General features: G+C 45.3%; 1 protein-coding gene across 1 annotated transcript; it reads right to left on the bottom strand.

Moving 5' to 3' along the window:
* Window positions 1-40945: 40945 nt before the first annotated feature.
* LMCD1 (LIM and cysteine rich domains 1) lies at window positions 40946-99307 on the bottom strand. The gene is made up of 6 exons (XM_058726147.1): window positions 99144-99307; window positions 69113-69201; window positions 63074-63329; window positions 55972-56301; window positions 42309-42524; window positions 40946-41603 (listed from the first exon to the last, which is right to left on the bottom strand). The coding sequence occupies exons 1-6, from the start codon at window positions 99183-99185 to the stop codon at window positions 41445-41447; spliced, it is 1092 nt and encodes a 363-aa protein (XP_058582130.1). The 5' UTR covers window positions 99186-99307; the 3' UTR covers window positions 40946-41444.
* Between the last annotated feature and the right edge of the window lie 44872 nt (window positions 99308-144179).

Genomic DNA, 144179 nt, shown 5'->3' on the forward strand with positions numbered 1-144179 from the left:
CTAAGACCCAAGTCAGTAGTAGTGATTACAGGTGACAGTGACTCAAATTGACTCATTGATTATCTCTTATCCCTTAATAAAGTTTACCAGCTTCAGGTATAGCTGGATCCAGGGATTTGAAGGATTTCATTCCAACGTGGTCTCTCCTGCCCTCCTTCCCTCTTTTTCCTATCTGCTTTTCTCTTTTTTGCTTTTGTTCACAGGCAAGCTTTCCATACCTTGGCAGTAAGACAGCTACCAGCAGCTCTGGAATTTCATCATATGAGTTCAATGACCTCAGGAAAGAGGGGGCTGCAAGCTAATTTTCCAGAGACTCTCACACAGAGGTCTCAGGGAAGGTTCTCAGTGGCTTGTTTTGGGTCACATGCCCATTCTTGAACCAATCACTGACCAGTGAATGTAGTGACTGAATTGGCCAGCCTAGGTCACATGGAACCCTCTCCCCCTAAACTAGGGGCAGCCTGGGACTATCAGAGAGACCCCTGGAAGTTGGGCACCTGTCCACTAGAGGCACACACAGAAAGTGCTGAGTTTATCCAGGGATGATGTTCCGGAGTTTTTTTGTGTACTCCGCCCCAAATGACATCTTAAGCCAGAGAGGTGAAATTGGGATTGGGTCCTTTCCCTGTCTAAACCCTGAACTTCCCTTCCCTGTATTTGCTGGGGTTGTAGGGCTGCTATCCTCTGCAGTTTGGCTGTTAAAATAAGAATTTGGACTGACCTTGGTCTCAGGGGAGGGATATGGTCCTGGAATGAGAGAGGATACATGTGTGCTTGTGTGTGTGTGTACATGTGTGCATATGTGTGTACATGTGCATGGGTACATTCATGATATGTGTGTACATATGCATGGTGTATGCACATGTGTGTATATTTGCGTGTTTGTGTGCATGGAGTGTGTATGTATAGGGTTGTATGCATGGGATGTCCATGTATAGGGTGTGTGTATCCTGTGTGCATGTGTGTGTGCATGAGGTATAGGTGTATAAGTGTGTGTGTGCATGTTTGTGTGTGTGCATGGGGTGTGCATGTATAGGGTGTGTGTGTGTGTGTGCGTGTGTGTATGGAGTGTGCATGTACATTGTGTATGTATGAGTGTGTGCATGTGTATGTGTGCATGTATATGGTATGTGTGTGCCTGTTTACGTGTGCACGCATGGAGTTTGCATGTACATTGTGTGTGCATGTGTATGTGTATATGTCTGTGTGTGTGCATGTATATGGTGTGTGTGTGTATGGGCTGTGCATGTATAGGGAGTGCATGCGTGCATGTGTGTGTGTGTGTGTGTTTGCCAGATGGGGAGCATACTGCTTAAAAGCCTGGAGGAACTTCCTCCCCTGACCTAGTTTTCCTCCCTTAGCTCCAGGGCCCTGTTATTCCGTGTAGCTCCCAATACCCAACCTTCATTGTATGGTTAGCTTGTTGAGCCCACGGCCAACTTCAGTTTCTAGTTCACATGCAGCCCTTGCTATGGAGAACGAAGAGACAACTGTTTTATTCACAGTCAGGACAAACAACCCAGGTGGAGTTATGTTTCTCAGCAGGAGGAGAGACCCTTCCGGCTCAAGCAGCCTGGACTCCGCCGGCTTACCCTCAGAATTCCAGGCTGCATATGCTTGTGTCTAGTGGTCGGGGACTGTGGAGAGGACGTGGCTTTGGGGGTCATATACCCTCTGGTTGAAGCTCTGGCTCTGCCTGTTGTCAGCCGAGTGACACAGCAATTCACTCATCTTGCTGAGCGTGTTTCGCCACCGGTGAGATGGGGATGATAGCACTAGATTTGCAGGGCGTGTTGGAAAGGGACGGGATGTGCAGAGCTCAGTCAGTAGGTGCTCCATACTGGGAAAGGCTGTGTCTTCCCCTGAAGGAGAAGAAAGAAGTGACCTGGATATAGGGAGCTAATATTTTCAAGAGCTAATATTTTAGGGCAAAATTAGTCACTGTCATTTTAGTAACAATTAGTTTCTGTCCCATGGTTGGAAAGCCAGGCATGACTTTAAGGGGGTTGGGGCAGAGGGTGGGGCATTCTGTAGGGGAGATAGCACAGTGTGCACAAAGCCACATGATGTGGCCTTGTGGACACAGCCTGGGCTTCCCATTCTGGCTCAGCCACAATTCACCATGTGGACTCATGCACCTTGTGGGAGATGCAATGAATAGTGTGTGTGGTTTGTGTGGCATTTGAGTCCTCAATGGTGTGAGAGGTTAGTAGTATGTATAGGTTAATAGTATACAGGAAGAGGCAACTATTGGGAGAGAAAGATCTACCCCCTTAACATTGGGAGTAGAGCAGAAGGAGGGTGCTGTAGACTATGTGTGTCCCCGAAAAATTCATATGTTGATACCCTAACCCCTGAATGTGGTGGTATTTGGAGATGGGACCTTTGGGAGGTAATTAGGTCATGAAGGTAGAGCCCGCATCAATGAGATTAGTGCCCTTATAGAATAGACAGGGATCTCCTTTGCCGTGTGAGGATATAGTGAGAAGACAACGTCTATGAACTAAGAATCAGACCCTCACCACACACTGGTGGTCTTCTGGTCCCTTGATCTTGAACTTCCAGCATCTAGAACCGTGAGGCACAACTTTCTTTGGCTTCTAAGCCACCTAGTCTATGGTACTCTGTTAGAGCAGCACAGAATAAGGCAGATGGTGTCTAAGTACAGAATCTAATGCTATGTGATACAAGGCAGTGGTTTCCAAAAGCCAGTCGGAGTGTTGGGACCTGACTGCAGCAGCCTTCCCTAGAAAGTTCGTCAAAGATCAAGATTCCCAGTCTCACCCCTAGATATTCAGGATATTGGTGTCTAAGATTCTGTAGCCTTAATAAATGCCCCGAGATGATTCTTGTGCATAGAACAGGAAATTGGCATTTGGAGTCAAAATGATTGGGCTTTGGAATCAAAATTGTCTGCCTTAAATTTCAGTTCTTAGCTCACTGTGGGCTTACTTTCTCAAAACCTCAGCTTCTTCTATGAAATGGGGACAGTCCATGCCCTACCTACATCCCAGGGTTGTTTGAAGGCTCACATAAGACTTGGAATGTTAAAGTGCTTGTAAATTAGCACATCGCATATATATATATCTTTTCTTATTACCAGTGGGAAAGATAACCTTGATGGTTTTTTTTTTTCAACGTTTTTTATTTATTTTTGGGACAGAGAGAGACAGACAGAGCATGAATGGGGGAGGGGCAGAGAGAGAGGGAGACACAGAATCGGAAACAGGCTCCAGGCTATCAGCCCAGAGCCTGACGCGGGGCTCGAACTCACGGACTGCGAGATCGTGACCTGGCTGAAATCGAACGCTTAACCGACTGCGCCACCCAGGCGCCCCAAACCTTGATGGTTTCTAAGGTTTCCTGTTACTTTTGACCCTGCCCACCAGGGGGCAGCAGGTGCACGCACACGAAACCTTGGAGCAGTTTCTCCCACAAGTGAGTTCCTTGTCTCATGAAATCAGAACTTTAGGAAGGTGGTGCTCAGCAGTTCATGGGCCACGGAGACCCTTGCAAGGTCAGGGCCTCAGGGAGATTGAGGTGTCTCCAGAAAGGTCTTCAGGAATGCATGCAGTATATTTATACTGAATATTATTCAGAGGCTCCAGTTAAAATGTTTTATCCTTCCAGAAGGACATCATGGGAAACAATACTGACTGACATTTAGGAAGCCAGGCTGCAGATGCCAAACCAGAAGTTAGTGGTTGAGGTCAACACATTGGCTCTCGAAACCAATTCATTCGTTCACTCACTGACTCATTCGTTCATTCGTTCAGTAGATACGACTGACTCCTTCTCTAAGCCTCTGAATCTTGATTTCAGCTCAGGTCGTGATCTCATGGGTTTGTGAGTTTGAGCCCCATATGGGGCTCTATGCTGGCAGTGAGGACCCTGCTTGGGGTTCTATCTCTGTCTCTGCCCCTCCTTCCCTTCCCCCCTCAAAATAAATAAATAAAACTTAAAAAAGAAACCCCAAAACCGAGACCTTCTCTGTGCTGGGCACTGACTAGGGCAGTCACAGGGAGAACCAAGTTGAATCAGGTCAGCCACTGAGCTCCTAGCCTTGAGGACTGTTCTTTAAGATAATGGTGAACATTTTTAGAGCATTACTCACGTATCAGTTGCTGTCCTAGGCTCTTCATATGTGCTAACTGATGTGAGCCCTACCAGGTAGGTATTATTATTACCTCCACTCGACAGAGGAGGGCATTAAGGTCCAGAGAAGTTAAATCAAGGTTCCACTTTGAGGGGAGAAGCAAGGATTTAGACATGGGCAGTGTGACTCCAGAGCCCATGATCTACCTGGTTTAGTGGGGTAGGCAGGCATGATAATGACTTGGCAATAAGAGCTGTAAGACACTCGTGCCTTAGTCACTCCTTGTTCCCAGGCACGCTGATGACGCCTTACTGAGCCGGGCAGGGGGGCAGTGCTGGGGAGATGATGTGGAGGTGGGGATTAGAGAATCAATAACCCCAGCTCCTAGGGCAGGACGACGCTGAGGTGTGCTCTCTATCGCCCTCTGGTGCTCCCCAGTGGGACTGAGCTCTAGGTGGTCACAGCGGTATCAGCTCCAGTATGCATGCTCCCTGCCTTCCTACTTGTTAGGTAGCATTTCCTCTCACTCCTACTATTGTTTCCTGGAATCACCTTCTAACTAAAGGATTACAAGGACTCCCATTGCAATCCTTGGTTCAGGACCTGCTTTGGGGGGAGCCCTACCTGTGACACCTATCTCCCTGAAGTTTGTATCCCTTAAGGAGTAAAGAGCTGGATCCAGTTTATAGCTAGAGCCTCAGCCCCGAGCATTCAGGGGCTGAATGGAGTGGAGTTGGAGGCTAAAAAGACTTGGAGGGAGGGGGCATTGATTTGACCCAGTGGGGAGCAGTGAAGGCCCCTTGGAAGAGATGACATTTGAACTGCTGAATCTGGATGCTCCCCTTACCTCTCTGTGAAGGGGTGTTCTCTGTCACTGATTTCCTCCTTGCCTTTGAAACCCACTTGCTTCTCAGAGGTCTCAGAGAGTCATGATTCAGCGCCCCGGGATTCCAGTGCCTGCTGAGCCCTGCGTTGTCAACCTCAAAGCACTTTCTTCCCACGGATTTATCAGCACTGTGAACCAAATGATCGCTTCCGCTTGGCTTTCTTTAGCCATGTGAGGCCACAGATCACCTTTTGGGGCCTGAGTTTCCATCTGTAAAATGGGGGCAGTAATGCTCCCCCACCAGGCACCTGTGAGTCTCAGTGTGACAAGGCGAGAATGGGCTGTCAGCTCAGGGCCTTCTGGGGGGGCTCCCAGCACAGCGCTGTGACCTTATCACTAGCTGTTTACCTCTGCCCCCCTCACCCAGGCAGTCTTTCAGTCTGGTCTTTGCCCTCCGTGATGGTGTCCTGGATTCCTGGAAGAAGTCAAAAGGAAAGATGCTGTATTTCTTGCCTGTTTCTTTTGGATGCCCCCAACACCCAGTAGAAATCCAAGCATCTCGCGTTAGAGGCACTTGGCCAAATAGGCGGTCCTGACTCCATCCAGGAGACCCAACCCGACATCTGGACTTCATTATGCTAACAGAACCTCACCTCCTCCCACCTTAGTGTGCTGCACAGCTCTGTGGGATTCATCTAACCTGCCTTGGGAAGGCACTGCGATTCCTTCCAATTCCCTGTTCCCCTTTTCACTGATTGAAACAGGTAATAATCATGGTGAACATTTATTAAGCCTTTACCAAGTGCAAGGCACTATTCTAACCATTTTACAAGCGTTTAGCCCTAAATCTTCTTAACAACCTTGTGAAGGAAGGTCGGTTTTTATCCCCATTTTACAGATAAACACATTGAGGCCCAGAGAGTTTAAATTTTTTTTTTTAACGTTTATTCATTTTTGAGAGATAGAGACAGAGCATGAGCAGGAGAGGGAGACACAGAATCCGAAGCAGTCTCCAGGCTCTGAGTTGTCAGCACAGAGCCCGATGCGGGGCTCGAACTCATGAACTGTGAGATCGTGACCTGAGCCGAGGTCGGATGTTCAACCGACTGAGCCACCCAGGTGCCCCAAGAGTTTAAATCACTTGTGCAAAGTCACAGAGCAGGAAAGTGCAGAGCCATGCTGTCTGGCTTTCAGTCCTGGGTGCAAATGCAGTGGTCCAGTATAGACGGTGTGCTTATGTGCCTAAGAGGGGGTGACCCCCAGGACTCCAGGGGAAAAGCTTGTGGAGCAGCTGACAGCAGCAGCAGGGCCTGCCCGAGGCTGGTGGGCGGACAGTGTGCCTGCCTGTGGGCGGCTGGAACAGCTGCGGCTTTTGGGAGGCCCCAGCCTGGCAGCTGCTGGAAGGAAGTGCATTGTTCTTCTTGGGCAGAAACTTGGGGCCCAACTTTCTCTGTGGCCGCAGCTGACTTGGCCTCTTCTCAAGGTGGCTGGGTCCCAGGTCACCTCTTTAGCTACACCCGAGAGCAGGAACTTTATTTTGGAGTGCAAGTAACAGTCCTGTCCATGGCTTCCTAGTCGTGATACCGTCCTGGGGAAGGGGGCTAACAGAGCCCTGTGTGATCCTTCTCCCCACCAGAAATTCACACGGCTAGAGTTACTCATATGTTCTACTGTATATGATACATGATATATCCCACAACGTGTGTGGGATAAATTGTAAAATCACCCCTACATTTGGATAAATCCCAGCTATGCTCTTTTTAGCCTGAAGACCTTGGCTCATCAATCTCTGAGCACTCGGTCTGCCCATCTGCAAAATGGGATGTTCATAGTAGTTCCTCCTTCAGGGGTGGTTTGAGCACTAAGGGTGTATAATGCCTGGAAAGCCCCTACAGTGGGCCTAGCACATACTAAGCACTCCGTAGTGGTCACTGTCATTAAGCCAGTGCCAGCGACTATTATTATCACTCTTGTTGCGTCTGTCTCGGAGATCACTGTAGGACTTAATGACTTAGTGCACGGCACACCGTAAGTGCTCATTAAAGAGCCGTTTATTATTTTGGTGTTTTATTTTACTAAGTTCTTTTATGCTCATTTGGTTCTCACTCTGGATCTGAGGGAAAGCTGGAAATGCGTTTCTCATTTGAAAGACGTTCCGGCAGAAACGTAAAAAAGCAAAATGTCTTGTTCCAGGTTTCCTAAAAGAGTAAGGGTCAAAGTCGTGACTGAAATTCAAAGTATTCAGGCTCCAAATCCCACGTCCTTCTTAGGCATTGAAGTCTCTTTGAAATTGACCTCCTGTTATGTAGGAAACAGCCTTTCGTCTTTTATTTTTATTTTTTAAAGTTTATTTATTTTGAGGGAGGGGAAGGGCAGACAAAGAAGCAGAGAGAGAGAACCCCAAGCAGGCTCCACACTGTCAGTGCAGAGCCTGACATAGGGCTCGAACTCATGAACTGTGAGATCATGACCTGAGCCAAAATCAAGAGTCAGACACTTAATCGACTGAGCCACCTAGGTGCCCTGGAAACAGCCTTTTAAACCACACCAGCTTCTAACTGCTTATTTATAAAACACCTTTCCACCTACTGTCCCAATCTGATGTACTCATTAATCCTTTGAGACCTATTTACTTTAAGACCCATTTCAAAGATGAGAAAAATGAAGTGCAAAGAGCTTGGGCATCCTGTCCAAAGTCACGTGGGTTGGACCAGAGCCAGGACCTTCTGGTTTCTTGACCTCCAGTATGGAATTGAAGAGAGTTCCTTTAAGACCAGAAGAGGTTCAGGAGTCCCAGGAGGCACATACTAACACAGAGCATGGTTCTTCCTTCCCTGTCCTCTCTTCCCTGGTCAGCCTCCCACTGTCTGTGAGGCCCCTGTTCTGACTCTAGTTTTGTCCCCTCTTGTAACTGATGACTCCTGTTGAGCTGTTTCCTGGAGCCCAAACCCACCCCACTTCTCACAGTGCAGACCATTTTGGACATCCGGAGGCTTCTCTCCCGGCATCCGATCCTGGACGTCCCTAGGTCCAGCTTCCATGCTCTTATCCCAGACCTGCCAGCTTGCCATGTTGACATGCAGAACTGGAAAGCTTCAGGTGGTTTCTGGCCTGGGGCCTGGGTGCACCCAAAGGTTGAAACAGTGCCATGGGAACCTGTTTCTCTCCACCTCTTGTCCAGTTGGGTGACATGCTGTCCATCCACCTTAATTCCAGGCTTATGCTGACTCTCTCAGCAACTCTTACAGCTAAGAGCACATGGCTTTCCTGATTGCTCCAGAAAAGGTTCCAGTACTGAGACTCATTGAGCCGAATGGCCTGGTTTGGGCCAGCTTAGTGCCAATGCCTGTGGCCTGGGTGATGAAATGAGCTGATCAGCCAAGCCTTGATCCAAGGATGGAACCAGCTCCATGGAAACCTCCTGGATCCAAAAGGGGAGAAGCTTGGTTCCCTTAGGATAATCTGGGTGCCATTCCCAGAATGAGAGGAGAATCCATGGGACCAAATAAACAATGCCCAGGGCAGCATTTGTGCACACTTTAGATTGGTCCCTTCCCCAACCAACCTCTTTTCATCCTGAGACAGTGAGCTTGGACCTGTTCAGTGTCATACATGATAGAAACCTGGGATCACAGTTTCCTTTGAGGATGCAGGGGCTGGGCTGAGACTCTCTGAAGCTAGGCAGCAAAGTCAGGCTCTCCACTCTCCTTGCTCCCTGTGGCACACTGTCCACTGAGGATTGCTCTGCCTCAAAGTGGGGAGCTGGTTCAGGAAGACAAAAAGCCAATTGCTTCTAAGGGACACGTGCTGTCTTCAGGTAGTGTAGAATGCAGCCTCTTAGAATGACAGAGTGAATGAGGACAAGCTGGGCTGCAGGAGCCAGTGCGGTCTGGCCCTGGGCAGCGACAGGCAGACTGGGCAGGTGGCTTTGGGTCTGTGGTGGTTGGTAGGCATGAGGGAATCTCGACTCTTGCAAGGGAACAGACCAGATTTCATTATGCAAACATGAAAATCCTCCTGGCCTCTGCTGATTTCTCTCATCCCTCCAGCTTGGCTCTGAGAGAGCTTTCTCAAAGAAAGATCCACTCAGTGACTGCCCCTGTACAGATGCAGAAAAGCCTTCTTAGCTTTGCCCTGGAGCGTAGAGCTGGAGATGCGGCAAATGATCCGTGAAGGGATGGGATTTGTATTGACAGACATGTGTTTATCCAGATCAATTAGGGAGAATTATTTATTTATTTTTGCAACACTCCCCAAACAAGGCTTTGCGGCTGATAATGACTTGGGTCTGTGCAACACAAATGACAAAAACGTGAAGCGAGATGAGAAAATGATTTGCCAAACTGCCTCTGGGGGAGGGGGCTGTATGGCCCGGAAGAGATGTTGTGATGACCCCTTGGAGCAGAGAGCAGGATGCCTTATAAGTGGCTCTGCATAATTAAGGAGGGGGCAGTTGGACATTGGGGAGGTTTTAAAAGCTGACCCCTGGGGGCTCCTGGGTGGCTTAGTCGGTTGACTCTTGATTTCCACTTGGGTCATGATCCTGGGATGGTGGGATCAAGCCCTGCATCAGGCTCTGTGCTGAGTGTGGAGCCTGATTAAGATTCTCCTTCTCCTTCTCATTCTCTCTCTCTCTCTCTCTCTCTCTCTCTCTCGCTCCCTCCCTCCCTCCTTCCGCCCCTCTCCCTCACATTCTCTCTCTCTCCAAAACAAAACAAAAACAACAAAACAAAAATGAAAAAACCCGACCACTGTGTGGAGGAAGGACGACAGACAGGAGGAATAGCAGAGAAGGGCCTGAGGAATGTTGAAGGGTCAGGTGGGGGACATTTCAAGAGAAATTCAGGGTGCTGGGTGGTGTGGGCCTTCCCTGGGAACATACACAGTGTGAGTAGAAATTGTTGAGAGATCCCCAAGGTTTGGTGGCCTGAATCTCTTCTCTTTGCTTCTATAGCCCGGGAGGCCATCTGACAGAGGTTCTCTTGCCCTCTGGCTTCCTTTTGGTTTGGCCGATGTGGAGCCAATTTATGTCTGGTCAGGGCATCAGAGGGAATGAGGAGAGTGATGTGTGTGTGGCGGGGATGGGGGCGCTGCTTGTTCCTCTGCTTCCACATTGCCTTGAGTTGGCTGTTGCCAGCCCCAGGGAACCAACCACACCCTGCCCACACCTTTGTAAAATTTTCTTCTATTAAACACTCCCTAAATTGTCCTAATTTGAGTGTGCTGGCTGTTTCCCGCCAAGACACTGACCAACTCTCTTGGGATGAGCACATTTCTCCTGGAAGCCTGAGAGGCATGGGTTCTGCACCCTGGGCGGGAGGCCCGAGCAGCAGTTCACTCAGGCGAGGGAATCGCTGACTTCCGGTTGTAGCCAACAGGTGCTCTCGTGGGATCTCCTGGCAGCCTGGCTGCCCCTAGCAGCTATGGTCGCTGGGAAGTAAAAACTGTGAGTCCCAAAATAATCAGGGTGACCCTAGGAACTTACCCAGGCTGGGGCCCCTTGCGCCATCATGGTGTGGTCTTCTTTCGACTGAGGCTGGGGACAATGAGGATCTGGAGACTCAGAGAGTGGGGAGTTGGAGAATGGCTGGGGGTGATCACTTCACTGATGTGAAAACTGTAAGGGGCTCCAGGTTACATGTCAGGTAGATGGCAGCGTTGAAAGAGCCAAAGGATCGCGAACACAGGGCTTGGTTTAAGATTAGTTACACTGTCAACCAGAGGAGATGTCAGACAAGTAAGTACAGAGGGCAGCTGGCCAGATTGGAGGGTGCAGAGCTCAGGCACTTACAGAACAGTCCGGGCAAGTCAGCTAGGAGATTGAAAAGATGCTCCTCCATTTTTCTGGTTATAAAAGCAATTCAGGTTCATTATAGGGCATTTGAAAACCACGGCATAAAATAGAAATACGCAGGCTCTTACCACTTAGAACTCAGTTGCTATTTTAGTATATTTTCTTCCAGGCTTTTTTTTTTTTTTTTTCCAGTATAGTGGTCATTCTGTTCCTACAACTTTGTATTCTACTCCCTTCTCTTAGCATTATGAGTAAACATTATGGATACACATTATTTTTAAAACTGTTTTTTATATCATGCAGATTGCCATAGCTTGTTTTTGTAACTATTCCTGTGATAGTGGGCATTTAATTTCTGTTTTCTAATTTTTTTGCTATTATAGTTAAACACACACGTAACAATATATACACATATCTAATGTATATTGTTCAATATATCATATATATATATGTTTCTGTCCTTTCAGGCCATGAACCCACTTTTAAAATTCTGCATGAAGGAAATAATCAGACATGAACATAAAAATGTGAGTACAAAGTTTGTGCGTGACATTATACATATACTTTAACAGCTCCTGTTATGTGCGGATAAATTGCGTTCCAGAGAAGCTGTGCTCGTCCTATTTCTTGTTCAGGTCAGGTGTCCATGTGGCTCTGCCTGTCTGGAGTTGGGAAGGGCCTCATTTCAAGGCCCCACCCCACCCCCAGGTCCCACCTTCACCACCATTAGTCTTAAAGGTGAGCCCACTCGTAGTGAGCATATGCAGTAGGTAGGTGAGAGTTTCTCTGGCTCCAAGGGTAATACGTATCTATTTTCTACTTTCTAGATGTTTCTTCCCTCTGGGACCAATTCCATAGCTCCCTGGAAGGTGATACAATGACCTTGGGCTTGAACCCAAAGAGTACAGGAAATTTTTGGCAGGTTGCTGATGGGGTGGTGCCAACCCACTTAGAGTAAATACACTGTGTGTTGGGCTCACATGGAGAGAAGCGTCTGCAACTTCCTCTCACGGGCTCAGAGCCACCGCAGTCTCCTCCAGGAAACTGCCTGAGCACCGGGACCCCCTGGCAGGAAGCAGGCAGGATGGGTTTGAGAAAGGATTTATGTATGGGGAATGGGAGGAGTAGGCATGCGCTAGGTGTGGAATCAGGAGACATGGGCCTTGAGAGGCCATTGGTACAAAATCAATGGTAGAACAAGAAGCAGGTGTTTAGCCTCTCTGGGTCTCCGTTGCTTCACCACGTGGGTTAGTGTTGGAAAGATTTCTAGGGCCTTCCCAATGAGCTCACACACACACACATACATGCCCCAAATATACATTTTACTGCATAGTCCACTTGGTGGATGGTGAAATGACAAATCATCCATCTTTAATGTTCGGTTTCCTCCAGCTAACCCTAATGCTGGAAATTCACTTCGTAGATTGCCAGTAATAGCTATTAAAACCTAGAGCTGCCGTGCCCCTGACAAGGCCATCTTCCTGTCACTACGCTTGTGGCCCTATCATGTGCTGTGGCTGGGTAGAGTTCATTTTACGGTTAACTCAGAAAAATCTGATTAAGAAAGTTGATCCCCAGAGCTTGTGTTTGGTCTTATCCATTGTGTGTGCTATCATCCCGGATCACTTTCTCCCTGGGTTGCTGGATGTGACCATCTTATAGATGTAGAAGCTGAGGCTGAGAGAGGGAACATGTCTAGCAAGAATGCCCACGCAGTGAGAGGTAGAGCCAGGATTAGAATGTAAATCTCCAGATTCCAGGCTGGTGCTTTACTTATTCAACCTGTGGTTTTGCAAAAGTAGAACCTCTTACAGATGAGTCTTACTTGAGTCCTCTCAACTTATAAACAGAAGTAGTGGGGAGGGAGTTCTGTGTGGCCCAGAGCCTCATCCCCGCCCTGGGATTTTGAAGCAATTCCATGGATCTTCACAGTTGCACTTAGAAACCAAGCAACCTGCCCCATCCATTTACTTACTCTCTCATTCATTTATTTGTTCAACAAACTCACGGTGAGTACTTGTTATACCTTAGGCTCTGTGGTTAAGTGAGCTACCTCCTGTCCTTCCAATGAATTCTCTGCCCTTGCCTTTTTTTCTTTATTAAATTGTTCAGAGTTGTTTCTGTTTCTTTTCATCAATGAGCCCTAATAGGTACAAGGAGTTTATACCATCCAGGTGGTGGAGCTCCTTTGGAAGATCTTAGGCAGGGGAGTCTCTGGGACATGTTTGAATATTATATAGCCCATGCTGGTGAGTGGACAATGGATGGCTTGGTTCTTGTGGGGGTAGAAGGTAGATAGGAGGCAAGAAGACTGGTTAAGTAGTAATGAAGACCAGAGAAGAAATACTGAAGGCGTAAGCTAGGTCATTGCTTGCACCAAAGGCAGGAAAGTGTAATGATTAAGAGCTTGGTCTCTAAGGATCAATCTGGGTTTGAATCCTAACTATGCCACTTACTTGTAAGTGTAAACATGGGCTAGTCACTTAACCTCTCTGAGTCTGTTTTACGGTCCAGATAGGCTAGATAAGAGTATTTCTGCTTGTGGAGAGAGGGAGGATTCACTGAAATAACTCAAAGGAAGCCTGCACACTGCCTGGCTCATAGAAAGCATTCAGTAAATGCTGTCAACCCTTCATGATGATGATGGTAGTGATGAGGAGGATGGTGATGATGCTGATGATGATGAATGAAGATGGCGGTGGTGGCGATGATGATGACAGTGAAGATAATGATGGTGACGACAGTTATGGTGACATCTACCATAACGGATGGAGATGACAAGTGGAATTTGAAGAAAAAGTCAGGATTTCTAAGCCAGGTGACTGAGAGACCACCTTTTAAGAAAAGAAAAATACCACTCAGAATATATTCATATGGTTATATGCTTTCGTAGAATTTGAAAAGTTGGATATTGGATATCTTAACACCAGTTGGCTCTGACTGCCTTCTCTGTCCTCTGACTTCCTCCTCTCTTGTGCTGGGGGCAGCCTCAGGAAGCCTGTGCAAGCTTCGTCAAATCTCTGTGTCGTCACGATATGCAGAACACCCAAATTGTATTTACGTAACATTTCTTTACATTGTCTTATGGTTGTACATCAAAGTGGCCTCCGTTCCATAAATAGAAAGTGGCTACAAGAATTCAGTATGATGAAAATCTAAGTTAGTTAATCTTGGCTAGAGACTGTTGCCGGCAAGGGCTCCAAACCTGGGGCTTGCTTTCTGTTTGTTAAAAAGGGGGATCAGCTAACCTTAGAAAGGTGTTAAAGACACTGGCACCAAAAATGAGCCTTTCTCATTGTAGTCACCAGCAAGATTTGAAGAGAGTTGATGGCAGAACATGACAAAGCTCTCAGTGTGTGAGTCAGTATTATTAAGCGCCGGGCTGTGGACCATCTACCCTACATCCTGGACAGTTCTGCCCCAAAGATGGGCTATCATATCTCCATGTCATGTGGTTACACTATCCACGACCCGTAGAAATTGACATTGACAGGTGGTCACAGGTACAAATTTGCTCAGGATTAATCGGCTTGGCCTTTGAGGCTGGCTTCCTCAAGCAGCAAAAGACAGGCATCTTCACGCAACGCTTCTATTTAGAGAAGGCATCTGAGCAACTGGGTCTGGGATGGGCCAGGCTCTGCAGAAAGGGAAAGGGATGCTGGTGACATCGCTGGAGCCAGGGCACAACAGTGCAGCTTGGAGATCACCACAAATGAACTGAAAGGACAAGAGGTACCCCCTTCCCATGAAGGGGGCTGAAGTCAGCAAATTGGTCTCCCAGAAAAGAGAAGCAAGGATGAGCCACTTTTCTACCATGTTTTTTAAAAAAATGTTCATTTGTTTATTTATTTGAGTATGAGCCAGGAAGGAGCAGAGAGAGAGGGAGAGAGAGGATCCCAAGCAGTCTCCATGCTGTCAGCCAAGAGCCCAATATGGGGCTCAATCTCATGAACCGTGAGATCATGACCTCAGCTGAAATCGGTAGTCAGACACCCAACAGACTGAGCCACGTGGGCACCCCACTGTCATGTTTTTAATGAGTGTGCTTTTCTCAGTCCCTGCCCTGCTCCATCACATTTCACTCAGATGACTTCCAGAAAGCCTAATAAGCACTGACATAATCACTAACACCAAAATTGACCTTTGCCAACTATTTGCATCCTTTTAAAATTCTCTTTTGAGGCTGTAACATTAGCAGTGATGCTCAAAATATTGGCACCATCCCCTTTTAAAATCTTTAATTATAGAACATTTCAAACATATACAAGAGTAGAGAGAGTAGTATATATAATGAGCCTCGTGCCCAGCACCTAGTTGCAGCGATATTAACTCACAGCCAATCTTGTTTCATCTATTCCCACCTCCCTGTCTTCCATTACCCCACTAGGGTATTTGGAAGGAAGTCCTAGAATTATATTATTTCATCCACAAGTACTTAAGGACGTGTTAGGTTGGGGGTGCCTGGGTGGCTCAGTTGAACATCTGATTCTTGATTTCGGCTGAGGTCATGATCCCAGGGTCGTGGGATTGAGCCTTGTGTCAGGCTCCATGCTGAGTGTGGAGCCTGCTTAAGATTCTGTCTCTCCCTCTCTCTAAAAAAAATTAAAAAAAAAATAAAAAGAATATGTTAGGTTGAACCCTACGCAGTTGGTAATAGACAAACATTTATCTGAAGTTGGTTTTTAGAGCGAAGATTCAAACGTGGTCCAACATGTTTTGGCAGCTTCTTCGTGTTGTTGCTTCTCTTCCGTCCACAAGCCTCCGTCCTTGTTCTGCCCCCCCAGGTGTATAGCCATCCCTAGGGCAGAATTTAGAAGGCAGGCAAATTTGTCTTCGGAGCCCCCAAGCTCTTCTGGAGGTTGTCAGCTCTGTAGGGCTCCCACCCGCCTCCTTTAGGTACTCAGAGATTGTATATTTTCTACCACTTTATGAGTTTTGATTCTCAACAAATTCTGATTCTCCCCAAAAAGAGGTTTTAGAGATGAGAAGAGCCAATGAGTTCGATGGTAGAAGGGCCTCCTTGGCTCTTCTGGGCCCCGTGGGGCGAGCATATCTGTGTAAGGATTGACAGAGTCCGTGCACTGCCCTGTGACCCGGGCCAAGTCCCTGAACCTCTCTGGGCTTCAGTTTCCTCATATGCCACAAGAGAGAACGTTTGTTCGGTTATTGTTCCTTTCTTTCCCCGCCATCAGAATCGAGCCTGCCTTGTTCGTCGCTGTAGCAAAATACCTAGTGTGTCGTGAGCCCTCACTCATCTCCTGGGCCAGCGGGTGACGTGCTCTCAGGAGCCCTTCCACTCTGAAGCCCTGCTTTTCCATGACACCCAGACTGGCCAGTCCTGCCCACGTCAAGATGTCTCCTGTCCACCTCCTGCCACTGACTTTGCTTGGCTGACTGAGAAGAAAGTAACTGCAGACAGTACTGGAGGAGAAGGGGTCAGGGACACTGGATGCCGCTTTCCCAGTGTCCTTGACTGAATGTCCCCCTCCTGGGTGACAGCCTGGGTCCCAGCGCTCTGCTCTATTTCAGTCACCATTTGGCATGTGTCACCTTACAGAGGCCTGGGCCCTTAGGGACAAAAGGCCACAATCTGCTACAAGAATGGTAATTTGAGGAAAGTTGGCCCCATGCCCCTGGGGCTTCGGTGTTCTTTGGGACCAGTTGAGTGATGACATCACGGACTTAATTACTTTCTGGGCTATGAAGGGCCCTCGTTTCTAGGCTTCAGCCGGTGAGAGGCCCCAGGGAGCCTAATTTAGGAAAAGGAATCAGTGGGATGGCAGCTGTTGAAAGTGCTTGGCTCATGCCTTCAGCCAGAGAATTTAAGGAGAAGGCCCTTTGAGATGCCTACCTCTAGGCAGGTCTTCCCTCCTGAGGCCTCTCAGTTCTTAGAGATGGAAGGGCCCACAGAGGTCATCTGGACCTGCCAACACCCTTCCTGACACCCCTAAGAGGTGGTCGTTCTGGCTGGGCTTGATTACTTCCAATGATGGGGAGCTCAGGCTCTCTGGGGACAACCTGTTTCATTAGTGGACAACTCTATCAGCTGGACAGTGCCAACCTGACTTCTACATGGCCCAAAATGCCTTGATGCCATTTCCATGGCCCTGGTATCACCTTGTGGAGCTGGATAAAACAGGTTTAAATTCCTCTTTCTTGCGGCAACCCTTCAGATATTTGAAAGCAGCTCTCATGTCCTCCCCGAGTTTCTTCTCCAGGCTAAACATAGCTCTTTCAGCCATTGCTCATATGACATGGCTTCAGTCCACACCACTGTCCTCATCATTTTCCGCTGGATGGGTCCCAGCTTTTCACTGTCCTTTAGCAGAGAAGAGTCGGACGCTCACTTCATTCCCACCCTCACACATCCACCATCATGGCCTGGCTTGGCAGACGCCTACACTCTTTACACGCAACAGAACCCCCTCTGTCTTCCTCACGCGTGCCACTGGGGAGCCACACCACACTCTGGGATTGGGGCAGCTGTGTTTCAGGCACAGGGCTTCCAACCATCTGTCCCCATTAAAGTTTTGCCTTGTCGAACTCCTGCTGCTGTTCCAGGCTGGCTGGGTATTTTTGGGTCCCAATCCTCCCATTTACCCTCCCAGCTCTGTGCTGCCTCCGCTCGCCGGGTCACCGGAGACACGACCTGTGGGAATGGGCTGGTGTGTCCCTTTTCAGGCTCCCGTGAAGCCATTATTTGGCGCTCCTTCAGAGTGGTCGTTCGACATGTTACAGGTCATGGAGCTCCCGTTTCTTCCCGCACCCAGGGACGGTTGGGGAGGCCGGGCTGCAATCCAGATACCCTGTGTCCAAGCACAGACCCTACTGACTTGTACTGGTGAAGGCACTGAGGTGAGTCAGCGGTGTCTCGTGCACAGTTAACCCGGGCTACTCCTAGTGACCTCTGCTATCTGGAGGACCCTGGAGGAACCCTCCGTGTTGCCCCGGAAGCAAGAGGGAGGTGAGCTTGGAGGGGTGCTGGGGTGCAGGCTCCAGGCTTCTGCTGAGGTCCACAGGGAGGTCCACAGAGAGGGCTGGGTCCTGGGTGACAGATGCAGGGAAAGGGGAGCCTCCCACCTCATACAGCCCTGCTCACCTGTAGAACCTTTCCAAGGGGCTTGACTCAGTGGGTTCATAAGTAGAGGGACTGTAGGTCTCAACATTTCTCTAGTTTATTTTTCTTACTCCTTCCCTCCCTTTCCTCCTTTCTCACTTTCCCTGCCTTCTTTCCCTTTTCCTCCTTCCTTTCAGCACTGCCTCCCCACCCTCAGCACAGTCTGTGTTCACCAAGGCTGTCAGGTCACAGGCCATTGGGCAAGACACATGTCAATCACCAGCATCCACCAGGGTGGCAGGCATGCCCAAGATGCTCACAGGGTACTACCGGAATGAGGGTTTCTGTGCAATCCCAGGGCTTGAGGTTCTACTCGTTGGTCTTCACGAGCCCTTGAACTCCCCCTGGAATCATCACTCTCTGGTGTCCAGATGACAATGTCCAGATTAACTTCCCCACTTGAAGGAGAGTAAAATTTCTCTGTTAGACCCTGGGTTTATTTTTGGTTTGAAAAATGTACCCCTGTAATAGGTAAAGCTCTTAAAGTCAGCTCAAGTCATTTTCGGATTCGGGATGCTTCTGAATTTGGGTACAAAGCCTGAGAGGAAGCAACTAACCATAGGTCAATATGTATTGGAACCGGGGGCAACTGTGGGCTGGGAGCCTGGGAGAACCAGGAGCTCTTAGCACCTTCTGGAAAGAGTGTAGATGCTCACATCAGTCTTGGGTTTGTAGGGTGGCTCTTCCTCTCACCGTGTGTGTGATGTTGAGCCTCTTAACCTCTCTGAGACTCAGTTTTCCACATCTGTAAAATGGGGATAGTCCTTTGCAGTGTCAATTGTGAGGATTCATTGAATTAGTGCAACACCTGGTATATGACAGACACCGCATTTATTATACCTTTGCTGTGATGCCTCTAAGAGCACCGTGGGCTCTCGAAAAAAATCTGTGACTCTTCTGAAAAGGAAAAAAAAGGAAAAACATTTTCTGAAAGGAAAATGGTGGAGAATATGAATAATAGGGATTTCCACAGAGGGCTTGAATTATGGTTTCAAGCTGACTTCTAATGTGTGTCTCTCAGGCATGTAATTTTGTGTAAGTTTGCCTTTCTTCACTGTTAAGTTTCATTAGAAAGTCTTTTGAGAGGAAAGAGTGCAGCTGCGTCTCAAAAGAAGGTTGCAGGCCTTGCCTTTGTTTGGGACAACTGGGCCCCACAGGGAAAGGGTCTGTCCTGACAAACCATGACAGGTGGACCCGGGCCTGCCCCGATCTGTGCGGTGAGGTGGGGTGTACATCAGGGAGCCCCCGGGGGTGCTGAGCTAGCAGTGCTTTTGTGTGGCCAGGACAACAGGCCAGAGCAGTGGCATGGAGTGTCACACAGAAGGGACGTGAGGTGGTGCCACTCACTTCCCCTGGGCTCCTGGCTAGGGCATGGGGTTCAGGAGCATCACAGTGGGGAAAATACTCCTGCTCTGCTGACCTTCACCTCTCCCCCTCCATTTTCAAGGGCAAGGTCTGAATTCCATGTTCTGCATCCTGCCGGCTGTCCTCAGTAACCTACTCACAGGGCTCAGCCCCATCCGGCCTGTAGCTCGCTGCAGGTCAACCTGAACCTTGTCTGACCACCATTTCTCTCCTGGATTTGTCTCCCTTTCCCCTTCCTCCTGAGCCCTAACACTGCACAGTGTCACTAGGATTTCCCAACTCCAAATTCCCTGACACGGCCAGCCCATGCCATTCCTCACTCAGTTAAGTCAGCAGATTTCATACTATTTATAGGATGATGCAGCAGTTCAGACCTGGCACCTCATAGGCTGGCCTGGCGGCCATAATACACTCTGTTTTCTTTTCTCTTTTTTCTTTATTCTCTACGTTTTAAAGATGATGATTCCTACAAATAATATGCAAATATATTCTCATTGGGAAAGACTCAAAATAGAGAAATATAGGAAGAACACTTAGAAAGAGTAAAATATTTTAGGTTCCATTTCATTCAATTCTGACTGTTAACAGCTTGGTATGTTTCCTTCCAGTCTTTCTTCTATGCATTTATATACATATCTGTGTAAATACAAATGCAAATATATATGTGTCTCTGCAGTAAAGAGTTTAGCTTTGCACAAAAGGAAGTCTGGCCTTGGCCCTCAGCTCCTGGGAGGTGATCTTCATTTGCCAAGGGGCCTTGGGCCAGCCAGATAGTAACAGTGTGATTTAGGGTGGGGGCTTTGGGTCATGATCAGTTGTTGACTTGCCGATTAGACCAACCAAAGAATCAATCATGTCCATGTCATAAGACCCGGTTAACACTCTGAACAGTAAGACTTGGGTGAGCTTCCATTGTTGGTGATACTCTGTGCATATCATCACACATTGATGCCAGGAGAGTAACACGTCCATAACTCAGTAGGGAAAGGACAATGGGAGTTCCACGTTTGTCCCCTCTCCTGGACTCTGCCCTATGTGCCTCTTCTCTTGACTGATTTTAATCTGTGTCTTTCCCCTGTAACAGACCAGAACTGTGATTATAAGAGTTTTCATGAGTTCTGTGAGTTTTCCTAGCAAATTATTGATCCTGAGGGTTTTGGGCAGCTCCCTGAATTCACAATCAGTGTTGGAAGTGAAGGTCGTCTTGGGGGCGGTGCCTTCTAACTTTAAGTTGGCCTAAACTCATCACTGGGTGATGTGTGTGTGTGTGTATGTGTGTGTGTGTGTGTGTGTGTGTGTGTAAAATTACATGATCGAGAATTTTATTCATGGTTCTGGCGCTTGAATTGTTTCACCTTTATGTACTTAGAGACCATTTTTTAAGGGTTCTATGTCTTAGTTTTCTTTATTGTAAAATGGGATAGTACCACAACCTGTATCTATAGCGTTGTTATGAGGAGTAGATGAACGAACATTTTAACAGAGCTCTTAGACAATGCCTGGCGTGGAGTCAGGGTTACCTAGGTGATGATGCTGATGCTGATGACGGTGATGATGGTGATGATGGTGATTTCCACACCAGACCACTGAAGTCTAGCTTATTGCTTTTAATAGCTGATTCATGGTTATCACTTCTGTGAGTTCCCTTTGGGTATTCCACAGAGAGAGTAATAGGTGTGCTTTATGGGAAATGACTCTTTTGCTGCACTACAAGGTCAGATAAATTAGCCAGATGATCTAGAACAAGTATTTATTGAGTGCCGATAATTTTTCGAGCAAACATTAATTTGGCACACACTATGTGCATAAGCCCTATTCTGAAAACTGTGGAATTATAAAAGCAAATTTCGTGGGGGAAAGGAAAAGGAGAAGAGAATGATGAACCATCGCAACACCCACTGTCACACACTGCAAATCTGTTATTTCATTTTATCCTTACCACACCCCTATGGGGAAAATATTAGGACCCCCGTGTTCCAGAAGAGAAAACAGAGTCTCAGGGTAAGAAACTTGCCCGTGTTGACCCGGCCATAAAGTGTTGGGGGAAGAATTGAAGGGATGCTGTTTTTTTCAAAGCCCCTCATTGTGAGCTGCATTTTGCTGTTGTGCAAGACGTGGACCTCGCCCTGGAAGAGCTCACCTTTTCTTTGGAGAAGGTGTGGTAGTGGTGGGAAGGATGAGCTACAACACAATAAAAGAAAGCTCCCACTCTTAGAAGCACACCCCCATTTGCAAAGTTGCTTTTTCAATCAACATAGCATTGGAATTTTCAGAACAACTCTGACGTAGGCAAGCGTCATTATCCCTGTTTATAGATGAAAAACCTGAGGCTCAAAGGGGCTAGGCGCTTGTCCCTCTTAAACGTCTAATAAGGAGCAGAACTGGGGGTTGCGTGTCAGTGGGCATAATAGTAGGACAGCGAGTGAGCATCTCAGTGACCAGGAGAGCCGGGCTGTTGCAGGCAGGAAGCTTGCGCTCCATCCTCGGAACCTTGCTACTGTTCCCTGGAGGGTGTCTGTGGCTCCTCTGATTCCCAGCTCCTTTCTCTCCTGCGTTGGCTGCTCGAGTCCTCAGGATACTAGAAGCACATTCCTTTGGGCTCTCGGTAATGGAGCATTTCAAAACTGAACCTAAATTAAAAATAAAAACCTTAATTGGTTTCCTTTGCAGTTTTATCTGCAAACAAATAAATGGCTGCCTCTGGAGGGTTTTCTTCATTTTTCCAGGCATGATTCATCACCAGATATATGCTTCCTCCAAGATACAGTAGAAAACTAATGAGAATCTAATCTCTGCTGAGCAGAGTTGGAGGAACGCAAGTTGAATGCAGGGACAGCCACAGGGCAGTCGGTGAGTGACTTAGAATGCTCTACCCAACCTAGTGTGGCCTTCAAAAGGGAGGCTGAGCTCTGAACCACCAAAATAAGGACATAAATGAAACTGACATTTATTTTCTATGTGAAATTCAGTGTATGAGACACTCCCGGGACTTTACCCTCCCTGTGGAGTGGGCCCAGCCACCGCAGCCTTTGCAAAAATACTAACTATTCCTCCCTCTGGCACAGCCAGCCTGGCATTAAGGCATCCCAATCCCTCCTGAAACCTGGGATCTGTTTTTTTTTTTTTTCTCTTTGGAATCACAGATAAAACTAGGACAAATATTGGGACTATTGTCTCAGGTTCTGAGGACCACAAGATTGCTAGCGTTTGGGGAATTACTCAGGAAACTTCTGCTCTGAGAAACGGTTTCTCAAAGCAGTTGGTTTCTCAAAACCAATTAATTTGCCCATTCATCCAGTTACTTTTGTTTTTTAATTTTTTTTAACGTTTATTTATTTTTGAGACAGAGAGAGACAGAGCATGAACAGGGGAGGGTCAGAGAGAGAGGGAGACACAGAATCTGAAACAGGCTCCAGGCTCCGAGCTGTCAGCACAGAGCCCGACGCGGGGCTCGAACTCTCGGACTGTGAGATCGTGACCTGAGCCGAAGTCGGCCGCTTAACCGACTGAGCCACCCAGGCGCCCCCATCCAGTTACTTTTGATTGAACCCCTTACCATGACCCACCCAAAGCGCAAGGAACTGGGGGCACAGCCAGGAAGACAACAAATGTGGACCCCCCGGGAAGCTTGAGTACTCTCTGATCATGACAGAGTCAGCTGGTACCCACAACAAGTATGCAGAGGAGGCAGTTATTCTCATTTTCCAGATGAGCAAACTGAAACTGGAGAAGGGAAAGTAACTTGGTGACAATCACAAACCAGTGTTGGAACCAGGTCTTCAAAGCCACAGCTTTTTCCACCCCCTGCACTTCCAAACCAATGTGATTTGCAAACTTTGGGCAACTTACTTAATGTTTCAGAGCCTCAGTTTCCCCTCCTATATGGTGGGGATAACTCTACTCAGCAGAGTTGTTGAGGTGGTTGAGTTAGATGGTGTAGATGGATGTTAATAGACAGATGTCTGTCTGTAGAAATAGACCAAATAGATAATAATATGCTTAAAGCATTTGGTATTCTACTGAGAGCATGAGACTAATCACCATTATGGTAGTAATACGAGCTCATCTTTATTCAGTGCTGACTATGTTTCAGACAAGTTCTATTATTATCTCCATCTTGCACTTGAGAAAACCTGAGCGTGCAGAAGTGAGGTGATTTGCTTGAAGTCACACAGTGTACTGATAATGATGGGAAGGCAAGTGCTCAAAGGTAAAATATAGGCATATATTCCATATAACTGCATCAGCTACATGCCCTTTCTTTCACCAGTGGAAAGAAAAGGCAGTTATTTTGGACCCTGCAGAGGAGAGACTGAAAAGCTTTTCTCACATAGACTTTCCAGATATTAAGCTATATGTAGACTCCTGGAAGAAGACTGGGGCCTCAGTGTTCTCACCTGTCTGATGGGGATGGTAATAATTCTCTCAAGCTTCTTGTAAATATATTTTTAAATTTTTTTTGGTAATGTTTATTTTTGAGAGAGGGAAAGAGAAGGCATGAGCAGGGTAGGGGGAAAAGAAGACAGAGGATCATAAATGGGCTCTGTTGAACCCACGAACTGTGAGATCATGACCTGAGCCCAAGTCGGACACTTAACCCACTGAGTCACCCAGTCGCCCCAAGTCTCTTGTAAATATTAAATGAAGAGTCTGAAATGCTTTGCCTCTGAAGGGCTGCCCGCAACAAGAATGGCTTGTCCTCTTATGTGAAACTCATAGGTTCACGACATTTTGTGCCGTGTGTAATGATGTCATTTGACACAGAGATAAAGCATCTTTCTAAGTCTCCAGCTCAGAAGATGGCATTTTACTGGGACAAAAGGACACCCAGCTGACCACCTTGGAAACTGCAAGTAAACTATTTAAATTAAGTGCCTGGGTTATTGATGACCCACTATTCCAACTGAAGACCTGACTTTAATCTCATTTTTAACAGACTTGTCCAGAAGCTGTTTCCTTGTTCTCATTTTGCCTTTAATAACCTGCCTCTTGTCTTAAAATAATGGTTGGTGTCACTGTATTGAGGTGCATTATTCAAAGGGGGAAAAGACAACAGAAAATTGAAATTTCTTTTATCAGTAAGCAAAAAACTAGGAATACCCTCTACTATTCCACCTGTTTTCAGATGTGGTGAAGAAACGTAAGGTAACAATTTCTTTTCGTAGATTTTTTTTTTTTATAAAAGTAGACTTTCTTATTGTGGTTAAAATATATAAAATGTGGTTAATATGTAACCATATGTAACCAAGGTTAATATGGTAACCATTTATATATGTAAAATATATAAAATGTGGCTAATATGTGGTTATATATATGCAATATATATAAAATATATAAAATGTGGTTTAAAATACACACACACACATATAACTCAGTGTACTCTTTTGATCATTTTTAAGGGAATAACTCAGTGACACTAAGTATATTCCCAATGTTGCGACCATCACCACCATCAATTTCCAGTATTTTTTCCTCATCCCAAATAGAAATCCTATAATCAGTCACCACTATCTCCCCATTTCCTTCTCCTCCCAGCCTGTAAACCTCTATTCTACTTTCTGTCTCTATGAATTTGACTACTTTGAGCACCTCATCTCATTTGTCTTTTTGCATCTGGCTTATTTGCTTAGCTTACTGTTTTCCAGGTTCATCCATGTTATAGCATATTATGAGCTGAATTGTGTCCCCTGCCCAGCTAGAAATCATAGGTCGAAATCCGACCCCCAGCACCTGAGAATATAACCGTATTTGGAGATAGCATCTTTACAGAGGTGGTTAAGTTTAGGTGAGGCTGTTGAAGTGCGCCCTAATCCAATATGACTCATGTCCTTACACGAAGAGAACATTTGGACACAGACACCTACAGAGGGAAGATCCCATAAAGACACAGGGAGAATGTGACCATATGGAAGCCAAGGAGCGAGGCCTGCAACAGATCCTTCCCTCACCGTCCTCAGAGAGAACAAACCCTACCAATACCTTGATCTTGGACTTTTAGCCTCCAGAACTGAAGAAAATAAATTTCTGTTGTTTAAGCCTCCCAGTCTGTGGTACTTTGTTATGATAGCCCTAGAAAACAGTATGTACCAGAAATTCCTTCCTTTTTATGGCTGAAAAACATTCCACTGAATGTATAGACGACATTTTTTTCTAATGCATGCACCTGTCAGTGGACACGGGTTATTTCCATCTATTGACTATTGGGAATAACGCTGCTTTGAATAGTGGTGTACAAGTATTTGCTTGAGTATTTACTTTCAGTTCTCTTGGGCATATGCCCAGAAGGAGACTTGCTGAATCCTATGGTAATACTGCTTAACGTTTTGAGGAATTGCCAAACTGTTTCCCAAAATGGCTATACCATTTTTATTCCTACCAGTAAAGCACAGGGGTTCTAATTTCTCCACAGCATTGCCAGCACTTGTTATTTTACTTTTTTGGGGGATATGTTTGTTTTTTAATATTGGTTTAGCCAGAGCCATTAAGATCAACAACAAGGAGTTACACTTCCAGGATGGCAGAGTAGGCTCCTGATAGCCTGTCCTCCCTCAGAGAACAATTGTAAACTCTGGATAAAATACGAAAACCAGTATGTGAAGCCTCTGAAAAGTGCACTAACATGAACAGATTTTGAAGAGGGTCAAAACTTGAAAGAAGGGACTAGCATTGAGTAGTTTTCAGTTTTTGTGGCTTTAGCTTGAAGGTGAGGTACATTCATGGTGAAATCAACAGTAGCTAAAACTCCAATGAGGATCCTACCTGGAACCAGGGGTAATTTCTGTGGGGCTACCATGACCACTGGACAGCCAAAATGGAGTCCTGGACAGGAGTGAACTAGAGAAGGGGAACCCTCCCACCCCAGTTCTTATTCTCCAGGATGCCTCTGGTTGAACATAGAAAACACATGTGCAGGGCATATGTAAGTAGCTTCAGCTAACGTTAAACAAAATCATATGTGATTGTATATATTAGCAGTAAAAAATTGGAAAATGAAATTTTTAGACATTACAATATCACCAACAATTTAGGAATACATTTAACCAAAGATCCAAGACTTTTGCAATGGAAGACATTTGCAGTAAGAGAAATAAAAATGATATACCATATTCATGGATTGGATGACTCAATATTGTTGAGATGACAATTTTCTCCAAATTGATGTACAGATTCAACACATTCCCAACCAAAATCTCAGCAGACACTTTGGTAGAAACTGATGAACTGATTCTAAAGTTTATGTGCAAAAGCAAATAATATAGAGTCAACCAAAACAATTTCAGAGAAGAATAAAGTTGGAAGATGTACACAATCTGGTTTCAAGACTTACTATAAAATCATAGCAATCAAGAGAGGGAAGTATTGATGAAGGATAGACATATAGATCAGTAGAAGAGAGAGAATCCAAAATAGACCTACATGTATATGATCAATTGATTTCAACAAAGGTGCCAAAGCAATTTGATGAGGAAATACCGAGATGTCCCTAAACTCTACCTCATGATGGAATGGGCAGCAAAGTCATATTGCAAGGGCTGTGAAGACATGAAGACGTGAAGGACTGGATTCGTTTTGGAATATACTACCCAAGCAACCTGAGTGAGCCTCTGGGACCACTCATCAGACAACCCTGCTTATCTGCCCAGGTTTCAGCTCAAAAGCCACCTCCTCTGAGAGGCCTTTCCAGATGCTCTACCTTAAGCTGACCCACCCATGATCATTTATGACACTACCCTGAGCAGCTCCTTCATAGTTCTTCTATAGCCTTGTTTCTTCATTTGTTAATTGGTCTGTGTTCCCCAGTAGGATACGATTATCATTTAAGATGGCTTTGAAGTAGGTAGAAAGAACTGAGGTTGGAAGGGTAGTAAGAGGCCAGGCTGGGGCCCTAGTAGGTTCTAGTAGGGAGTTTAGACATTAAGTTGTACAGAGGGTCAGGAGTTTAGAGCAAGGGCGTACCTGATAAAATGGATATTTTCTAACAAGACTCCTGTGGCAAGGGCACCAGAATTGAATTCCTTGGGAGGTGGGGTGAAGGGAGAAAGGGAAAGGGTGAGAACGGGGGCAGAGTTCAGTCCATCTGAAGGTGGCTGTGTCAGTCCAGGTGACAGTAGATACCCCGGGCAAAGGTTCAGTGGGGATGGGGAGGCAGGTCCCTGAAGGAGATGTCATATTCTCCTAGGGAGAATATCATCCTCATAGGGAGATATCATCGGGCCATAAGTAGGGAGTGACTTGACCTAATGCATATAGAACATCACCTTGCGGGGAATGTGTCATGGTGGGGGCAGGAATGGAGACCAGCTGGGATGGAACTGAAGTGGACCAGGTGAGTGGTGACCAAGTGACAGTCACCATGCTGGGCATTGAAGGGCCACAGTCCTCAGGGGCTCACAGAGTAAAGAGCAGACCAGCAAGGAAGAGACCCTTACATACCCAGGACAGAGACTAGCATCTCATCACCTGTTACCCTCATGCCAGTTTCTTGAGCCTCGTCTTCCTAACGGGGCCGGACAGTTTGCATAGTGTCCAACTTTCTCTCCCAAATTACTTTCCTGCTGGGAGACATAAGCAAAACCTCTTAAGTAGCTGCTCCCTAGAAGAGCACATAACAGAGTGTTCTAGGTACCTAACTTGCCTCTCCACTGTGGTCTGGGTGAACTATGAACAGGGCTGCAGGACCCTCGGCAGGTGCCTTGCATGCGGCCAGGTCTGCCAGGGTCACTGATTGTTTTTCCTGCCTTTGTTACATGTTCTGTTGGAGATATATGACTTACAAGTACTTCCCTAGGCCAGTCAGCATTTTAGTGTGGATTCTGTGAGAACAGAGGTCATGTTTGTGCGTTGTGATCCTTTGAACAGCACTCAAACTCTGGCTAACACAGGGACTCGATCTGCCAGCAGGGACCGGGCTCAATGTGGATTAAACTGATTGGGGTGGCATGAATTTTGTTTGTTTTTAAGCTGAGAGTGGAATACCACAGAGCATCACGGGGAGAGTCTAGTGAAGAATTACAATAAAACAAGAAAAACAAGTGGTATTTTTTTTTTTTTAGGATTAGTTCTTCCTTTGCCAATCCACTTCAATTAAATTCTCTGAACTTTGGTCAGAGATGAGAGAAACAGCAAGACAAATAGTGACGACATCATCCTTAGTAATCGCTACTTGTTGCAGGGGTCACTATCACCATTCTTAAAGAGGAAGGTCTCGTGACCAGGATCCAGGAAAATGGGTTCTGGTCCCATTTCTGCTACCTCCTAGCCATGGGGTTTTGAGCAAGTCACATTTCCCACAGGTCCTCAGTCTCCTCATGTAAAAGATCCCTACGGCACATCATCTCTGAAATGCAGAGACACATTTGCGCCGAGGAGTTAACAACACCTACTCCAGTGTAGGCAAAACCCGAGGCCTGTGGGAGGGTCCCTGGACATGCTCTTTCTAGGCTGCGTTGCTGACAATCACATCTTCCTACTGAACCGCCCTGCCATTTTCCCTGTTAAAATTTTCCTTTGCTCCACACTTAGTATCTGATGATCTACAATGACACAGACAAGGAAAAGTGAACACAATTGTGTTGAGCTTGTCTTTCTAGGTGTGGAGGGTGGGGGAGGGAGCCTGTCAGTTTTGGGGACAAACGGGCCTGAGCAAGTCCCTGCCAGTTACATGAGGCCAGGACCTGCGTCCTGTGTGTCTTGTGTAGAATCTTGTTGTCTACTGTTCCGGAGTGAAGGTTGGTCACCCGCAGGTTAGCTCCGGGCCACTTTCATTGCTGGTTTCCTTCCTGACACTGTGGGATAGCGGCCCTGATCCGCTACTTGGAAGACACTGAAGCTGGTCTGGCAGCCGGCAGCTCCAGGGCCAATTTACTGCCCCAACTGCTTGCTTGTTTAGGAAAAACAAAAGCAGGGAAATTTCCTTTCTTTCTGCTTTTCATCACCCCATGGATTGTTTGGTCAGATTGTCTGCTGTGGCTTCCCACCCCTGTCTATGTCCTTCCTCAAGGAGCTTCCAGAAGCAGCCAGCCTGGCAGCCTAATTGGACACAGAGGGCTTCAGCTCCTGCCTGTTTGTGAAATGGTCATTAGCTGGGATTGAGCCTGATGGTGAGGTCTGGCCTGGAGCTTTCCCCCTGCTTCCTGGGAACCCTAGGGTCTGTGGGGAGACATCAGATGTAGCCATCAGTTTGAGGCATAAGAGGAATGGATGGGGGGGGTGTGTCTCCAGCTCCCCTCCCCCTGCTAATCTTATATTCTATTTCATATACTTTCATTTATTTCATATAGAAGGAAACTGTATAAAATTTCATCAATATTAATGGCTCAAAAATGTGTGAACATGCCTGAGCTAGCCCATTGGGTGCCACTGAAAGAGTGTTCATCTCAAACTGCATGAGGAGAAAGCTGGTATTTTTTCTGGGAACATCAAATAAGCAGGCCCTCCATGAATAAGGCTCTTTCTCGTTTTCACAAGTCTTTCCTATCTGCTATCCCATGTGACTGCAGCAATCGTGGGAGGTGGGGGGTGGGGTGCGATCACCTCCATTTTACAGGTGTCTCTTGAGGTTTAGAGGGATCTCGTGACTTGCCAGGAAGTAGGAAAGCTCAGAGCCAAGTGCAGCCTCTGCTTCGTAGGCCATTGTTCCCTCTGTTTCATATCTAGAACCCCCAAGGAGAGCTGGGAGCCCCAGCTTCTGAAACAGAACCCTGGCTCAACAAAGCCCTTCGCTAATGAAGTATACAAGAATATGTGCCACCCAAAATGAGCTAAAGGCCAGTGAGGACAGACGGGTGCCCAAAAAGCTGTTAAAGCAGGGCACAAAAGGAAATCCACGTTTATAAAGTGAATTTGTATTTGTAAAGCTGTCTTTGTCTCCTGTAATAGAAAGAGAAGGACTCACTAACTCATCAGTGGAGAAAGCATGGACTTAATTCTGCATGACCAACCTCGCTAAACAATCCTTCTTTACTTTTCTGGTCCCCTTTCCATAACTTGCCTGTCCTTTCCAGGAGCCCCAAACCCCTTTTCCTTCGTTTAGGCTAAGCCCATCTATAAGCCTCACTCATCCGGCCACCTCCTTGAGCCACATTTTTCTTTGCAAACAGCTGTGCATAGGTATGTAATTGTAACTGGTTTTTTTTTTTTTTTTTTCTTTCCTCTTCGTAATCCTTCTTTTTTCAGTTTGATTCCTTGGCCCCAGCCAATGAACCTAAGATGCATGCAGGGACAAAGAATTTTTTCCTTCCTTACACTAGTCTGCCAGTGGGGCCCAGATACCAGGGTAGCAGAGGCATGGGTACCACGAGCACAGTGTCAGAATGGTGTCCTAGTGTGCAGGATCCTCAGAAAGATCCTCTAAGTAACAACTAGGGCTGACCCCTTTGATGGTGAGTTACAGTGTCTGCCCTTTTTCCTCTTTCCTAAACTTTTCCTGCAACACTGCAGCTAGCGTTCACAGAAGGGGAGAACCCAGGCGTCCGGCCTTGAGTTAAGGCAGACATGCTCAATGCTCTTCATCCGCCGTAGAAAGGAAGCCTGATGAGGCAGGCGCCTCTAATGTATTTGTTAGAATAACTCTCTGGACAGCTCCTGCCCAGTTACCTGCAGATGATTTAGCCTTTTGGAAAAAAAAGCCATCTAATTCTAAAGAATTAGAGAAAACAGCTCTCATTATGCATTATAAATGAAACCAACAAGATCCAGATTAGCTCTGTTTCTTATCATTCCTTTCCTTTTGGAGAGTTTCATAGTGTGGAGGATGCCACCTTTGATATAAAACCTTTGCCCAGAACTGGGATTGCCTTTAAACTTTGGGGTGGAAAGAAGTTTCATAGAGTCAATAATGTCTGACTCCAGAGTGAAATTGGTCCCCAGACCACTCCTGATCTGATACTGATGGATGGCCAATGAATGGAGCCCTGTGTGTGTTCCCAGGCAGGGGACTCCTTTGCAAGACAATAGAAAGCAGTCACAGTTCGGGCCAAATCTGGAGGATCTCACTTTAATTGGCAGGTTGACAGGCTAACAACAGCCAGACCGAAGCAGATATGTGTCCCAGGCAGAAGGCACTTTGGACTCTGAACACAGAAGAAAAAATAAAAAGAGGCCAGTGGTGGGCTGCCAGATATATCCTAACTCGATGACGGGGCTTCTCATTAGTTCATAGGAAGTGTCTCAGGAGCCTTATAAACTGCTGTTTTGTTTTTCCAAAATAAGGTGTTTTCATTTCAAGTTGTGGGCATTTCATCTAGATTATTTGGCATTTTCTTCCAGGCCCCTATTTTGAAAAATGCTTTCACTTAAAAAAAATGCTTTTTTAAAAAATGTGAGTGTAGTATATAGGTGCTCATGAGTCATGGCTCATTCTCTTTCAGACCACTTGGTAATTCAGTCTTTGTGATAATTTACTGAATTGATTTCCTTTAGTGAAGTTACACTGGTCATGTATGTTGTGAAAACCCCCTGTGGGGGAGTAGGGTGGGGCTGGAGTGAGAATATAACTTCTGAAAGGAAATGACAACTTTTACTTTTTGAGAGAGAGAGAGAGAGAGAGAGAAGGGGAGGAGGGGGGAGAGAGAGAGACACCACACACACACACACACACACACACACACACACACACACACACACGAGTGGAGGAGGGGCAGAGAGAGGGAGACACAGAATCTGAAGCAGGCTCCAGGCTCTGAGCTGGTAGCACAGAGCCCGACACAGGGCTCGAACTCATGTACCACGAGATCATGACCTGAGCGGAAGTTGGACGCTTAACCAACTGAGCCACCCAGGTGCCCTGGAAATGACAACTTTTAACATCTGTTTCCAACAGAATCCATGCCTTTCCTGGACGTAAGCCATACGGTTTTCCAAAGTGGAAAAGCGTGGGTTGCCCTGATTTCGAAATTCAACTTGCATACTCCATCCCATTGCAAACTGAGAAGCCAAGAACACTATGTCTTAGACTAGCTCCTTCTCTGAGGTGGATTTCTTTGTATGAGTTGTTTCCTTACTTGTGGATTTTACCTCACTGTGCATACCATCCCCTTAGGTAACCACTTTGTAGGGGGCTGTGGGGAGAAACTCTATCAAATTCAATGTATACTGTAACTTAAGATGAATCCCTGTTGTAAGAATGTATTGTTTTCATTTAATGTGTACTTTGGAAGTAAGGATACAAGACACTCAACTTCTGTCCTCCATTTCTACAAGCTCACAGAGGGCAGCACTTTACTGATTTTGAAGGATACAAGTTGCATCTTAAACTGTGTTATAAGTCATACTTTGTATAAATAGAGACACCCCCTCCCCTCCATTGTCTAGTCAGTTTAGGCAGGGGCCCACTGGCCAAATCAGGCCCACCTCGTGATTTTGTAAATAAAGTTTTATTGGAACCCAGCCACACAAATTTGTTTACATACTGTTTGTGGCTGCTTTCCCACTACAGCAGCAGAATTGAGTAGTAGCAGAGGCCATATGGCTTGCAAAGCCTAAATTATTTATTACCTGGTTCTTAACAGAAAAATTTAGCTGGCCTCTGGTCTAAGGTTCTGCAGACTTTCCACCCACAGACCATTCGTAGCTTACAGGTATGTTTTGCTGGTGTTTTTAAAAAGTGAAGCCAGAAGCAGGTGTATGTGCAACATGGCCCAAGGTGTTGATACTGGGCCTGCTTCATGCATTACCCTGGTCCTGGTTAGTGGACCCAGGAAGGGGCCTGACTTAGAACCTGGAGACCTGGCTTGCAGTCTTGCTCCACTTTGAGCTTACTATGTGACCTTAATAAAGCTACTTCAACTCTCTGGCCTCAGTTTCCCCACATCTCATCTGGCTTCTAACTAGCCCTTTCACCTCTCACATGTTCCAGTCTTGCTGTTCCAACTGCGGTCCTCAGGCCAGCAGCAGTGACATCACCTAGCACTTTCTAGAAATGCACAGTCTCAGGCCTCAGCCCGGACCTGCTGAATCAGAACCCACATTTTAGCAAGCTTCCAGGTGATTCTCATGAACACTAGGCGTGGGAAGCACTTCTCTAGAATACCACCTCCCTGATATGATGTTAGCAGCAAAGTAAAATAGAGGTGGCTGAGGATTTCAATTTCTGAGTTGTTTTTAGTCCTAGGGTGAGACGCAAAATGCATAATTTTATTAATGTAACATTTTCTACGCACTTGCTTATGACTTTAGGGGGCCCACTGTGAGTCTGATGGTCAATGGAACCACTCACCATTCTTAAAACATACATGGTACAAATGGAGGTCAGTACCACCTGACTTTGAAATAGCAGTTTGGCTTTACCAGTAAAGAAAGAGTATCTATATTCACAAGTGTGTGTGTGTGTGTGTGTGTGTGTGTGTGTGTGTGTGTGCGCGCGCACATGCATATGTAGCAAAATGCTGAAGTGTCTCTCTCAGTGGGGAGGTCATATAGGGGCATTTGCCAGAAGGTCTCAGAGATGAGAAATGAGAAAACTAATGATGATGTTTGCTAATGGACTTTAAGAAACATGCACGGAATTTTTATTTTGAGTTTTAAGGTTATTTAATTATCTTGACAGAGAGAGAGAGAGAGAACACAAGTTGGGGAAGTACAGAGAGAAAGAGAGAGAGAATCCCAAGCAGGCTCCACACTGTCAGCACAAAGCCCAATGCGGGGCTTGAACTCACAAACTTTGAGATCATGACCTGAGTCAAAGTTTAGATGCTTACCTGACTGAGCCACCTGGGTGCCCCACACACAGAATTTTTAAACATATCTGTTTCCAAGAGTAGATTGCATTTGACTCATCTTCCAGGTCCACTGGCCAATAATACAAACAACAACAATAATGGTAAGAGCCAATATTTACTGAGCACTTACTATGTGCAAGGAGCTCTTCTAAATCTTTCAACATGCATGAACCCATTTACTCCTCAGAGCAACCCTACAAGGTAAATACTATTCCTATCCTCATTTTACACTGAAGAGACTTGGGAACGAGTGAACCAATTTATCTAAGGCTACACAGCAGAGTCAGGATTAGAATGGAAGCATCTAGCTCCCCACTGTCAGTGACGATGCTGTGCTGCCAGCCACAGTGCATCTGTTTGGTAGGTGACTGGGAAAGACCAGGCCTGCCAGTGGCCTATGTACAGGGATCCCCGGAGTATCCTGGGAAGGGACACAGGCTGGATTCCACCTGGATGCCATTATGTCTGAGTAGATGATTATCTGTTATTTGTTACTGTCCTCTGATAGAGTGTGATTCCTTTACAGCAGAAGCCATGTCTCCTTTGTCCACTATTGTATTTCTGATGCCTTAGCACAGTGCTTGGGGCATACGAAATGCTGAGTAAATGCCTGCTGAATAAATGGAAGAAGACGGAATGAGTGAGTGAGGGAGAGAGAGAGAGTTGCCAATTGCTTGGAAGACAAATCACAGAGTCTGACGTCAGTGCAGTCTGGTCAAGGGCTGAATCACTAATGCAGCTGGTTAAGACTCTGAACATCTGAAGGAATCACTGAGGGCTTCCTGGAAGAGGGAGTGCTTATGCTGAGCGTGGAAGCAGAGGTGGCGGAAGTGTGACCTTTCAGGTGGGAACAAGTATTAAAAAAGCGCAGTGTCCACAAGCCCTGGTCCAAGATGTCACAAACACTTCTCCTGCAGGGGGGACCACATAGGCAACGTATTGAACAGACATCTTCCCGCCTGGCTTGGGGCTTCGGCTGGAGCATGATCTTCCATCCAGCTTTGGCACCACATGGTCCCCTTGCGTCAGCCAAGGGTACCCGCCTGCCTGCTCCTTCTCCCTCTTTCCTTATCAGCTGAAGATGAACTCTGTAGAGCTCTCCTGTCAACTGAAGCACAAACCATTCCCTTGTAGGGCAAAGGCTTGCGATCCTTTGCAACAATATTTCATAATTTATATATTTGATTAAAAACTGGAACCACTGCCAGCAGCCTGAATAATCTAACATATTGGGATCATTAGCTGCTTGTGTCACTTTTCTATTTTAAAACTTTCCATATTTGAACTCCTGGAAGTACATCCTTCACATTTATTAAAGTTTTCCCATAAAAACAGTTTAGTGAGAGTCCATCATCTTTCACAGAATTAAGAGGAAAAAAAAAAAGCCACAGTAAAACCCTTCAGACACCTCCTTTAGGGAATACCATTTTATTTAGGCCTTTAAAAACATTTGTCTTTTCTTGCCAGTAATTAAAAAAAATATCAAGACAAATGAGATTTTTAGTGGCCTGATAATTAGTTCAAGATGAGCTTTGTGACTTGGCTTCTATCCTTGCTCTTTGGAGCCTCTCAGGAACCTGCATATTACCCATTCCTCGCACAATCTTAGTCCCTTAGGTTCCTCGGGTTGGTTCTTTTCCAGCTTCTCAGATTGTTCCTTTTCTGTGCTTTGCTCCTGTTGTTTTATCTACCCTTCCTCTCTGTAGAGAACGAAGCCAGCTCTACTTTGCCCCACTGGCTACCCCCTCCACATCCCCCCCCCCCAACTGGCTCCTGCTCTAACAGCACCCCCACCATCTCTCTTTCTCTCTCTTTTTTTAACAAGGGGCCTGTTTCAGGTGATTTGCTTGTGGCTGTCTTTGTGAATCCCTTGCAGTTGGCTGGTTGGCATGTGACTGAGGCATGCCAATCACAATAACCCAGTCCTCTGGCACAGCCACTGGTTGAGGGATAGGCACGTGACCCACATTGGGCCAATCAGAATAATTCCCAGGAAGCCCTAGAAAGAGACCGCCCCTTTTCATTGGGCTCACTAGCTCCAGGGGTAAAAGTGACCCTGGCTGCTGCTGGTGTCCGTGGCTGCTACCTAATCCAGGCGAGCCTACCTGAGAATGAAGCCAATATGAAGAGAAACAGAGGTGAGAGAGGGAAAGGAAGAAGATTCTTAACTACATTATTAGAAGTACTAGATACACTTGTTCCTGAAGCTGGTGCTCCTCTTGAACTTTCTGACTAGAAAATAGATCCCGGAATGTGAATTCCCTCCAATTTTTGTGTTTGTTTGTTTAAACTGGTTTGGATCGGAGTTTCCTCACTTGCAACAACAGTGTTTTAGATACTGTTTCTCCTGTCTCCAAGTCCAAATCCTTTCTGTTGTTCAAGAACCAATGTCCCAAACTCAGACCAAAGAAATGCTTTATGCTGATGCCTGTAGTTTCTATTACCAAAGAACAGAGGGAACCAGACCAAGAGATCATTTTGCTTCAAATTAGTAGAATCTGACTGCATGTAAGTAGCAGTTGAGAAAAAGGAGCCAACACACTTCTTGCTTCAACCGCATCACCTCCAATGTTGGCCATTGCACACTTTTGTCTAACTTTCTTGAGTAACTTTTTTTTTTTAAATTTTTTAACGGTTTTTACTTATTTTTGAGACAGGGAGAGACAGAGCATGAACAGGGGAGGGTCAGAGAGAGGGAGACACAGAATCTGAAACAGGCTCCAGGCTCCGAGCTGTCAGCACAGAGCCCGACGCGGGGCTCGAACTCACAGACCGAGAGATCATGACCTGAGCCGAAGTCGGCCGCTTAACCGACTGAGCCACCCAGGCGCCCCTCTTGTGTAACTTTTTGTATTTGACTGCAAACCTGTGGAGCCAAACTGTGATAACCCAGTGAGTCAATCACTCATGTCACGTAATAATAATTAATTCAGTCAAGAAACATCAATGGATACTAAGAGCGAGTGGGTGGCATTTTGATGAGGAACGGGATATGAACATAGTGTCAAAGAGAGGCGTATCTCATTTCACTTCACTCTGCTTTATTGCATTTCACAGATACTATGATTCTTTTACAGATCGAAGGTTTGTGGCAATCCTTTATTGAGCAAATCCACCGATACCATTTTTCCAATTGTATTGGCTCACTTCATGCCTCTGGGTCACCTTTTGGTAATTTCCTTAATATGTCAAAATTTTGCATTATTATTATATTTGTTATGGTGATCTGTGATCACTGATTTTCACTTGCTGAAAGCTCAGATGATAGTTACCACTTTTTAGCAATAAAGTGTTTTTAATTAAGGTACGTACGTTGTTTTTAGACATATTGTTATCACATGCTTACTACAGTATAGTATAAACATAATTTTTTTGTGCACTGGGAAACCAAAAAATTCATTTGCCTCACTTTATTTGGGATATTCCCTTTATTGAGTGGTATGGAACTGAACCCGTAGCATCTCCAAGATAGGCCCACACCTTCCCACAAAATACTCATTTAATACAAAGGGGAAAAGAGTAATTTTACGAAGGAAAAACCTAGCTTAATCAAGTGTTAAAAATTAATAGCAACACCTAATAGAACAAATAAAAATCTCGTATCATCCGATAGGGCGCAATGAAAAGAAACCAGCTTCGCTTTCGTGGCATTCCCACCAAAAATGCATAGCCTGAATCTAATTATGAGAGAATATTAGACACCCAATTTGATGGACCTTCTATTCAATAAGCAGACTTCTTAGATGTCAAGGTCACAAATGTCAAGGAAAGAACAAGAAACACTTCAAAATTACAGAGCACTGAAGAGACAAGGTAACTAAACTGGAATGCATAATCCTGGACTGGATCTTTTTGTAGTAAAAGATATTATTGGTACAATCGGTGAAACTTGCATCTGAGGAGTAGATGGTAGAGTGTTAGTTTCTGATTTTGATGGTTGTTTAGTGCTTATGTAGGAGAATGTTTCTGTTCATGGGAATTAGATGCTAAAATACTCAGGGGTGATGGGGCATTGTGTCAGCCCCACCCTCACATGGTTCAAGGGAAAAACAATGTCTTCTTGAAACTTATTTTGTAAGTTTGAAATTATATATATATATATATATTTAAAAAACCCAAAAACAGGGCTTTTTTTCCCCCAGAACATCTCTTTCCATTAAGGAAGAAAACTTTTCTAAGCAGCTCCCCAGTGGAGAAGCCCCGTTGGCCAGGACTGAGTCACATGCTCTTTCTTTCTGAAGCCCAGGGCCATTGGCAACAATGCATCCTCCAAGAGCCCTAGGCTGTTTGTCCTTGCATTTAGTTGCTGGGTGCCATAGTAAGGATTGGAGAACCAAAGATAGTGCAAGAAGTTCATAGAGGAAGGCTTTCAGAAATCAGTAATTATAGCACAATAGCATCAGTCAATGATTGCAGAAAGCCTGGATGCTTTTGAGCACACAGAGGAACCTAAAACACCCCTGAGGGGAGGGTGAGGCCAGGGAAGTCTTCCTAGAGAAAGACAGTGATGGGAACAGTGGCTGACTTTTTTGCTGAATGGAGGGGGGGGGGGGGTTAGTTAACGTTGTAGCCTTTTAAAGCCTACCTCCTTCCAGCTCTACTACAGAACTGCCACTCAGCTCTGGTGGTCCCTTGGAAAAGGCAGCAGTTGAACACAGCGTGGGGAACTCCCAGAAGAGGGAATAGCTTGAGTGATGGTGCAGAGGTGGAGAAAGCATGAAGCAGGGACCTGCAAGCTTTTCACCAGGCCTCTGAATGGGGAGCAGGAAGCCAAGGTGGTTTGGGGCCGGAGAAATTAAGAAGCTTGATTGCAAGCCTAAGAAGTTTTGATTTTCTTCTAGGTATGCAACAGGGAGCCCCTGTTTTAGAGGAGGCCTGTGTTTCTGAGCAGTTCATCTGGGCAGTGTGTGGAGAGGGTGAGTTCGGGTAGGGAGACTCACTAGGACACTATTGTCAGTCTCGGCTAAAATCATTCAAGGAGAAATAAGACCTCAGTGATAGAGGGAAAGCCATGACAGTGACCTATCTGACAGGAAAGGAGTGTCAGAGAGGATTCAGGTATTCCAATGGCAAGCGTGAGGTGTTGTTAGTAGACATAGGGAAGGCAGGAGGACGTTCTGGGTGATATCTGGTAGGGTCTCCTGGGGGACATCACTCCTGCCCACAATGGTGTGGACAAAGATACCAGGATAAAATCAGTCAGGTATCATGCTGGGGTTTCAGCAGAGGAGAGAGCATGTATCCAATAATCTCTCTATCCAGTCATCACTACCCCTGCTTAAAACTCTTTGAAGGTTCCCCATTGCTCTTAGGAGAGACTGGTCTTTTCCACTGCCCACAAAATTGGTGCAACTCTTATGCCTTACATCTCTGTATGTACCACAGTAGTCTTCTGTAAGCCCCACTCATGGGCCATGGTCACCACTGTATCTTCAACACTAATATATAGGTACTGAATAAACTGATGCTACTTCAGCCACAGGACCTTTGCACATGCCACCCATGTATTTATCCTTAACCATCTTCCTTTCCCTCTTTGGCTGCTCAGAATTTACTCACCCTTTAGATCTCAGTTCAAGTATCACTTTTCCAGGAGCACCTCTCCTGTCTAGGTCCAATCTCTTTTATATTCTTTATAGAGACATGTTCCTCCCCTTTTTATAATTTTACATTGACTTGTAGGAATATTTGCCTAAGGCCATTTCCCCCACAGACTGTAAAGTCCAGGAGGCAGGGGTATTGTGCTTTCTATGAACACTGTCTCCTGTACTCAGGTTGCTTAATGGAACTCTGTAATGCCCAGTGGATATTTGCAGAATGAATGAGTGAGTGAGTGAATGAAAGAGTGAATATTCCATTGGTGCCTCTGGGAAGGGATTGAGAAGCAAGTAAAGGTGCTTGAGTAGCACCTTACAGGACAGATAGAATTTCAACAGATGGTGTTGGCCTTCAAGTAACCAGCACAGAACTGGCAAAAGCTCAGAAGAGGGCTTGACCAGAGGCAGTGGAATGTCTAGGAGAAAGAGGGAAATGGAAATCAAGAGAAATAAAGGGTTCCAAGGCCAAAAAGACAATTAAGCCAAATCTTGGAAGGATTCAAATGTCAGGGTGAGGACTTGGTTCTTAACTTGGAGACACCAGGGAGCCAGGCAGGGTGGGTGAGGACGATGACACAGCCCAAGCTTCTCTCTGGGGGGCGGACGGACACGACAGGGTAGCAGGTGACTGGAGCAAGGAGCTGGGAACAGAAAACCACCTCAGGAGGCAATTGCAAAAGTTTTGGTCAAACTTGCAAGGTCAGGGTATTGTAGGTAAGAGATGAACAGAGTGAAATTCGGGTGGGAAAATGAAAGAAACTTGGCAACACATGGGAAATTTGAGAAAGAAGGAAAGCCATGGGTGACTGGGCTGTGAGCCCCTAAGCCTCATGTCTTTTTTTGTCTCTGTTTCCCCAGTAGAGAAAGAGATTTCTTTTGTTAGATGTTGTGCAAAGGAAACTAATCTGGGAGCTGCAAATGCTCAGAGGTCATAAAAAGAGAGAAAATCTGGCCCAAAGACCTATTCTATTTGGCTCATTCTATGCTCAGTTGGCAACGTTTAGAAGAAGAGAGATTTCGCATAAACATCCTATATTTCTTCAAGACTGCCCTCACTGGTCACCATGTCCCCCGGGGCACCCATTGGCCGAGCTCAGGTAGCCCTGTGTGGCTGCTCCCCAACACTCCACCTGGTCTCACTCTCAGAGGGGTTCGCTCATTCCCTGCGAGGGCAGCCGATCAGCTCCCGGACGCTGCTTTTTGATGTACCGTAAACCATGACATGTCCCATCACTGATCTGGGGGTTCCTGGAACGGCGGTCCAGGGGTTCTGCCTTGAGCACCTGTGCTCACAGAGAAATCTGACGAGACGCGGTTGGCAAGGAGGCGCAGCACTTCTGTGCCTTCTGCCACCGCCAGCACTCAGGACCGAGGGGCTAAACGGGTGCCATGCAATCACCGCCATGGTGTAAATGACTAGATCAGGGCATAGATGGACTTCATCAGACTTTTATTGAATATGTTCATCATGCCAAAAACATCTTTTTTTATTTCAAATTCAAATTCCATTTGAAAAGGAGGCCACAAATGACTGTTGGGATCCCAGCCAGCTCCTGGAGGAGCCCCCACGTTCGTGAGAAAGCACACACATCCGACAGCTACGCGATTTGATCACTCAGAACTGCATTTTGGGAAACTCCTAGAGATCCCTTGCAGGATGCCAGTTGTGTCTGTAGTTGGTGGCTGGGAAACAACAATGTAACCCCATTCTTAGACCTCTCAGAACACTGCTGGCTTTAAAACTATTGACTCTCAAGGATCTACCAGCCTAGAATACGTGTGTGTACGTGTGAATATATATATTCCCACTGAAAAAAATCACTGGTTTTGTTGCCTGCTGGCCGTCACATCGGACCCTTAGAATGACCTCAGCACCCCTGGCTCCCCTCCTTGGTGGGATCCTGTGGATTCCGGCTGTGGCCGGGCAGCCCTTCAGGAGCGTTTGGACTTGCTACAGGTTGGGCACAGCAGCTGGCCCTTGGTGATGATGTACGCCCGGCCACTCAGCTGCTGCTCACAGCCTTCACACACGAAGTGCTTTCGGTGCCAGGCCAGGTCTTCCACACGCTGGTAGTCCTCCGAGAATATGATCTGGGGAGGGGAGCAGAGACAGTGCACCAGTCAGGTTCTGTCCCTTGTGGAGACAGGGCATCGAGGACAAGTTGCAGAATGGTGGTTCCTCCTCCCCTATTCTCGTCTCGACCTTCAAATGAGTCAGTGGAGGAATGGGACACAAACCTCAGGCAGTAAGTGCGGTTATCTGCACAGGTCATAATTGTCTCTTAGCTTGTGAGATGGAAAACAAAATTCTCTGCCGTAGGCCAGTTTTACTTAGCTAGCAGCCATGATACTCTTTGGCCCGAATCCAAAGCCCGGCTTTGTTCTGAGATGGGATTACATATCCTGGTGAAGACAGCCCAACAATAGCTAAGTGGCCAATGGCCAGTCTTCACCAGCAAGGTCACACAGGGTCACTGGGGCTTTGAATAAATAACACTTCTTTTTTTTTAAGTTCGTTTTATTTTGAGAGAGAGCGTGCAAGCATGCAAGTGGGGGAGGGGGAGAGAGAGGGAGAAAAAGAATCCCAAGCAGGCTCTGCACGGACAGTGCAGTGCAGAGCCTGGCGTGGGGCTCAAACCCACAAACCGTGAGATCGTGACCTGAGCTGAAACTGAGTCAGGGGCTTAACTGACTGAGCCACCCAGGCGCCCCACACACTTTGGAATATGTACTTGTATGCTGAGGAAGCCCTGAGGCTCAGAAAGAATTCAGAAAGAGCAGAACAGCTCTTCTCACCTCATCGCAGCCAGAGCACCGGGGCCGTATGCTCTCGCAGTAATGGCGGCCACACCAGGGGGCACCGTCCTTCCAGAAGTAGATGAGGTCCACCAGTGGCTCCGAGCACTTGGCACACACAAAGCAGGTGGGGTGCCACTGCTTGCTGTAGCCTGCCCTGTCTGAGTAGACCACAGGGCTGTCCGCAGGGGCCACTCCCTTGCAGAGCTCACAGACCTAGAAGGGGAGGAGGACACCAGGGATATAAGGGTCAGGAGAGCATAGTGACATGGGTTTGAGCTTCAGCTCATCTCTTTCCTTCCTGGGGGCCCTCCAGCAAGTTACTAAACCTCTCTGTTCCTCAGTTTTCTCATCTTCAAACCTACCTCATAGGTTGCTGTGGGGACGAATTAGTTAGTTGTTTAGCTCAGTGAGTCTCAAACTTTTTATCCTCAGGACCCTTTATATTCTTACAAATTATTAAGAACCCCAAAGAATTTTTGTTCATATGGGTAACAGCTGTTGGGATTTACCAAAAGAAAAATTAAAACTGACTAAAAACTTGAATAACTATTTGTTGATTCATTTAAAATAATAAACCGACATGTTAATATAAATATTTGTAATTGAAAATAACTGTAGGGGCGCTTGGATGTCTCAGTTGGTTAAGTGTCCAACTCTACATTTTGGCTCAGGTCATGATTTCATGGTTCATGGGATCAAGCCCCATGTCGGGCTCTGTGCTGACAGCTTGGAGCCTGCTTGGGACCCTCTCTCTCCCTCTCTCTCTGCCCTCTACCGCATGTGCACATGCTCTTTCTCTCTCTAAACAAATAAATAAACGCTAAAAAAAAAAATAGCTCCATTTTCCCCAGACAGAAAAATTTAGTGAGAAGAGTGGCATTGCTTTATATCTTTGTAAATCTCTTTAATGACTAGCTCAATAAAGGACTGCTGGATTCTTGTAACCGTTGTAGCTTTTCGTCTTTTGCATTATGTTGCTTTCTTTGAAATATATGAAAAAAATCTGACCTCACCCTGCTATGGAGTTAGAAAAGGAATGGAGGAATATTTTAATAGCCTTTCCAGATAACTGTGGATATTCTTCCTTGATACTAAATCAAAGTGGGACAAGTGGTAGTTTCTCAAAAGTCAGTGGGGAATCTGAACCATATCAATTAACCTTTCATCCTGCTTACATTAAAACCCACTGGAGGGGCGCCTGGGTGGCGCAGTCGGTTAAGCGTCCGACTTCAGCCAGGTCACGATCTCGCGGTCCGTGAGTTCGAGCCCCGCGTCAGGCTCTGGGCTGATGGCTCGGAGCCTGGAGCCTGTTTCCGATTCTGTGTCTCCCTCTCTCTCTGCCCCTCCCCCGTTCATGCTCTGTCTCTCTCTGTCCCAAAAATAAATAAAAAAAAAAAAAAAAAAAAAAAAAAAAAAAAAAAACGTTGAAAAAAACCCACTGGACCACCTTGCACTTTGAATGGATCTTTTACCCACGTGTAATTATTTTTTATTTATTTATTTCTTTGAGAGACTGAGTAGGGGAGGAGCAGAGAAAGAAGGAGAATCCCAAGCAGGCTCCAAGCTGTCAGCGCAGAGCCCAACTCTAGGCTCAAACTCAGGAACCGTGAGATCATGACCTGAGCCGAGGCTGGGTGGTTAACCAACTGAGCCACCCAGGTGTCCTGTATAATTATTTTTTTTAATGAACTTTACATTTTAAAACAGTTCTATATTTACAGAAAAATTGTGAAGATAGTACAGAAAATTATTTGCCCCACACCTAATTTCCTCGGTTAACATCTGAAAGTGATATACTTGTCACAATTAATTAACCAATATTGATATGCTATTATTAAGTAAAGTCCCAACTTTATTCAGATGTTCTTAGATTTTCCTAATGTCCTTTTTCTATTCTAGGATCCTACATCACATTTAGTCCTCATGTCCCTTAGGCTCCTTTTGCCTGTGACTTCTCAGACTCCTTTTGTTTTTGACGACTTTGACAGTTTGGAGGAGTACTGGTCAGGTGGACCTCAACTGGGATTTGTCTGATGTTATTGTCATGATTACATTGGGAGAAAAACCACAGAGGTTAATTGCTATTCTCCTGACATACTTTCCAGAGTACATATGTAATCCATCAAATCTTTTGAGTCATTTTGGAGTTACTTCCAGCTCCTCAAAATTCCGATGATGATGATGATGATGATGATGATGATGGCAGTGGCTATCATTTCTTAAAGACAGGTCTACATCCAGCGTTATGCTCAGGATTTTGCACTCCTTACAGAAGCCCTGGAGAGATATTCCCCTTCTAGATTTAGCTCCCTTTTAAGGAAATCATTATTTCCCTCCAGACTTGGCAAAACTGAGTTTCAGAGAGTTTCAGTGGTTGTTCATTAATATACAGCTGATAGGAGGCAAAGCTGGGATTTGAACATGGGCCAAGCCTGACCCCAAAGCCAAGGTTCTTTCTACTATACTGTGTGTAGGTGTCCATAAACTGCAGCCACACCAAACCCTGATGCTCCCTGTACTCGTAAGACCCACTGGCTAAGAACAGATTTTACATTTGAGCTCCAGTTCACTGAAATGTTTTCTCCCGAAAAAGAACTTCATTTTCCTCATTAGTAGACCTGTATTAAGGACTGAATTGTGTGCCTGCCGCCAATTCATATGTTAAAGTCCTAACTCTCAATGTGACTGTATGTGGCTACAAGACCAGGTAATTAAGGTTAAATGAAGTCATAAGGATGGGGCCCTAATCCGACAGGACTGGTGTCCTTACCAGAAGACTAGGCACCAATCAACTTCTCTTCCACCCTGTGTGCACACAGAGGAAAGGTCCTGTGAAGACACAGGGAGAAGGCAGCTATGTACAAGCCAGGAAGAGGGGCTTCATCAGAAACCCACCACACCAGCACTTTGATCTTGGACTTCCAGCCTCCAGAATTATGATAATAAATTTCTGCTATTTAAGCCACCCAGTCTGTGGTGTTATGTTACGGTGGTCTGAGCTGACCAATGTAACCTGTATTACAAAAACCTGTATTTATATTATTAGATTGTGAATTTCAGAAATGGAAAACTGTGGAAATTTGTTTTCCCTCTTGTTACATAAAGTACCTACATGATATCATCAGTTTTGGCTCTGGGCCTACAACACCTAAAATATTTACCATTTGGCCTCCATGAGAAAATGTTTGCAGACCCCAGCTTTAGATGAGGACTCTAAGCTTAACAAGCACCAATTATGTGTCAGCCAAACTAGAAATTTCGTTCTGCCATGCAGACAGGAGTAGGCATAAGTTAAGAGCCTAGACACTTGGCATTCTTAAGTTATATAGTTTAATTACATTCTTAATATATATTCTTGCGTATGAAGAAAAAATAAAAGCTACGATGACAAAAAATAGGGAAAGAAAACCAGACCACAAAGAATGCCCATGTACTGCTCAGGGGTCCCTGAGCACAGTAGTTGTTGAATGAATGTCTACATAAAAAATACGCTTGGCTAATGGATCCGGACAGCTTGACAATGTTCCTTAGAATGTGCTGGACTTGTTGTTTCAGTTATGCCCACAAGAATGAACGGTGTGAGTCCTTCACCGCAATGAAAACCCTGTTCCTCTGCACGTGACTGAGTCCCAGCTCCCATGGAGCTCATCAGAGGTCTTAAACCAAAAACAAGTGATGAATCATCATTTACTTATTTTCACCATCCCTTCAGCACAGCCAGGACGTGTAAACTATTTGGCAAGTGTCATGTGAGTACCAAGTGAGTTTTCTGTCCGCCTGGCTTTCTACATTTCATGGGACGAAATTTCCAGCCCTTTTCATCCAGCAAAGAAGGGACTTGGGGTCAATCCACCACCTTGGCTGGGTATCACTGTGGTACACCAGTGGGGCTCCCAACTCCAGATTTCCAGATGTTGCTTAACACGGAAGCAGAGAAAGGGAAAGAGATAGAAATGCACGTGGCGGAGTCTGGGGAGCATCTGAAGGCACCCACAACCCACAGAAGGAAACCGAGGGCTGGGAGGTCAGAGGGGCAGTCTGGGTGGCTGTGAGCCTAGGTTATGGCTGAGATCTCTGGAGGTAATAGGGGGCCATTACTGGTTCTTGAGGCTGGAAGGGCTGTGTTTGGTTTGCACTGGAAGGAAATAGTTGTAGTGGCAGGGGCAGCATGGAGAAGGGAGGGAGAGTCACGCCCGCAGAGCTTGGTCCCGACCTTCCCCCACCACATCTGAAAGTGCTGTCTTAAGCACCTCCCTCAGTGAGGAGTGGCCCTTCCCTCATTTTTCCCTCAGCATCCCTGGCTCCTGGCCTCGTTATTACCAGTAGCCAGCCCTTTTTAAAGCAAACAGTGTCACTGCCATTTTATGAAAACAAGATGTCCGAGTAATGAGCCCTGTCAGCATGTGTCAGGAACAAATTTCCTCCCTTGGCCTCTGAGCTATTTTCTGTGTTCCTTTCCCTGTCTGACAGTGTCCTGGATAGTAGATCTGACAGTGTGCTGGCTCTGTCAGCCTGGTGGCCCCTCAGCCACCAGGGGCAGGCTGGCAACCAAGAGTCAGAACGCCCCCTCGCCTGCTTGGCTCCTAGGATCCTTGCCTTGCCTTTCTCTGCACAAACTTATTCTCCAACAATCCTTGGTACTGAAGTGGACAATTTCTAAATTGCAGTAGGTAGCTGAGAGTGGGGCTGGCTGTGTGACCTTGGACAAGTTACCCAACCTCTCTGTGCCTTAGTTTTTTCACCTATCAAGTGAGGATACCAATAATATTAACAATGTCATAGAGCTGTTGCATGGATTAAATGCGATAATAGAGTTAATGGACTTTATAAGGGCTCAGTAATAATTAGCTAAAATCTCTGGTTATCCGTATCCCAGCTCTCTTTATAGATGAGAGACCTGTGGCCCGGAAGGGTTAAATCCCTTTCCCAAGATGACAAAGATATACTGGAGGCAGGATGAGCTTTAGGTTTGGAGGCCTGAGGTTCCTTTCCGTAACACCACGATCATGTAGGTTGGCAGGAAGTGACTTTTCCCACTGATGAGCTTTGTAGTTTCCCATCTCCATTGTCTCCATCTGTGCATGGCCAGAGAACAGGGTTCTGGGAGTTGTATCGTCCATCACTACCCCAGACTCGGCTACAGTCAGTCCCCTTCCCCAAACCGCCCCCTGTAAGACCCTGGTTCTCAGACTGGAGTCTGCCCCAATACCCCCCAGAGGGCTTCTTAAAACAGATTGCTGTGCCCCACACCCACAGTGTCTGATTCGGATAGGTCTGGGATGGGGTGCAGGATTCTGCAAGCTCTGGGGGATGCTGGTGTAGTCAGGGGACCCACTTTGAGAACCACTGCCACACAGAGTTTAAAAATGACCTTAAAAATAAGCTCAGCAAAAATGATATCATCAACTCTGTTCAGTTATAGCAAACGCCAGTTTGAATTCCTGGGATGCTTAAATTCTACACAATTTTTAAGAAAGCCCAGTGTGGTCATTCCCAGGCTACTTCCCCCGTGAAGGAGATAGTGTGGCCAAGTACAAGTCCCTTGGGACTATGTTAAAAAGCATACAGAAGACCACTTATCATTAGTGTATCAGTTGGTTCTTATTCATACTCTCAACCATCTAAAATCAGAGCTTGCTCATGAGAATCTAACATTTGCCACATAACTTAGTTTGCAGACCATTTCCCCCTGGGAGGAGGGGGGAGTGGCCCAAATCTTTCACAGGTGGAAACAGGTATGAAGTTTCTCCTTGCGACCCTGAAGTTTTGCCCTGTCCCTGCTCAAATGGCGAGAGATTCTTAATGAAAAAGGTCTAAATGAAAGGATTTGAAAATTCTATACTTTGGGCCTTTGTAATCTGTAAAAAAACAAAAACAAAAAACAAACAAAAAATGCCTGGTTTGAGAAAGCTGAGGAACATTTCAGATTTGGCTACTTCAGAAGCTAAGACCCTACAGGGCTGGGGTTCTTTTGGTCATGGTGTGTGGAAATGTTGTTGGCAAATTCTTGGACACTCCTCCATCCAATGGGGTATCTAAGTCCCTTCCTTTGATTGTGGTCCCTCCTTAATGACTTGCTTCTATTGAACAGAGTGTAGTGGGAGGGATCTTACAGATGCCTGTGGTAGGGCATAAAAGACAGCACAGCTTTCACTGGGATCTCTCTCTATACACACACCTTGGGAGCCCTGGTAGGACAGGAAAGAAATCGTGAGACCTCTATGCCAGGGCGACTTTGTGGAGAAACCACACAGAGAGCAACAGGCCCAAAGACCCCCTCCCTGGCTGGTCCTACCCAGCTGTTTGTGTCTTCCCAGCATTGAAGCCAGACCACCGAGACAGCCCCCAGCCTATAGGCTGCTCCAAATGATGCCACGTGGGCAGAGACAAGATATCCCCACTGAACCTTGCCCACATTGCTGATTTCTGAGCAAGACAGATGTTCTTTCTTTAAGCCTCTCCACCTTTGGGTGGTTGGATATGCAACATTAGGTGACGAGAACATCCAATGTGAGCACACAGAATTAAGACTTCTGGAATGGGAGTAACCTAGACACAAAGTGTTTTAGGCAACAGTATATTAGGGACAGTGGCCAAAGGTTACATGGCCAAAGACCTGTCTCTAAGGACCGAGCTGTGTTGGCCTTCAGAGCAGGATCAGCAGATGTGGAGAACCCTCTCCAGCAATAATCTCTTTGCTGGGGTTGCCAGAAGCTCTGTCCCAATAATTCTGTTCTTTTCTGGAAGGCTCTTATCCAAAGGCCTACTCAGTCTAAACCCAGAGTGCCTTGTGAAAATCTCACTATTACAATACAGTAAATATTAACACAAGGGCCTTGAATTCAGGCGCTGGGTTCTTTCCAACACAAATACTCAACAATTTATTTATAAACAGCCTCTCCCCATTTCCTCTTATGGTGATTATTCGCCATCTTTGCTTTGCAGCCTCATGTATCCCAGAGGTTTTTTTTTTTTTTTCCTCATTTTCTTTCCTTTTTCAGCCCAGTGTCATTTCTGGTATCTTTAGACTCTTGTATTCTGTTCCTCCACACTGTCATCTTCCCGAGACTCCTCACAGTACAGACTGGGCAGGCTGGGTGCAGTGGTTAGGGTGAGGGGCTTTGGGATAAGATCTGTACCACTGCTCCATCACTGATAAGCCCTGAGACAAATCACCCACCTCCCTGAGCCTCAGTTTCCTCACTTGTAAACATATGACAGGCCCTGGCTTATGGGAGATGCTTTACACATGGTGGTCCCTGTTGTTGGCCGATTTCACCTCATGCTTCTTCTTGGGGCAGACGATTGAACATGGGTCTCTCTGCCAAGCAAAGTCACATGTTAGGCATCTCTAACTGAATCTCTCTCACTGGTTATCTGATAAAGGGGGAACACGGAAGGCTTCATAAATGCTACTCTCAGAAGAGAGACCGTCAGCCTGGGGTGTTCTCAACTCCAGCTTTGACAAGTGTGTGGGCAAGAGCTGGCTTCCCACCAAGGACATTGCAGAGTAGGAAGAAGCCTTATATGTGGTCATCTTGTCACAGTGGTCATGCACGTGCCTGCAGCTGCATGGGGTGCTATGGAAAAAGGAGGTTCCATCATCTGTGGTGTTTGTGGGGTTTAGGGTAAGTTCCAGTTCTGCCTTAACCGCTCACAAGCTAGATGACTAGAAAAAGGGGAAATTATATTTTGTAGGAGAATTCTTAGGATTCAGTTGAAAAAAAAAACCAAAACTAGGTAAAGCCTTTGGCACAAGTGCTGGGCACAATCTAGGTAGTCAAGGAATGGCAGATGACGTCATTATCATCATTATTCATTAACCTGCATTAGCAAAATGAAATTGAATAAAACCAAAGTAATTCATAAAAAGCTAATAAAAACCATGTTTTACAGTTGTTCTAGTTCTGGGGTGAGCAAACTACATCTGTGGGCCAAACCTAGCCCACTGCTTGTTTTTGCAAATAAAGTTTTATTCGCACACAGCCATGGTCATCTGTTAGATATTGTCTATGGCTGCATTAGTGCTACAACAACAGAGGGAGTAGTTGTGACAGAGACCGTGTGGCTTGCAAAGCCTAAAATATTTAGTATCTGCCTTTTACAGAAAAAAAGTTGCCAGCTCCTGTTTTAGTCAATGGAATATTATGCAGCCCACTCCAGAAAAAAAAAAAAAAAAACAACAACTTGTGAAGTCTCTGTGGCAACATGGAAATATATTTATAGCATAAAAAAGTGGGATGAAGGGAATTTTCAGTGGAAAAAAATTCCTTTAATGTCATTAAAATATCTCCACTGTAAAGAAGGAGGGAGGCAGATGTTGAGAAGCCTGGTAACCATGGTGATTTTTCCTGCTGCTTCCCTGGGCCTTTTACCCTCTGTCCTCCAGCTCAGACAGGGCTCAGGACTGGGGGTGGGGCAGTGGTTTCAAATTCCCAGAGAGGGGCCTGCAGGAAAGCCAGCCTGCCGAGCCCACAAGCCAAACATCTGCTGCACAAAGATTTGGAAGTCCCTTGCCCACAAATATGTCCCTTGTTGGGGCAGGAGTTGGGCTGAGCAGCCAGATGCTGAAAGTTTCCATCTGAGAGGCAGGCCTCAGTGGGCGGGGTGCTGTGGGGAAGGGGCTGGGTGAGGGGCACCCAGCAGTGATGGTAAATTACTAACGGCTGGAGATTACATTGAATGCTATGTTCTGGCTTCCTTTCCCCTTTCTTCAGTTACAAGTTTGGGGTGTAGGGAAGGGAGGAAATTCCATGCCCAGGAAATCCGCACATTTCATTTCTGAGAAAATACCAAATAAGCATTCTAAATGCAGGGAAATGGTTTGGTGGGGCTGTTAACAATCAGAGCATTGAGGTCATTGACCTCGCAGCCCAGGCGCTCATAGGTTCCATCCAGGTGGGAAAGGTGGGGCGCGGAGGGCCTGGAAAGTGGATATGGGGCTCTGCCATTCTCCAGGGAATGTTCCAGATTGCTGGAGTTGGCAGATCCCTGGCCATGGAGCTCTCTGAAGCCCCCCAAACCCATGAGAACCCATGGTGGGTGGGATTGGGGTGTAATGGGCGAGGCCTTCCATTGTTCTTGGCATGCCTACAAGAGGCCCCCAGATTCTTCACTGAACTGGGCTGTGGGTGACTCCAAACTGTGTGGCTCAACCAGCAAACATAAATACACACACCTTTGTGGAGTTGTCCTCACCCACCCAGGGCCCCACCCCAGGACTGCTCAGACTCCTCAGGACTGGTGACCAACAAGGATCTGGGATGGAATCCCAGCCCCACCTCTCATCGGCAAGCCTTTTAAGTTCTCTGCTGCAGGTTTCACAGCTGTGAAATGGGTATGAACAACTCCAGCTTCTGCCAATAGTTGTTAGGAGGACTCAAAGACATGAGTGAGCCTGCTGTGAACAGTCCCCTTCCCACCTGCCCCCCTTCCTTGCCAACACACACGCAGTGGGGCAAGTAAAGGAGAGAGGGGGAGACATTAAATATTTGGGGTTTTTAATTGGCCTCACTGATTTAAAGGGCACACTTGTGGGGTGACAGTGGCTGAGTTAGCATCTGGGATTTTTCACTGCGGTGTTTCCTCACAAAGACAGGTGCCTCTGATGGCATTTCCCATGGTGTCCTGCCTCTCCTAAGCTCAGTGTAATAATGACTCTTTAGGGCTGCTCTGAGGTGGGCAAGGGCAGCCACAGCTCCTGGATCTAAGGACCTGGATCTAAGGACTGCATAGCACCAGCCATACGGGTGAGTTGAGCTCAGAGGGTGCTGTTCCCACAATCTGGCTAGACCTCTGTTATACATGTGGCCTCACCCCTAACTCAGCTCAAGGGGCCCATTTCCACATGGACAAGGTGGAAAAGGCTTTTGGCAGTAATGCTCCTCTGGTCTGGAGAACCCTTTCCTCTGAGCACATTTTGGTGGAGGGGCTTGGAGAAGACTCAACAGCCCGATCCTGTTGTAGCTCGGGTCCCAAGGTCTCTGAGGAAGGACAGCACTGTAACAGGCTGACAGCAGATTGATGGAGATGTGCCAGCTCCGAGGAGAAACGCCCTGCAGTGTAGACGGAGCCGTGCCAGCTCACAGAAGTGCCCTGCAGCATAGGCTGATTGTGGCTCCGTGAAAAGGGAGCTGGTGGCCTCAGGCTGCTGAGTAGTGTGGTTGGGTGTGGTGTAATGCAGTGTGTGATGCCCTGCCTGTGTTTCCCGAACTCCCTGTGGGTCTTTAAAGGAAGATTCCTATGTAGCGTCCTCAGAGCTGGACTCCCTAAGCCAGGAGGCCTAAAACATCTATAGAATGCCCTGTTGTCTTCTCTGATCCTCACCATATGCCAATTTAATGATATTATTTTTCCTCGGCTTATATGTAAAATTATTTTTATACTTTTTTTAGCAGTGGTTCTCAAAGTGTGGTCCCCAGACCAATGTCAGCATCAACCCGGGTGTTCATTAGAATAGCTGATTCTCTGGACCCACCTGTTCCTACTAAGCAGGGAGCTCTAGGGTGGGGCCCAGTCCTCTGGATTTTAGCCAGCCTTTCAGGTGATTTTAGTTTGAGAACCACAGCCACAACCTGCCAGAGGCTCTCAGAAGTCCTACCTCAAAGAAACCCACTTAGTTTTGGTTACTCTAATGTCTCCCAAACTTACATGGCCATGTAACCCCTTTAGGATCTAATATCCATTAGCTATCCGAGGAACAAGCTTTGGGCAACAGGAAAGATGGACTTGGAGACTGATGGGGGGTTGGTTCAAATCCCACAGCTTTTCTTCAAGTCATTGAGTGGTTGGGGGCTTTAAATCAGACCCTCTAGTTCTTAGCGCTGCCCTTGGTTCAGAGAAAGCCAAATCGTAGCTGCTAACAATAGTAATAATGATCACTCCTAGGATGACAAACAATATTATGTCACCAAGATCATTCTAGGAAAATGTGTTTCACGTGTTCTTTCTTTTGCCCATTTTTTTTTTCTCATAAATCACTGCTTGGATTTGGGGCATCAGTCTGAGTTCTACAATTTCCTCCCCATATCTGGGTTCTCAAATTGAATGCCCTGACCATTTCTGGCAAAGTCCACTGTCCTCATCAAGGAAACAAAAATCAGGCTTCCTGCCTGATGCTTGACTCTGGTAACTGTCCTACACTTCCCTTTTATGAGAAACAGAAGGGACACAGCACACAGGATGGCCAGCACCCACGTCCATTTGACTTGGCCATTGACTAGGGTAAGGCAGAACAAATTTGGGGTTGCTGGGGACACACTGTCTATGGACTGGCAGGCTACCTAGCTACCTTTATAGGATTTGCTCCCTGGCTTCTAGGAGATAAACAGGGAGTCAATAAAAGCACCCAGCCTTCTTTCTTCCTGGAACAGATAATAAGCAGGGTTTTATAACTTAGCATCATGTAGTTGGAAAAGTATCGGATCCAGGTTCTACTCCTTAGAAACTGTGGAACCTTGGAAAAGTTACCTACCCTCTATGAATCTCTGATTCCATACCTGTCAAATGGGGTTGGTGAAATTCACCCTACTAGGCAGCCGGGTGAGTTAAACAAAGACTCTGAAAGAGTAGGCATGGCATCTGGCATACAGCAGGTGCTTAATAAATGTGAACTTGGATCTCATCATCCTCCCGGGCAAAATGGTCATCTAAACTGTCCCCATCGTTAGAGGCTCTATTTAGTCTGAATATTCACTGATTCATCCATTTGTTCATTCATTCATGGTTCACATATTTATTGAGCACCTACTATCTATATCAATGGCATCTGCTGAAGATACAGAGATGAAAAAGAAACCCGCAGCACCTAGAGGTGACATGAACACATGACGTACAGGCAGGGATCCACTAGTTACATAACTAGTTATCCAATCAAGATTGGGGGTAGGATAAGGAAGGAGAAGGCCGTTTTCCCTAGCCAGCCCAGCCCAACCACCACGGGCTTCCTTCTAATTCTGTTTTTGGTCTGGTCTTATTGTTTAAATGCTTCCAAACTGTCAGAACCACTTCCTAAAGTTGACGATAGGCAGGGGCTCAGGATCTCAGGCCACCTTTGCCCCACTTCCATGCTGTACAAATATGTGGGGCTGAGTCAAGGATAAAATAGCGTATCTCTCCTGGGAATGGCAATTGGGAAATGTCCCAACGACTTAAAGAGATCGCCTTCCAACTTGGAATTATGCAGTATTTATGCTTTAAGGACAGATAACTATTTGGATATAGGGCTGGATGGGGAGGACACTAGTTTATGAAACACTGTAACTGGATCTAATTTTTTTTTTTAAGTCGCTGGGACATGGATTCTTCCTCGGAAATGGGCCTTTTCAACACCATCACCAAACCTGTGGTAAGGAAAATAAGTTTTGTTCTTTTGACTTAGAGTTCTCAGATTGACTGTGTGCGGCCATAGTTCACTGGACGGTAATCCCAAATGAACGCGCCAACAAATGGGGGTTGGACATTCAGGACACAGGTTTTGGATGGCAAGTTTGAGTCACTGCAGGCAGGAAAGAGCCTGGCCCTTTCTGAATGTAGTGACAACATCACCAGGGCTGGCATTTCCCTGGGCGGTCCGGCTCACACGGGCGACTGCCAGCCTGTTACCAGCAAGGCAGGTTATTTGCTTGAGGGCTTCACGTATTGGGACATTTATCTCCAAATAACAATTAGAGGCAGCTGAAGTCACTTGGCTGACTGGGGCAGAGGGCAAAAGGTAGACGGGAGCCAGAGGCCGTGAAACAGCAAACATCAGCCCTCTGTGGTACCCGTCTCCAGCTAGTCCTTTATACCTCCTGTGGGGCAGATGAAGACAAAGCCATCCATGACGTTTTCACCTCCCGGACACTCTACCTTCTTCATTTTCTCTCAAATAGCCTCTAGTCCCTCACTCCCTTACAGCACATCTTCCACATGCTGCTAGAGGGCGCCTTCCCAAGCACAGCTCAGATCCTGTGATAGCTCCCGCTGAAACCTGCCATAGCTGTCTGTGGCCCTCAGAGTGAAGTCCTACATCCATGGTATTCTCCAGTGTGGGGACGGAGTCCTCCACTTGTTTGATTTCCTGGGGCTTGGCGGACAGCACAGGCTGGTTGATACTTGGGTGATGAATGGATGGAAGACTTGCCTCTTCAGGAAGTGTGCCCCTGCTGACCCTGCCAGCATCGTGTCCCCACGCCCCCCAGCACACACGCTCTCAGGCACATGGGACTTTGTTCAATCCTCTGGCTCCACCGTGCTCTCTGGAACTTAGGGTTGTTTTGCCCAAGCTTGCCTCTTTAAGATGGCCTGGGTCTTCCCTGCCAAGCCTGAATTCAGCTCTGGGTGCGTCCTAGTCATTTCTCCCGGCCAGGCTGGGCCTCAGCTCCTCCTCCAAGCCCACCCTCACCTCAAGCAAGGTTAGATGCCCTTTCTCTAAGCCGTGACAGTTTGGTAGCCTGTGACCTCCACTGGACAAGTAGCCTCTCAAGCACAGTGACCTTGTGTTATTTTCCACAGGATAATGCCTGGCACAGAGTAACTGAGCACCAAAAAGCCACTGGCGACATGAATGCATGAAATGAATGTTGGAATGAGGGGCAAGAGCCTGGAGCTGGGGCCCTGCCTGTGCAAGCCCTGGGCCTGGTTTTTTTCAGCCAGACCTGGAGGCACGGCAGACACTTACGTATTCTTTGGATGGGTCACCGATGCTGCCGTTGGTGGTCGGAGCGGTGGTCTCTGTGCCCTCTGGCTTTTCCTGCTGCTTCCCTTCCTCCTTGGGCAAGCCACCCTGCCCAGGGAGGGCCACCTCTCCCACGCCGAGGGCCTCGCTCTTGTATTGCTTGACGAACTCTTCCATTACTTTCAACTCATTCTCCAGAAGTCCGCGGCAGCGAGAGGGGTCCTGGTCGTAGATGGGGAGCTGCTGCATGAGCTGGCGTCGGCGGTAATAAGCGCCCTCGGTGCCTGTCACTGGCTGCTTCTCTTTAGGGATGAGCTCCATGTACTGTAGGCCCTAGTGGGGAGGAGATAAACCGACTGTGATTCTCAGGCACCCAAGCCAGATCTGGAATTGGTGAGCAGCCTCCAGCTTCTCCATCTGTTTTTGCAGAGCCCCGAGGCTTGTCAAGGCAGAAGTGTTGTGAATTTGGCGACACCCGGAGAGGCCTAAATAAGCTGTCACTCTCCACCCAAGTGGTCGCAGATTCACATTCTGAATGGGAGTGTTGTACTGGATGCGTTGGCTTTGCAACGCAGATTTGGTTTCTTTTAAAACTAAATATTTTTACTTCACTTTACCTCATGGCAATGCTCCTTAAAAAGAAAAAGAGTCAATCTAGTTTAAAATTGCTTTGCTTGGAAAAGTATAATTAAATCATTATAGGCGTAAGGTATTTCATGGTTTGTTCATTTAAAAACAGGCAAAGGCACCTTCTGATAGAACAAGTTGATAAGGTCTCGTGGTAATAACATTTCCACATCAGTATGACTGAAAACCATCTGAATGTTAATATGTCCATAGATAACTGTCCAATTTGGCTTTTTTTTTTTTTTTTTTTTGTAATGAACAGTAATCTTATACTTGGGTGGGTTGCAGGGATGGGAAGATTCAGAGGAGAAAAAGGTCAAGGCCACACAGCATGAGGAAGTGTGAAAAGCAAACTGTTTATCCTCTACAACTGGTCTCCATTTCTGTGCTTGACCCTGACTGTGACTCTGACACCCCCACCAGTTTGCCGGATTCCCACTGCCCAGGTGGCTGTTGCCATATTTACCCTCTTGGAACCTGCCTGTGTCCTATCACATCCTGTGGTTGGAACTGGATTGTGGTAATCAACATGGAAAGTCATACTGTAATTCATAATGAACAATCCCGGCTTTTGCCTCACGTTAGGGAGGAGGGGCAAGGAACCTGATGGAGGGGCGTACTAGTCCAGAGCCTGGTTTGCTAACTTCCATAATAAATGAATTCCGGGTCAGAGCAGTTTTAGAGAAGGGAGAGGCAGATGACCCGGGTTTCTGTGGACTCATGAAGTGAGAGATGGCTGTAGATGGCCCTATGTGGCTCTGCCCTAGAGCTTGGAACACCTGTGGGCTCACAGAATACCCTGTGAATCCCCCTTCACCTGTACAGTCCCTAAGGACTTTTCCAGGTGCTTTTTCAGGCACAGGAGATGGACTGGGTGGTAGATAGAATCTTAGGGTGTCGGGGAATTTGGTTTCTAGCTCCCTCCCTGATGCTGTTCTCTGTGTAACACTGAGAAAGTACACAGCCACCCAGGCCTCGGTTTCATCATTGCAAAGTTTGGGGTAGACTGCATGATCTTCATGGTCCTGAGCACTGTGAGAAGTCTGTGGTGACCTCACTCGGTCCTCACCACAATTAGCAGAGAGAGAGGCAGTAGCACTGACCCGGGTCTACAGTGCAGGAAAGTGGCTCAAGGAGCCCGTGGTTTCCGGTTCGCCAAAGAGGCCAAGACTCTGAACCCCAACACACGGAAGAAGAAGTGCCAAGGAGCCACACGGCTGACCACACGTCTGGGAAAGGCTCGGTCCTGACTCTGTCTGCAGGTGGTGTGGGGTGATGCGGTTTTTCCCTGGGTCAGTATGAAACCACAGGTGGCTTCCAGCACAAAAATGCCAGGCAGGTAGGTCTGAAGAACCTAGTCACAGACTTTGGGGTGCATGAGAATCGCCTGACCACCTTGTGAAAAAGCTTCCTGGGATCACCCTAGACTTTGATTTGGGAGTCTGGAGGAGCCCAGAAGTGAGCACTTTTGCAGGTCCTCCTGGGTCATCTGAAGCAGGACATCGGAGGACTCAGGGACAGTGGGTAGGGGGAAGGGGTGTGACCATCTGAGGACAGGGCAAGCAGCAGACCAGCAGCACACAGGCTGGGGCAGGGCACAGGGCTCTGGGGAGATGGGTTAGAGACAGGTGGGTGGGGGGGGGCAAATATCTATCCCAGGCCTTCTTATTTCGTGTCTGAGGCCTGCCCCGTCCTCGGGATCTGTGGAAGGGATGGGGAGGTAGTGACAAGACTATGGCTCACCGTGCCAGAAAGGGCACCCAGACCTGCTTAGCATCTCATTCGCTCCCACTGTGGAAGCAGTTTCAAGTGCATGGCTGATCGAGCTCATGGGAGCACAGCCTCTTCTTCTGTGAGGGCTGCTGACCTCCTGGGTTGAGTGGTTGAAGGAATGGCAGGAAGAGCTCACACTTACGTGGTACTTACTATGTTCCAGCACCCTTCTAAATGCCTGACCCATGTTAGCCTGTTTACTTCTCACAGAACCCCCAGGAGGAAGGCACTAATATTACCCCTCGAAAAACCGAGGCACAGAGAAATAACCTCCAGAGGGTCACACAACTCGTCTGTGGTGGACACAGCTTTGTACTCAGCAGCTTGGGTCTCAACCCCTTCTACACTGCCTCTCTAGAAGGCGAATGATTTGCAAAGAGGAAAAAAACAAATTCCCCCAATCTCTAGGGGAGTTTCCTTCTGTCTTCATTTCAGGGTGAGGAGGCTGTGTGGGCACTGCCTAGTGAGATGATCCCCCAGCCCCTGGATATGCCCCTGATTCCGGCCTTCAAGAGCATGCATCCCTCCCTGCATAGCTTTACAAATAAACACTGTGGTAGGAGTCCCGGGGCAGCGGCCTTGCTGGCCACCTGTTTGTTGATCCCTGTATTCAGTGTCCTTTCATGGCTCTGTCTTGGCTACAGGTGTTTGTGACCTGCAGGGCTAACAGATTCCTGGCCAGAACCCTGGAGACAGGGAGTGTTCCCTCCCAGGAACCTGTTGCAGGTCAAAGCCCCAGCTGGGTACCTGCTTTCTGCCTTTGCAGGGTCAAGACCACACCATGTGGCCGCCAATGTTTTGTTGTTGTTGTTGTTGTTGTTGTTGTTTTGTGATGGCTGGCCTTGCCTGGCTGGCCTGAGAACCCTATTCACACACCTGTGGTAGATATTACTCATCAACCCCGGTGAGGGCATCAGAGTCCATCTCAACACAGCCCTTCAGACAATTGCTGTTGACTGGCATGGGCTTGGGACGGGGATGATGGGGAGAGAGGGCTGGCTCAGAGTCAGCTGCCTGTGCCACTCAGAGCTTGTAAGAGAATCTCTCAGAAATCCCTCCAGGAAGCTGATTAAGGTCATGTTCCCAAAACCTTTAGCAAGAGGCCTTTTCTCAGAGCAGTTGGAAAGGTTGGTTTAGGTTTCAAGTTTTTCACGAGGACCTTTCTGAGTCATTTGGTGCATTGCTGTCTGGCTGGGACATCTTGGGTGAAGAGGTTCCCAGAATCAGGCTTTATCAGGAGAAGAATCAAAAGGCAGAGAGAAAAGTGGAAAAGAAAGGTGCCTTATTCCCAGAGTTGGGCATAGTTGAACACACATGGACTCTGGAATCGGAAGACCCCATCCTGCCTGCTCTTTCGGCTTCTCTGGCAGTCAGGCAAGGACAGTACATGGGCTTTGTGTTACATGCTAATCTCCATCAACAGTGGCTACTTGAGTGCTGTGTTGAGAAGGATTCTGAGGCCCAAAGAGACTCAATGGAAGATCGTGCTCTAACTGACCAGCAATGTTTGCCATGGGTGTGGGAGTAGAGGATAAGGTAGGAGTGCCACACCTGCACGAGTTCCTCAAGAGCCTCTGTTTGCTCTCCTGTAAAATGGGGTTATTAAGCACGTAGGGAGTGGTGAGATGTTGATGACATATATCATATATATAAATATATCATAGTATTTTTTTATCATAAATCATAAATATATCACAGGGATTCCTGAGAGAGTCTCTAACAAGCTCTGAGTGGCACAGATACCTCTGACCCAACCTCTCTCCCCATCATCATAAATACACACATACACACACACACACACATACACGTGCACACACACATGCAGAATGCTCAATGGATGCTGGTTCCCTTCATCTTTTCATCCTTCCCTCTCCCAAATCCTGGCTAGCTTTCAAAGATTTTCCCAAGTCCCTCCCTATTCTTAGAAGCCTTCCCTTAAAAGTGCTAACCCAAAATACATGCTGTTTTCTGCCTCTCCTCCTACCTGTCTGGTTCTCCTGGCCTGGCTTGATAGGTGGGAGCCTAAGCTTTGGAGTCAGGGAGGCCCGAATCCAAGACCTGGCTCTGTCATTTAAGCCAGCTATGGGACATCAGGCTAGTGGTGTCACTTCTCTGAGCCTCCATTTCCTCCTCTGTGAATAAGGGTAGTAACAGTATATCACTAACAGTGTTGGAAAATTAGATGAGACCACGTATGCATAGCTCTTAGCATATGCTAAGCTTAGCACACGTAAGTACTCAGTAAATATTAGCTATTAGGTTTATTGTTACTAATCTTTAAAGGCTTAAGAATTTCTCCATTTTTCATTCTGGTTGGGAAGGATGACAGCAAGATTCAGTTCCATTTCCAAAATATAATCAGTCCTGATCACTTGGTAATTAAAAAAAAAAAAAAGTGGGGAGGGTGAATGGGAAGGGAGAGCTGTCCAATCTCAGACGACTTGCTCAGGCAGGCCAGATGCAGAGCAGACAGAGGGGCCTTTATACCATGTGGTTTTATGAGCGAGCATTAATCACAGCCTCACGATGCCTTCCTCTGATTAGTCTGGAGCCGAAGCATTTGGGGTTTTCACCAGCCAGTTCCTGACGCCCACAGCCAGCTCTTTTACGAGCTGCTTGCTTTAGTTTCCACTGACATCTTGGAGACCTGCTTGATGGCTTAGCCAGACCTGGGTGCTGGCGGCAGACCCACATTTGGAACCACCCAGCACTGCTATAGTTGGATGCCACTCTCTGTGGCCCGGATCTGCCCCTGCCCAGCCCCTCCAACTGGTCAAGCCCGATTAACCATTCTATGTTTCCTTACATGTAAAATAATTCCTACCTCACAGGGTGGCTGAGCTCACAAATGCTGACGTATTCTTTTAAAATATGTTTTCAAGAACTATAGCTTTTTTTAAAAAAGCATCTTTGCCTCTCTCCACTTGATTGAAAAGGGATTTCCCCCTCCTTTCCTCCACTTAAGCTACAGCTTAGAAGGGTGCTGCTCAGGTGCTCTATGGTGAAGGATCAGGTTTTTTTGTTTGATTTTTTTTTTTCACTGATTGCAGAAGGATTCTTGGGCTCACTGCATGCGATGAGAATGTAGCCCATGCCACATGAGATTTCCACGTGAGTCTGACCACAGTGGAATTCTGTTCAGTGAGAGGAGTTGTCTGATCACATGCTTGGATGTCAATTGCTACTATATTTCCCCAACATTTATTTTCAATTTCTGTACTTCTCGTTGTGGACCAGTCACAGGATTTTGTGGTACACTGTTAGTCCACAGACCACGTGTGGAATGCCACTGGCCCGGAGGGTGATGTAGCACAAATAGGATGTGCCAGATAGGATGGTGCACAGGACAGGTGTGGTGTCTGCCCTCGTGGACCTCGCTTCACTCCAATGAGAGAGATAACCAAACAAAGACATACATAAGACAATTGCAGCTCGCAATAAATCTTCTAAAGAATCAATGGCGAACTGAGGGAGAGAGAAAAAAATATAGCTGGGGGATAGGTGGACTGGGGAGTTAGGGAAGGCCTGTCTGAGACCTGACTATCAGAAAGACCCAGCCATGCAAAGAGCAGGGAAAGGCATTTCAAGGGGAGGGAACAGCAAGTGTAAAGTCCATGAGGAGGGCAAAAGCCTGGAGTGTTCCAGAGCAGGAAAGAAGAAGGTCAGAGCACTATAAAGTAATGGGTGAGGGGTCATAGCCAGAGCTGCGGGTGCAGCCTGTGGGGGTATGACCATGCAAGACTCTGAAGGCTCTCCTTTTCTCCCAGAAGAGATTTAATTACATGCCAGGCTTCCATATCTAAAATTGTAGGAACTTTTTCAATCTCATGAACTTGTGGAAATCATCTAGGCCCTCACTATTCCAAGCGTGGTCTGGGGACCAGCATCCCCTGGGAGCATGTCAGGAGTGCAGAGTCTCAGGACCAGCCCCAAGCTTCCTAGATATATTTCTGCAAGTTGTCTAGATGATGTATGTGCTTGTTGAAATTGGAGGGGCACTGGTCAGGTCTGTGGGGTCTTGACAATGGCTGCAGGTATCATTATCTGAAGAGTTAAATGCCCATGTCTGGTGATTCTGATCCTGTAATCTGGAGCTTCTGATCTGGGGTGAGGCCTGTGCATGGGAACTTGATACAGGTCTTTATAGTGGGCAGCCAGGGTGTGACCTTGTGCAAGTTACTTGCTCTCTCTGGATGTTGTCCTTCTCTGGGTGCCTTACCCCCAGGGTTGTGTAAAGCTAGTCTGGTTCTCCCTTCCAAGGCTAAGAGCCTTCAGCTGTTGGCAAGAAGAGAGGACTGTTTTTGTGCTCCCCCCCAGGCCTGCAAAGGATACATCCCAGGCCACTCTGAGGGAAAAGGAACAACTCACACATGAAGACAAGCACTGTGGGAGTCCTGAATGATAAGTCAGCCTTTGTTCAGAAGTGGGGAGCCCAAAGGGAATCATGAACGACCCTGTACTGGAATTGGAAGGGCCCTCAGAATTCATAGAAACACTTCTATCCATTTCATGGAAGAGGAAAACCGAGGCCCAGACAGTTTTCACTTCAAGATCACATAAGTGATGCAGGAGCAGGTTTGGAACCTTAGTTATTCCTATCATTTCTATAATACTGCCCTCTTCTTACCTTGTCTTTGAAATTCAGGCATGACTAACATTTACAAGGACAGGACAACAACCATTTGGTTGGAGGAAGCTGTCTTACCAGTTTCTGGGTGACTCCAGGGGGTGCCCACTCATAGGTGATGGTGTCAAAGGTGGGATCTTTCCCAGTGGCAATGGGATTGGTCATGATCATCCGATTCCTCTTGTAAATCCGGATGCCGTCCCCGCCTTTCACTCGGGCTGTGAGGGTGGAATACTTGGAGTCCATCAGCAAGCGGCCAATTTTCCGATCATCTTCCAGCTCAGAGCTCAGGCAGTGGTCCTCATGGCTGCATTTGCATGACTTGCATATTTTCCTGGGGTGGGGGGGGGGCGGTAATTGGGAAAAGTGAGATCAACCTCCAGAGAAGAGGAGCAGTCTCCTGCTGGTAGCATCTGCCTTTTTGAAAGCAAGTTCAAGGCTCAACTTTAGTAACTTGGAACGGCTGGCAGCAGATGAATGGTAATGTGAGACCAAAAGGACTTTGGGATTGGGAACTGCTTTTGGGAGACTACCTATCAATCCGACTGTCTGTCTGTGGGGAATGTGGGATATGACTTCAGCTGGTCAGAAGAACAGCACATTTTTACTCATGGTGGCAGCAAGGGCTGGTTCATTCATTGAAGATGCTCAAAAGCAGGAGTCTTTATGACCTGTAGGTTGAACCTGGCCCACAACCTGATTTTATAAAGTTTTATTGGAACACAGCCATGCTCATTCATTTATATATTGTCTGTGGATGCATTTGGGCTACAGCGGCAGACTTGAGTAATTGCAGCAGAGACCATTTGGCCCACGGAACCTAAATTATCCACTCTCTGGTCCTTTATAAAAAATGTTTCCTGACCCCTGCTCTAAGGAATTATTGAAATTGTCTCCCAAGATTCATGAGCGTTGGAGCTTCAGCAACTGTGAACTCTTTAGCACTCATACTGAAGTTAGAATACAGCTGGAAAATTTCTTTAAGCAACTTGTGGCTGGGACCCAGGGGAAAGAGAATGAGCTAAGAAAACCCCTTGGGCTGGAGAGATTGATACTCACTGGCAAGGCTATGTTGTGAGGCTGTGAGAAGGAAAAGCATCCTAGGGAAGCTTCACATTCACTTGAAAGCCTGACACTTCTCTCTGACAATGAAAAACAAAAGCATCTGGCTGCCTTGTGCCATGCTGTTAAGGTTGTGAAATCCAAGTGTTCTCAGTGTAGAGGAAAACCTCTTCCCTCCCTTTCTGGCTTGTCATCTGAGGTGTGCTGTGACTCCTGAGGCGTGCTGTATCTCACTTGCTCCCATGCATGAGACTTAAGAGCTTGTTAAGTAAAGCAAGCAACGTCGGAAACTGCAGCAGGGATGGATGGGGCAGGCCCAAGCAAAAGAGGTGTCACTGCAGTAGTGTGGGCGCCTCACAGCTAGGCATGCCCGAAGGAACCCTCCTTTTTTTCTCTTCTAAACTCAGGAGATTGATATGTTCACCCATGTATCACAAATATTGCCTGGGAGGCCCGCAGGAGCACACCTTGATAGTCTACCTCAGTGGTTCCAAACTAAGGTCAATTCTGATGCCCAGGAGGCATTTGGCAATGTCTGAAGACACCTTTGATTATGGCAATGGAGTGCTACTGGCTTCTAGAGGGTAGAGGCCAGGGATGCTGCTAAACATCCCCTAAAATATAGGACAGCCCCCTCCACTGCAAAGAATTATCCTGCCCCAAACGTCAATAGTGCTGAGGTTGAGAAACCTTGTCTAATATAAAGTGAGGAGGACCCAGTGCACCCTTCCAGGAGCCTATAGTTGGAGTGGGAGAGGGAAAGCAAATCAGATGGAAAATGTAACATAGAGTAAGGTTGGGCCATATGAGAGTCACATATGCTCTGGGGTGGTTCCGCTGGTCTGGACCAGTTCCCCCAGCATGTAAGTATGTGGCACACGGAAAAAGGCTCAGTGTGGGGAAACAGTGGGTTACAGAAGGTGAAACGCGTTTCTTCAGTGCAAGGCTGATTCTTGTTTTTAACGCACTGATGTACAGCGTGACTTTAAGTCAGGGAAAATGCAGCGTTTCCAGTGTTATTCAAGGAGAAGCTTGCAGCCCCAGTCCATGTTCCGTGGGCTATAATTTGAGAAATGGTAAAATTGTTGATCTCAAGGATAATTCCAGCACTACAAAAGAGAATATGACCCTAAAGATGACATGGGGCAAAACCAAGAAGTCTTTTCTTTTTTTCTCTGTTGCTCGTGTTTTCAGAATTGGGGCATCTTACTCATGATAAATATTCTCTTGCCTCTCCCTTTCATGAGCTAGACATGGAGGAGACTGCTTCCCTAAGGTAGGGAATAAACCACTAGTTTACACGTAGGGAGTGACAGCAGCAGAGGAGGAAATGGAAGGAGGAAGTGGAAAGAAGTGAGGGAAAGCCCAGTGTCCAAGTGGACCCTTGGACCCCCAATGCCTTCCATGTGTGGAGCTGGGTGGGGAGGCTGAATTTGCTTATTTGGTTAATGTAGACTCTCAGGATGCTATTAGAGATGTGTGGAATGCAAAACACCTTGAAATGGAAAATGTTGACGGATATGAGATATTCTTTGACATTATGTCAGTATTATTTCTCCTTTTATTCATGCCGTCATGTTGCCAGGTATTGTTGCTGGGACACCATAAATGAAGAAGGCACCCCTTTGGCCCCACTCTACTCTTTCCAGGCACTCAGACTGAAGAGGGCAACGGACACACCCAGCAAGATCCCCAAAGGTGTTAAAATGGCCATTTCTGCAATCTCTCCTGGGCTACCTGGAATGGTGGAAGAGGCAAAGCCTTGGAATGTAATGCCAGCCTCAACACTAGCCCAACACCAGCCCGTGGTCAAATTTCCTATCTGACAATGAGAGAGTTGGTCTACATTAGAGGTTGGCTGAATCATTCCATTGGCTGAATCTGACCCATCACCTATTTTTGCACAGCCTGTGAAGAAGAGTTTTTACATTGTTAGATGGCTGAAAAAATTCAAAAGAAGATTACTATCTTGTGATACAAGAAAATGATAGGAAATTTGAATGTCAGTGTCCTGAAATAGAGATCTACAGAACATAATCACATTCATTCATTTACACGCTTAATGATGCTTTCATGCTACAAGGGCCAAGATGATTGGTTATGCCAGAAACCCTATGGCTTGACAAACCTAAAACGTTTACTAATGGGCTATTTACAGCAAGTTAGCTGACCCCTGGTCTATTTGATGAGTTTTCACACTTTGCTATGCATCCAAATCACCTGGGCAGCTTGGTAAACTTGGAGATGCCCTCCCTGGCCCCAGCTAGTCAGATGCACTGGTCAGGAGTGGGATCTGGTCATGGGTACTTGTAATCCTGTTCAGAGGTAATTCGGATGCACATCAAAGTGCCAGAGTCACTAGTCGGTCCCTTTCGGGAATTTAAGCAGCTCTGGTTGACTTTCTCTAGATTGTCTGTCAAAAAGCAAAGGAAGCCCAAATCTCAGGGCACAGTTATCTGTGAAGATCCACTGCCCTGGGCAGAAGAGGCAGAGGGAACAATGTAATTCCTGCAGCTGGTATGGAGACAAGACCTCATCAGAAGGCACGTCACAATGAGGAGACCAGGAGAATCCTTCGGAGAGTGACCCCTGAAGCATGTAAAACTTTGTAATTTGAAGCGCCTGTGTGGTCTGTCTCCCATTTTTCATACTGTGTCCCTGCTTCCCTCAAACTGCGGTTTTTCTCTACTCACTGGAGTCAGTAGACATTAAAAAAAATAAAGCTATTACAATAAAGATAATGTAAAAATATCTCTGCATGCAAGGAAGAGACTTTCTGTTGGGCTCCCTCTGAAAAGCCTGAAGTCCTGGAGGTGTGTTTCCCACTGCCCTGAAGGGCAGTTCAGCATCCTGAGGTTGTCTCGGAATGCCAGCAAGCCCAGCACATCCATCTGGGAAGTGGGAGGCTGCAGGCTGCTGGGGGAGCCTCCCCTTCCATTTTCATGATATGCTGGTTCTGAAAGTCTGCTCTTGCCTTCACTCCATACTGTCCTCTTCAAATAACTCTACCATCTGTGCCTCTAATTCCATTCTAATTCCATTAACCATGTCAATCACAGGTTTGATTACAGACAACTTGCCTGAAACTATGGATTGTAAAGCCAGAAGGGGAACCAAGAGCACATTGACTCCAATGCTCCTATTTATCAGATGTAAAAGGTGAGGCTTACAGAAGGGAAGTGTTTGTTCAAGGTGAGTGAGCACATGAATTATTGTTTGAGGGAATTGCTGACTAAACCAGGCTGGCTGCCACTTGGGTCATTTAAATAAATTTCTAACTACTGACAGTGTGAAAATTGGAGCATAAAAATGGTTTTATGTAGCTTCCCTGCTAAGGTTCTGGGACCTCACTGCTCCAGTGTGGCTTGAATTTAAGTCCCCATTAAAGTGATTCAAACCAAATACAATGCTTGCTATGGGGGACCCGAAGCTGCAATCTCATTTCTCAAGGATAAATTCACTGGATGTTCACGTCCTTTGTAGAATGGTGGGGGAATGTAGGGATTACAACAATGCTGAGACTCCTTGCTTACAGTCCTGAAGAACAGGGCCCAGAAGTGTCCTCCTGCCATAAACAGCTAGAAAACCAGACAGAATATGTTAAATGACCCTGTTCAGATGTCAGACAAGAGGCAGCAAGGGGCTGAACATTGAGAGGGGGAAACATTATTGACTGAGTCAGGGGGTGCATTCAGGGAACATTATCCCTCCCCGCTGCCCTAAGGATTCTGAAAGGAGGCATCCCAGCTGTCCTTGGAGAGCTGATGAGGAGTCAGCATTGTTCCGTGACACCCTGATGGCAGGTTCAGCACCAAGGGGGAGGAATGATAGGGAAGCTGACTCCTCAAGGCCAGAAAGAGCTCTAGTGGCCAAACTAGATGCGTGGGGCATTCCCCCAACAGGAAGTGTGCTAGCTGTAGGAGGAATCTGTGCGGGGGATACAGTGGGGTTTGGATGACTTTGAAAGTCGCTTGCATCCAGAAGACCACATGAGCTCCTGTGAGGTCAAGGACTGTCAGGGAATGGAGTCAAGGAACAGTCCCGTGCTTCAAAAGCTCACGACCCACAGTACTACTGTAGAATGTCTAAGAGCATGGAGTGGGGTTTCACAAAGACCCAACTTTGAATCCTGGCATTTAGTAGCCATCCCCTCCCCACCCCTGTTAGCCAGCCTCAGTTTCCTGATATGAAAAATGGAGACACTGAGATACTAATACCAACTGCTCAGGATTGCTTCAATATTCCAATGTACAAGATTTAGCAATGAATGTTTTTCTAATTGCCATCCCACCATGGAAATCAACAACTCTGAGACAAATACCTCCCAAATTTCACTCCTGCTCTGAGTGCCCCAGGAACCCCTCTGGCAGGGGGATCAAAAGCTCTACTTTGCTATCGTGCCCTACAGAGGTTAGCCTCTCTCTTCCAGGACAGTCACACAGGCTGTGTGCCCTGCACAACTCCACACAGATGCTGATGGGAATAGCGCCTGGGGGCTGTGCAGTGTGAGGTCTCCACCTCTGCTTTTCAGATTCCTCAATAAAAAGAGAGAAAGAAACACTCTACAGTTCCAAGTCCAGCTGGATCTCATGGCCCTCCCTCACGGATATGAATGTAGCGCCTGGATTTTAAATACTGTGGACACAGTGACTTTTATTTCTGGCCCAGGGGTACTCTGAGATCCAAATGGGGTGATGGCACTGTATGGGGAGATCCGCCACATGCACCAAGCCCAAGGATAGAGCAGTCCAGAGAAGACGAGGCACCAACATCTGCCCACATCTGCCCAGAGCAGTCCTTCATGGGGCCAGCTTGGTGGTCTCCACCTCAAAATGGTGCATGAAGCACTAAGCTCCTTCCTCATCTTGGCTCCTAAGGGCTTTTCTGTCATTTCTGAATGAGGCCAAGCAGGAGTGCGTTCATTCTGGAGCCAGTCCTCCCTGAAATGCATGCATCCTAAGTAAGCAGTCCCAGCAGAGAAGAATGGCTGGGGTTCCCAGAAAGGACAGCCAAGAAGTGCAGGCAGGCAGACCTTCTCCTGACAAAGTCTGTTACCTCCATGGATGTGGCTCGAAGCCCGAACACGTCCCCTTGCATCTCAAACAAGGCACACCTCTTGCTGACTGCTGCTGGCCCAGGGACATCTGGAAAAGGAGACAGAAAAGAGGGTGTTTCACTTCCACAAGTCTTGGATCGGGGATGCTTGACCTCTAAAAGACTTGGCATGCCAGCAAAGGGATTGTGTGGGGTTCAAAGGGCTCAAGATGAATAAGCCATCAGTTACTGTTTACCAAGAATGGAGAAGACCAGCCGGGGAAGTGGCCATAGGGCAGGCAAGTGGGGAAGGGTGGGGTCCTTGCCAGTAAAAATGGAATGAGGCGGGGGCTTATTGCTGGCCTTTCAGTGCTGTCACCAGCCACCAGGGCTGTGTTGAAAACCCTCCGCTCCTCCCTTTATATTCATCAGCTCCCCTGGTCCACTTGTCACTGGAATGGAATCTTCCAGTGAGTGCCTCCTCTCCCTCATTTATTTGTGATTTATTGATAGGGTGTGATTAAACCAAAGCTACAGGCACAAACAAATGCGCAAGCTGCCACGTGTCTATAGCTCAAAGCATAACTTAAATATTTTGCTAAACCACGGAAAATCAGGAGCATTTGAAATCTGGTTGTCCTTTGGAAGGAGAACAACACCCGACACAGGTTTTACTCTTTGTCACCAGCTGCTGCCGATGTGTTGAGACCCAAATGACTCTCAAACGGGGTCTTCAAATCAGCAGCATCATGGGAAGCTTGCCAGAAGCACAGACCCTCAGGCCCGCTCCAGCCCTCGGAATCAGAATCTGCACACCAACAAACTTCCTGGGAGATTTGTATGACATTAAGATGGGAGAAGCCTGGGGTTAGTGTATGGATCTGCTGGCTGAGAAACTTCCCTAACTCTCAACTGGGGGTGGGGAAGACTTGGTGGCAGGTATGCACACGTACTATGATTTTATCAAGAACAAGTCCTCATCAACTAGTAAGATAAACGGATAAGCTCCTCATTCAACAGATATTTGATTCATTTAACCACTAATTTAGTATCTACTGTATGTCAGGCACAGGGATACATCATAAGATTCGGGTGTGCCCTAGGAGTACTCGCAGACTAGGAGGGGATGAAGAGAGAAACACATACTTATCACCTGCTCCTGGAAGGGGTAAGTTTGAGGCAAAGGAAGCTGCCTGTCGTGTGGCAGAGGCTGGACTTTGGAGCCTGGGAGACCAGGATTCCCAACCCAGCTTCGGGACTTACCAGCCATACTGGCCTTGGACCAACTGAGCCTCAGTCTCCTTACTTGTCGAATGGGTACAAAGATAATGTATGCAAAGTGCCCATTCACATGAGGTACTCAAGACGGTAGCTGCTGTTATTTTGCACACAGAGTTTAGGTGCGCAGAGGAAGGTGTTAATAAACCTGTAGGGGAAGTCCAGTGAGGCTTCTTAGAAGAGGTGACTCTGGATGGGGGCTATGCAAAATGAGCAGGTAGAAAGGGAGAAGGGGATTCTTAGAAGAGAAATGTGTGAGGGCAAAAAGATATGAAAGGGCATGATGGTGTGTGTGTGAGGGTGTCTTGTATTCTGAGCACCCCTGTTTCCTCTTCCTGCTTTTAAGCAGGAAAAAAAAGGAGTCAAACTTGTGAGTCCACCCTCACCGCTACTGTTAGAATCCAGAGAAGTACACGAAAGGTCACAGTTATTCTTTACCAGATTTCTCTTCCGTTGCTCAAATCTTCCCACAATGACACCTAGGTTTCACACCCCCCACTTTGACAACTGCTGTTTGCACGATATCTTCTCATACTATGCTGTTCTGTAAAGTTTCCTTTTAATGTTTATTTTTGAGGGGAGGGGTGTGGGAGGGGCAGAGAAAGAGATGGACAGAGGATCTGAAGCAGGCTCTGTGCTGACAGCAGTGAGCCTGATGCGGGACTCGAACTCACAAACTGTGAGATCGTGACCTGAGCTGAAGTTGAACGCTCCACCAACTGAGCCACCGAGGTGCCCCCATACCATGCTGTTCTTATACACATTCACAACTTTGGAGAGTAAGAGCCACACTGCACATATCTAAAGGGGATCACGTTCCAATCTGTGCCCGTTCAGTGCTAGATTCATGTTGAAAATTGAAAACAAGAGTATGCTCACCATCAAGTCATCGTCCTAAGCTGCGGAGCTTTCACTCACACGTGGAACTTTACTCTCTAAGACCCTGGCATCTAAAACCTTGCAAACTTTCATCTCTCCTTTCTGCCTCCTGTTGCCTTGGATTCTACTAGTTGAAATGCAGCCATCCTTCCGCACTTAATGTTTGAGTGATTCAATGGTTATTTTGGAAGGTATACAACGTATGAATAAGGCTTCATTGTTGGATTGTTTTAGACCCAGAGGCAGCAAAGCCTGGAAACAGAAGAGCTAGGTGGAAGCATTTCATAAGTGGCAAAACACCCTGCGTGTGAGCATTGCCATTCTTCTAACGAGCGGCAGATTCAACAGTCATCTTATAAGGGGATTAGACCTGATGCTTGGCCGGCAGGGCCAAGCTGCTGGCTCAGGGTCTGGTTAGAACTAGTGATGTAAGTCAGCACAGAAGAGCACGGGCCTGTGGCGGGGGGCTGGCTCTATGGTGCCAGCTCTGACATTTATTAGCTGTGCGGCTAGAGGCGACTCATTTCCTTGCCCCATCTAAGTTGCTCCCCTGTAAAATGAGAAAACTGGCCTGGATCGAGGTTGTTGGAATTCTGTTACCCAGAATCCTCTTGTATGATGTGTTTCCAAATGGTGGATGGCTCTTCTGCTGGACCTCAGCAAGTAACTGGTCTTGCAGAGTTACCGTGAGGGTTATGTGGGTTGCTGCATGGAAAGGGCTTGGCATGCACATATTATGCACCGAGTGTTTGTTCTCGTTGTCACTGTACCTTGTGTAAACGGTCTGAGAGACTCTGAATCAGACATTCTAAAAACAATTCTTTTCCCAGCTTCAGAATTCTAGAGAGCTTCAGAGGAACTACTTTCTAAGCGCATACCTCATAGACTTTTTTACTGTCTACTTTGCTTCATGCGTGCAAATGTTGTCTCTCTGACTAAGGGGAGGAGGCAGACAGTTGGCCTTAGCCTTCATCCTGCTAGTGGGACAGTTTCCATGGTGACAGAAGTCCGTGGGAGAGAAAAATAGATGGCCTTGCAAGGAAGCAGCAGATTTGGGCCATCAGGACACACTTGCAGCCAGTTTCCTGGCCGACTGCTTAGCACAATAAATAGCCATTTTGTCCACTGCGTGTCATTTATCCAGGAGCCAGACAGACCTAGCTATCTGGGACACAGAAAATGATGATCCTGTTTATTGAGGGGAGGAAAACACCAAGCAGAAACAGCGTTTCAAACAAGACATTCTGGTTTATAAACAGTAGGTTTCTCCGATGCGGACTTGGTCTCAGATGGAAGATGGCCCAGTGGCTGCTCACAGTGGTTCACAGTAGCTGAACACAGAAGAGCTTAAAAGCAGCCATCACTTTAAAAAATGGGTCCCTGGAATGTAGCATGTACTCTAACCCTTTTCTTGAGGGGAGATAAAATGTTTTGACAATTTTCTTTGGCTCTGGAGGAGTAGGATGTTGTGGAACTGAATCTTGTCAGGGACTTGAAAGGACTTAGCTCAGGCCAGGAGCCATGGGGGCGCAAGGGCCACGGGGCGCAAAGGGCAGGGGGCCACAGAGCCTTCTCCCCACTTTGAGCATTTCCTTCAGGTGAACCGCCCGGGGAAGTATTACAGGGAGGAAACGTAGCCAAGAACAAGGCAGGACGGGGATGAAGAAGGGAAAAGAGGGCATACTATACGAAGTGTAGGAGTGAGGATTTGGGATTAGAAAATGCGAGTTCTCCTCCCATTGTGTAACTCGGTTTCCTCCTCTGAGAAATGGGTTTTCCTTGCCCTTTCTGCCTCCACCAGGCTGTAGTAAGCCACAAATCAGATTAAAAGGTTGTTTGCAAAGTAAAATATTTACCATCATTAAAAACAATTATCCAAACGTTGAGCATGAGGCAGAAAAGTGGGTGGCACATCTTCTCAGTATCATATGGTGACAATGACCTTGGCCCTCACCCCCCACCCCTATGAGGATTATCTAGACAAATTTACTTTGCTTTACCCCAAGACTTGGTGCAGTCACATGTTAACTTACAGATTTTTTGTCCAGTAAAGATACAAATACAAGCAGTTTTTGTCTTTTTGAAACAGATAACCTTAAAGGTTATGGTTTATTGTCCTGCTGGACATTAGCTAGTTATGTACCTAACCCATCAATCTTGTCCTAACATTGAAATACACAGCCCTTCAGATGCTTTATGAACTGGCCTAAATATCTTACTGATTACTTTATTAACTAATGAGTTGAGTAAAATCTTTACTAAGTTTTATTGTATATTTGCACAAGAGTTGTGATTTTATGTTTTTGAAAATTCTATCTTAACACCATCACACGCACTCCTGACTCTCCATGGGTTTGCTTTCTGAGCTGGGGTGTTCTGAATATTGACACTAAATTCTGTTTCAAGTCAATTACTCTGACTTGATTTTTACAGGTAAAGTCTCTGAGCATATGTGTTCTTTGTTTTTTAAGTTTTATTTATTCTATTTTGAGAGAGAGAGAGTGAGAGAGAGAGAGCAGGTGAGGGGCAGACAGAGGTAGAGAGAGAATCCCAAGCAGGCTCCACATTGTCAGCTGTCAGCGCTGACATGGGGCTTGATCTCATGAACTGTCAGATCACGACCTGAGCCAAAATCAAGAGTTGGACGCTTAACCGACTGAGCCACCCAGGAGCCCCTATAAGCATATGTGTTATTAAAAATTATTAGCCAACATGCTGTTTCTTAAAAACAAACCTTTTCCTCCCCACCAAGGAGAGAAGGTAGAGTCAGGGTAGTGAAGAGTGGGGTGGGGTGAAATTATGAGAAGGCCCAGAAAAGAACTGCCATCATCAACAGGAAAAAATGATTCCAGCAATGACTCTATTGCTATCAACAATTCCCAACTATTAACAGCTTGACAATCCATGGATTGATCTTACTTACTTAAGCATTTTTCCTGAACAATTATGATGACACTATGAAGGATAATCATTATTCCTAAACAACAGAGGATGCATGACAGACTGAGAAAGGAGAAGCAACTTGTCCATTCAGAATGGTCTGTGCTGGAGCCCCTATGGGGAAGGGGGGGTCCCCTCACTCTACCTTCATCTGTACTTCAAGCCAAAATGTTATAGTTTTCCTAATGACTCTGACTGTAGCTAACATTTGTTGGGTAGACCTCATGTGCCAGGCATATGCCAGGCATATTCATAATATTTATGCTTGACAAGCCTGTGAGAGAGGTACTGTTAGTGACTTCCTTTTCAGATGAGGAAGCCGGCCCAGAGAGGTTCAGCCTCTTCTTCAGGATCTAATGGCTAGCAAGTGGTGAAGCCAAGAAGTGAAACCAGGCGGGTCTTACTTCAGAGTTGTGCTCTCATCTGATCTGCTCTGGTACTTTCCATCAAGGATATAGCACTTGACAGTTTACAAAGTATATTTACATTCCTTATCTCACTGGGTTTTCACAACAACCTTAGGATGTGGACACTTTGCATTTGTCTCATGAAAAAAAAAACTGAGCTCATCAATCTAATGGGATTTGCTGCTCAGGACATAATTCATACTCATGTTTTTGGAATCCAGACCCTATGATTTCCTACCACACTAGGAGTCTCCAGACCTCAGACGGCCTCCTACAGGTCTAGCGTTGACTCTGGGCATTAGGCCAGTTGGATCCAAACAGGCGGGACAGTGTGTCTGTAGGAGTTGGGGGGGGGGGTTCCAGGTTAGCGTTGGGGGCAGTAGTACAAGGCCATGATCACATTGGTCTCAGTATTTTTACCATCCAACCCTGTTCTGCTAAATAAACTAAAGTATACATGTTCAAGGCAATGGACAGGCTTTGAAGGCAGCTAGAGAGGCAATGGTTGGAGGAGAAAGTGAATCAGAACCACAGGCAGTGCCTGTAGGAGAAAAGCACCAGGGTATTGGCCTCAGTTGATTTATCTGCTCCCTCCCTGGAAGCCCAAGTGAGGGGCGAGAGGTCACTTATGTTTAATACCAGACTGGGGAGCTGGGGCTCACCCTCCAACCCAAGGTCTGGAGATGACGGGACAGACAGTGGCTTGGGGGACAACATGTTGAAAACTGTCTTCTAGAAACTGTTACCACTTTAAAAAAGAACAAAATCATAATAACTGAGGCAAGAGGCAAGTCATTTTGGGGTTTATTCTCAAGTATTTCCTTTTAAAAAAAATTTTTTTTATGTTTACTTATTTTTGAGAGAGAGAACTTGTGTGAGAGGGGGAAAGGCAGAGAGACAGGGAGACAAAGGATCCGGAGTGGGCTTTGCACCGACAGCACAGAGGCAAATGTAGGGCTCGAGCTCACAAACCTTGAAATTATGACCTGAGCCGAAACTGGATGCTTAAGCGATTGAGCCACCCAGGCACACGTATTCCCAACTCTTAATAATTTGTTTAGATCAAGGATACTCACACCCATCTCATTTTGAAGTTGAATTAAGCCACTTTAAGAGGGATAAACGTTGTTGAGTGTTAGATGTCTCCATTCTCCTAGAATGTGGCCCACTTCACCAGTCCAAATTTATCTATTTTTACTTCCATATCATCTACTATTTCTACCCAGATTCTCTTTCCAATCACTTGGAAGTTCTCTGAAATATACACTGGGGTTTGTTTTTTTGTTTTTTGGCTCAGGCTCATCAAACCTCAGGGAGCTTCAGCCCCACCTACTCTTTTGAGACCAGCTCACGTCGCATCTTTTCCATAAAAAAAATAATCAGTTGCAGCTGCAATGACTACTAGGCCTTGCAGCTTCCAGCCACTGTGCTAAGCCCAAGCTCAGGCAAATCTTACGCAGCCTCGTGGTGGTTCTCGAGGTGTGGACCCTCACACACCTTGGACCTTGGTAGCAGTGCAAATCCTCAGTTCTCACCCCAGACCCACTAACTCAGTTACTTGGTGTAGGGCCTAGCCATTGCTGTTCAAGCCCCCCAGGGGATTTGCATGCACAGCTCAAGTCTGACAACCACTGATCAGGCTGTGCATAAAGGAACTGAAGGAAACGGATGGTCTTGGTTTGCCCCAGACTGAATCAGGGCTTGAATGCAGGACTTTTAGTGCTGAACCCAGGAATGCTCTGGACAAACCACAAAGAGTTGGTCTCCCTAATTAACACTATTCACAGAGGTCAAATTAAAGTCCTGGTGCTTAGAAATAAACCCAGGTCTCTCAGAATCCCCAATCTCCATTTTAATTTAACCAATGCACTACAGGCAATGCCAAGAAATGAAATTTTCCAGGTATTTTGAGGCCCTTACACTTACTTCTCAAAGAACCCATGTAACTGTAGAACTGCAAATGCATTTGGTGCCAGGAATTAGAAAGAGTGTGCCATGACATTGTACTTTAGTATGGGGATTTGGCCTGGTCTGCATGTGTTTGAAATTAATCAGACACTCTGATTAGCATGAACATCAGCTGGGATCTAGCTAACAAGAAGACTGTGATGTAGCAGGTCTGGGATGAGCCTTATATTCCGTAGTTCTACCGACCTTCCAGGGAAAGCTGATGCTGCCAGTCCGGGAACCACGGTTTAAAGAGCAAAGGGCTACATCAGTGGTTCCCAACTTGTCTACACAATAGAATCACCTGGAGATCTTTTAACACTTCTAAAATCCCAGCTGCATGCCGCTGAAATTTAGCCATAATTGCTGGAGATGGGCAACAGACCTCAGTCATTTGGGAAGTTCTCTGGAGGAGCCCAATGTGCAGACAAGTTTGGGAACAACTGGGCTTCCCCATTGTACCCTCAGCCACTACAACTTGGACTCTGTGGCTCTCAGCTCATCGGAGAGAGACATCTCCTCCCAGACCACCATTCCCTACAAGGTGAGATTTACAGCATGTCTGACTTTTGTTATTTCATTTTGGTTCCTTCTTACCTGGCATAAGCCCACCTCACAGGCATTCATGCCAAATGCAGTAACTCTCTGAATAGCCAGACAGAAGGGAGACCACAGCTCTTCCTCTGCTTCTAAATTTCCCTGGCTGGATGACTTATTGGGTGACTCCCACTGATGTTGAGATCCTTTGCCAGGCTTGAGGTCAGGGTGGTCCTCCCTAAACAGAGGGGCCCAAGCTGGGACACTCAAGACCCAGATGGTTACAAGCTGCATCGTGGATAGTTGTTTTCCCCACCCCCACTTGAGAAGTGTGATCCTTTCAGAGACTGACCTGGCTGGGAAGTGTAATGGGGGCCTTATATTTCATTGTCCCACTCAAGAACCCCATGGCCTCGACAGGGTCTGAACTTCTGTGTTTTTTCTTTTTTTCTTTCTTTCTTTTTTTTTTTTTTTGAAGCTCTCCAGTGATTGAAAGAATGAGTTGCCAAATAGCCTTACAAAATCTTAACAGAGTAATGAAATCAATACACTTACTAGTACAATAACTGTCCATTCTTAATGTCAGAGTTACATTCGTAACCCTTCCTGAACATAAACCCTCCTTGTGACATGTCCTGTGTGCCACCAGAGGTAAAGACTGGGGCCCAGAAATCCAGGGATGCTGGATGAACAGCACAAACTCTTACATTAGGGTGACTTTGGGCATTATTCCATATTCCATATACATATATATACATATGTATATGTACATACATGTATATGTATGTATATGTATATACATGTATATACATGTATATACATATATACATATATATATATGGAATATTATATATAAAATGGGCATTCCCCATCTTGCCCCTCCAATCTTAGGCACAACTGTTGCCCTGTGTTGATCTCCTCCCTCTCTCTCCTCCCTACTGATACTTGTACTCTGGCTGCAGAAGCCTCAAGCCAGGGCTTCAGTTTGTGGCCAAGAAAACCCTGTTTCCCCAAACAGGAGATGAAAAAGTGGGGTGTGTAGCCTGGCCTTAAGGTGGCTGGCTTCAAATATGGTACAGAGGAGTGAGCAGAAACTTACTTATTCAAATTTCCATTCTGCACTGACTGACCTATGCTCTCTATAATGCCATGCAAATTAGCCATGGAAACTTAGGATAAAGTGCCTCCTAAAACCACAGCAAGTCTCACAAAGACAGCAACAACGACCTTGCCTACATCAGAGGTCATATCTGGGGACACAAATATTCCTCAGGGGATTGTGTGTGTGTGCATGTGTGTACATGGATGTGTGTGCGCACATGCATGTGGGTATCTGTGTGGGTATGTGTCCACATACACTGTTTCTTCTCCATGGTTGTTCCCTGGGCATTCCTAGTCTTCTGTCTGGACAAGCACAGATGTAACAAAATCACTTCAACTTAGATACCCTTTTCCTGAATTGTGTAATAAGGATAAAAATGCATAGACTAAACAAATTGAGATTAGCCCAGCTGATCTTGTACTCAGAATTCAATGGATGGAAAACTTGTTCTTTTTCCTTTTTGTTTTTAAAGCCCAATACTATTTAAAGCAGCAGAAAAGGAAAACATTTAGTGGCTGATGAGCTGATGGCAGAAATGCTTGAGTTGTCAGTATTTTGGGGTATAGATCTGATTATCTTTCCTGTTAAATGGTTTGTGTGTATTAAGTTGATTCCTCAGACCAGCTGTGGTTGAGAGAGTTAGTCTGATGGATTTAGCTCATGTTAGGAGTGTCTGGTATCCCAAATAAAGTTTTGAACAAATGCCCAACAAAAGAGCACTTTTTACTCTCTATAAGAAAAGTTTTTTTGTTTTTGTTTTTTGTTTTTGTTTTTGTCAAGATGGTTTGTCCAGGCTTGACTCTACGAGAATTTGTGTTTGGGACAAAATACACCATGTTCTCTTTACTATTCTTCCCCTCTCAACACATGATATTTAACAGGTAAAATTAAGTTGAAAGCAGGGCAGCCAGCAAGGAGAAGAAAATTCACAGAATCCCAGCACATGCTCTAGAAGGTGTGAAAAGTCAGCAGGATGCCCGGCGGTCCTAGCCCGTTGGGGTGGTGAAAGAAGCTTTTCGCTCCTCTGTCTACCCTGCCAGCTTCCCCTGAAATGGGTCCCAATCCATCTGTTGAGTCTCCTTGATGACCATGCCCCTGGAGTAGTTCCGGAAACTGCCAGCCAGTTCCTCCCATTACCTCTTCAGGAAGCTCTCCCCTCTCCTATCCTTTCTAAGCTCCTAACCACCACGTATGACCTGTTAGACACCCATCCACATGCATGCACACACACACGTGCACACATCCACACACGGCATGCATATCCATGAGTGCGCACGCACACACAGCCCTGTATGGAACATTTTCTATATTTGTAATCACTTGTTTGGTTCTGTCTTCCCCTCCAGGGAAGGAAATTATTGGAGATTCCCAAGATTCACATGTGTGAACACAAAGGGTTAATCTAGCTATGAAAACTGAATAGAAAAGCAAATCCATATGGGGGGAGGAAAATGTGAAATGAAAGCTTTCTCTGTTTAAGATCCCGCTCTCAACTCCCTTCCTAACCCCCCCTCCCTCCTCTTTGAGCCAACCTTCACTGATTTGAGGCTGGTTCCAGAAAAACAGGAACGCCCAGACCCAGGGCCATGAACAGAGTGGGCACATGGAAGCCTGCCTTTGGGGTAGCTGGTTCTAACACTGCAGCCCATCCAACAGCTGACCCCATCCTTAACCGTCTGCATCCTGAATGTCTCCTCTTGATTAGAACGAGTTATTGCAACCATTGTTTCCCGTTATCAGGCCTGGTTGGCTGCGTCTGTTAGTAATGTCTACCTCTTACCACATCATCACTTGGCATAATGGAGCAGGCACTGTGAGTGCTCCGCTAGCCAAGATAGGGGATTACCTACCCCCTTTTTCTTTTGCTTCCATATGCCTTTTGGGTAATTTTACTCTTTTGTATTTTTAGCACTTTCATCAAAAATAGGCAAAAAAGCGATAAGACTCAAATCAGTACATTTTCCAAGGGTTTGCGGCTCTTGGAAAGGCCTGACATGAGGGACCTTTGGACAAAGGAGCTGTAGCAATTGCATGAGACAATTCACATGGCTGGGCTTCTTTCCCACTTGGCGATGGCCGGAGCCCTTCAAAGTGGGCAGTCTCGAAATATTTTCAGAGTAACTCTTCTTTCAAAGGTGATGGGGCTGGGGTCACTTTGAAAAAGAGGAGTACAGGGGCGCCTGGGTGGCGCAGTCGGTTAGGCGTCCGACTTCAGCCAGGTCACGATCTCGCGGTCCGTGAGTTCGAGCCCCGCGTCAGGCTCTGGGCTGATGGCTCGGAGCCTGGAGCCTGTTTCTGATTCTGTGTCTCCCTCTCTCTCTGCCCCTCCCCCGTTCATGCTCTGTCTCTCTCTGTCCCAAAAATAAATAAAAAATGTTGAAAAAAAAAATTTTAAAAAAAAAAAAGAAAAAAAAAAAAGAAAAAGAGGAGTACAGAACAAGGCAGAAAGCTCCAAATCCTAAAACGAGTGCTCCATGGCTGGATGATTGCATCTGAAGGCAGCGCATGGAAAACACTGGAAGTTGTCAGGCCCTGCTCAGGACTCTGCCTCCATTGTTGAACATTCCTTTGGTAGTGCAGAAATGATGGTGACTGAAGGAGAGAGGAAAGTAGCCTGTGTGCTGCCAGCTTCTTGCTGACAGCTCATGGGTACACGTGGTTGAATCCAAAGCAGGTCCACAAATTTTACGTGTAAGGGACCCTGCTGGACTGAAGTGATAGGATTTTCAGGCTGAACTAATATTTTCCTTTGACACCAGCTTCCTTTGGACTGCCCAGGCTAACATGAATAGTGAATTGCACAAACGCAGACTGCCAAAACCACTCTCTCCTGTTTTTGAGAACTGCCTGGTTTTAGACAGGTCAGCCCATTACTTGAGGGCACACTGCTTAGTTAAAATAGTCAGTGGGGGGAGGGTCCTCCTTCTCCCCCCCCCCCCAAACATCCAGACTTTTTATGGATCTTTTGAGACCACTAGGTTCCCAAAGCATGGGCGTTGTTTTCATTGACTGTGAAAGGGATTCCCACAGGGCAAGAGCTGACCTGGCATTTCTTGCCAAATTGTTTGCAGAGGCTCCAACATATCTTTTTTAAACTTGTCTTTTTTTTCTTTCACTGATAGGCCCTGCCAGTTCTTGGGAAGATCTAAGTAATGCCACTAGTTTTGCTAGGAGCCAGAAGCTCTCCAACCCCCTTGGGAATTTTATCAGAGATTTACCAAGTGGCTTGAGGGAAATTAAGATAAAATAAAGTCCTTGTAGGGTTTCTTTACTCTCCCCTCCCCCATTTCCTAAATGAGAACAAGCTGTTGGTGTCCCCAGGCCTAATACCTTCAGGCCATACTTGGAAATTAAAATCTAAGTGGCTTCCTACTTCTTAGGTTTCAGCCCTTAGTAGACTCCTCCTCAAGTATAAAACTCTAAGCTTGAGGCCAGCAATACTTACTTATTATACCTCCCCAGTTTTTATAAGACTCCTGATTTTAGCGGCCTGATGTCCTAAGAATTTTTTCCTAAAGGATGTTAATTGTGTGTGTGTGTGTGTGTGTGTGTGTGTGTGTGTGTATGTGTCTGAATTCTTGCAGCATTACTGATCTAAGGATAACACACTTTTATTGGAGTTAATTTTGGAAATGGAGAGACTTAGCAAACCAAGTTGGAGAATTTTTAATCTTGCTTATCCGAATCTTAACATTGTAATAGGGAGTGTGCCATGTAAACGTACAGCACTGTTATTAAAAGTCTGAAGGCTTTACTTATGCAAATGACTCCTGCTGGGAATCGCACACATAAATTCTCAGGTTAACTTATGACATTGGAAGCATGGAGACACGCACATTTCCTTCAGCCAACATTGGTGCCTTGATGTTAAGAAACCACTTCCGTTTTACTGGAGTGCGTTTACCAAGAAGGTTTCTTGGTTTAAAACAAGTACCCTTTCTTATAAATGACTTCCCTCTTTTTCTTCACTAGCATATGGTTTTCAAACTAATATTAAATATATCTTCAAATACTTAATCCTCTCCTTGACTTTCCCTCTCCATAATGCATCAGTTGTATATACTTTATATAGTGGAATTCTATGTTTAAGAAAATCTGACAGAAGGAAATCATAGTCTTAGAAATAAAAACACTTTAAGGGCATTTAGATCAAGTTTTTGCAAGCTAGTTTTATGAAACAGAAATCAGCACTTGGTCACTCACCTTGCAAATAATTCATTTTCAAGGTCTCACCTTTGCAGCTCATTTAACACAATTAAAATGTAGTCAGAACTATGGAAACCAAGTCACTTTCCAGAAAGTTATCTCTTGAATAAATTTAGGATTATTTATTTAACCATATGCCCCAGGAAAGATGATACATTCCTGTATACCTCTGAGTCTGCCCATATGCAGTTCCTTCTGTGTGGAACATTTCTCTCTCCCCTCACCTAACTCGTATTTGTCATTCAGGTACCCCTATCATAGGGTCTTAGAAAACCCTGTATCTTATACTTCTTTGTAGCACTCATCATGATTATTACTTAATCCTGAATATAACTCTTCAATGACATTCTTTCCTGCTAGACAGAAAGCAATATGGGGGCAGGGTCCCTGTGTGTCTAGTTTATTGCTCTGTCACCAGTGCCTCAAATTCTGCTTTGCACATAGTAGCTCCTTAATAAACATGTGTCTGACTAGCTTCTTTTATAACACTTTCATTTTTGCCTTTGATTAATGCTTCTTCAGTGTTGCGTTAAAAGCTAATGCGTAATAGATACCCTTCATCTGAGGCTGATGCCTGTAGGAAGAGTTGGGAAAACAAGAATCAACCTGATTTCCTGTAGTTTCCAAGATTCTAGCCTCCCCTGGTTGGCCAACCCTTCTTAACAGCCCTCCCCAACCGCTTCCTCCTCCCCTCTACTCTAAGGTTCCAGCACTTGTTCTTAATGTTTACTTATTTTTGAGAGAGAGAGAGAGTGAGTTGGGGAGGGGTCAGAGAGAGAGGGAGGCACACAATCAGAAGCAGGCTCGAGGCTCTGAGCTGTCAGCACAGGGCTGGAACTCACAAACCATGAGATCATGGCCTGAGCTGAAGTTGGACGCTTAACCGCCCAGGTGCCCCATTATAGCCTCTTGATTTTCAACATGCTTTTCTCTCTTAAGCATTTGTCTATTCAAATGGCTTCAGTATTCTCTCCAGCTCTCAGTGTTCCCTCCATGAGTGCTTTCAGCTCCTGGAATCTCTTCGTGGATAGGCTGTTGGCACTCCCACCTCACCTTCTTTGCTACCCAAACCCACTGGTTCTCCCATCTTTATGGTATTCCTACCCATCCAGTCACCCAGACCTGTGGTCTGCATCCCAGTCAGTTGTTCAAGGCAAGTAGACATGGAAAGAAATGCTCTTCTTCTTGGGCAGAATTCAGCTTTTCCTCTTTGAGGGGCCCATTTCTAGTGTGTGCCATCGCTTCCATGGTGTACCCCAGAAGATAGGAGATGCTCTCATGATGGGAGAGCTACTTTCTGACCTTCTGAAAGGTGACTCACCAGAGAGAGAAAATCCGACTTCTCTAGAGCAACTCAGACTTAGCAACCTCGGGCTTCTCCATGAAACAGAATACACACAATCACTGGGAAACTGAAAACTCAGGCCAGCCTGTGAGAGTCATTCAGTTCTACAGACTTTCAATGGCATTTCTGGTCTTGGATCATTGCTTTGGAACATCTCTTTCTCCACTCCTGCCCTTGAATTTGCTGGTGGAGCAGCAGGGGACACCATTTGTGTTGGAGCTGAACCCAAGCCCTGGCTACTTTATCACTACACATGTAACCCTGGTGAGCAGTTTCTGCTCTCTGAACCTCGATTTTTTTCACCTTTAAAATGGATCATAATTCCTACCATCCTCATGGGGCTGTTGTGAGAATCAAACATGATCATGCATATAGGATGTTGAGAAATTTGTAAAGTGCTATAGAGATCAAGGGTAATCCAATATTAGATGTTTATGAAAGCCTATGTTCCTCCTTTATGAATTCTGTCCTCAGTATACCACCTGGGTGATTATTATAATTTTTCTTTAAACAAATTACTTAAAAAAAACTTATTTCTTGAAAAAAACCTTTTAACCCTAAAATATATTAAAATAGAAGGTAAACTGGGGCGCCTAGGTGGCTCAGTCGGTTGAGCATCTGACTTCGGCTCAGGTCATGATCTCACGGTTTGTGGGTTTGAGCCTCACGTCGGGCTCTGTGCTGACAGCTCAGAGCTTGGAGCCTGCTTCAGATTCTATGTCTCCCTCTCTCTCTGCCCTTCCCCCACTTGCACACACGTGTGCATGCTCTCTCTCTCTCTCTCAAAAATGAACAAACGTTAAAAAGAATTAACAAAATAGAAGGTAAGTGTAAAAAATATAACAAATATAAAACAACATTATTAAATTCTAACTAGTGCTATTGACTTTTAAAAGGTCTGAGCCTGAGCACTACTCTCTATCATTACTCATCTTTCTGGACCCCTGCAAATGTGTTACATGTAGATAAGAAATGGCATAGAGGGCAGAGGGAGAGCTGTGGATTGAATCTCCTACATTTAATTCATGTTCATCATCTAGCTATGTCACCAATGCAATTTATTTAATCTCTCTGAATCTTAGTTTACTCATCCGTAAAATGAGATTTCTATAAACATTAGGAAAAAACTATGTAGCACAGTGCCTGGCACATGGCCCGTGTTTGATAAATGCAGTTAATATGCCTGGTGCAAGAGCAAAGCTTCTAATTTAATCCCTCCTATCAAGGGCAGAACTTACTGAAATTTTTTGTTTTTGGTTCTGAGGAATATGGAGTGAGTAATACAACTGAGGAGAAAATTTGGGGCCATTTCTCTACTAGCAAAGTAAGGAGGTGAGTTAAAGTGATTAACTGGACCACCCAGATTTTAGAAAGATGGGGAAAATATCAACCAGGAAAGCAATTTCACCCAACAAGACTTTGAATAGACTTATCCACTCTTTCAAAAGAGTGTTCATATTGGGGGTGCCTGGGTGGCTCAGTCAGTTAAGTGTCCGACTTCTGCTCAGGTCATGATCTTGTGGTTTGTGAGTTTGAACGCCAAATTGGGCTCTGTGCTGACAGCTCAGAGCCTAGAGCCTGCTTCGGATTCTGTCTCCGGCTCTTGCTGCCCCCTCCCCTGCTCACACTCTGTGTGTGTGTGTGTGTGTGTGTGTGTGTGTGTGTGTGTGTGTGTGTGTCTCAAAAAAAAATTTTTTTAAAAATTTAAAAAAAGAGTGTTCATGGTGTCAAAGGCTAGGCTAAAATAATAAAGCACCAAGAGGTGGAGATAGTAAGAATTTTTTAAAGAAAGGAGTGCCAAATCTAAGTTTTTGGGATAAGAAGAAATATGATGGGTCCAGGGCCTTCTCAGAATTTCTTGTACTTCAAAGAGTACGTACTTGGCAATGATTCTGCTGCTTTCCTGAGTTTGGTCAACGTGGCTGAGGGAAGGCAAAATTCTTAAAATCCATACAGATGGAACTTTTCCACTGGCCCTATTTTGGTATAAATATTCATTAAGGACTAGAAACTTAACATCGATATTGGTCTGAGCTCTGAGTGGTTTGGACTAAATTTCAGCCAATTTTCAGTTGTCCCTCTGGCTCTTGTCTCTCAGGAGGGCCAACTCTGCTGAGATGTGGCTGCTGTTGTCCAGAGCACTGAGCCAACTGCCTCCCCGGACCATGGAAATCACTGGAGTTTTTTCTCAAGAGACCTCCAGCCAGAAAGAGGGGGCCTCAAGGATCAGATGAAAGTTCAAGTCAGTTGTTTGAAGAAGGGAAACAAATCAAGGCTTGGCTCATCCACCATCCTAAAGCCAATCCTTTCATAGGCGAGCCTGCAGGAAGATAATAAAACTTGGGACCAGACATTAAAAATTCAGTTTGGTTTGGAATGGTGCCTTCCCCAACCCTCTCACTTTCATTTCCTTTTCGTCTCCAGATTCTTCCTAAATCTACCAGAGTCTCCCTCCCATGTCTCTGGCTCTACTCCTACCTTGTCAGTTCTGATCTTGGCCCAGGAGTAAGAAGGTTTTAGAATAAGCCCCATGGTTGAGGATCCCGCTGAGGGACGCTGGTCTCACCTACTCTTTTCCATGTCTGTCTTGTGTCCTCTGCCCTCATGCTCTTTCCTTCTTTCTACCTCCTCAAGATTCTTCTACCAGTTTCCCAAAAAGGTTGTATCATTTTATATTGCCTCTGGCAATGTATGAATTCTAGCTGCTCCACATCCTCGTCAACACTTGCTATTGTCGATATTTAATTTTACTACTCTTCTGGGTATGTAATGCCGTATCATTGTGCTTTTGTGTTTTTCTCAGGAGTAATAAGGTTGAATACCTTTCCCTACACTTATTAGCCATTTGGACATTTTTTTCTGTGACATGCTTGTTCAAATCTTCACCTATTTTTTTTTTTTTAAATTGGACTGCTTTTAAAAAATTGATTTAAATGGGGTGTGCCTGGGTGGCTTAGTTGGTTGAAAGTCCAGCTTCAGCTCAGGTCATGATCTCAGGGTTGGTGAGTTCGAGCCCTGCCTCGGGCTCTGTGCTGACAGCTCAGAGCCTGGAGCCTGCTTCTGATTCTGTGTCTCCCTCTCTCTCTGCCCCTGCCCCACTCATGCTCTGTCTCTCTCAAAAATGAATGTTAAAAAAAGGTAAAAAAAATTTGATTTAAAGCAGTTATTCATATATTTTGGATACAATCTCTTGTCAGATATATGTACTGTGAATATTTTCTTTGTGGATTGTCTTTCACTTTCTTAGTGGCATCTTTTAATGAAAGCAAGTTATTGGTGACCAGCCTTCTTTTTTTTTTTTTTTTTTTTTTTAAAGGAGGCTTCATGCCCAGCATGGACCTCGATGTGGGACTTGAACTCATAACCCTGAGATCAAGACCTGGGCTGAGATCATCAGTTGGACACTTAACCAACTGAGCTACCTAGGCTTGTGCCCCCTTCATATTTATATTTTGAGCATTCCCTCTAGATGGTAAAGTCACCAGGATATAAAATTTAGACTACTTTGTTACTGTTCTCGCATTCCATATAGTAAGCTATGACAACTTTGCAAATAATTTTAAAAGCTTTTTAAAAAGATATTACCTCTGTTTATCAAGGTTTTCTTCTATTCCTCCTTAGCCTTTTCTGATTTCTTATCATACCTCCACACCTCCGCCCTTTATAAATCAGGTACTTTGTGTATAGAACAGTGCTGATTTTTCATGAGTATTTAGGACACAGGTTTGGAGTTCTTAGTTCTTAGAGTTGTCTATCTCCTCCTCTTTTGCCATGTTTTTCCACTTTAAAAGCTATCCTCCAAGAAATAGGATAGTTTGGTGGCATAGAAGTGACCTTCCCAATTGGGTGAGATTTTAAGGAGAGGTAAATAACCTGCTTAAGTGGAGGTCACCAAACTCATGCCAAAACAAAACATGGGGGCTGTCTGTTGGCCATCTCACTTGGCTAAAGGCTGACACCAGGTCCCCCAGAAGCCAGGAACTAACCCAGGAAACAGATGCTTTGACCTTAATCCTGAACAACATGTAGCACTTGGTCAGTTACCCAGAACAGGAACGTTAGGAAAAAGTGGTCATCACATCCTTGCACTGAGGAGCTAGGGAAACAGAAGCAATGGGAAGAGGTTGCAGAGACAGATTTTAGCTCACAATGAGGAGGAGTTGTCTCATAAGCAGAGGAGTTCAGTAGGTCTCCTCGGGAGCTGCAAGTGCTTGTCAGTGGTATTCTCAGAGCATCTGCCTGTTGTGTCCAGTTCATCTGATGTTTAAGGATGGGACAGTTGAACAAAATAAAGTTTTAAAAGTTTTTCTGAACCTGAAATGCTATGATACCTCAAATTCTTACCCCACCTCTTCTACTCACTAGCTCTGTGACCTGGAACAAGTCACCTAACCTGCTAGATCTGTTGTTTCCTTGTCTGTTAAATAAGGAAGGTGACCAGGGCGCCTGGGTGGCTCAGTCGGTTAAGCATCCGACTTCAGCTCAGGTCACAATCTCACGGTCCATGAGTTCGAGCCCCGCATCGGGCTCTGGGCTGATGGCTCGGAGCCTGGAGCCTGCTTCCGATTCTGTGTCTCCCTCTCTCTCTGCCCCTCCCCCGTTCATGCTCTGTCTCTCTCTGTCTCAAAAATAAAATAAAACGTTAAAAAAAAATTAAAAAAAAAAAATAAGGAAGGTGACCTAGGGAAACTCTGAAGCCCTTTCGACCTCTTAAAAATTAATTGTAGTTGCTGAAGTATTCACTACAAGCATTATTAAAATAAATGTATGATGATTTCCCTTGTGATGGCCCCAGCCCTGGGCTGGGTCCAAGGAAAAATAAAGGTGAGTGACAAAAGCCATTCTAGGTAGCATGAATCTTAATTATGGGGTGTCTCCCCCCTCCCACGGGCTGTTCAGGCCTTTGGCTGTGTAGGAGGACAGACTCTAGAGGAAACACAGCTTTTCCATCAAACTTCGCCTCTTCCCAGGTTCTTCTCAGGTCCACACATAGCAATGATCTCCATAATTTCATTTTCCAGATAACTGGCAGGGAATCATCTGGAATTTTTCTTTTACATGCCATATACAACTGACAAAAATCAAGAACAATCATCCCAGTGACATTTTGACATCCAAACCATGTGTTTTTCATTTTGATGCCTCATCTGCTCTACCACATGGCAACAAGGAACCCACATTGTCAGACCAAGTGAGAAATCTGAAGAAATGGACAAAAGCAATTGGTGTGATGGCAGATTCTCCATCCTATTAACCAACTTCCTGCATTTCAAAAGGCTGATTTTCTTTCTGTTAGTTCATTAAGGTGTCCTACTTGGGATTTCTTTTCCTCTAAGTATCATTTATGGTTTCAGAGTTTAAAGGTGAATAAAACTCGGGGAGCAAAACTGCTGCCTGTGGTGCTCTGGATTGTTTTCATGTTCTGCTCACATGTGCTGTGTGCTGAATTTCACAGTGTGTGTGTGTGTGTGTGTGTGTGTGTGTGTGTGTGTGTTCCTTTCTTCCCATTTCTATTGCATAATCTCAGGTCTCTGAATCTAAATCTTCCTGCAAAACTTCAAACTCGACGGGGGTGAGTTTGCCGGATCTCCTTTGCTGAGAGTCTCAAGCCACTGCCATAAAGCTTTCTGTGTGCCCGTCTGACAGGGTTTGTATCCTCATCACCCGAAATATTTTGGTTGAGAGGCAAGAGGAGCAAGTTCTCAGAAGAGAAAACAAAAGCTGCAGATGTAGGGATGGATGGATACACTGAAATGTATTTCTCTGCAATTCAAGATGGATGATATTCCCTGAGTTAGAAGTCAGGTAGGATGGACAGTATACGTGACGTACTTGGAAAGCATAAAACTAGACCATGACCCGATCCTAACAGCTCATTTATCCTTGTCTTTCAACACTCAGCTCAGATGTCACCTCCTGGGTAAGCCTTCCCTGACCTCCCAGGTGGGGTTAAGTACTGCCTTTTCTGATCCCCCTCACTTCCATACTCCTACCTCTGGTCAAGGTCTTCAGGGACTGTTTCTTCTTGAATGGCCGGACTGGCTGCTCCTCTTCTGAAACCATCAGCTTCTGGGACTCTTTTCCTTCTATTTTTCTACTTATCAGCTTAGTTCCTGGCATATCATAATTGCATATATGTTTGCACAAACTAAATTCGTTTTTTTTTTTTTAAGTTTATTTTGAGAGAGAGCACACAGGAGCAGATGGGGGAAAGAGAGAGAGAGGAAGGGAAGAAGGGAGGGAGGGAGAGCATCCCAAGCAGGCTTCATGCTGTCAACACGAAGCCCCATGTGGGGCTCAAATTCACCAACTGTGAAATCGTGACCTGAGCCAAAACCAATGGTCAGATGCTTAATCGACTGAGCCACCCAGGCGCCCCTATACATGCACATATTTGTGTATATGTATATAGAATACTGTTAAAGCTTGATTTTGACAGAGGTCTTAATGTATTTGGGCTCTTTTGGTTGTCTGACACAAAGGCATTCCCTCTTAGAATAATGTTCTAAATGCATAAAATATGTAGGATTACAGAGGAAACCATTATTACTGAAACAGTATCAATAGATAAAAACAGATCTATGATTTAGGAACACACATGCCTTTATTAAGTTATTAACAAGACTCAGCAGTGGATTTATTGTTATTCCAGAATATGGATAAGCATAAGTGGTACATTAGATATCTATCTCAGCTGTAATAGGATATGAAAGTATCAGATTTCCACTGGTATCAAGGGCATAGGGCCTACATCCAGCTATCTTTTTCTAATGTAAATATCTTGTTCAATAGCTTTATTTGGTTAAAAAGACAAGTCGGGCTGCTAAGCTATCTGGGCTTTTGCCTTCCATCATAACTGAAGAAAAAGCTGAATCAGATAGAGGCTGGGTATATTGGGATGCGATTTTTCCTCATTTACATTCCTTGATACCCTCAATTCTATCCACAGATCCCTGGTTAAAAACCTCTCCTCCATCTGCTAGCAAGATTTAAAAAATTCCCTTGACTTCCTCTACAATAAGCCCACAAATGCTGACCCCTGCCCACATTGGGGCCAGATCTCCCTTAAGAAGGACACTGGCTGGCATCAGTGCCAGGGTTGGGTAGGGAGCACAGGAATGTCTCAGCAGGTGGGTGGCTCTCTTCCAGGATGAGGGCAGGGCTGGGCTCCTCTCTCCCTCCACTTCTTCTAGCCAATGGATTAGCCAGGCCAGTCACCTTGGTAGTCCACCTCATGGATCAGTACCTGGACATGTCACTTAGTCATACAGCCCAAATAGATGCTGTCTTCTTAAGGGCAGGTTATGGGGTGTTAGTCAGCCAAGAGACCTTTCTCTGTGCTCCTGTCCTTTGGTGCCCTTGCCATCAACACCACTAAGGACAGAGCCTGGGGTGTTGGGCTGCATCTGAGGACATAGGCTGAGCACAGACGATCTGTCTTCTTCCATGTCTGCAAGGCAGCTGAAGGGGCTGCTTGTTACCAGTAGCACCTGAGAGCTGCCAGTATGCCCCTTGCCTCAGACTTCTCATCACTAAACTGCCTGTTTAAAATGCAGTAACTGGGAGAATTATCATACTTGTTCTACTGTTGCACTGTAGACATGACTGGGGTTGGTTGTGGCTCAAATGTGTGCAGTGCTGGGAAATATGAGGGTGGGTAGCAAAGGAGAAGAGGTAGGTGTGTGTGTATACACCTGAGTGCTACAGATGGTCATGGAACACACAGAATCCTAGGACACTGACATTATTTGGCCTTTATCCTACCTTTATGAGAAATGCATTTGAGCAGACTCAAGTTTATGTGGCAGGGACCAAAACTTGTTTTATTCATTGTCTTTTATTCAGTGCTAGGCACGGTGCTTGGCACGTGACAGAAGCTAAATAAATATTTGCTGAATGAAGAAATGACCATTACCCTGATTTATAAGCAAGACACCCGAGACTTGGTGAGAGGAAGCCCCTGTGTAAGATCACATGGCTGGTGCCAATGACTGGTCTCAGGCAAGGGGAGGGCTCCTTTTTAGAAGTGGAGCAACAAATATGCAAAGCAAATTGTTGCCATTGTCACGATTTTGCATATGATGCTGCCTGAGTATATTTATGGCTAAGTCTAAGTTTAGCTACAAAGAGAAGGTCCTGCAATCTGATATCTTGGAAGCCACATGTGACATGACGTAGGTAAGCTGAACTTGGTTTAACTACCTATGGGATTTCTGTGCTGTACTGATGAGAGGGGATACCAGTAACAGCAAGAGGAAATATTTTTTGAGGCATCCAGGCACTTTTTGTGCTTTATCTCGTTAACTATTGTTTACATGTAGAACTATTGTTAACTCGCTTTCTCAAATGGGGAACCCGAGGTCCAGAGAGGAAAAGCAACTTGGCAGAGATTACAGACCTAGCAAATGGCAGAACCATGAGTCACATCTAGATCTCCATACTTGCAAAGGCTGTGTGTTTAACCGCTTCTCAGTTGGCCTCTAAATCATGTGGCCAAAGCTAAATTCATAGCCAAAACGTTCACTTGACCTTCTGAAGTTTGAGGGTATGAAGTTGACGTGAAATTAGAGTCCTCTGGGCATGGAAGTGACAGAATAGAGAAGATCCCCTTTTCTCCTGCATTCATAAAAGATGCTGTGAATCAGTGCATCTTTTGGTTATGTCTCAGGTAAATCTTGGACATGTTATTTCTCCCCTGTCTCCCAATTGCCACAAAAAGGATCCCTAGATTCAGCTCAGCTCTTTTAAATGATTCATTTGCATTTTTCTCCAAAGATTAATTTGATAAAGAACCTCATGTTTTAAAACACAAGGAGAAAAAAAATCCATAAACATATCATGTGGATTTGAAACAGCCGCCATGGGCTGGACCCCAGTCCTCTTTCGTTCTTCCAAAGAGTGACGTGCCAAATGGAGCCTTTGTTTTTCGCCCCCCTCAGCAATCTTATTTCCTTTTAAAGCATGTCCTGGTGGGGGCTTGGCTGTGTTTTGCTTGGTCCTGATTCACGTGTTATTGGGTAGACCATGAGTCAGGCTGACCAGGCATGTAGAGATACACATTCTAGAGGTCAAGCTTATCCCCAGGCTAGAATTTCCTGGAAGCTCTGGGACTGGGATCTCTAGGATTTATTTTTATTTTTATTTTTATTTTTTTGGCCAAGGGTCACTGCTTCTTCAGTAATTTCAGGATATTATTGTATGCTTCCTTAGATTGCCTCCCTACTAGCCCCCTCCCTTGAGAGTTATACCAGACTTCTAGAAAACCAGGAACCAGGAGAAATCTAGAAAGCCCTTGTTCTATATCTGGAAATGGCTTTGACTTGATGTGGGTGACAGTATAGTGACCAAGAGATACCAGAGAGGCACAAATGCCTGGTAACATTTGATAAATGCTGGGTAATTCCTGAATCAGACTAGTAAGGTGTAGAGGGACTTTGATCTCTGAGTGGAGCTCTCGCTGATAATCACAGCTCCCCTCCACCAGACTGCTACTTCTGAGGAAAGCCTTCTTATTTTTTTCTTAGAGTGGAAAGAGGTTAAGGTTTGGGACCAGAGAAGACTGGGTTTGAGTTTGTAACCTGCCATCATATAATCACTTAAACTTAATTTACTCATGTGTAGAAAGGATATTCAAATTTTTGCATGGTAGTCTTTTAGGCTAAATGGGATGTGAGAAAATGTCAGGCACCCGCATGTACTCAAGAGATGTCTTTCCCTCCTCTCTTTTGTCTTTCCTCGAATTTGTCTATGCTAGCAGACAATGAAGCAGTCTTCCTGGAGAGTCCTTAGGGGACAGGAGTCCAAATAAATGATAAAAGATCAAACATGTCCCTTCTGAGAGAAAATGTAAAAGGGTTTGCTTCTCATATAAAACAGCAGACAATGAGCAAAGAGTTGATCTGGAAGTTTGACAAAGCCTTGTAATTGTATTACCGTTTCTGTTTTTGTGAAACCACCATCAAATTTCCACATCAGATATTTAGGCTTAGATACCAAGTATAAATGTTGGCCACTGAAAGAATCTCAGTGCACATAATGAGACCCAACTTCTTGTTTAATGCTTTCTATAAAAGCTTTATAGAAAGCATTTCTAGAACTTCTGCAGATCCATGCCATTGATATGTATGAAGCTCCAAGAATAGGTTTAGGACACCCTAGACATTCCATGTGGAGTTAAAGAAATATCATCTTGAGCGACTCCTATAGAAGTGGTTGGTGGCCCTGCACCTGGCAAGATCATGGCAGCTGCCAGCCAAATCCTCTTCCCAACAGCAAATGAAAAGGAGGGGGGTGGTACTTCCAAAGGAAGGCACTTAAAGGACAACAGCTGTCTCTTCCTTCTGGATGTCCTGAAGAGCTGTTCCACAATTCTACTTTCAGTGGGACAAGGTTTTAGGCCTGTTTTCCATAATCCTTTGCTATTTGGGAGACAGTCTGGTGTACTGGAAAGGTCAGTGGACTGGAGGGAAAAGGAAGACTGGTTCTCCTTCAAGGTCCGCTACTTCCTAGGAAAGGTGACCTGTCCAAAGTCACCTGGTAAAGAAATGCCTGCAATTATTATCATGACTCAACCCCTGCCAGAAAACTTCTCATAATAAATATTTCAATGGTGTTGGATGAACCCTAGGGAGATAAGAACTCCCAAGATCTATGCTCATCATGACAGATTTCCACTTTATTATTCACACGCTATTTTGAATGTGTAAATTGGAAAGCAAAAATGAATCTCCTTTCCAAAATCAAATTGAATACCTCTTCAGGAGACCTGCTGACTCCAGCAGGCTGTAGGAGGAATTATTCCCTCACCTTTCTGTCCTTACCTTATTCTCACCAGAAGTGGCAGGCATGGGGGTGGGAAAGAAAGAGGCACACGTGAGCCTGTGTCACTGTCCCTCCTTCCTGGTCCCCAGCTTTTGCTGGACTCAGCCTATTCTTTTTCTTCCTGTCACCTTTGGCTAGTTAATGTGGAAAGAGGATCAAACCACAGGAACTTCAGAGGGAAATACCAAAGTCCTTTTCCCTCTGTCCTGCTTATAGAATGGTGGATAGGCCCTTGCTAAGAGGAGGTCTTGGAGCGTAGATGGCTGAGTGTAAAGCCTGGAGATGGTCTGTGATTAAGCCTTTCCTTGCCCCCCACCACCCCAGGTGGTGGATGCACTGGTGAAAGTCCATCAGCAGCCGCCAACCCCACATATTCACACAGGTCTGCACAAGATGACAAGCATCTGCAATTTACCAAGTAATGGCTTCAGCATCTGTTTTCAGAGATTCTTTAAGAAGGACTTGGATAATTTCTGTCTTTCTTTTTTAAAAAGGCTCTCCTTGGGGCCAAGTTCCTTATACACCTATGGGCATGTCTCCACTGCCTTGGCTATAAAGATCTTTAAGTGACAGCCTAGTATATTTTTAAGATTGAAGGAGCCAACGACAGTTCTTGAGGAGCTGTGTTTACATTGGATCGGCTCGCTCAGGCAACATGCCAGCAGTTTTGCACGCTGCAGGAACTGGAGGTGAAAGCAGGAAGCGCTGAGGGCAGAGGAGAGGATGAAGCTGGGGGACAGGAAAGCCAGGAGGGAGGGGATGCAGATGAGGATGTGGGGAGACGCCCAGCTGAACCTGGCAATGCACTTAGAACCATCATGTAATCCTCTTCTGACATTGTGTTGAGGGGTGAAAACAGAAAAAACTGGCTCCCTTTGGAGCCAATCCACTGGCACATGTACAGTCAACAGTGAACATGCTCTTAGATCTCTTTGTTCTAGTCCTTTCTAAATTCCTGCAAGTGGCTCCTTGGCAGCCAATAGGCCTGTATTCTTGCAAAGCCTAATGGGTTTCGGCACATTTTCTCAGCAATCTCACGTAAGGAGCTGGACCCCTCTGGGGCTAAGTTTCCTTGTCTAAAAAGTGAAAAGAGCTCCATGTCCCTTTTCAGGCCTAAAATTCTATGACTCCAGAGTGAGATGACTGGTGATCTCTGTTCCCTGTAAGCAGATTTTATATCTGTTGCGGGGAGAATGAAGACAAGATCAATGTTCAACTTATCAAGACTGAGCTGGGGCGCCTGGGTGGCTCAGTCGGTTGAGCGTCCGACTTCAGCTCAGGTCACGATCTTGCGGTCTGTGAGTTCGAGCCCCGCGTCAGGCTCTGGGCTGATGGCCCAGAGCCTGGAGCCTGCTTCCGATTCTGTGTCTCTCTCTCTCTCTCTCTGCCCCTCCCCCATTCATGCTCTGTCTCTCTCTGTCTCAAAAATAAATAAATGTTAAAAAAAAAAAAAAGACTGAGCAACTGGCTTTGGTTCAGCTGAATAAAAATTAGTTGCTATTGAGATGAGATAGTCATAAAGAAAAGCATGTCCTTTATCCACCAAAAGACTCCTTTCAGCATTCACACACCCATCGAAATCTACCATTGCCAACCAATACTACTCCTACCACTATGCCTACTACTACTAGCTAACTCTGAAAGCTGCTGTGCTGAGCCTGTCATATACATTATCTCATTTAATGACCACGGATACTTTGGGAGGTAGGTGCTGTGACCGTCTCTCCAATTTTCAGATAAGGACACAGACTCAGAAGTTAATTCGCTTGCCCAAGAGCACATAGCTAGTAAGTGGTAGAGTTGGGGTAGGAACCTGGATCTGGTTACAAGAACAGCAGTACCAGTATTCCTAAATTTGCTCAATCAACAACAGAATAAATCCGCAGTAGTGGTTGATTCCACTAAAAGAAATGGCATTTGGCCTTCAAGGCCCTTTATTACCAAGGAATGTTGACTATGCTCAGGGAACTTTCTGTGCTAGGACACCTTCTCTTTCCCAGTAGAAAAAAAACAAATGATGGCTCAAGAGTAGCCATTGGGAGCATTTAACTTGGCACAGATGAGAGGAGGCAGGTAACTGTTCCTAAGGTCTGCCACTAACTAGGTATGTGATCCTCAGGAGCCACTCTGTCAGATTGGTTAGACAGTCTCTAAGGCTACTCCGGGTTCTGGATTTTATGTTCTCCTGAAGACCTTTTTATGACTTCCCAGCTGCTAAGGATTCCTCGTATCCCTCTTCCCTTTGGGGGTAGGGCAGCAGAGACAGTTTGTGTGCCATTTTAAACCATTTCTCATTTTGTAAATGCGTCTCTTGCAGCTCCAAGAGTCTAATGAAATGGTTTCAAAATGCCTACGTGTGATTAGGCATCCTGAAGCCAAATGTTATACTCCCCGCCCCGCTGCTGCAGATTTAAAGAGTAAATATGCAATAAAAGCTTTTCAGCATGCTGTTGGTATGACAGTGTTTAATCACTATTATAAAGTTCAACAAAGAGAAGTTCTCTCCCACTCCCTTCTTTTCCCTTGACTTTTTGAGTTGAAGACTTTGGTTAATCTACATAGTGGTGACCGTCCTCCTCATTGCCACAGTCCCAAGAGGTTAAAAAAAAAAAAGTCCACTCTTTCATCTCTACCCACCACATTCCTTCTCTAAGCCTGTAATTGGATCTAAATGGAAAATAAACCCTTTGCAGGCCAAGGAAGTTGGCACTAGAGGGTGACAAGAAGGAGAACATGTTCCACCTCTAATCCGGATAATCACACTCTCCGATGCAAAGGAAAATAAAAACAAGGCTTCCTCCAAGCTGTGGCTTTGGCTTTCAGTAAGGAGGAGGGTTTCCATGTACTCTGCCTTACTTCAGACATTATCTATCAGTCAACATGTAGTAAAACCACCCCCAAATCACCTGACTTTGTAGAGGACAATGGGAGCTCTGCCCCTTTAGCTCTAAACTCTTTTACCTCGGCTGAATTTGGGGAGGCAGTTCAGGCACACAAATGTCTGGCTGCTACAAGTTAAAAAACATTCATGTACAAAATGTACTGTCCGCGAACACTATGGTCTTAGCTGGACAGATATTCAGTGGTTCCCCGGTAGTTTATTGAGTCCTGCTGTGTATGGTATGCTGTGCTGGAACAGAGATGAACCAGAAAGGTTTGCCTTCAAGGAGTTTAGAAAGATGTGTAAAGAAATAAGAGCAGTGCGTGCAGGACTCACTACTAGGTAGAAATTAGCAGGTACCTTACCAAGATCTAAAGTGTTCTGAGAATTCCATAGAAGGAGAGACGACCTGATTCTCCAAATAGTCTGGCAAATGTGATGGGACACGGTAGGTTCCAGAGATGCCCTGATTAAGTCTGACTTGGTGAACACATTCAGAAAGGTCTGCAGGACTCTGTGTGGGAGTCTGGGGCAGGACAGCTATGTAATGGTGCAGCAATAAATCAGATGCACGAACTCTGTGGCTCTAAGTATCTGGCTTGCATTTTTATTTTGAGTCGGACATGGGTTTGGGGTTTTTTGTTTGTTTGGTTTTGGTTTTTTGCCTCTCATCCTACTCCACAGGTAATGGCAGATGTCTAAGGAGGACTCTGCCCGCAAGAGTTTAAAAATGACTGCTTTGGGAGATTAACCCATAGTGTATCATTACTGATACAACTGCTGGGAGGGAGGCGAGGTCTATTATCCCCCAAACTGGAGACAAGGAAAATGAGGCACAGAAAAGTGACTTGGTCAAAACAGTATAGCTAAAAAGGGGCAGGGCCAGGGTTTCAGAGCCTAAGGCTTTCCTTACCCTGTGTTGCCTGCTGGAACCAATGCTCCATAACCCTGGGCTTTTGTTTTTCCAGTGGCTTAGACTGTCTGTCTCTCTGTTCCTTTCCAGCTCACTTGCCCTCTAAGCTCTGACCTGTGCCCTCTCCCAACTGCATCCAGGTAAGTAGCTGGTGGGCGTTGGAGCTACAGGCACAGCTGAGGGCCTCTCCTGCAGTAATTCACCCGTGACCTTCTGGGCTCTGGGCCAGCCCTTCCTGAAAGGGAAACGTGCAGACCCTGGGGACAGAAATTAGTTCCCCTGTGCTGGCACTGCTGCCATTGCCAACATCACCAACTAAAGAAACGTGTGTTTGTGTGTGTGTGTGTGTGTGTGTGTGTGTGTGTAAAACACAAAATACTAGGAGGACAGACAGCCAAAGGGGAGATTCCTTGTGAGTAAATGTTACTCTTCCCCAAGCCTTCACCTCAATTCCGGGAGGTGGAAGATGGGGTGGGAGGAGGTAGGATTTTTTTTTCCCCCTCGTTTCAGACAACAGAATTACTCTTAAAAAGAAAAAAAAGTTTTATTTAAATTTTAATTAGCATCACCGAAGAACTAAGATTCTTTGCAAATACTTTACACAATGGCTTTTAAGAGTAAGTTTTAGGGTGTGTGCCTGTTGGCTCAAATATGTATTCCCAACTTGTTTTCTGGGAAGTCTTGGAATTTAATGAATTTCCTTCTACTTACGTCTGGGGAAGTCTCCGCGAAACCTGGGAGAGGGGCACAAGGAAAAGGTAGAATGTGGGTTAAGTACAGACAGATACCAGCTCACCTTCTGAACTCCTGGGTTGAGGTCCTTAGCCACCTTTGCCATCTTCTGTGGTGCAGGAACAGCGCCTGGCTTCTCGGCAGAGGCGCTAGGGCGCGCAGCGGGGACAGCGCTGGCTGAATGGCCAGGTTCGCGGGCCCAGGGGGAGCTCTGCGCTCAGCCCTGCGCCGCGAGGTCCTTTAATTGGAGAGCGGGACTCCCTCTAAAACCGCGCCAGCCAATCCTCGCGAGCGCTTGCGCTCGGCCAGCCAATCGCAGCGCGCGGCTCAACCCCCTCCCTCTGGGCGTCCAGGGCCGCGCTGGGCGGCTGCTGCGGCGCGAGCGCTGTCCTGACGTCAGTGCGGCCGCGGCCCCTGCCGGTCCGGGCGGCTCTCATCAGTCCCTCGAGTGAGCGGCAGGAATCCGTCCCCACGCCCTTCTCCTTTAAAGGACAACGGGCAGAGGGTGGGGCGGGCTGCTGGGCCCCGCGATCCATTCAGGTCAGAGGGGAGAGTGATCAAACTGGTAGGCCGAGGTATTTTTAGTGAGCTGGGTCCAAAAATAAATGCTGAGCGTGTTCCCCTTCCCACCCTTTCTGCCTTGTTCTGGAGGGCGGGCGTGGGGGGGGGGGGTGTTGCGGGGCGAGGCGGGGGAGGCAGGTGGTATTCAGCCTCACCGACTGGGCCTGCTAACTTTCCCAAACCCGGGCAAGTCCTCCCTCCAGTGAGCGGACAAGAGGTGAGAGTCCAGCGGAGTTAAGTTTTTTTTGTAGTTTTTTTTTTTGTTTTGTTTTTAAATGGAGGTTTCTAAATTATATGAATGTGCCTTCCATAAGTTGTGTTAGAGAACACCCTCCCAATTCAGCGAGGAGGAGAATACAATTCTGATTTTAAATAAGCGCTGAGATGCACATTTTCTTTCTAGTTTCGTGAGTACTTAAGGTGTTCTTGTTGCCGTGATGGTAATGACGGTGATTTTCACTTGCATTTGGTACATGAGGACACAGGATCAGAGAGGATAACTGGTCCAAAGTTGAACTCTTCAGCAAGGCTTTAAAATCTGAGTTAGTGAGAGTGAGCGCTTACCTGGGAAGAAAGGGCATGGGATTATAGCAAGCCATAAACCAGGAAATTCTAGTTAAACTCAGAAAATTGGGTTATGGAGATCTGGACCAGCAAGCTTCCATCTGTGGATTTCTCACATCCGTGGGGCAAAGTGTCTGGCCACGTCTAGCATAACAGGTCCTGTAAGACATTATCAGCCAGGTCTTCCCTCACAGTGCCGTGCTGTGTGCCTATAACTCCACATCTCTGTTAAGCGGGTTCTACAAACCTGGGGTCCTGGGGGCATTTTCCCTGCCCGGACAGAGGACTAAACCCCAACCCCTTTTTACCCTGGGGAGAATACTGCTGTTTCGTGAGGTTTTCGGTCATGTAACTCACTGCCAGAAATGAGTACCCGCTTCTACCAGGACTCAGGTGGGCTAACATAAACCAAGTTGCAGGGAGACTGAAAGGGTGGGGGTGGGGGGGAGTGGTCTCAAAGTACTTTATGTGACTTATTTGGGAGGATGGGGGAGCTGCAGGTCACATTCTAGGGCTTCCTCTCTTATTGGAGATACTTTCCTTCTTAAAACCTCCTCCAGTTTGGTTGTTAACATAACATCATCATCCCCAGCAATCCCAAATCTTAACCAATGATCCCAAATTATGATTCCTTTTTTACATTCCTGGAGAATGCTGGCTTTCTGTTCGTGATTCCCCATTTTCCTCCTTCGTGGATCTGCTGGAATTGATGTTTGTCTTGCTTGCTCCCAGCTGTAGCCCCAACACCTAGCATGTGACAGACACTTGGAACACATGTGTTGAATGAATGCAGGTTGGGTTCTGTCTTTTAATCAGCAGTGAGCAGGCAGGCAGGGCTAGGAAGAAACGGTGCAGTGCTACACCTGGTTTAGTTTGTCCAAACTTCCAAGGTGGGCTGCACAGTAAACCCGTGTATAAATAAACGGTGGCCAACAGAAGACTGGCCTGAAAGAGTTTCCATAGCCCATTCAGTAGCAAATCCTAGGAACAAAAGTGCTGAACTGGGAAGTCATGCCAGAAGCCTTTGTATTTCAGAGTTACAGGAACAGAAGCCAGGAGAATAACAAAGACAGGCTTTATCCCTAGAAAACTGGGCAGAAGCCTTCTCAGTGAAGTCATTTCTCACTCCTTTCCCAGCCACCCTTTTGCCCCATCTTGAGAAATTATTGTTTCATGGAATAATTCTAATTGTATTAACTTTAACACTGTGTAGCTCCAAACACATGACCCTCTTCCTCTCCATATTTTTACCCTTGGCCCCAGTGTCATTTAAGGAGGCAGATATTGTGGCTCTTGTGAGAATCAGGAGCTACTGCTTGGGGTGGCGCAGTCTCTTTTTTCTGGAAAATAACCTGTTGTGGGCAGAAAGGCACCCCCCCCCCCCCCCCCAGTCCCTGCTTAGTACTTATTCTGTCCCCAGCTAAAGATGCTGACTTTGACTCTTCAAACCCTTCTCTTGAGCCAAATGTTCCAGGGGACCTATAGTTCAGAGGCTTGGCTGGATAGCTGGACAGACTATTATATTTTTGGACTGTTCTGGAAAAAGGAGGAAATGTGACCATTACACCTCAGCTTCACTCTAGCTCTGAGATCCTTTTGCTTCTGTTTGGAAGAAAGTGGACTGTCATTTCTAGGTAGGAACAGTGAGAGATCTGATTTTCCCAATGCTCATTGCTTTGTGGTGCTGGGGCTTATCAGAAGCTTCATTCATCCTTTAAGCAATTTGGGGGCACCTGCCTTAGCCAAGCCCTGTGCTGGGTACTGGGGACACCCCAGGTACATAAACTAATCCTTCCCTTTCAAGAATGTTTTCGTGTCATAAACATCATTGGAGCTCTCCAGCTGACAAAGTTCTTCTCTTACTTGAACTTCAAGACAATCACAGAATACTTCTAATTATTCCATAATAATTCTAATTATTTTTCTGGGAGAAAAATGGAGATATTGGACAGTCAAGCTCTATCCAGGGTCACATAGCCAGTAAGTGGCAGAGCTAAAATTTGAACTCAGGATTTCTAACTCCAAACTGTGTCCTTTCAACTGTACTGCTTTACCTCTCAAATGAATCTTAAGGATTGATTATGGGGAAAAAGTTAAGCACTTGAAAATGGTGTTGTTGTTATTGTCATTACCAATGGGTTTGTCCTAACTGGGACTTTTCACTCTGTCTCCTGCCCTTTTCATTGTTCACTCATTCATTCATTCAACAAACATTGAACTGAGAACTACAATGGGTTAGGAGGCCCTGAGCTGAGATATGGCACACCATGAATAAGACAGAAAAGGTTCCTGCCCTCACACAGCTTCTATTCTAGTGGAGGGAGACAGGCATTAATCAGGTGAACAGATAATTAGATAAGGTAATTGAGGATGGCAGTGATTGCCTTGGAGGAAGTACATGGAAAAGACATTCACTCGATATGTGCTCCTTTCACGTCAGATGGTCCAGGAAGGCCTGACTGAAGGGATCATGTGAGCTAAGACCTGAAGAAGGAGAATGAGTCATCTGTGAGTAGAGTCTCCATGGAAAGAACATTTCAGAAGGATGGAGTCATAAGTGAAAAGACTCTAAGGGGGGTACAGGTTTTCTGTGTCTGAGAGATCATAAGGTTGCTGTGGTTGGAGGGCAGTGAGGGACAGGGAGAATACATCAGGGGACCTGAGAGGTATTTGGTAACTGGATCACATTGGACCTTGCTATGGAGGCTAAATTCTTTTCTGGGAAGAGTGGGAAATTATAGGTCAGTGCTTTCCATGTAAGACATAATGTGTGCCAAATAAGTCATTTAAACATTTCTAGTAGCCACATTAAAAAAAGGTAAAAGGAAATGGGTGAACTATTTATAACATGTTTTAGTTAACCCAGTATATCCAGAAGGTTGTCATTTCTACCTGTGATTGATATACAGTATTACTGAGACATTTTACATTCTTTTTTTGGTACTGTGTCTTTGAAATCTGGTGTGTGTTTTATACTTTCAGTACACCTGTGTTGAGATTAACCACACTACAAATGCTTAGTAGTCATTTGTGGGCAGTGGCTACCATATTGAACAGAGCAGTTACAGAGTTTTAAGCAAGGGCAGGGAATGACAGTATCTGATTTACTATTTAATTCACAGCAAGGATGCCCAAGAGGTACTAACAGAGTCCTAGCTTGTTATCAGGTGGAAAGACCAAGGGTCTGAAAACCAATAACTACATGTCTGGTCTACTCTGTTTCAACTCTACTCTACTTACACTGGGAAGGGCAAGTGATTTAGCCAAAGTCACAAAGGTAGAAAGAAGCTAAGCAAACCTTGAACCCAGATCTTTTGGCTTCATGCCAGACACTTTAGGAACTTGCCAATAATTAATGGCTCACAATGATGATTTTATTGTTACATTGTAGCAGGTGTGGCTTAGTTGTTTTAGTATGCAAACATGAGTGATGGCTTCTATTTGGTTATGAGTTTTTAGACCTATTGTGTTCATTAAAACACCCAGCACCCAAGAATAGGTATATATAAATAATCCATGAGTCACCTGATATATTTTGATGTGTAATAATTGATTGATATAAATAATCCCTGAACCATATGATATAGTTTAATATATTAATATTAATTGATAGAAATATACCATAAACCACTTACATGTTTTAATTTGTATCAACTTGGACCATCATTTATACCAAGTATATATGACTTGTTCACAACTTAAATATTTTGGTTTATTTCCTGCCATTCTTACAGTGACTTTAATTTTAGAATAACTATCTAATTTTTTCCAGATTTTTGGATGGATTCCTAGATCAGGAAAGGCTTTGTCTATAAGGTCAAAACATCTGGATAAAAACAAAACATGGTTTTTGGACCCAAGCATTCTCCTGCTTTGTAGCCCAACTTTGACTGGGACTGTGAAGTACCCAAGGAGAATCTATCCATTGTGAAGGAGCACTGGATCAGGAGTCCAGAGCCCTACATTTTGATCCTAGCTCTCCTAAAATGATATGGCTGGCCATCATCTCTAAGGCCACTTGTGACTCAAATGGGTTATTTACTAGGAGGCAGAGATAAATTTGCTCTGAATATCAGATACATATCCCACTTGATGGTGCAATGGAGCCCTTCCCTTTATTTGCCAGGTCAGTGAGAGAGTGTGAAGAGCCAGGATTTAGACCCAGAAAATCTCTGCATGTGTTTTAGCTCTGTCACAGGGATGGGCGCAGGCATTCGGACAATGTATTTGCCTATTTGCTGGTAAGAGAATGGAGCCCCGCTGGGTTATTTAAGCTGCTTAAAGCCTCATAGCTAGTTAGGATCCAAACCCAACTGGGATCACTCACAAGATGTCTGGCTTTACAGTAAGGGCTTAGCTTGGACTAAGACGGGGAGAATGGGCTCCTCACCTTTCAGGATTGTAATGGGTATTTTTTGTGTTTTCTTCCATATCCACTCTTTGCTCTGTACCTGGAGACTCATACGGGTCTCCACTCTCGGGCCCCTTTGCTGTCTTCCTGGAAGCAGGAGACTGGTAGGAGATCAGGGGTGTGTGTATTTAATCTCCCCTCTTCCGCCTTGTTGGCCTGGATTTTAGAGATGGTCGTGCTCTTCTACCTACAGCCACAGCTCCTGTCAGCCTGGGGACAGCTCTCTCCCGTGGCTGCTTCAGGCCTGGACGTGGTCCCTGCTTCCTGCTGTCACTGGCCTCAGGGTGCTTCCTCTTCTCAAGTGAGTCCTTTGAACTTTGTTTTCTCCTTCTTTGAGAGTGCCTTTATTAAATTTCCTTCAGTCACCCCTTCAAGTGTGTCTAGCCAGGGCCCTGACCTGTACTGAAACAGAGTGGATTTTAGAGATGATCTCATTGTAGCCTTTGCTGGGTTGTTGAGATACAGAACACCCTCTGGGTTTCTCATGTAGTCTTTTCTGCTCTTGGCATGTGAATTAGTTAAAATGATTTGGAGCTTTGCAAACGCTTAGAATAGGAAGACCAGTTGGAGGTGTTGGGAGAAACAAGACAAATTTGGGGGCCTTCCCCATGACAAGACTGCCACAGCTGCTCTAGGGTCATGAAGAGGAGGCTGCCCATGGCCATTGACAGTGGCTTTAGGTGCATAACTCCCTTGTGCCTCGGCCCTCTCCTGTGTCACAGTGGGGCTCATTGTGAGGAATGAATGTGGGTCGTATGCAAAAGTTTGGTCTACGCTTGACGGCCCTTCCAAATGTTCTGTTCCCATGCCAGGGTTCCAGCTGACATAAAGCCAGTCTTGTGTCTTTGGGAACAAGGCTTGAATGTGAGACGCTGGGGGACTTGGAGCCCTTTACTGAGGTAGACCCTCTTGAATCGCTGTAGTTTGCTGACCTGCATCAACTTTGCAGCCAAGATGCAGCAAAATGCTTCTCTTGCTGCTGGGTTTGGCAGAAAACTGTTGAGAAAGGAGTGAGTGTTTGGAACCTTAACTTACCTATCTGTAAAATGGAAACAGTGATACCAATATCCTGAGTTTGAGCCCTGATTATACTACTTACTAGTTATGTGGCCATGGGCAAATTAACTGTTCTCTTAGACTGCTTTATCTATAAGATGGAAATGATCAGCCCTACTTCCAGAGGGTAGCACCCTGCTTTATGAGGGGGCATGTGCAAAGCACCCAACCCATTGCTTGATACAAAGTAATTAATACCCATGGTTTCCTTCCTTTCCCAAGTTTTCTGTCACTTGGAATGTCTTCAAATCCACAAATAGATTCAGAGTAACAGTTCCCTGCTATTCCTTCCTTTAGCCTCAGAGATGAAACTTGCATTAGACTGTTTCTGCAGACATTGTTTTACTTGCACATGGTGATCAGGTGCAGGCAGGGTAAACTTGTCAGCTGATGAATGGGCATCTACCCCCCAAAAAAACAAGAGGGCCAGAACCTCCAAGTTCCCATCCCCACCCATGCGGCACCTACCCTCTGCTTGGATGCTTTCCATGTCCGAGAACACATGCTCTTACTGGGCCAATCTGGCAGTTTGGGACATCTCTCATTGTTAGAAGGTTCTGTGTTACCTTGGCTGACATCTGCCTTCCTAGAGCTGTTACCTACGTGTTTTTTCTAGCCTTTGCAATGTCTTTGAAGGGCTCTCCCTTTCTTGAATAGTGACAGTTGATCTGTTAGAAAACTGTTGTCATGTGTTCATAGGTCTTCTCTCCCCCAGACTTTAGGGACTATTTTATCTGGCCCCAGTTACATTCCACCATTCCATTCCACTTTGTCAGTAGCCATTCTTTCCCCTATCTTGGTAACTGTGTTGCAACCTGTGGAGGGGTAAGAGCATCAGCTTTGAAGTCAGGGGCTTTTGGTTCAAATCCCTGCATGGACACCCACTGGGAACCTCAATTTACCTATCTGTAAATGGAAACAGTAATACCAATATCCTAGGACTCCCAGGCAGATTAAATGTGCTAATGTATGTACCAAGTATTCAATCTCTTGCCCAGCATGGAAAAGGTGTGGTAACTGTATAATTACTTTTTAACTAATTTCTAGGCAAGTGGTTACCATGCTTGGTTCTCTTAGAAAATATTCCTAGTGACCTTTAACATTGTCATCAGCCTGGATTTGGGAGTTTTCCCTCCCCCCACTCCCTTACATCAGGAAAAGGGCATTAAATGAGTGTTCCATGTATTTTGTTACAATCACAGATTCTTAGGAGGATGATAGGACTGTCAAAATACTGTTCAACGGTCATTTTAAGTATGTTCATGGGAGGCAGGATTTAATTTAAAAACAGTTTGGATCTTCTGTGGCTAAACATGTACATTCTAAGAGGTCCTTCGGGATTGCAGTGGAGTGTTCAGACATCCATGGGCAGAATTCCAGAACTCTTGAAAGATGAGTGTGTCCTGTGGCTGATGAACAAGTTATGAAGACACCAAATCCCCCTGACGAAGTCCAGCAATGCCTTGCCACTGATCAGCCTTTCTGGAAAGACTAGATGAGCTCACTGAGAAGAAAACGGTGGATGGGAGATTTCAGGAAAGATTCTTAGTTATCAGAAATTAGGCATTGGAAGATCTGGGGCTTCCTGTTGATTTCCCAAGTTGTTCTCACAGCCCAAGACACATGGTTTGGCCATGATGTCATCTGACACAGATAGACACGCTGAGACCAGAAACTGTCAAACAGATTCTGGATTATGATGGAGGGTGGGAAGGATGTACAATTTAAGGGCCGTGTGAGTGTGGAATGAGTAATGTTTTTCAGTAGGGTATTACCACCTATCCTATCATTGGTGGGGGTGGGTGAATTGAACTCTGAGATATTAAAAAACAGGTGTTCTGTATCCCCCTAAAGACCTTACTTTTCCAAGTTTAAATTCTTTATTTAGTAGTATCTTTTGTCACACTAGGAAAGTATTTTCTTTTCTTTTTTTTTTTTAATTTTTTAAGTTTATTTATTTGTTTTGAGAGAGACAGAGACAGTGTGAGCGGGGGATGGGCAGAGAGAGAGAAAGACACAGAATCCCAAGCAGGGTCTGTCGTATGTTCACAGGTCGTCTCCCCTGCAGACTGCCAGAGCAGAGCCTGATGCGAGGCTTGAACTCACGAAACCACGAGATCTTAAATTTATTTTTTTTAAGTCTGTTTATTTTGAGAGCGAGAGAGAAAGGGTGAGCAAGCAGGGGAGGAGCAGAGAGAGAGAGAGAGAGAGAGAGAGAGAGAGAGAATCCCAGGCAGCCTCCACACTGTCAGCACAGAGCTGGATGTGGGGCTCGAACTCACAAACTGTGAGATCATGACCTGAGCCCAAACCAAGAGTCAGACACTTAACCGACTGAGCCACCCAGGTGCCCCAGGAAAGTGTTTTCACATCCTGTTGAATTTACATGACCAATGTCAGTCATTCATTCATTAGTTCATTCATTTGTTCATTTGATCACTCAGTCGATCATTCAGTCATTTGGTCTGTGGTTCTATCAGTTACTCAGTCATTTCATTGGTTCATTGGGTTGTTCAGTCTTTCATTCACTGAATGACTCTTGCACATCTCTTTCTGTACCAAGAGCTCCCCTGGGTGTCAGACATGCACAGTGAAAACAGATTCACAGAATCAAGTCTCCTGGGAAAAAGAGATGCTAAACAAGCAATTGCAACAAAAGGTGATGAATGGGGAGCATTATAATAGGAAAAGCATGAACCCTGAGGCAAAAGAAGTTCAGTTTGGCTGGAGATTACAGTTTTCCATTACCTAAAACATCAGATCCCAGTGGCTTAACTTCCTGGGTGTCTAAATACATAACTCCAAACACTCTTCCATTAGAAAGAATAAGAGCTAGCTTTGTGGAGCCCTTGCGATGTAGACAGCCACTGAGACAACACCTAATCTTTCCTGAGTTAGTGTCTCTACATATTCCCACTTCACAAATGAGGCAGTTGAGGCTCACAAGAGGATAAACAGCTTGTTTGTTGGTCACATAGAGTGAATTGGCAGAGCCAGGACTCGAACACCGTTCTGTCTGATTCTAGAGCTCATGGAAATAACCATGAATGTTTTCCCCCTTTGTGCCCAGGAAGTGGAAACTCTGTAACAAAAGGTGTTGAGAAGCCAGGGCAAAGAGAGCCTTTGGACCTTCCTACTCTACTCCCAAAGAACCAAGAGGTCTGCATTGAGCCTCACAGCCCATGGGAAAAAGAGCAAGAACTTGGGGTGATCAGATCAGAGAGCATCTTGGGGTGAACTCTGTTCCTGCATCCCAGAAGGCATGAGAAAGCTTTGCGGGAAGTTATTTGTAACAGTAGAAAGACCTTAGGCAATCCAACGCAGAAATGAATCAATCTTATGCTCGTATGTGCATTTTAAATGTAGCTAGAATAATATAAAACGGAATTAGAAAGCCTCATGTCCACAGGATGTCTTTATTTAGTGTAAAGCAATCCATTACACATGTTCTCTTTCCTTTTCAGTGATGAAAAAATAATGTGAGTCAGTCATTTTTGCAAAAATAGTCATTTCAAAAGAAAATAGTTTTCTTAGAGAACATAGCCTTCTCTCTATTTTTCTCTCTCCTTATGTCCCCTCCTCAAACACGAACTCAATAATAAATATCTCCCATCCAGATGTTAGATCATATTGGGATAATTTGGAAATCTTTGTGCTAAATTTAGAAATGATTCATCTGCACATTGAGTGGTACCTAATTTTGGCCACGGATGGGGATAGTTGCTTGCCCTGGTGCTGATTCAGGCTTGCTAGTGAGTGATCTGTCTTCTATCACTTGAGATATTACTGAACTGCTGTGATGACTCAGCTCGAGTCTGTACAACTGTGAATACAACAGCGAGCTCCCTCAGCAACTTCTCTTGGTGTCCCCCACGTGGTCTGAGATGATTCCGGGCTCATTGACACTAAGTTTGTGCCATGTATTCTCAGTGAAGGTATGCGTGAGTCATGTTTCCTTGTGTCTCCCTGTCAGCCCTGTTTGGTATTCCGCAGTTGCCACAGGTGTAGTCCATACATCATCCCCTTATTCTTAAGTACCTTAATTATCTTTGAAGAATTTCCTTTCTAGACCCAAGAACCGTGAGCCTCAGAATCCATGTAATCTGCCTCTCTTCTGTATTACTACAATAGTATTACTTCTTCTTGACACTAACTAGTAGTATTCTACCAGTGCAATCCAGCCTTTACCATCAGCGGCACCCCTACCATCATTTCTCCTAGTAAGCAATATTTTGGAATACTTAGAATGTTAGAGACAATGGTTGGGTTCCTAATATGCTTTATCTGAATTAATCCTCATACCAGTCGCATGTAATAGGTGCTATTTCGATCCTGATTTTGCTTAGGAGTTAAAAACAAGGTTCAAATATGCAAAGTAACTCACTTGCAGTCTCACCGTTATTAATTGGCAGAGGAATTATCTAAACCCAACTTATCTGACACTATGCTTTTAACTAAGACCTCCGTATTTTCTAACTTGGTGATCTTTTCCACCATCTCATATCATCATCCTATTGCTTCTGTGCGGTTAATTTTGTAATACTGGCTGTCTGATACTTGCTATACTCACATGATCAAGACTGTAGGAACAGACAGGTATTTTTCAGCATGCACTGATATTTGGATCAGTCTGCATCATCTATTAAAGTAAATCCCCTGAAGGAAAACAGAAATCCTGCATTAGTATGGACTCAGAAGGATGACATTCAAACTCCCAGTCTCCCCTCTCTGGCAGACACTTATCAATCTCCAGGCAAGAGAGCCATTTTTTTAAGTAGTTATTCCTCTTTGATACAGGACTTCTTTTCCCTACTGTCCTATAATTTTGTTTTCTCTAGTGATGACCTCAGTTCTTTCTAGGAACAGTCTCATGGCATCTGTAACGTTTTGCTCAAACTTTATTTCTCCTGGTTGAACAACTCTAACCTGTGCTCAGGAGGCCCTGGTGGTGTGTATGGAAATTGGAAATTAACCCATCGTTTCTAATGTCAAGGGGACTCTAGTGAGTGATGACTGCCAGCAGGGAAGAGTGGCTCCTATCCTGAAACCCCATCTGGTCCTGGTCCTCCCTTTCAGGTCCATTCCTTTCAGGCCAGGCTTAGGTTCCATGGACCCCAGAATTCTCTTCATAAATGGCCCCAGTCTCATTTGTAGAACAGAGTGGGCCTCTGCCCTAGGGCCATTCTCCCCCAAGGATGAATCTTGTCACACTTTACCCCTAGGCCCAGGAGGAAACCAAGAGGTGGTTGCTTATGGGATGTGGGTGGAGTTTGAGTATCTTCACTTATTTAAACAAGACCCCTTGGGGTGTGGGGCAGAGCTAGGAGCAGAAAGAGAAGGTGGTGACAGGCCAGAAACCAGAGGGAAGTCCAAGAGCTGGGAACTCAAACTCAGCCTTCTAGGTTGTTTTGAAGAATTGTCAGGTAGGAGGACAGAATATATTTTTATTTAGCAGTATGTTAGCTTGATTTATAACTTGTGTATATTTAGACATACTCCCCATGGGCCTCTACTTATACCGTTTTCCTTATGTCCCACAAGTGTTAGGGGTAGGTAGGACTGTTAGCTACCACTAGGGAAATCAGTCGTCCTGGTGTATCTGAGACTAAGGGGTTTCCTGGGATTCAGGATTTAAAGTGCTAGTGGAGAAAGACCTGGGGAAACTGGAAGGAAATGAGTTGATCAGGGGCACCTGGGTGGCTCAGTCGGTTGAGCGTACAACTTCAGTTCAGGTCATGATCTTGTGGTTTGTGAGTTCAAGCCCCACATCGGGCTCTGTGCTGACAGCTCAGAGCCTGGAGCCTGCTTCGGATTCTGTGTCTCCTCCTCTCTCTGCCCCTCCCATGCTCATGCTCTGTCTCTGTCTCTCAATAATAAATAAATGTTAAAAAATTTTTTTAAAAAGAAAATGAGTCGGTCAATCTAGACTACCTACTACCTATAATGTAGTGAGCACTATTGATTTATATAACTATATGGAACTCAGACTACTTCTTTCTGGGGCAGAAAGAACTTCTGTTTACATTTTCATCATAATAGCATGCAAGAAATTCCACTTAATGATAGACCTTCTCTCAGAATCAGGAGATAATTAAAGGTCATTTAACCACTGGCAGGCATGCTGTCTCCAGGGCAGGATGCAGCCATTAGCAGTGGCCTTTGTAAAATTGCCACTAAAATCAACAGTGAACATTCATTGACCACTAGAAGAAACATCATCGAAATTGTTGCTGGAAGTCAAAATAGCTTTGTGTACCCTGGGCTGTCTTATTTCTTCAAGAATGAGGAGAGTGGGGATGGTTCCGTGTGATATTATTCCTATCGATGCCCAGTTCCACCTTGGCTACAACCATTTAAGGCACCTCCTTTCTAGGGAGCCTCCGGTGCCTAAGAGGTGTGGGTATTTTGAAGTGTTTGGCAACTGAAAAAAGAGTAGGTGAAGCATCTTTAGCCAAATAATTTCTAGGAAGAATTGAGAGGTAGATGAAGTTAATTTCTGCCCATGCTACTGTTTCTACTTTCCCCATCATGTTGTTACCTGAGTTTTTAGGAATAAGACATTCACTCATTGATTTATGCATTCATTCATCCAGCAAATGAGGCCCAGAGTGGTAACACTGCAGGCAAAAGAAACAGCAAGACTAAAGGCTCTGTGGCAGGGACGTACTTACTTTAAGATCTAAAAGCAGACCAGAGGAATGGGCTGGAAAATGAGGAAAGTGGAGCAGGAGAAGGTCTCAGAGTTGGATTGGGGCCAGGTCACATGAGACCTTAGCAGCCACAGTACAGACTTTGGATTTCATCAAGTGCAACGGAAAGACAGGGTGGTAGTCCGATTGATCCCCAGAGATAGGCACACCCTAGTCCTGGAACTGTCCCCATTATCTGATATGACAAAAACAGACTTTACAGATGTGGTTAAATTCAGGATCTTGAGATGGGGAGATTATCCTGGACTATCCACGTGGTCCTGGGTGCCATCATATGTACTTCTTTCTTCTTTTTTTTTTTTTTAAATGTTTATTTTTGACAGAGAGAGAGAGAGAGAGAGACAGAGACAGAGCATGAGGGGTGTAGGGGCAGAGAGATAGGGAGACACAGAATCCAAAGCAGGCTCCAGGCTCTGAGCTGTCAGCACAGAGCCCGACACGGGGCTTGAACTCACAGACAGGGAGATCATGACCTGAGCCGAAATTGGATGTTCAACTGACTGAGCCACCCAGGCGCCCCCATCACATGTATTTCTATAAAGATGGAGGCAGTGAGAAAGTGGACAGACAGAAGAGGACAATGCATTTTGACCATGGAGGCAGAGATTGGAGTGATGTGGCCATAAGCCAAGGAAGGCAGACAGCCTCCACAAGCTGCAAGAGGCAAAGAACAGATTGTCCTCTAGAGTCTCCAGGGCATGGCCCTGCCAACATGCTGATTTCAACCCAGTGATACAGATTTTGGACTTCTGGTCTCCAGAACTGTGAGATAATAAATTTTATTGTTTTTTTTTTTTTTTAATTTTTTTTTCAACGTTTATTTATTTTTGGGACAGAGAGAGACAGAGCATGAACGGGGGAGGGACAGAGAGAGAGGGAGACACAGATTCGGAAACAGGCTCCAGGCTCTGAGCCATCAGCCCAGAGCCTGACTCGGGGCTCGAACTCATGGACCATGAGATCGTGACCTGGCTGAAGTCGGACGCTTAACCGACTGCGCCACCCAGGCGCCCCATAAATTTTATTGTTTTAAGCCACCATGTTTGTGGTAATTTGTTACAGAAGCTGAAGGAAACTGATACAGGCAGGTTTTGGCTTTAGGCTGGGATATGACATGATGTGATTTCCCTCCTTCAGTGACTGCCTTGAGAGTTGTGTGGAACAGAGATCAGAGGGGACAGAAGCAGAAATAGACCATGTGGGAAGGTCTTGTCAGGTCTTTGCAGGTGAGACCCAGTGCCACTGTGGAGGTGGAGAGAAGTGGAACCCTAGAGATTTTCTTTGGAGGTAGAATGACAGAACTTGCTCACAGATTGCCATCAGGAAAGCAGGCTTTGAAAAGTCATCAGCAATTTACTCTGAATGTAAAGATGCCTTTTCCTCCAAGGAAAACTTATAATTTTAAAAAGAAGCACAGGAATAAACCCAGCGGCGGGATTTTAGGCTCTGTCATACCGCACGTATGGAGAAAGGTGTTTAGTGGGTTGTGGGCTGGTGGAGTTTCCCTGCAATCCAGTCTGTGATGCTGCTTCACTAATCATCTTCTCTGTTCACGAACTGTCATAAATCCTTTTTTACAAGTAGATGGACTGCAAATCAACTAATGATATTTTCCATGCTAGCTCAGAGGGAATTTTCTGGGTCAGGGAGGCATTTGAGAGATGAGGCTTCAATGCCTTATGACATTTCACAGGTTTCCTGTATTGGTTCCCAAACTTCAGCCTGTATCTGATTCACCTGGGGAGCTTATGTGTCAGGCAGATTTGAGAAATGTAGCTCCAGAGATTCTGATCCTAGGTCAGGGCATATCTAGGACAGCACCTCTCAGACTTTAAAGATTCTGATTCAGCAGGCCTGGGTGGAGCCTGAGAATCTGCATCCCTGATGAGCTTCCAGGTATGCCCACACGGCTGGTCTCTGGACCACACTCGGGATAACGAGATTCACAGAGATCATTTTCAGAGCTTTACGCCTCCATGTACCATGGAGGAGCCTGACTCTGGTTCGGATGTGATACTACACGTGTTAGAAACAAAGGTAGCCCAGACGCACTGCCAAGCCTTTCTGTGCGATGGCCCAGCTGTCATCTTGGTGCAGCAGATTCTTTTCCTCTCTAAACCAGTGACACTCCGCATTCTCTCCTGCTGAGCTCACAAACGCCTCCTTGCCAAACCCAACAGGGGCCGGCTTCCCAGACTGAGTTACGAGGCTGAGGTTTGCCAGGCTCGCCCCTTCCGGGAATGCCGTGGGCCAGACGGCTTCCTCAATGCAGCGGTGTCTGTCTTGCTTGGGGCCCAATGAGGGTTGGCACACCACAATCAGCGTGTGTTTCCAACACACAGTCCTGGCCACGCTTTTCCTCCACATCAAATCCTGCCCTGGCCCTGGTCAAGCTCCCTGGCCTACCCACAAAGCTCCACTTCTATCTCTAGCTTTTGCAATCTACAACCCACCCATATAGAACCACCCTGAGTGCCCTGTTTCATAGGCTTGCTTTCTCTTCTCTCCAGGCTCTGAGTCACTGTTTAAGTCAAACCATCCTCATAGGTGGCGAAGGAAACACACGGTAAAGAGAAAGAGGAGCAGAATTGGGGCATAAAGAGAGACAGTGCAAGCCAGTGGTTAAGAGCACAGGCTTTCGTGCAAATCCCAGTTTGGTCACACCTCTGCTCTGTGACCTTGAGCAAGTCTCTGGGCCTCAGTTTTCCCATCTATAATGGGATAAATAGAACCTTTCCCACAGGACTGTTGAAAGGGCTTAATGAGTTAATATATTTAAAAGGCTTAATTTTGTGACAGGCCCATAATCAGAGTGGAGATTAGCAATTCAGATTAGCCACTGCTATTTGTCACTCTCTTGTTTTTTAACCTTCTCTTCTTTCCCCCTTCTCTCCTTGCTCTTCCTCTCAGGGTCTTGAGGCCTTCACACAGGAATAGTTCTTGGCCTTCTCTCTATGAAATTCCATAGGGGTGGGAAGTATCGATTGTAGTTCAGAAACTGTTTTTGGTAAGTGACCAATAGGAATGGTTTAGGACTCTCCACTTAGCTACATTATCAGTGGTACTTTAAAAGGAAATGGGGGCGCCTGGGTGGCCTAGTCGGTTAAGCATCCGACTTCGGCTCAGGTCATGATCTCGTGGTCCGTGAGTTCGAGCCCCGCGTCGGGCTCTGTGCTGATAGCTCAGAGCCTGGAGCCTGTTTCAGATTCTGTGTCTCCCTCTCTCTGACCCTCCCCCGTTCATGCTCTGTCTCTCTCTGTCTCAAAAATAAAAAAATTAGAAAAACGTTAAAAAAAAAAAAAAGGGAAATGAATGGAAATGTTCATTATTCCAACCATTAGTCCAAACTTGGAGCAAACAGGAATCTCTAGTTCCAAACATTTCCTCTGTAAAGCTTTGTTTACCTTAGAGACCAATATCAACACAGTTAGGTTTCAATATCAGTGACATGGGAAGGATTGAAGTCAGGGGCATCAGAAGCCTTTTATAAAGCTGGTGTCCAGGGCCACAGTTAACAGCTTTCTTTCCAGGCTAGAAGTAGGGGGACATTTCAGGGTTTCTCCATCAGACTGAGTAATCAGGAGCTGACATTAGATTCCAGATGAGATTATCACTAGAATCATGGGGGAGACTCTTTGAATCTGTGCAGATAAGGCCCAAAGATGAGCATTTGCCAAGGCCCAGCCATCACCACCGCCAGCCAGATGAGAGACTGCATTTGTCCAGGGGTCTCAAAGGAAAAGAAGTAGAGGCTTTGACTGGGGTTCATTCATGCACATAAATCAACAGATGTTTCCCAAATATGTGCCAGCCACCGTTGTCGATGCCAGTGGTGCAGCACAGTAAAGGAAGCACACAGAAATCCTTGCCTTTATGGAGCCCCCATGCTACTTAGGGTACATCTTTAAATCTCATGAAATATCTACATGCCTTACCCTGAATTCAGAGACCTAAAGGATCACAGATCCTGGGATTTGACAGAGTCAGACACCTTGAAGATCACCTAGTCTGTTGGTTCATTATCTTTCTTAGGGTGACATGTTTCTTTGAGAATACTGTAGAAGCTGTGAACCCACCCTTGAGTTAGGCCAACTTCTGCCTCTAGTTTCAGAGGGTTTCTGTTGTATCCTTCCTATCTCCCCAGCCTCAAGCTTCCGATCTGGTTCTCCCACCTTCAGAACATTCCTCAGCATCCTTGCTAAGAGAAGCTTACCACAAGGTGTGGGTTTGTGTCTTTTTCAAAGAGATGATGGACTTACTACCTCTCCAGGCAGCCGATTCCATCCAAGTAGTGGATAGAGGCAGCCCTACAGACTCTACCAATTTCCTTTTCCACCCTGTTCCCTGCCTCTAAGTCCCGAGACTGGGATCTGGCACAAATATGTCTGGCACCCTATTCACTGGTGTTCTGGTTTTTTCTTGGAGGTGCAGAGAGAAGTGCCTACTTCTACCACCCTCCTAGGTTTGGGGGCTATTATGGGTTTAGCTACTATCCTTTTCCCTGAAAGGGAAAGACTCCAGTAACATTTCTTCTCGCAGTCTCTCTATAAAGATACTGGCCTAAGACAGGCCTTCTTAATCTCCTCCACCCTCTGTTTACCTTCTTATCTGAAAATATGACTGGATTTGCAGAATAGCCAAAGGAAACAGAGACATGTTTTTAAGACTGGCGACTTGCTTTTTGAGCCTGCCAGTATTTATAAGGCTTAAATGACTTCTCTGTTCCTTGTGTTGTGTGGGAGGAAAAAGAAAACTCTTACCTTCAGTGGGGTGAGAGAGCAATGTCAACAACATACCCCCACCCCCACCTCTGTTGAAAGCCAGTTTTTCTTTTAAAGCAAAGTCCTGGCCATGTGAAATCCTTCAAGAAGACAGGGCCAGGGACCGAACTATGAGAGGTCCTTCTGAAGGGAAGGTAATACAAGCCTGTCACACCACTCTGAAGAGGTTACTCTCCAGAGAACATTGGCTGAAGCTTTTGAAAGTAACTGGGTCTTGTTATGACCCAGAGCTATGTGATCTTTAAAAGCAAGATGCCCAGGAGAATGGAGAGATTGAATTGATTCACAAAATCAGTGGAGCCATGAGGCAGAGGGAGCTGGAGTGAAATTTGGTTTTCTTTAGCTCACTTCAAGCTGTTCTCAAGCCACTTGTACACTCAACCACTACCACCAGCCAGGATCTGGATGTTCCGGTGCAGGTGCCCAGGCGCTGGGCCATACGTTCTAAATCCTCCCAGCAACCCTGCCAAGAAGGAATCCCTGTTGTCACCCTTGGTCCTCAGCTTCAAAGAACTACATGGATAGTGACTCTGGGTTCACGCTCAGAATCCCATGTTTTAATAATGCCATGAAAACTCACGACCCTGGACTTAGAACTAAAGCTCAGGCATTGACACGGACTCATATCTACCCATAGGGCTCCCTCTCCCATCTCATCCCTGCCACCCCAACAGAGGCAATCTTTGTCCTGAACCCCATTTCCACTACACTCTGGCTTTCCTCTTTATACTTGTATTGCATCTATATGCATCCATAAAGATGTATGTGCATCTATATGCATCCATAAAGATGTATGTGCATCTATATGCATCCATAAAGATGTATGTGTATATTTCATTTTAGTTGTTTTAACTTTATACAAAAGGCTGCCATACTTGACACAATTTCAGTGTAATAAATATCTTGCTGAGACCCATCCATATTGTGCACTTCTGTGTACCTCATCCATGGTGATGGTTCTAGAAGATTACACTGTGGGAATATCCCAGTTTATTCATTCACTCTTCTACTCATGAGGTTTTGGGTGGTTGCCAGACTTTTGCTCTTGTTAACAGTGTGGCCTTTGACTTTCTTATGTGTCTCACTTCTTCCAAATGGTTGCACTAATTTTCGCTCTGAAAGGCAATGTATAAGAAAGCCTTTGTATTATATCCAATCCAATGTTTGGAATTGTCAGATTTAAAATTTTTTTCCAAGCTAATACATTTAAAAAAAACTTTGTCTCCCATTGTGGCTTTGATTTGCATTTCCTTGATCACTAATGATATTGAACATCAGTTCACATATTATCTTTCTCTGGCACTATGTTCCCTCTTTTGTGAATTGTTTGTTTCTTGGCCTACTTTTCTATTGCATTGGCTGTATTTTACTTAATAATTTCTGTTTTTTTCTTATGTTCTTGTTACTAATCCAAATAGAAGAATTAACATCTTATTTTATCAGTGGAGAAACTGAGTGTCCTAGAGAGTCAGTGACTTGCTCAAGATCACACAGCTATTCACGGAGGACCAGTTTGACCTGGTGTGTACTGAAGGTACCAGGGCTACACAGTCTTCTTACTGCCAAGTTTGTGGACTTGTGGAATGTGAGGTCTGGTTCTAGCCCCTGCTACACCACCAGTAGGATGGAGGGCATTGAATTAATCTCTCTGTCTCTGGGCTTCACTTTCTTCATCTGTAAAGGGACAGCTTTTCTTTGAGCAAAGCTCTGTGGACCTATCTCCATATTTTTTGATTCTCACTGACTTTCAGAACCAGTGTGGCTGATGTACTGGAAAAGGGAATGTCCCCTCACCAGCTCTTATCACCTTGTGCAGTTGTTGTATGCTTGCTCTTGGAGAACTGTGTCTCACTGGCAGCTCCAAGGATTTTGCTTCCTTTGGGGATTGGGAGCCCTGGAGTGAACAAGGATAGTACTGACATCTTTTTTACTTTTACTTGATTATCATTTGCCATCTCTGTTTCCAGGAAGCCATTGATTAAACATAGCAAAAGGGAAAAGTGTCATGAAAGCTTTCTATTATCTGGTCCATCCAACAAATATTTATTAAACACCTACAACACACTGGGCATACTGGGCAGATAGTGTACTTAGGTGTCAGACAGGCTTGAGTTTAATGTCTTTTACTAGTTGTGGGAACTTTGACCAAGTTTTTCCATGTTTTGGCTTGTTTCCATATTTTGGCCATAGTGAATAATGCTGTTATGAACACTAGTGAGTACTTTTTTTCTTTTAATTTTTTTTTTACATTTGTTCATTCTTGAGAGACAGAGAGTCAGAGCACAAGCGGGGGAGGGGCAGAGAGAGAGGGAGACACAGAATCTGAAGCAGGCTCCAGGCTCCGAGCTGTCAGCACAGAGCCCGATGCGGGGTTCGAACTCACAAACCACGAGACCATGACCTGAGCCGAAGTCAGACGCTTAACCCACTGAGCCACCTAGGCGCCCCATGAATACTTACTTCTAACAGGAATATTGAGAGGGTAAAATATGCCCTGGCCCATGATAAAGACTCAGTAAATAGTTGTGGTGATGAAAGTGGATCCTATTAAGGGGAAGAAATGCCAGTGAGAAAGTGCCAGAAGTCTGCCTGAGAGACAGTCAGCAGAATTAGTGGAGTCCATTTAACTGTGTGCAGACTGCGGAGAAATGCCTCTTTACTCAGAACTTTTTGTTTAGGGCCAGACACTGGAGATGGAGACTAACAGTAGTCGTGGTACACATTTACACCGCACACACCATGTGCTAGCCCCTGTTCTGAGCACTTTATATTAAGTCATTTAATGTTCACAAGAACCTGGTAAGATAGGTAAACCAGTGTGAGTCCCATTTTATAGATGAGGACAGGGAGGTGCAAAGAGTTTAATTAACTTGTCCCAAGTCACAGACTAGTAAATATTTGAGCCAGGCTTGGAATCCAGGCAGAGTGGACCCACAGTACCACTGCAGAATGAATGAAGCTGAATCCCTATTTTTGGAGAGTTCACGTGTTTTGTGACAGACATTTTATCTCAATGCAATCAACAGTGTCTGAATGGATTCATGAGTGTTCACGATGTTTACTTCCAGGGAGAGACACTGGATTGAGGGAGAATTTATCTCCCTTTGTATCTCATTCCCTATTGTTAGGATTTTTTTCTTTTTGACATTGAACATCCCTTAATTTGGTAATAAAAAAATCACCATACAGGCAGATACAAAACAAGGATTTGGTAGAAGTGACTGCAGAGATGTGGGCTGGCATCATGGGAACCCAGAGGAGGTGGCTGTTTACTCTAGAGGAGGGGGTGATGGAGAGTTTTGCAGGATGGGTAGGAGTGTGCTTGGAGGAAATGAGCGGAGAGATTATTCCAGGAAGAAGGACCACTTGGGTAGAAGCAGGTATGGTTGCCCTCAAAATAAGAAAAATGTTCGCCCAGGGTATGGGACTTAGGAGGCACATGGCTAATATTAGATTTCCTGTCCAGTGCCCTAGGATATAGGGAGTGGCCATTTGTGCTTCTTTCTTGGATTCTACTCATTAATATTATATCAGTTAGGTTGTCTTGGTAGCCATGTTTGAAGAACCAAACTGTGGTTTCTTAATGCACCAATCTGGCCACACAGGGAAAGCTGAGGTTACATCTGTTCCTTTGGCAAAAGAAGGTCAAATAGTCAGGAGTCAGTGTCCCCACCCATCTCACAACTTTTCTGTGAGGCAGGGTCTCCATCGCAGTCTCCACTGCCACCATCACCTCCTGCAGCTGTAGACACATGCAGGAGCAGAGGGCTGACCTTCCCGGTAACTCCCCCAGAAGCTTCAGATTCCTCTTGAGTGGCCCAGGCTGAGCTGTGAGCAGGTCCTGAACCAATCCCTGTGGCCAAGGCAACAGAGCATGCCCACTGGTGAGACCAGAGTTATGTACATCAGGTGTCTTTGAGGCTGGGGAGTAGAGTCCCCTCCCAAACCCCAGAACACAAGTAGGAGATGGTAGTTCCCCTCCAGGAACATTAGGATGCTGCTCCCAGAAGAAAGAATGGATGCTAAGCAGGCAAAACCAAACAGAAAAAGCAGGTATTTTGAAATAAAAAATGGTTTATTAGGATATGAGCTCAGGTAGGGAGCCCCTGATGTGTCCACATGGAAACTCCTCCTGTGTCTCTCCAAACTCATGAAGAATTAGGATTAATGAGGGGAAAACTATCATAGACCTGTTTCTTTCTGTTTCTTCTCGTTTCTCTCTCTTATCTCCATTTTTGGATGTTTTCAGGCTGGGGAAATTTGACCCTTCGGAATATATTTTTAATATTGTTTCTCATCCAAGAAGTAACTTACTTTTATAGACACTCATTCAGATCATTGTTTTCATTCCTGGTGTTTCCAAAGGTGAGCTCCAAAGGCGGGGTCAGGGCAGTTGTATGAGGGGGTAGAGTTCATTACCAAAGTATTTTTGAAGTTTCAAGCTTGCCATGAATACAGATATAAGCAAGGGCATATGTCTCAAAAAGGATGTACTCTGAGAAATCTAGTTTCTTTAGGGAGCTCTTTTTCTGCTTGGTGACAACTTCTCAGCTGACATGATTGGGCCATCATGCATACACATCCACGACCTAAAGAATGGGCACCTGATCAGAGATTTAGACTCTGGAATCAGGCTTCTGTTCAAGTCCTGGCTTTACCACTTATTAGCTGTGTGATCTTAGGCAAGTTCCTTAACTCCTCTGAGCTTTACTTTTACATCTGTAAAATCAGGATAACGTTAGCACTGAGAAGACCAGATGATGCAATGTGAGTAAACTTAGCCCAGGGAGAGAACAGACCTAGTCTTTATTCTCTGGAAGTTAATAATAAAGTGACAATTAATAAAATGAACAAGCTCCTATAGTGTGTTACAGCAAGAATGCAAATTTGCTTTCTAAGTCTGGATTTCAACCCTGGTTGTCCACGTAACAACGATGTGGACTTGACTCCCTGAGTTTTACTATTCTTATCTGCAAAATGGGGATAAGGAGACCACCTTGCTGAGTTAGTGGGTGAATTAAGGTGATTTATGTAAACCACTTGGCCCAATGTCTGGCATAAAGCAAGTACTCAGGCGGCAGCACTGGCTTCCACCTCCCTTTCTGTCCGGGAAGCTGTGGCCAGCCCACATCCCTGCCTTGGGGAGGGGTGCCTGATATTTCTATAGTGCAGGCCTGCCGAATTCACTGGGGTTGAGAAGAGAGGCTGTTTCACAACATATCTCAGACACTGTCACTGAGTGCTGAAAACTGCCAGCTCCCCACCGCTGTCTGCCAGAAATCACTTTTTAAATCATTGCCCCATTTGACAGGATTTGACATGTAGAACCAATGCTTCTGCCATGCCTGTGGTGAGTGTCATCTGCCACATGGGGAAGCTGCATGCCGATCACCAGGGCAACCTCAGGTTTCCCGGCACAGCCAGGGCTGCACCATGGCAGCTGGCACCTTACAAAAGCTGCCTCTCTCAGTGTCTAAGTTCCCAGGCAGCTCTGAGGGCAAAGCCTGGATGGCATCTCCCTGCTGTGACCCCACCTAGGAGAGCACTCCAGGGATAATAAATTGCAGTATGAGAGCCCGGGTGGGAGTACTTGGCTTCCAGAGTGAATAATTCACTCAATACAAATAGTCCCCAGCCGCCTCCCACTGAGAGGATGCTGCATCTCAGACTGGCCCTGTCTCCTCTCAGCCTTGCTAAGTGAGAGGCAGGGGACAGGGCAGTGAGATCAGAAGCAGGCATGAGTGAAGATAGGTTTGCCTGGAGCTGAGACTTGCAGGTTTCCTGTGGGGGCCTCGGGAGTGGGAGGTGATGAGGATACAACATGACATTTATTTAAAAAAAAAAAATTTAATGTTTATTTTTGAGAGAGAGAGCGTGCGCAGAGGAAAGGTGGAGAGAGAGGGAGACACAAAATCCAAAGCAGGCTCCAGGCTCCAAGCTGTCAGCACAGAGCCCGATGCAGGGCTGGAATTCACGAATAATGAGATCATGACCTGAGCTGAAGTCAGAAGTTTAACAGACTGAGCCACCCAGGCGCCCCAACATGGCATTTATTGGCGGTTACTTCCTTCTCTTTTAAGCCAGTGTCTCTTGTCCATTCAAACTCGTTCTTGTCTTTCCTTTCTATCTTGTTTCTGAACCCCCTGTCCTCTGTGTCTCTCTCATCAGCTGAGCCAGTAGTGCCATAGGATAGCCCTGCTCTCAGTTGGCTTGAGAGAAGTGGAGAGCTCCCCATCCCCCAAACTGATCCTCCTTAAAATACACAGTAGTCCCCCCTTATCTGCTGGACATACATTCCAAGACCCCCCAATGGATGCTTGAAACCACAGATAGTAGATTCAGGGTTCAACCATCTGTTTTTTCCTATACATACATACCTACTTGTGATACTTAGGCACAGTAAGAAATTCACAAGAACTCATTATACAGTAGAATGATGATAATGTACAATAATAAAAGTTATGTGACTGTGGTCTCTTTTTCTCTCAAATTATTTTGTACTATACTTGCTCTTCTTGTGATGATGTGAGATGATAGAATACATACATGATGAGATGAAGTGAGTGACATGGGCATTGTGATGTGGCGTTAGGCTACTATTAACTGATGATACATCAGAAGGAGGATCACCTGCTTCTGTACTGCAGTTTATCACAAGTAACTGTAAATGTGGATAAGGGGGGATGACTGTATTCCTTGCTGTCTCCTTACAAGGCCTACTGTGCCATAAGACACGAGGATGTCAGGAGGCTTATGTTGTAGAGAACACAGATCACCCAGGAGACTAGCACCCAAATCCACTGCTCCCCAGTGTAATGGGTAGCTATCTGGGTAACCAATAAAGCCAGAATTTTATGGAATACAATGATGAGTATTTATTTTACTCAGGTGTGTGCATTGGCTTAGATGGCTGGTTTGGCTCTGCTCTACATGGGTTCCTTCTGGGTGCAGGATGAAGTGGTGGAGCGTTTCTGGGGGAGCTCATTTCATAGGGATAGCAGAGGGAAAGCTCAACCACGTAAGCAGATTGCAAGCCCCTACTTGTATCATGTCTGCTAACATTCTTTTGGGCAAAGCAGATCTATGACCAAGCCCAAAGAAAAGGGATAGGGTTATACATCTTTTTTGTGTGGAGGTACTGCATGGCTTCATGGCAGAGGGTACCAGATACAGGGAAAGGTGAATTGGGGCCAATGTTAGTACCTGAATATGAATTAGGTGGCTTAGTACGTGGAAAGTAGTAATGGGGAGCCCTGGCAGAGCTCATACAATTCCATGAGGGGAGGGGAGAAGAATAGAGACAAAACCCAGTTATTCTCTAGGTGGGCAGTGCTTTGAAACCTGAAGACAATGGTCACTGGATACCCAATAGCAGTGGTTCTCAAAAGTTAACATGTAATTTCCTGGGAATTTTGTTAATACAGATTGCTAAGCACTACTCCCAGAATTTCTGATGCAGTAGGTCTAGGTTAGAGACGGAGAATTTGTACCTGCAACAAATTCTAGGCAATGCTGGTTATTCCTATAGGAACTATACTTTGCAAACTACTTCCCAAAGGAGATCATTTTTGCCAAAGACAAGCCAATATTCATTAATGACCATCTTGCCTAAGCTTGGCCTAGCCTCCTCTCCTTTGATTCCATGCCAACCCCATCCTTTGCCACCTTTGTTCCTTTATTCTCATTCATTTCCCTCGTGATTCTGCACCCCGTTTTTCTTCCCAGACAGCTCCTCCGTCCTTCTCCTGCTCTGTAGCACCTTGACCTGTGTTTCCCTTTCTCCTTGCGCCTAGGAAGTAAGAGAACCCAGGGTATATGCGGCTGGAGTGTGCGTGACAGACACACCCATCACAGCCAGGCAGCTGAGTCATAACCTCCATGAGAAAAGCACTTCACGTTTTGGGTAGGGATCACCAGTTGATATGAAGATGATATACTAGGAAGTAAATGGGTGTCTTAGCAATATTCTCTGATGGTTTATTGATTGATTGATTGCATCTGCAACATCTTGTAACTTCACTTCCAAAATGTATTTGGTGCCCAGTGGCAGCCCTCACAAGGCACTGACTTTAACAACTTGTGAGGGACGAGATGTTCCGCATGGGACCATAACTGATGTGTCATGAAGCTTACCCAGGAGTTTGGAAAGTGGTTGGACCTAAAGCCCAACTCACTCTCAGAATTCAACCCTGTACTGTAGGTGCTGTCCAGCATCATCATAGACTTGGCCCATCTAGTGGACTAGAGTGCCAGGAGATCACGATCATGTGTGTTCCAGCATGCCCTTCAGCTCCTGCCTGAGGGAATGAATGGTTTGAATATGTTTATAGCTGGGTCCCAGAGAGAGACAGAGAGAGATGAAAGAGAAGGGAGCTGTTACACTGGGGCCACCAGTGGCTCCTTTATTGCTAAGCCCCCTTTGCATTCGGGGGCCCATGTTGTCCAGGTCCCAGGGTCTCAACCTGTTATGTTCTATTCTCAGTTCTATGCACCCCATCCCCTGGGGCTTTCTCTCCCCAAGCCTGGCTGGAGAGTGATACAAATGTTCCTGACCCTTTTTTCTCCTGCCTCTCCAGAAGACAAGTCCAACAGGACATTTTGCTCAACTTAATGGTAATACCAGGGGCTGTCACAACCATACTCACTATTGGTTAACAAGCATTGATTGTCTCTGAAATGGCAAATAAAAGCATCAGGTTCTTTATTTTCTTGATTTCCAGGCTCTATAAATTCTAATTGCTTCAGACTTGGCCTTAGAGTAGATCTCTTTAGTGAAGGGGTCTTTCTGAAAATGAATGAATGTCTTTAATCTCCTCTGTATTAGTTTTCTATTTCTGTGTAATAATTTACCACAACTTTAGTGGCTTAAAGATACATACATGTTAATTGCTTCATGGTTTCTGTGGGTTTGGAGTGTGGACACAGCTTTGCTGGATCCCATGCTGACTCTTACCAGCCAGCAATCCAGGTATTCACTAGGCCTGTGGCCTCATCAGAGGCTCAACTGTGGAAATAAACACTTCTGACCTCCTCTAGGTTGTTGGCAGAACTCAGCTGCTGTGGTTGTATGCCTGGGGTCCTCTTTTTCACTGGTTGTGAGTTCCAGAGGCTACCTGAAGTTGCTTCCCATATGGTCCTTTCCATGGGCCTTCTTACAACATGGCAGCCACAGTAGAGAGAAAGCCTCTCCTGTTCAGCTTTGCTGAGATGGAGTCTTATATAATGCAGTGCAATTATAGGCATGAGACTCCATTGCTTTTGCCATTTTTAGTTATCAGAAGCAAGTTCAATGTCCCATACAATTACACAAAGGCATAACCAGCAGGAGTATCTGTCTTTCACACCCTCTTGTCAATCTGAAGATGTAGTACAGGCAGAATGATAGCTACCTCTTGGTCTTTGAAATCACTTTGCTTTTCTGAGGACCTCCAGTGGGATGTTATTCAGTTTGGGAAACCTCTTCATCCATTCACTTCTGTCACCACAGGACATTTTTTCAATAACCCTCCCATTTGGGAAAGGAACTCCCCAGACTGTCATCACCATTGCATAATTCATTTTCATCACTTATTATTAGTTCACTCAACAAATATTGACCAAACACCTGTCAGGTACTTGGCACGGTTTCAGCCACTAGAGAGACAGTTGTGAACTTGACAGAGTCCCTGCTGTCATGCAATTTACATTCTAGCTAGCAGAGAGAGACAATAACATAACAACTAAATAAAGAAACGCATAGGCTAGCAACAGCTGCTGTGAAGGAAACAAAATGTGGACAGAACATGCCAGAACAGTGCTTGAAACAGGGAAATCAAGGAATGCTTTCTGAGGAAGTGGTATTGAGTTGAGCCTGGAATCATAGCAAGAAGCCAGCCATATTACCATTTGGGAAGAAAGAAAATGTTTAAGGTAGGAGAGTAGCAAGTGTAAGGGCCCTGAGTTAAAAAGAATTTTGCCTATTTGAGCAACTTCAGGAAAGCCCATTGGCTGGAGCTGGTGGGAGATGAGGTTGAGGAAATAGGCTGAGAGCTGATCTTGCAGGGTCTTCTGGGTCATGGCAAGGAATTTGAGTTTGAGTTCGATTTTTGTGTAATGGGGAGCCACTGGGGCGGGGGCTAGGGATGTTACATAATGTAATTTATACTTTATGAGGCTCATTGTGGTTGCTTTATGGAGAACAGAATTAGGGCAGCATGGGCAGAAGCAAGGAGACCCACCAAGAGTCTGCCACAGTTTTCCACGTAGTGATACCATCCGTTTGGGCTAAGGTCACAGCCACGGACTTGGGGAGAAGTGACTGGAATTGGAATGTATGTCTACGGCCATACCACCCTGAACGCGCCCGATCTCGTCTGATCTCGGAAGCTAAGCAGGGTCGGGCCTGGTTAGTACTTGGATGGAATTGGAATGTATACGGAATGGCCTCACAACTCCCATCTCCTAACCATGGGAGTTGAACAGTCTTCAGTTGTTCATTAGGGAAATAAATCAGTCCTTGAATCAAAAATGATCAATTTCTTTTGTTTTGCAAATGTTTGAAAATTTCTATAATAATAAGCTAAAAAGGAGATATAGATCTTTGCGATGTATCACGTCGGGCCGCCCTCTCAGAGCCTCTAACCACCACCTCTCAGCAGCATGAGGGATTACTCCAAGTCGATCCTCGTAAAATAATTAGAATTTTGTTGACTGAAAAATTCCACATGCTAGACCCTTGTGCACAATGACTTCTGCCCCCGTGGTGTGATTGTGGGGCATCCATAAATATTTTCTCTGTGATTCAAGGAATTAAAAAAATAAAAATAAATGTGGCTAAGTTCCCAGGGCTAAGGAGTGGAGGAGATTTCGTGCTGGAGCATGAAGCAAATGCTTCTTGTTAACATAGACTTGCAGCCTAGCATCATAGCTGAGGACACAGATTATAATTAGAGTATTTGTGTTTGAATCTGTTTTGCTGCACCACCCTGAACAATCTACACAGCTTCCCTCTGCCTCTGTTACCTCATCTGTAAAGTGAAATGACAATAAAGCGACCTAATGGGTTGTTACTAGGATTTAATGAATTAACACTTATGAAGAGCTGATAAAAGCAATATGAGATAAAAGCAAATGATATAAAGGTATTTGATAATTTAAAAACAATAGCTCAGATATTTTTAAGACTCTCATGGTATATAAGGAACCCATTAGAAATCAACACTGCTTCCGCTTCCTTTACTTTATATGTCAGAACAATTATTGTGGAAAAAAACCCATGGGATATGGTGTTGGATGGACCTGATTTAACAACCCCCAACTCTGCTATTTAATGGCTGTGTGATCTTGGGTAAGTCACTTAACCTCTCCAGAAGCATCATGTCCTCATGTGTAAAACAGAAAGAATAATTAGATTGGCATGCTGATAGTTAATAACTAATTCTGAAAATAAAAAGCCATTATTTGCAGTGTTTTCTGGTGAAAACACTGTTTTAAATATGTCTACCATAACTGATTTCAAGCTATTTATTGTGATGTCACTAAGCACAGAGTTGGGAAGAAACGCAGACAGTGTATTCTTGGGAGTAAGCAAGATTGGGTCTGGCAGGCTCATGAATGAAAACAGTATCTACTGTTTACTGAATGCTTAATATGCATACAGTCCCAAGTTTTTAAAAGTGAAAGAGTATACTACTTAATCCTCCAAGCAACCCTATGATAGAGGCATTAATATTATTCTTATTCTCTGGTAGACACAGCTGAGGCATAGCTAGATAATTTGCCCAAGCTCACACTGCTAGTAGGGATGCAAATAACTCAGTTCAGTGCCTGACCCCTGACAGGCACCCAAGAAGAGGGAGACATTGATGTTATTGCTTTGGCAAAAGAAGGAGAGAGATTTCTTAGTATTTAGTCATTTCTATAATGGTCCATTGGTTTTCGTGAAATTTACCCTCAATTGTCATACTTCTAAAGGAACCAAAACATTTTGTCCTTTCCATGAAAGCAAGGATGAGAGTATGAGGTTCAAAGAATCATTCTTAGTTCATTAAGATAAAAGCTGAGGATTTGACTCTGCACTTATTTGAAGGAAGGATTAGTGATGGAGAGAAGATGTGGCTATGTATTGAGTACTATATGCTAGGTGCTTCATATATGTTATACCATTTCATCCTCCAGGGGTAGAAAGGATTATCCCTCCTCTGCTCCCATTTGACAGATGAAGATGCTAAGACTCAGAGCAATGCAGGCACTTGCCCAGTTGTACATCACTAGTATGTGGCTACTCTGGGATTTAAACCCAAGAGAATGAAAAGCCAGAGTTGGTTTCCTTTCATTGTATCATGGGGCTCATACTTGGACTCCCCTGTCCTGTGAATGTCAATGAGGCTCTTTTCTAGAACTCAGGTTGGAACTCTGTGAAATAACAAACACAGCCTGGCCGGTCACAGAGCATCTCTTGTCAGCTAGCCCAGCCCTTCTCCCTCTGCCCACCATCAGTAAGAGCAGTGGCACAGCCAGTGTCGTGATCAGTGGCCTAGAAAAACACAGGGGCCCTGCTGTGGGCTTCTGGTACTGTTTATATGAAACTGCTCAGACCGTGCCCTTGGGATGCCCAAAGCCCTGGCCGGTTGTTAAGGGAAAATATCAGCTAGTGCTCCATTCTGGTCACCATCTGTACACATTCCAAAAGACAAATAGTCCATTTTAGCTGATGACCAAGTTAACTTTGAGACTGCAGAGACCCAGTCCTACTTGCCAGTATTCACGTTCATCTTATTTGCTTTAGGTCCAGGGCCTGAGTCCAGAGCAATCCTGAATTTAACTTTTTTTAAAGTTTATTTATTTATTTTGAGAGAGCAAGAGCACGTGAGCCAGGGAGGGGCAGAGAGAGGGAGAGAGAGAGAATACCAAGCAGGCTCTGTGCTGGCAGCACAGAGCCGGACATGGGGCTCAAGCCCATGAACTTTGAGATCGTGATCTGAGCTGAAGTCAAGAGTTGGATGCTTAACAGGCTGAGCCACCAAGGCACCTCTGAATTTAACTTTTCATCTGCATGGCCGGGCTGCCCAAGTGGATTACATGTGAAATTACCTTTGTAAACACTGGCAAAAATATTACTGTTCTGTTATCTTGAGTATTCTGACCCAACAAATTGAATGGGGAGGGTTGTCTTTAATTCCTGATGCAGGAGATAGCAAGCCCATGTATTTGTCAAGCATTACAAGGAGCCCTAGAATATCCAAATGAAAAAGGTCTTTATTCACTTACTCATTCATCAAATAGTTTTTGGTCATCTGCCATATTTCAGAAATTGTTAGGTATCTAGGTTAAAAGATCAGTTTGTCATGATTCTCATTAATGCAAATCTTATAGTCTAGTTGGGGAGGCAGTTTCATAAAACAATCCTAACTAAAATTGCAACCGTGAAAAATATTATGAAAGAGTACATGGGCCAATGAAAGCATTTAATTAAGGGGCCTGACTCAAACTATGGGGGTCATGGCAGGCTTCCCCAGGGAAGTGGCATTTGAGTAGTGAGATGGAGAATGGTGGTGGGTCTTGGGAAAAGAACTCCAGGTAGAAGGAACAGCATATGCAAGGTCTGAAGGTTGAAGGTAACATGACTTGTTTAAGAGTGGTAAGAAGATGAGAGTAGCTGGAGCATTGAGTTTGTGAGGGTAGGGCAAGATGAGACTGGGGAGCTAAGCAGGGACCAGATCACAGAAAGACTTGACACCAAATTAAGGATATCGCTCAGTCTCCTGAGAACAATGAGAAGGCACCTAAGATTTTTCAAGCACCATGGGAACATGATTGATGCTGTCATTGTAACAGAGCATATGTGGAGGATAGAATGGAGGGAGGAAAAGGCAGGTTGAGGTGGGGCTGGGGAGTTCAGATATATCAAGGGAGAGATGATGGTGGCTTGACCTAAGATGGTGGTATTGCCGATGAAGAGAGAACTGGAGGCACTCCATTCCAGGGAGATGTAGGAAAGTTCACTGGCAGGGCTTGCAATTATTAAAATTTTAATGTTATTCTTTTGGGGGAAAGGAGAGCACGTTCCAGAGATGAATTCCAGATACATGACTTGTGTGGATAGAGGGATGCTAGTCTCAGTCACAACCATGAGAACATCAAAAAAAGACAAGGTTTGTGGAGTTCATTACAGCTTAGGTTAGGTTATTCTGAGGTAATAAAATGACCCTCAAATCTTAGTGGCTTACAGGAACAAAGGTTTATTTAATGCTTGTGCTATATGGCTACATAGGCTAGCTGCATTTCTGTTCCATGTAATCTTTAGGACCCAGGGTGATAGAGCAGAAGTAGTATAATCCCTTTTTCAATATCTCTGTATAGACCTTCAGTATAATTCACCTTTACTGTTTGAATGCTGTAGAGAATAGATTTGAGTGTCTATGTATTTATGTATATGTGCATGTAAGTATGCATGTGTTGGGAGGAGGTGATATGTTGAACTTGACTATGATATAATAGCAGGCTGGTAATGAAAGTTCAGGTGCATTTGGGTCCTACGTTAGCAGCTCAGTATTGTTAGTGTGCAAAATAAAACGTAGACAGTGTTAGGATATGAAAATGTAGAAGCAGTCCTGGCCAATTGTGAAAATGGCCTTGAACATCAAACTAAGAACTTGGACTTAAGTACTCAAAGTTAAAAACTATTTACAGGTACACAGGATTAATGTCCTATGGGGGACTAGAGAAAGAGCTACAATTCCTTGGTAAAGATGGTTAAGGTGTCCTCATATGCCCTCAAGAGAGCCTGCCAACACTGGTGTGATTGTGGAGTGAGAGAAAAAGGAGAATTCTGTTCAGTTTCAAGATAAACAGTATTGCTTAAAAAAACCCCTGCCATATCTCAATGTGGTGTTGCCATGGAAAGAACTATTTTCATCAGATGTGAGAGCAGGAAGCCACATAAAACAGAGAGGTGGCCAGAATGCAGGCTTGAAATATCCCTGGGCTGCCCTAACTTAGCAGCATTTTTAGAGAGGGCAGTTTCTTCATGTTTATATGACAAGAATGAGAAAAATGAAGCATCTCAATGACCTATTCCTTCCATTTTCCCATTGAATAAGAAAGCATGCCTAAAATCTATGGAATGGAGGAAATATTCCAAGTAAATGACAACTTGCTGAATGAAGAATGGTCCCAGATGGCACATCAGTGACCTCACACCGGTCACCTCCTTTCCCTCCTGACACCACTCCCATCTTTGAACGATGTAGCATATCTCATTGCCTTCCTGTTAAATGTATGCATTAAAACCATTTAATCAGTTGTGATTGACTTTTCAAGGGACATATTATGCTCTGGCGAAGTAGGAAAGACAGTAATAAGGACATGCAGATCTTTCCGAGAAAAATATGTTTTAAAAAAGAAGCACATTCACAACTTTGGAAAAAAGAAAGCAGAGTCAGAACTTGGAATGAGGTAGTGGAGCCACCTTAGGTGTCTGAGAAAATGATTGGTGCCAGGGTAAGTAGTGAAGTTATGGGTTGGGACAGGCATTTGCAGTCTTGGGACTCTGGGAGCTGAAGGCTCCTGTCAAATGCACCAGAAACCAGGAAGGCAAATAATATTTTGTTGGCATGTCTGGCTCCTCTGTGGCCCTGTGGGCAGGATCTTAAAGTTAACACAGTCCCTGAGGTTGAACAAGGGAAGGGCTGGTAATTTTAGGCAACAAAAGGTTAGGATATTAAGTTTTGTGTTTTCTGAACAACTTTTGGGGGAAACAGACCTCCACTTGAGAAGTGAACATGAAGAGGCAACCATTTCAGAGATGAGACCCTCAGATACCAACCAAATGTTATTTCCTGCTTGTTCTGTGCAATTTCTCTTAGTAATCTCTTGATTGCTCACACTAATTAGCATGGGCTAGAAGGGCAGAGTGTGGACTAGCCAGTTGATAGAAAATAATTTTGTTTGGTGTGGCAATGTGGGGTACAACTATTTTCTCATGGCTGGTAACATTTCTTCTTAAAGTTTTGTCTAACACATGAGCTGTTTGGGTTTGCTTTTTCTGGATAGCTGTCAGTCAAGGAGAAGGGGGTACAGAGGCCACTCAAATGCCTGAGTCATGTTGGAATGGCATCCAATTTAAATGGACAAACATTAATTGAGCACCTACTATATTTGAGGGAACATGTAGGACACAAGAATACAAAGAAAAGCAGAATGTCATCCCTCCCCTGAAGAATTCACAACCGATGGTATACACATATCCATAAATAGCTGTGATTACTGCTAGAATTCTAAAATAATGATGTGATGTTCTGGGGCTGGACATTATATGTTATGTGATTTCATTTATTTTTCCCAGAAATGATGATAGTTGATGCTATTATGATTTCTATTTTTCAGACGAGGAAACTGAGGTCCAGAAAAGCTAACCATTTTCCTGTGCACTCATAGCCAGTAAACATTGGTGCCAGAATTCAAACTGTCTTTCTCTGAGTCTGTGCTATTTCTATAACCTCACCTCTGCCATGAGATCAGAGAGAGGCGGGAGCACTGACTGGGGGTCGGGTTGGGGGTGGGGGAGTGGGAGCAGAATCATCTTTGCCATGGGCTGAGGTGGGGGTTGAGGCAAGGTACAGAAAGAAGGGGACACTTGGTTAAGGCCATGATGAATGAATGGGGTTCATTAGGTTGTCCAAGGGTATGATAATGGGGAAGGTCATGACTCCCCTAGAAGGAAACTCTGCAAGGATTTGGAGGCACACAAGGATAGAGTAGCAGGGAGTCTGCTATGACCCTTATCTGGGCTAAGTGTTGGGGGAAGGGGCCAAAGATACTCATTTCATCTTTTTAACAAATATCTGAGTGTCAGCTGTGCCAGCCTTTGATGGAGGCAATGACCATATATTGGCAACCAAAATTGGACAGGGGCTTGAACTGGATGGGGGTCTATCCTAGAGCCAGGGCATTAATAAGTCTATGAATATGCCAACAAACCATGTACGTATCAGCTAGTGAGATGCTGAGAATTTTATTTATTTATTTATTTATTTATTTATTTATTTATTTACTTACTTACTTACTTACTTACTTCCTGGGAATCAAGGCAGTTTATTGGCCCCTGAACAACATCCCCAGCCCTCCTCCTATGATAGTGACATAGACAGACTTACAAAGGGGAAGGTCCTGCCTGAGGGGCAGCCGGGAGAGATGCTGAGCATTTAAATAGTGCCGTGAGAAAATAGATCATAGGTCAGGGCCCTCTGATGAGGTGACATTTATGTTGATATCTAAAGACTGAGCATGAGGCAACCACGTAAAAATTATGGTGAAGGGCATGCCAGATGGGGAGATAAGAAAGGGCAAAGACTCTAGTGGGAAAATTGGGCCAAAGAATACATCACAACCAAACCTACATTGAGTGTGTCCTTATGTTTGTCATGTGATCACCCCAGGGGGCTGTGATGCTTGATGCCAACTACAGGCTCGTGTGGGAGGGCCCCATTTGGGAAATCTTCCTAAAATCAGTACATGTGTTGTGGGTTCCAAATTACATAGAAACCACTCACGTGTTCAACCCAACTCCTTTTCCAAAAGGGCAGGCAGCTTGGAATGCTACTTAGACTGTGCATTGTTAAGATATGCTTGCCCTGTTTGTTCTGCCCTGGCCCTGTCCCCACTGGTTCCCATCTGAACAAATCTGCCAGGGAGTAAATTGCCAACTTTTAACCAAATGGCACCAATTACACTTCCCACTTTATTTTCAGTATAGCCACGAAAAACAAAACTTCATTAACAATCTCCAGAGTGTTCCTTTTCTAAACCTGGGTGAAATGAGGTTTTACCACTGAGATCATTTGAAGACTGTCAGTTTCCATTAATTAAACATGAACTTCTTTTCCCATCTACCCACCCCGCTCTTGGTTTAGAATGTTTCTTGGAAGTAATTTTTGTTGTTTATCAGGAAGAGGAGAGTATTGAAATGTACACACTGTTCCATTGTTTCCTGTTTACCCAAGGAAAGCAAGGTAGAAGCTGTGAAGGAACAATGGAAAGGGGACCAAGTCACATTCTTTTCCCAGCCTTCATCCTCTCCCTGTCCTGTGCCTGCTCTGCCTCCATGTCCCCTTTTGCTGCTTACTTCTGAGTACCCACCCTCCTCCTTCCCCTACCCATGGGATGGTCACGTGACTCATACCTGGTGGCCATGTGACCCAGAGGTGACCAATCAGCCCCCTCATGGCCACAGGGATTGGGTCAGGGATGGACATGTGATCTGAGCCTGGTCACTGAGTGTCAGATCAGGGACTGGTGTTGAAAGATGGGGAAAAAAGAGCCCCTTTTCTCATGGGGCTATTGAACTGGGAGCATTTGGGGTTGCAGCTCCTGTTGCTCATCTTGCAAAAAGCCTAGTTGAGAGAGGAATGGAGACAGATTCCTGAAAATATTACTTGAATACTTAGATCCATCCACGTCTTGAAGCCAGTATAATCTCCGACTTCTCAATTATGTGAATCAGTAAATAGAACGTATTCTTCTCTGAAACTAGCTTGCATGCGGTGACTATTTCTTGCAACTCAAAAGTTGTATTGAATATGTATCCATAGCCACTACATTGCCCCACCTCTTACAACCATCCCAACTTGTTTTTCCTCTTCCTCATTCAGAAGACATTTATGGACCCCTTACTGTATGCCAGACACATGGCCATGGTAGCAATAACCCATATCCATTTCTCACCCATCCCCACTTTTCCTGGCTGGCAGAACCTCTAATAGTTTACATTTGCCCTTCTCCATAGAGCTGTGGGTCAGGCTTGGTGATGCTTTTTCTGTTACCCATGGTGGATTTGTTCTAAGCAAGTCTTCCTTTTCTTTTCTTTTCTTAAACCAAATTTTGGCCTAATTATAGGGGGCATGCCACTAATTTCTGTTCTGTGATATGTGAAATGAAATCTTCAGGGAGGGGGCACTTTTGGGAATAAAAACAGGGATGGAAAAGCCCCTTTTCTACTGATGAATATTATTTCTGTGTGAGACACCAGGAACTGTATCAAGACAGTGGCAGAGAAAAACGTGGGGGAAAAAGTCTGGTACTTGGTGACATCATTGAGGTACTGAATTAATTCACTCTGCATCCTCTGAGCTTCTTCATATGTGAAATAATAAATGCCCTTGTTAGTGAAGACTTTGGATCGGGTTTTCTTCTTTTCACAATCAAAAGGATTCTAACAGGTGCAGATGCTGAGTAAATACGGATGCATTCTCTCTGCCCATTCTCTCTATTGTTTCCATAGCCAACCTTATTTGCCTAGCTGACTTCTGTTTGTCCTGCTAATTGCAGTTCAGTGTCACTTCCTCCAGGAAACCTTCCTTGACCATACTCTCCCTCCCCCAGGGCTGTATCAGGGTACACTTGCAGATTACTACAGTTCCTTTGTATTAACCTAAGCGTTTCATTTCTCCCATTGTAATTGTGATTGCCTGTTCACTTCCTGCTGCCCAGGAAGGCAGAGACTGTGTCCATCTTGATTCCCATTGTATCCCCAGTTCCTAGGGCTTTGCTCTATGTTCCAGATGATCAGTGTATGTTTGTTGAATAAACAATGAATGAATGACTGTGAGATATTCACAGAGCCCTCCTCCCTCATCTTACTTAGGTGAATACTGCCAGTCGTCTTTCATGAGTGGTTTTTTGGGGGTCACTTGCCAAATAAGTGTTCAGTCCATCTATAGTAACTTAAATCCCTTTAGCTGGTTATTTCCAGTTACTTCTAGTCAGTCTGGAACTGCTGGTTTGGATTCAAACAAATCGGTGTTTAAGATCTCTCCTCTGTCATTTACTTGTGACCTGCTCATGAGGTTATGGTGAGAATTAATGAAAACAAATGTAGATAAAATGCTTTACTCAGCATCCTTAATGCACTAGGTACTCAATACATGTTCTCAGTTATTATTATTATTATGAAGCTTTGTGCCAGTCCTGAGGGCTGGGAATGGAGACATGAATAATTCTAGAATTGTAAAGGGCTGACATTTTATGCCCTTCATTATAGAGGAAGAAAGAACTTGGGGCTTCCACCTAGCATTTTCAATGATTATGTTTTTCCATAAATAGTTTTTAAAAATGTAAGAATGTTTGAGTCCAGCCCAAGAATGTATGTTATGTTCTTTAAAAAGGAAATGTCAACAGAATGTTGGGTGACAACCAGTCTCACGCTGATCTTTCAAACAAAGCAAAGAGGGCATTCCATGGAAAATGTTTATAAAGGGCCTTATCTGAAGGAAGTTAGCCCTAAGTTTCCTTCTAATTCAGAGGGCAGGGGGTTCAGATCATTAGATGTAATAAGACTTTGGGAATCAGCACTGTAAAAGCTGAGAAGCTCTGGAGCACTGCACAGGAGGCCCCAGGGAGGTGGTCTAAACTCTACTCTGCCTTGCACAGGTTGGCATCTCCAAATCTCAGTTTTCACATCTATAAAATGGGCATAATGACAGGTAGCCATCTAACAAGAGAGATGTGAGGAGTGAGCGCACAAGACACACTTAGCACAGTGCCTTGCACATGGAAGGTCCTCAGGGAAGGCTTATCGCTCCTCCTCCACCTGCCCTAGTCTTCCTCAGTGACTATGTATTCTATTCCTACCGCCTATGATTTCTATAACGATTATTCTTTCATTACTACTGCTACTCCTGTTGCTCTGACTTTTGTTATCCCTGTATTTCTTTTGCTACTAATTCTATTACTACTGCTTTTGTTCCACACTACTATTAGGACTGTGGCCTCTTATGTTAGTAGTATTTCTTTTATCACCACTGCTACCATTTCTTTTTCCCTCTTCCTGCTGCTCCTTTGTTTCTTCTTCTATTGCTACTATGACTTCTACTCCTTCTATTACTGCTGCTACTATTACTGCTTGTATTACTACCATTACTTCTATTGCAATCCCTACTTTTATTACCATTGCATCTATTATTACTTTTTTTGTGACTACGACTACTATTTCTACTACGACTACTGCTATTGCTACTGCTAATACTTCTACTACGACCACATGAGCTCATCATTTATACCAACCATTTCGTTTTATAAGTGGGAAATGTATTCTGAGAGATAGGAATGACCTGCCCAAGGTCAGAATTTGCTAGGGGCATAGGTGGGACCAGCCGGGTCTCCTAACTCATAGTGTAATGTTCCTTTGATTCCTCTGTGACCCAGCATTGCTGGACTGTGTGCCATGATGGCAACTCCCAATCATGGATACTTAAGGAAATTAGCTGGTTCAAGATGAAACTCTGGGGAACACTGACTGGCTGTGTGACTGTGGGTGAATCATTTAACCCTCCTGTACCTTACTTTTCTCACTTGCAAAATGGCGATCCGAAAGTACCTATCTCATGGGTCTCTTGTGGGCATTAAATGAGTCAATTCAGGTCAAAAGTGCTTTGAGCAGGGCCTGGCGTGCTCCTAACCAGCAGGAAATTCACTCACCCTTGTCCTCCAGCCCTCCATGTCTCTCTTCCTGTTCTCTCTTCTCTGTTCTCCCTGTCAAAGGAAGGAGTGACTTAGCAGTTTCCTGAGCAGGTGTCAGACTGGAAAACCAAAGGTTGTAGTTCCCTCACTTGTAGGCACCCCTGCCTGGTAACTCCAGCCATCTTTGTCTATCTGTCTGGTCCCCTGTCTGTCTTTTCCCCTCTGTCTCTTTCCTTTTCCCTTTCTCCCTCTCCTTCCTTTCTTCCCTCTCTTTTCTCCAACACTTCCCTTAATCTCCTGCTTCCTTGCAGAATGGCGTGGAGTGAGGGTGCTGGTTGACTTTGAATAAGCACCACTGGGGACCCTTGATGGCCCTGAATCATCACAGACCAAGAGCACACATGTGGGAGTTTACCTGGTTGTAAATCCTCACTCTGACACTTATGCACTTTGTGACCTTGGAAAAGTGACTTCACTTTCAGATTTGTTGTAGGAGTTAAAAATTGAACAGATATAAAGCTTTACGTGCTAAGTCAGAGAAAGTCCCACTTCATGTGTGTATGTGTGTGCGTGTGTGTGCATGAGACAGAGACAGACCCTAACACACCATGTCTCTTTATATGTTTTTACACCTTTGATGTTAGGAGAAGAGACATGGAAACCTACGTGGGGGTTGGGGTGGGGGGTTTCTGGAGCAGCTATTATAATTGGTATTAATTGCTATTATTATATCATCAAACCTCCACAGAATCTGTTCATTCTACTTTCCTAGATTTTCCCACCCCCTCGGATAGACCGTGTTGACACAGAGTGGGTTTTCTGGTAGCAAATCCTAAGATGTTTATTGGCAGACATGATGTTTGTTAGGAGTCAACACCAAAGGATGGAGAGCAAGTGGGATTGGGCACAGGGTGAAGCTGAACTGCCCCATGGGCTCCACAAAGTCTCCTCAACCTGGGGGAGATAAGGACTGAGTCCTGCCTATTGGACGTGTCCCATGTGGTAGAGAAATGGCCAGGCTTTCCAGCCCTACCTCACTCAGTCACTGGATATGGGCCGCTCCCTGAGGGCTATGACTTTGGGCGGGACAGGTCTCTGCAGCCAAGGCAACAAGAGCTAAGAGAGGCAACAAATTCTACTCTGAAGGCAGATGTGGCTTTCGAATGTTTAGGTATGCGAGCTCTAGCCATCACTTAAACGATGTTTCCTCCTGAGTTTTTCTTCCAAGACAGACTGCAGAACAGACAACACGGGAGCTTCAGGAGATTTTGGAAACCTTCTTGTCTGATCCCCTTATTTACCTAAAGAGATTCTGAGGTCAGGGAGGGATGTGACTTACCTAAGCAAGTGACTGAGCTAAGATTAGAAGCCAATGAATGGGAGTGGGGAGATGGAGGGGAGCACCTGGCTGGCTCAGTCTGTAGAGCAAATGACTCTTGATCTCGGGGTTGTGAGTTCAAGCCCCACATTGGGTATAGAAATTACTTTAAAAAACAGAGAAGCCAATGGAACAGAAGAACTGCTTTTAAAGTCTTATTTAATTTTGGATCATTTAAATTTAAATGGCCACATGTATCTAGTGGCTACTGTACCAGGCACTTCCATAGCCTTAGAAGAATGCATCTCCTTAACCTCACCGAGGGCCCTTAATGTCACCTCCAGACAGGCAGCATGGAAGGCAGAGAAACAAGAGTGGTTTAAGCTCTTCTTCCCTGCCCACCCTGAGACCAGTTTTCTGCCCCCATTCCAGGTTGCTGCTAATATCCTTTGTTTGGTTTCGATCCACTGCAAAGACTTTGCTTGCACATCTGTGAAGATTGCTTACTCTGTTCTTTTCTGCTGCTGTTGCAAACATCTAATTTTGTTATCTGCAGGCTAGTAATCTCTTACATTTCATTCATAAGGCATTCATCTAAACCTTGTACTTCAGCTACTGTAATTTACACAAGGAACTAGCAATTCAGCTCCCCAGGGTTCCATGTTTTCCTTTCTCCTGTGCCTTCTCCCATCTCATTTTTGTGGTTAAGGATCTTAATTCTCTCTCTCTCCATAATCTTCTCTTCCTGCCTGGGTGGGTTGGCTGCTTCTCCAGCCATCCACATGGATGAGGCCTCATGTTCTGCCACAGTGTGATTTTGCTGTACATACTAATAATGATTGCAGCACATCAGCCTGTTAATGATTAGAAAGTACTTTAGAGTCTTAAATCTCTACTCCTCCTTGTGAAGATGCAATTCTAATAACAGATGGCCTGCAAGCCACCGATTAGAATTCCATTTAGGTTGGGGCACTTTCTCTCTCTCTCTCTCTCTTATTGTTATTGATTTTCACAAGGTTACCATGTCCTTTAAAATAAAAACAGCGAGTTGAAGGTACTAACTACTTTACAAATTGTGTCTTATTCACCTTCCTACAAATCCCCACTTTCTGGATTCACATTGAAAGGTGAGTTTGTTCTGCTCTAATTAATTGATATGAATAGTTTTCATTGCTCTCTGAATAAAAGACCCTTTAATTATTAGTAGTCATAGCATCTGCGTTTGGTGAGTATTCATACACACCGGAATAAGCACTTCTTATTCTTCCCTCTTAATCTTCAAGACTACTCTGTGAGGTAGGTCCTAACATTATGTTCTTCTCACAGATGAAAAGAGAGAAAATTGAGGAAATGATTTGCACAAAGTCGCACAGTAGCAAAACCATGGTTCAAACGCAGATAGGACTGCAAAGTTGGTGTACTTAACCCCTGGGCCACCCAGAAACCTGTAGTGGGGGCCGGGGCGGTGGGGAGGGAAGCTGGAAATCCAGGAAAAGTTTGCATCATTATGGTGGATCTCTGTTGTTTTTGGCTATCTAGCAATCTCCCCCACCTCCATTTCTTTTGGTAATAGCACCTTATCTTAGGGCAGCGTCCCCTTGTGGCAGACCCTGAGAGGGGATTTGAGTAAAATGAGTTATTAAGAAAGTATTCCCAGGAGAACCCATTAAGGAAGTGGGAAGCAGGTGCAAACTCAGCAAAGCCCGAGTCTCAGTCTGGCCCTGGGGGAGCTCTGGACTGTAAAGGGCACCTGCTTGAGGCAAGAGAGCAGGGGTTTCCTACCTACCGGCCCCAAATAAAAGTCACCCATGAAAGATATGAATTCCCAGGCACTCCCAGCTCTCTCTCTAGCTTGCAGGTGGCTCCAGCAGCCCGAGGACTGTCGTTTGAAGGAAGGTACAGAGAGGAACTGGAAGAAGCAAAGCTTGGGAGAGGAAAAGAGAAATGGCCAAACAGATTCAAGGAAATGTGGGTTGTGTCCTCTATGCACCTCAACTTTATGTTAAGAAAATACCCCTTTCACACTCCTGTTGGGCCCATCAGTCAAGGTCAGGACTTTTCAGCTTTGACACTATTGACATTTGGCGCAGGAGGATTCTTTGACATGAGGGGCTATCTGTGCACTGTAGGATATTTAGCAGCATCCCTAGTTGTGACGACCCACTGGTGCCCCCCAAAATATCTCCAGATGGAAAAAAAAATATCTCCAGATGGTACCAAATGTCTACTGAGGGGAAAATCCCCCCTACCACCACCCATTGAGAACCGCTGGTCAAGGTGATCTGCCTTCCCTAGTCAGAGGATGGACATTTGACCCAGACTCTCCCACCCAGGAATTTCACTCCAGCTGAGTAATGATGCAAGAGCATACATCATCAGGTTGATTCAAGAATGCTGTGTCCTGGGGCACCTGGGTAGCTCAGTCAGTTTAAGCATCTAACTCTTGGTTTTGGCTCAGGTCATGATGTCATGGCTTTGTGGGTTTGAGCCCTGTGTTGGTCTGTGCTGGCAGTGCAGAGCCTGCTTGGGATTCTCTCTCTCTCCCTCTCTCTCTGCCCCTCCCCCACCTGTACTCTCTCTGTGTCTCTCAAAATAAATGAATAAACTTAAAAGATACTGGAACTGAGGAAGTCAAGTTCTGAGGCTATAGGCAACATTAAAAAAAAATAATAATAATGCTGTGCCCTAAGGAGACTGGGCCTGTCTTCTTGCACCTAGATGCTGATAGATGCCCTGGTTTCTGGCTTCCTGGGGGGCCTTCTGGCTTCTTCCAGTTTTCCTCAATTCTCTGAGTCACTTCCTATCCATCAGAAAATTTCTTGTTTGCTTAAGTGAACTTGAATTTGTTTCTGTTGCTTCTGATAAAGGTCTCTTGATAAATGCAATGGTTAATCCCTTAGATTTAATGACTCAATAACTCTAAACCAAGAATTAGAAAGTAGACACAGAATGGAAAACTCTGGTTGACCATGGTCACTTCTTCTTGTTGCTAAACCTGCACTCTCTCCCTCTTTGCCACTTACACATGCATTTGGGTGACAATCTTCCAGGGTTTGTTGGATTTATTAAGTAACATTTGCAGTCCCCCCTGAAGAAAGCCTCTTCCTTTGCTAGTTCACCAAGTGTTGGCTACAGAACAACGTATTGCTTCAGGGGACATCATCTTACTAGGAAATGTATAACTGGATTTCTTCCAGGGGCTTATCTTTTGTGTGTCTCAGCTATAGTTCTTTCTTTCCAAAAATTGAACTGCTCTTTCTTTGCTTTTCTTCTTTCTTTCTTTCTTTCTTTCTTTCTTTCTTTCTTTCTTTCTTTCTTTCTTTCTTTCCTCCTCCCTCTTTCTTCCTCTCTCTCCCTTTCTCTTTCTTTCTCTTTCTTTCTCTTCCATTCTTCCCTCCCCTCCCCCTCCCTCTTTTCTTTCTCTTTCTTTCTTCCCTCCCCTCCCCCTCCCTCTCTTCTTTCTTTCTTTCTTTCTTTCTTTCTTTCTTTCTTTCTTTCTTTTCTTTCTTTCTTTTGACAGAGCTATCCATTCTGTTTTCCTGGAAAGCTATATAAGACTCTGGAATTATTTCACTCCTGAGATGTGTAGTGTAGACTGTTCCTGATGTTTGAGGATGGCCCTATCTGGGATGGGCATGTGTGGCTGAACATGTGAGCCCTCCAGGTCCTCTCACAAGATTTACAGTATGCCCTCTTCTCTTAACTGTAGCACGGAGCTTTCTGTTTTGCTACAGAAACAGAAGCTGTCTTATTTGTCTGTTTGTTTTGCATGGGGCTTCACTGCTACAGAATATTAGGAGAAAGTATTAATGGTAGAATGACAGTTTTTAGATGCACTTATCAAATCCTCATGTTTAAACCACTAGGAAACATTTTAACTAAGAATGTTCTTTGGGAATTTTTAATTAAGAAAAACATTTTTGAGGTGCCTGGGTGGCTCAGTCAGTAAGCGTCCGACTTCAGCTCAGGTCATGATCTCATGGGTTCGTGAGTTCAAGCCTCACATCGAGGTCTGTGCTGACAGCTCAGAGCCTGGAGCCTGCTTCGGATTCTGTGTCTCCCTCTCTCTCTGCTCCTCCCCCGCTCATGCTCTGTCTGTCTGTCTCTCTCTCTCAAAAATAAATAAACATTAAAAAAAATTAAAAAAAAAAGAAAAACATTTTCTTTCTTAAGGATTTGTGAAGAATCACTGGTCCCGATGCTAAAAATTATGTAGTGTTTCCTTCCCCCACCCCGTCTGCCAGGAAGTTCACAGCCAAATTTG

Source organism: Neofelis nebulosa, chromosome 4, assembly GCF_028018385.1.
Source record: "Neofelis nebulosa isolate mNeoNeb1 chromosome 4, mNeoNeb1.pri, whole genome shotgun sequence".
In the NCBI taxonomy this organism is placed as follows: Eukaryota; Metazoa; Chordata; class Mammalia; order Carnivora; family Felidae; genus Neofelis; species Neofelis nebulosa.

Coding starts and splice junctions, on each gene's coding strand:
- LMCD1 (XM_058726147.1), bottom strand. CDS start 99,185: ATGGCAAAGGTGGCTAAGGACCTCAACCCAGGAGTTCAGAAG. Junction 56,302..63,073: donor CTGGAGTCACCCAGAAACTG/GTAAGACAGCTT, acceptor CCTCCCCACTAG/GGCCTACAGTACATGGAGCT. Junction 42,525..55,971: donor GTGACCCATCCAAAGAATAC/GTAAGTGTCTGC, acceptor CTCCCCTTCTAG/GTCTGTGAGCTCTGCAAGGG.